The sequence below is a fragment of the Trifolium pratense genome, linkage group LG7 (assembly GCF_020283565.1).
Source record: "Trifolium pratense cultivar HEN17-A07 linkage group LG7, ARS_RC_1.1, whole genome shotgun sequence".
In the NCBI taxonomy this organism is placed as follows: domain Eukaryota; kingdom Viridiplantae; phylum Streptophyta; class Magnoliopsida; order Fabales; family Fabaceae; genus Trifolium; species Trifolium pratense.
In genome coordinates this window covers 13,170,807-13,314,985 of record NC_060065.1, presented here as the reverse complement: position 1 = coordinate 13,314,985, position 144,179 = coordinate 13,170,807, and the positions used below count along the sequence as shown (strand labels likewise).

The 144,179-nt window shown below is 34.5% G+C and overlaps 7 protein-coding genes, 2 long non-coding RNA genes and 1 pseudogene across 13 annotated transcripts; 6 read left to right on the top strand and 4 right to left on the bottom strand.

Annotated features, from left to right (window-relative positions):
* Window positions 1-16,273: 16,273 nt before the first annotated feature.
* Window positions 16,274-17,959, top strand: LOC123897096 (protein argonaute MEL1-like). 2 transcript variants are annotated; one of them, XR_006804799.1, is made up of 5 exons: window positions 16,274-16,419; window positions 16,529-16,645; window positions 16,758-16,865; window positions 16,944-17,014; window positions 17,414-17,959. XR_006804799.1 is itself a non-coding variant. In XM_045947592.1 (5 exons), the coding sequence occupies exons 1-5, from the start codon at window positions 16,402-16,404 to the stop codon at window positions 17,528-17,530; spliced, it is 408 nt and encodes a 135-aa protein (XP_045803548.1). In that variant the 5' UTR covers window positions 16,274-16,401; the 3' UTR covers window positions 17,531-17,958. The 2 variants fall into 2 exon arrangements, 1 of the variants encoding a protein (XP_045803548.1); XM_045947592.1 differs by having other exon boundaries at window positions 16,944-16,991; window positions 17,414-17,958.
* A 419-nt stretch (window positions 17,960-18,378) lies between these two features.
* On the bottom strand, window positions 18,379-23,123 carry LOC123897095. 4 transcript variants are annotated; one of them, XR_006804795.1, is made up of 10 exons: window positions 22,706-23,123; window positions 22,563-22,612; window positions 22,159-22,246; window positions 21,925-22,018; window positions 21,539-21,648; window positions 21,074-21,369; window positions 20,885-20,960; window positions 20,655-20,763; window positions 20,163-20,290; window positions 18,379-18,721 (listed from the first exon to the last, which is right to left on the bottom strand). It is a non-coding gene; the product is annotated as an uncharacterized LOC123897095 (long non-coding RNA). The 4 variants fall into 4 exon arrangements; XR_006804797.1 differs by having other exon boundaries at window positions 21,965-22,018; XR_006804796.1 differs by having other exon boundaries at window positions 22,824-23,064.
* Window positions 23,124-41,847: 18,724 nt separating this feature from the next.
* LOC123895880 lies at window positions 41,848-45,479 on the top strand (annotated as a pseudogene).
* A 3,509-nt stretch (window positions 45,480-48,988) lies between these two features.
* Window positions 48,989-110,692, top strand: LOC123897090 (probable LRR receptor-like serine/threonine-protein kinase At3g47570). The gene is made up of 4 exons (XM_045947588.1): window positions 48,989-49,650; window positions 64,851-64,994; window positions 81,794-83,816; window positions 110,624-110,692. Exons 1-3 carry the CDS (start codon window positions 49,017-49,019, stop codon window positions 83,677-83,679), a joined length of 2,664 nt encoding a protein of 887 aa, XP_045803544.1. The 5' UTR covers window positions 48,989-49,016; the 3' UTR covers window positions 83,680-83,816; window positions 110,624-110,692.
* On the top strand, window positions 83,714-84,319 carry LOC123895879 (receptor-like serine/threonine-protein kinase At1g78530). Its single transcript, XM_045946350.1, has 2 exons — window positions 83,714-83,816; window positions 83,967-84,319. Exons 1-2 carry the CDS (start codon window positions 83,714-83,716, stop codon window positions 84,317-84,319), a joined length of 456 nt encoding a protein of 151 aa, XP_045802306.1.
* LOC123897093 (receptor-like protein 37) lies at window positions 102,335-103,317 on the top strand. Its single transcript, XM_045947591.1, has 2 exons — window positions 102,335-102,632; window positions 102,984-103,317. Exons 1-2 carry the CDS (start codon window positions 102,335-102,337, stop codon window positions 103,037-103,039), a joined length of 354 nt encoding a protein of 117 aa, XP_045803547.1. The 3' UTR covers window positions 103,040-103,317.
* Window positions 103,211-104,748, top strand: LOC123895878 (receptor kinase-like protein Xa21). The gene is made up of 2 exons (XM_045946348.1): window positions 103,211-103,262; window positions 103,313-104,748. Exons 1-2 carry the CDS (start codon window positions 103,211-103,213, stop codon window positions 104,746-104,748), a joined length of 1,488 nt encoding a protein of 495 aa, XP_045802304.1.
* Window positions 110,693-111,226: 534 nt separating the features above from the next.
* LOC123897092 (disease resistance protein RPV1-like) lies at window positions 111,227-115,202 on the bottom strand. Its single transcript, XM_045947590.1, has 2 exons — window positions 114,428-115,202; window positions 111,227-111,692 (listed from the first exon to the last, which is right to left on the bottom strand). Exons 1-2 carry the CDS (start codon window positions 114,925-114,927, stop codon window positions 111,407-111,409), a joined length of 786 nt encoding a protein of 261 aa, XP_045803546.1. The 5' UTR covers window positions 114,928-115,202; the 3' UTR covers window positions 111,227-111,406.
* On the bottom strand, window positions 113,311-114,420 carry LOC123897094. The gene is made up of 2 exons (XR_006804791.1): window positions 113,786-114,420; window positions 113,311-113,683 (listed from the first exon to the last, which is right to left on the bottom strand). It is a non-coding gene; the product is annotated as an uncharacterized LOC123897094 (long non-coding RNA).
* A 317-nt stretch (window positions 115,203-115,519) lies between the features above and the next one.
* LOC123897091 (probable AMP deaminase) lies at window positions 115,520-124,326 on the bottom strand. Its single transcript, XM_045947589.1, has 19 exons — window positions 123,732-124,326; window positions 123,450-123,631; window positions 122,448-122,643; window positions 122,016-122,176; window positions 121,817-121,868; window positions 121,576-121,703; window positions 121,310-121,489; window positions 121,087-121,154; window positions 120,834-120,976; window positions 120,645-120,706; window positions 120,448-120,561; window positions 118,760-118,900; window positions 117,663-117,815; window positions 117,341-117,394; window positions 117,151-117,261; window positions 116,803-116,976; window positions 116,621-116,701; window positions 116,211-116,309; window positions 115,520-116,096 (listed from the first exon to the last, which is right to left on the bottom strand). Exons 1-19 carry the CDS (start codon window positions 124,189-124,191, stop codon window positions 116,028-116,030), a joined length of 2,628 nt encoding a protein of 875 aa, XP_045803545.1. The 5' UTR covers window positions 124,192-124,326; the 3' UTR covers window positions 115,520-116,027.
* Window positions 124,327-144,179: the final 19,853 nt, after the last annotated feature.

Sequence of the window (144,179 nt, the reverse complement as noted above, 5' to 3'; positions counted from 1 at the left end):
AACCCCAATCACAAAAAGAAACACCTACCATTCCATCATCTGAACCAGAATCACATATTCCAATCACTAAACAAGCTTCTCCCACAAAACAACCCTCTCCACATAAATCTCCTGAACCAACAGCTGAACACAAATCTCCTGAACCATCCCCTGAACACATTTATCCTGAATCAACATCTGACATCTCATCATCTGAATCAACTCCTGAACCCAATCCTAATCCAAGTACTAAGCATACTTCTCCTGCACGCACTCATACTTGTGCCCCCAAGCCTTCAGAGGCAGAAGTTGTTATTATTAACAACCCTGCTAATGAATCACCAAACCTCTCTACCATTCCTAATCTCTCACCCTCTTCATCTAACCCTTTTGATAATCTATCCACTCAGCTTCATGATGACTTACTTAGATTATCTAAGATAAAGGACAGGTTCTTAGTTTGTCCCTCTGATGTGGATTTAGAGGTGTCAAGTCTTAAGGCCAAGATTTGCAAGGCTTTGGATGCTGTAGGTGAAGACATTAAGGCTGTTATTGGTAAGAGAGATCTGGATGTGATAAGCTTTATGAAGGACAGTTTGGCAAGGGCTGATTTGAAGAGATTGACTTCCTATAGTCATGAGGAATTTGAGCGTGCCAAACTTGAAGCCATTGCTGCTGCTGAACAGCGTTTATCTGCTTTCAAGGTTTGCTGGATTGATTCCAAGCTTTTTCAGAGTCTTGAAGCTCACAGGGTTGAGAAGGAACGTCTAGAAGAAGCTGCTGCTAGAGTTGCCCAGTTGGCAAATGAGCTACATCAAGAGGATGCCCCAGAAGAGGATGTACTGGATGTACTGAATCAGGATGATGTTCTGATGATTGAGTATCAAGAGGATGGTGAACCCTCCTCTGATAAAGGCAAGGCACCTTTGGTTGAAGATCAAGCTCCTGTAGTTGTTAATCAGTTGCAGATCTTTCAAGAAGCTCTGAGGGAACAACAAGAAGGTTTGGAAAGGCAAAGGACAGCTCACCTCAATTTGGAATCCAAAGTGGATGGTCTTGTTTCCAACGTGGGATCGCTGAATGACAAATTTGACCAACTCTTAGCTTTCCTTAAGAAACCCTAGGATTCTATGCACTTGTTTTAAGCTGTTTTGTTTTCCTGTTATCTTCTGAACACTGTTATTTTAAGCTGTTTTGTTTTCTTGTTATGTGGTTTGTTATATTTTTTTTGTTTGTGCTAATTTTCCTTGATAAATAAGAACATAAGAACACAAGATGCTTTTAAACGAAAATTATTTTATTACTGATCTAACAATGTTGAGTACATTGGTAAAAAGAAAAAGAAAAAGACAACCTAATCCTAATCAGATGGATAATACTCAGAAGAAATCTCAGATTTCTCCTCAGCATCATCTGATGAAATTTCTATGGGATCTGGGTTTTGCTCTTCTTCTTCTTCTTCTTGTTCTTCTTCTGGAACATAGCCAGCCAAGAACTCAACATAGTCAGCATCATCTTCATTCTCTTCAGCTTCAGAATCTGATGAGATGATTATAATCTCAGCTTCTTGTGGTTTCTTGTCGTCTTCTTTATTTTTCTCATCGTTTTCGCGTTTTTCTTCTTCTTTCTTTCTCCGAAACTCTGCGATGCGTGAACTAAACCTTCTCATTCTTCTTGATCTTTCTTGATATACTCGTTTATTCTTGTTTTTATGTGAAGAATGCATGTTAACTCGTTCACCTTTTATAAACCTTTGAGCGCGTTGCTTTTTGTTTTTGAAATTAATTCACCTTTGTAACAACCACTCTTCTTCTTTGACTGTCTTGGTTATATAAATTTTTTTTACTTTTTGATAATGACAAAAGGGGGAGTAGTTACGCATTAATTGATAAGTGATAAGTTTCAAAGCTGAAACCACACTTTTATCTCGCTTTTATCCGTTAAGTTAAAAGTTGTTACTTTTAAGTTGTTTTACGTATTTCAATGAGGAGACTAAGTTAGTTGAAACTGAAATAAATTTCATAAGTAAGGATAAGTTAAGAGTGCAATTTTAACTTAACCTTATGAGACTTAGGGGGAGAGCTTGCAAACCTCTCACTCTGAAGAAAGATATGAAATTTGTTTTATTTCAAATTATCTTAATCTTATACTAAATTAAAATATCATGGATATAACTTAAAGCTTTGGCTTTAAGAAGCATCAATCTTAGGGGGAGCTTGCAAACCTCATAAACCTAAGAGAAACATGATAAGCTAATTTAACAACAATTGTCAATTAATACTTTTGTTTGTCATCATCAAAAAGGGGGAGATTGTTGGAACAAAATTGATTTAAAAATGTTAGCCCCTAAATCTATAAAGGTTTTGATGATAACAAAGTATTAATAAACAATTGGAAGGAATAAAAATTTATTTTAAGTGCGCAGATATAAGCATCAGATAAGCTCTGAGTGAAGCTCAAAGGATGTGAATTCAGAAGTTCACAAGCGCTCAGAAGATGTTGGACTTCAGAAGTTACAACCTTCAGATGATGAAGTCTTCAGAACTTCTTGAGTGACTAAAGCTTCATCAACCTCTGAAGATCTTTTTGAAAGCTGTGAAGATTCCCTTTGCAAGTCAACTCTTCTACCAATGAAGAAAAGGACCTTTCAAGCCTGATCAGTTCAGCTACTCTCGTTTTGTCTGTCCTCACTTGAGAACGTGGGTCTTCAGACTTGTTAGCTGAATAAGGAAAGTCTACTCTGCAGTAGTCAAAGTATCTGAAACTCTTACTCAGTTTAGATACAAACAAACTGCATCAAGACAGACTGCTTGAAGACAAAAGATTATCAACTCCAACGGTTCTTTTTGCAACGACTCTTTTCTGGTGGTATATATACTAGAAGGATCAGTTGCATTTAATATACAATTATTAAGGATTGAACGTGCGCTGAACAAACTCTGAATTCTGTGTATACAAGCTCTGAACCTCTTATCAAGTGTTTTTGCACTTTAGTCAAATACTCTGTACTCTTTGTATTTGCTCTCTTTAGGTTCTTCTAAGAGCATTTGTATATTTTCATATACTTTACTATTACTTGAGGAAACTTAAGCTTGTGTGCTTAAGTGTGAAGTCTTAAGCTTGTGTGCTTGAGCATTGTTGAGAAGTCTCTTGCTTGTGTGCTTGAGCAGGTGTAATCTTGTGTGATTATAGTGAAATCCCTTGGAAGTGCAAGGGGACTGGACTACTCTCATTTTGTGAGAGGAACCAGTATAAATTGCTTGTGTGATCTCTCTCTCTCTCTTAACTTGTTTTATTGTGTTATTTATCCGCTGCTGTTGTAGTTAAGTTAAGAACTTGAAAAAGTTTTAAACTTGACTAAAACACAATTCAACCCCCCCTTCTTGTGTTTTCACACCTTCAATTACAAATAAAGAAAGGCTTATTGGTCCATTATGAGTACTCACAGTTTGCTCTCTTCTATTGTACTACTTGAAGGTGTGAAAACACAAGAAGGGGGGGTTGAATTGTGTTTTAGTCAAGTTTAAAACTTTTTCAAGTTCTTAACTTAACTACAACAGCAGCGGATAAATAACACAATAAAACAAGTTAAGAGAGAGAGAGATCACACAAGCAATTTATACTGGTTCCTCTCACAAAACGAGAGTAGTCCAGTCCCCTTGCACTTCCAAGGGATTTCACTATAATCACACAAGATTACACCTGCTCAAGCACACAAGCAAGAGACTTCTCAACAATGCTCAAGCACACAAGCTTAAGACTTCACACTTAAGCACACAAGCTTAAGTTTCCTCAAGAAATAGTAAAGTATATGAAGATATACAAATGCTCTTAGAAGAACCTAAAGAGAGCAAATACAAAGAGTACAGAGTATTTGACTAAAGTGCAAAAACACTTGATAAGAGGTTCAGAGCTTGTATACACAGAATTCAGAGTTTGTTCAGCGCACGTTTAATCCTTAATAATTGTATATATGATGCAGCTGATCCTTCTAGTATATATACCACCAGAAAAGAGTCGTTGCAAAAAGAACCGTTGGAGTTGATAATCTTTTGTCTTCAAGCAGTCTGTCTTGATGCAGTTTGTTTGTATCTAAACTGAGTAAGAGTTTCAGATACTTTGACTACTGCAGAGTAGACTTTCCTTATTCAGCTAACAAGTCTGAAGACCCACGTTCTCAAGTGAGGACAGACAAAACAAGAGTAGCTGAACTGATCAGGCTTGAAAGGTCCTTTTCTTCATTGGTAGAAGAGTTGACTTGCAAAGGGAATCTTCACAGCTTTCAAAAGATCTTCAGAGGTTGATGAAGCTTTAGTCACTTAAGAAGTTCTGAAGACTTCATCATCTGAAGGTTGTAACTTCTGAAGTCCAACATCTTCTGAGCGCTTGTGAACTTCTGAATTCACATCCTCTGAGCTTCACTCAGAGCTTATCTGATGCTTATATCTGCGCACTTAAAATAAATTTTTAGTCCTTCCAATTGTTTATTAATACTTTGTTATCATCAAAACCTTTATAGATTTAGGGGCTAACATTTTTAAATCAATTTTGTTCCAACAATCTCCCCCTTTTTGATGATGACAAACATAAGTATTAATTGACAATTGTTGTTAAATTAACTTATCATGTTTCTCTTAGGTTTATGAGGTTTGCAAGCTCCCCCTAAGATTGATACTCCTTAAAGCCAAGGCTTTAAGTTTTATCCATGATATTTTAATTTAGTATAAGATTAAGATAATTTGAAATAGAACAAATTTCATATCTTTCTTCAGAGTGAGAGGTTTGCAAGCTCCCCCCTAAGTCTCATAAGGCTAAGTTAAAATTGCACTCTTAACTTATCCTTACTTATGAAATTTATTTCAGTTTCAACTAACTTAGTCTCCGCATTGAAATACGTAAAACAACTTAAAAGTAACAACTTATAACTTAACGGATAAAAGCGAGATAAAAGTGTGGTTTCAGTTTTTGAAACTTATCACTTATCAATTAATGCGTAACTACTCCCCCTTTTGTCATTATCAAAAAGTAAAAAAATTTATATAACCAAGACAGTCAAAGAAGAAGAGTGGTTGTTACAAAGGTGAATTAATTTCAAAAACAAAAAGCAACGCGCTCAAAGGTTTATAAAAGGTGAACGAGTTAACATGCCTTCTTCATGTAAAAACAAGAATAAACGAGTAAATCAAGAGAGATTAGGAAGAATGAGAAGGTTTAGTTCACGCATTGCAGAGTTTCGGAGAAAGAAAGAAGACGAACAACGCGAAAAAGATGAGAAAGATAAAGAAAACAACAAGAAACCACAAGATGCTGAGATAATAATCATCTCATCAGATTCTGAAGCTGAAGAGAATGAAGATGACGCTGACAATGTTGAGTTCTTGGCTGGCTATGTTCCAGAAGAAGAACAAGAAGAAGAAGAAGAAGAAGAAGAGCAAAACCCAGATCCCATAGAAATTTCATCAGAGGATGCTGAGGAGAAATCTGAGATTTCTTCTGAGTATTATCCATCTGATTAGGATTAGGTTGTCTTTTTCTTTTTCTTTTTACCAATGTACTCAACATTGTTAGATCATTAATAAAAAATTTCGTTTTAAAAACATCTTGTGTTCTTATGTTCTTATTTATCAAAGAAAATTAGCACAAACAAAACCGAAATAAGAAATTGTTCAGACAAAGTAAAGAAAATATGAATAACAAGTTCAAAAACAAAAACCAAAAAAAATAATCAAGCAAAACATAACCAAAACAACTTGAAGTATATAAACCAGACAAATAAAATTGTTCAGAAGATAACACGAAAAGAAAACAGCTTAAAAAAATGCATAGAATCCTAGGGTTTCTTAAGGAAAGCTAAGAGTTGGTCAAATTTGTCATTCAGCGATCCCACATTGGAAACTAGACCATCCACTTTGGATTCCAGGTTGAGGTGAGCTGTCCTTTGCCTTTCCAACCCTTCTTGTTGCTCCCTCAGAGCTTCTTGAAAGATCTGCAACTGATTAACCACCACAGGAGCTTGATCTTCAATCAAAGGTGCTTGTTCTTCAACCAAAGGTGTCTTGCCTTTATCAGAGGGTTCACCTTCCTCTGGATAATCGATCATCAGAACATCATCTTGATTCAGTACATCCAGTACATCCTCTTGATGTAGCTCATTTGCCAACTGGGCAACTCTAGCAGCAGCTTCTTCCAGACGTTCCTTCTCAGCCCTGTGAGCTTCAAGTAGGCATGGCAATAAAACCCATACCCGCGGGTACCCACCCAAACTATACCCGCTTTGACGGGGAATACCCGAGTTGACTGGGTTTGGGTTCGGGTTTGGGTTTTCCCCGATTTCAAAAGATGGGTTTGGGGCGGGTAATGGGTACATTGATACCCACCCCGAACCCGCCCCGCTTATACTAAAAATTAGATTTCACCTCTTTTAAATTAGAAACGCTTAAATAATCTCTTAAATTAGGTTCATATATTTATTTTTTATTTTAATTTGAGTATTAAACAAACCATTTTCTCTATTTTTTTTTTCTTTATTTAAAAAAATATTGTTGAGAAAAAATAATTTTGGACATTTAACTTTTTTTTAATAAAAAAATACTAAAATATAATCTAAATTCATGTGAAAAGAGGCGTAATGGGGATACCCGAAACCCGATGGGGATACCCGATCCCCGTTGGGTATGGGTTTGGGGTTATCATTTTTATCCCCGCTCGAATTTGGGATGGGTTTGGGGAAACCCGAACTTTATGGGTTTGGGTTTGGGGAGGGCAAAACCCGTCCCCACCCCGCCCCATTGCCATGCCTAGCTTCAAGACTCTGAAAAAGCTTGGAATCAATCCAGCAAACCTTGAAAGCAGATAAACGTTGTTCAGCAGCAGCAAGGGCTTCAAGCTTAGCACGCTCAGATTCTTCATGATTGAAAGACGTTAACCTCTTCAACTCAGCCCTAGCCAAACTGGCCTTCATGAAGCTTATAACATCCAGATCTCTACTTCCAACGACAGCCTTAATCTCTTCAGCAGCATCATCCAAAGCATTGCAAATCCTTGCCTTAATGCTTGACACTTCTAGGTCCACATCAGAAGGACATACTAAAAACCTGTCCTTTAACAGAGATAATCTAACCAAGTCATCATGAAACTGAGTGGATAGATTACTAAAAGGGTTAGATGATGAGGGTGAAGGATTGGGAATGGTATAGAGGTTTGGTGTTTCAGTAGCAGGGTTGTCAATGATAACAACTTCTGCCTCTGAAGGCTTGGGGGCACAAGTATGAGTGTGTGCAGGAGAAGTATGCGTAGTACTTGGATTAGGATTGGGTTCAGGAGTTGATTCAGATGAAGAGATGTCAGAGGTTGATTCAGGATAAATGTGTTCAGGGGATGGTTCAGGAGATTTATGTTCAGGGGTTGGTTCAGGAGATTTATGTGGAGAGAGTTGATGGGAGAGGTTTGTTCAGCAGTTGGAATATCTGGTTGAGGTTCAGATGGTGGAATGTCAGATGATTGTTTTTGTGGTTGAGGTTGAGGTAGAGGTGATTTTGGTTTAGGAGGTGAGCTAGATTTGTGGGTTTCATGAGTAAGAGGTTGATTATTGAGAGGGTCAGGGCTCAGATGTTTTTCTAGTTCAGAAAGAGGGTTATCAGAGGTTGGAAAAATTGTGGGTTCAGGAAGTATAGTCCTAAGTGGTTTTGTATAACCTATTCCAATTTCAGCTTCATTAAAGATGAACTGAGTAGATTTACCTTTAGGATCAGGGACACGTTTCTGATGCATCCTGGTACTCAGAGTTTCTTCATCAGACTCAGTTTCTGAATCAGACTGAGATTCAGAGGAGTCACTTTCTTCACTTTCTTCTTCATCATCAACAATAATAGGCTTCTTTGATGAAGTTGCAGCAGCTTTTCCAGTCAAAGCTTCATGTTTCCTCTTTGTTCTTTGCTCAGCAGCAGCTTCTTCTACCTTAACCTTCTTCTGAGCCAGAAGATCTGGTTTATCTTGTTCAGCTTTCCTCTTAGGTTTCCTCTTAGGATTATACATGTTTACAGGAGCTGGAGGGACCATACTCCTATCAACAGTATACCCTTCTTTCCTAAGAACTTCCAGATAATCTTGGATGATGTGCTCAGCATCCATTTCAGAGATTACTGGGTAACCATCTACATACAGATGATCTTCAAGACTGGCTGTAAACTCTTGTGGAGGTGGAACCACTTTTGATGAGATGAGACGCATCTTGGTGAGAAAACTAGCATTCAGAATCTCAGGAGTGAATTTCTTTTCAACAAGTTCTGGATGGAACTTCTTCAGATTCTCAACAACATGACCTTGATATAGAAGGTCTGAGAGTAATCTTGGATAAGCTATAGCTGTCTTTCTCTGAGATTTGCTTAAGAAGATTGCCTCACAGATCCTCTCAAAGAAGTATTCTCCCAGATTCACTTTCATTTCTTTCAGAAGAAAGTAGATCAGATGACGATGAGTCCAGGAAATTGTATCAGTACCACCAACTCTTGGACTGATAGCAGCTAGTATAATCTTGAATAGCACTCTGCAGACGTCACTCAAACCCTTGACTTTACCCTTCAGTTTCAAATCTGTACACATCAGAGCCAGAAGATCATCTCTGTACCTTGTGTCCTTCTCAAAAACATCCAACTCTATCCCAGAGTTATCCAAACCAAGCAACGCATTGAAATGAATAGGTGAGAAGGCTAGGTTCATACCACAGATGTTTGACCTAATCTGTTTTCCAGTGAATTCCAATAAACCCATTTCTTTCCTAGATTTACCTTTTAAACTAGGATTCCTCTCAATAGCCGCACGTTCTTCCTGTTTAGCTTCAGCCTTATCAAAAACCTTAGCTTTCATCCAGAATTTCTTCAAGAGATCTGGGTAAATAGGACCATTTAACATGCTGAAGTACTTATCCCATCCTTGAGCGGAGAAGTAATGTTTCACATCGAACCCATTTGCCTTTAAACTGTCAAAGTCGATCATCTTTTCAGAAAGAAATATGAGCTCAGATTCTGGAAACTCCATCTCGTTCCCAACGATCTGAAGATTTTTGAACATAAACGGTGGAATCTTTGTTGACGAAGAAGACGAAGCACCAGCCATTGTTGGAGATTAGGGTAGGGTTTGGAACTAATGAGAGAGAAAGAAGGTTTGTTGAAGGTTTAGAGAGAAAGTGAAAGTGTAGGTTGTGAGAGTGAGAAGTGTGCAAGTGTATTGTGTAAGTTTTATTTAAATGCACACAGTTAACACGAAAATAGCAAATTTGGGAAGTTACGCTAATTGACAGAAAGTTGAATACCAAAAATCATCATTAACCACCCACTACCTGACACACGTAGACCACGTGCAGAAATTTACTCGGTAACTGCTATTTTAATGGACAACTATTCAGCAGTGAATACTAAACGTTTTCCACTTAAAATAGTTCAGAGCCTCTGAGTTATTTAAAATTCTCTATCAGAGTTAAGTACTTCAGAGCTTGTGTTTCAGATGTTCTGAATCATAAGTTCTGATATACATAACCTCTTACACTTTAATTGCCAAAAAAAAAATTTTATTCAGAGATTGAAAACATGTTCAGATGTTTCTTTATAAAATCAAATCTTTCAACAGGTAAGGCTTTAGTAAATATGTCAGCCCATTGATTTTCAGTATCAACAAACTTAATATCTATAATGCCTCTCTGAACATAATCTCTGATAAAATGATGTTTAATTTCAATGTGTTTGGCTCTAGAGTGAAGGATAGGATTTTTAGATAAATGAATGGCTGCAGTATTATCACAATATAAAGGAATATTGTTACTGCTTACCTGATAATCTTCTAACTGATATTTTAACCAGACTAGTTGTGTACAACACTTAGCTGCTGAAATGTATTCTGCTTCTGCTGTAGACAAAGCTATAGTAGTTTGTCTCTTACTAGCCCAGGAGATAAGGTTTTCACCAACAAATTGACAATTGCCACTTGTGGATTTTCTTTCAATTTTATCTCCAGCATAGTCAGCATCACAGAATCCATTTAGCGCATAATCATTGGATTTCTTATAGAGAAGTCCAAGATTAGTTGTTCCTTTCAGATACCTAAAGATTCTCTTTACAGCAGTATGATGAGATTCTCTAGGATCTGACTGGAATCTTGCACATAAGCATACACTGAATAAAATATCTGGTCTAGAGGCTGTCAGATAGAGTAAGGAACCGATCATACCTCTGTAGACCTTTTGATCTACTTTTCCTTCATCATCTGACTTGCTCATGCATGTTGGTAGTTGAATGCATAGGAGTGTTCATTATCTTGCAGTCATCTAGGTTGAATTTCTTCAGAAGTTCCTTGGTATATTTTGATTGATGAACATAAGTTCCTTCCTTCTTCTGATTGATTTGAATTCCAAGAAAGAATTTCAATTCTCCCATCATGCTCATTTCAAATTCATCCTGCATTATCTTAGAAAAATTCTTGCACAAGGAAGCATTAGTTGAACCAAAGATAATATCATCAACATAAATTTGAATGATTAAAATGTCTTCTTTGGTTGTTTTTCTAAAGAGTGTGTAGTCAACCTTCCCTTTCTCAAAACCTTTTTCAAGAAGGAAATTACTGAATCTATCATACCAAGCTCTTAGAGCTTGTTTCAGACCATACAGTGATTTCTTCAATTTAAAAACATGTTCTGGGTTTGAGACATCTTCAAAACCAGGAGGTTGCTTAACATACACTTCTTCAGAAATAAAACCATTTAAGAAGGCACTCTTAACATCCATTTGATACAAAGTTATTCCATGATTAACAGCATAAGATAGAAGTAACCTGATTGCTTCAAGTCTAGCAACTGGTGCAAAGGTTTCAGTATAGTCAATCCCCTCTTGTTGACTATAACCTTGTGCAACCAATCTAGCCTTGTTTCTTACCACTTCACCTTGTTCATTCAACTTGTTTTTGAATACCCATTTTGTTCCAATAATGTTCTTGTGTGAAGGTTTGGGCACTAGAGTCCATACATCATTCCTTTGAAATTGATTCAGCTCTTCTTGCATTGCTACAATCCAAGCATCATCTTTCAGAGCTTCATCAATCTTTGAAGGTTCCATCATTGAGATAAGACCAACTAAAGATTCCTCATTTCTCAGTTGAGATCTTGTCTTCCTTGGACTATCCTTGTTGCCTAAGATCAGTTCCTCTGGATGTGATGATTTGTATTTGAAGGTATTTCTTGGGGGCTCATCATCTTCAGACTCATCAACATCAGGTTCAGCAGTTGCTTCAGTTCTTTGTTGTTCAGAGTCTGTAGGAACTGTTATGTTCAGAGGTTCTTCAGAGAATGGATGTTCTGAGTAGTTTGGAATATCTGAATATTGATCCTCTGATACCTGAAATCTAGACAAACCTTCCACAAGCTCTGACACTTGGTCAGGCTCTTTGTCATCAAATTTGACATGCATAGTTTCTTCCACAGTGTGTGTTTCAGAAATATACAGTCTGTATGCTTTTGAGCGTTCAGAATATCCTATAAAGATACCCTTATAACCTCTAGCATCAAATTTCTTTAGATGGACTTTGTTGTTTAAGATATAACATGTACATCCAAACTGATGAAAATAAGAAATGTCAGGTTTTCTTCCTTTGAACAATTCATAAGCAGTTTTGTTCAATTTAGATCTGATATAGATTCTATTTTGAACATAACATGCTGTGTTTACAGCTTCTGCCCATAAAAATTTTGCTACATTAGTTTCATGCATCATGGTTCTGGCCATTTCTTGCAGAGTTCTATTCTTCCTTTCTACAACCCCATTTTGTTGAGGAGTTCTAGGAGAAGAGAATTCATGCAGGATGCCATATTTTTCACAAAAGTTTTCAAAAGGTTCATTTTCAAATTCTCCACCATGATCACTTCTAACTTTTAAAATAGTGTAGCCTTTTTCATTTTGAATTTGTTTGCAGAAGATGCTAAACTCATCATAAGCTTCATCTTTTGTTCTTAAGAATTTTACCCAAGTCCATCTACTGTAATCATCAACAATTACTAATCCATACTTCTTTCCATTGATAGAGGCAGTGTGAACTGGCCCAAAAAGATCAATGTGAAGAAGTTCCAATGGTCTTGAGGTAGAAACAATGTTTTTAGGTTTAAAAGAAGATTTTGTAATTTTTCCTTTTTGACAAGAACCACAAAGTGTGTTTGAGTGATATTTGATTTTTGGTAAACCTCTGACAAGGTCAAGCTTACTAAGCTTAGAGATTAACCTCCAGTTAGCATGGCCTAACCTCTTATGCCAGATCCATTTTTCTTCACTCAAGGTCAAAAGACACATCACTTTTTGTTCATTCAAATCAGAAAGATTAATTTTATAAACATTGTTCTTTCTCAGACCTTTGAATATAATGGAGTTATCAGATTGTTTAGATACAGTACATGATTCCTTATTAAAGACAACTACATAACCATTGTCGCAAAATTGACTTATGCTCAATAAGTTATGTTTGAGTCCATCTACTAACCAAACATCATTAATAGATAGGGAAGAATTACCTACTGTACCTGTACCTATTATCTTTCCTTTTTGATTACCTCCAAAGCCAACAGAACCTCCTTCTTTCATAGTCAGCTTAGAAAATAGTTGTTTGTCACCAGTCATATGCCTTGAACATCCACTATCCAGATACCATGAATGATTCATGATACTTCTTTGAGTGGCAGGCTGTATGATAAACAACTTTAATCATTGCGATAGAACTCTTCATCATAGTTAATGATAAAGTCATCCCAGTATTCTTCCTCTTCATTTTTCAAGTTCTGATTGTTAACTTGAGAACTTGTCAGCCATTTGTCTAGGACATAAGCCCTTCTTCCTTTGCATAGGACTCGTTTCCATACTCTAGGTAGGACATATCCTTTCCTAGTTGGTAAATCTGAATGATACATTATTTCAGCTTTTGGTACCCATCTTCTGGGTCCACGCTTGTTAGTCCATACATGCTTACTATGTTGTCTAGTGTTAGAGAAAGATCTTGGTTTGGAATAATGACCTTTTTGAAACCTTTTCTTTTGAAATCTGTTATTATTCCAGGATTTGGATTGTTTATGATTCCAGGGTTTGTATTTATCATCAATCCCATGTTCTGATTGATTATATCTACTGACTCTAGAATCATAAATAATCTGAGTCCTGTACTTCATCTGAGATTTAGAATTTTTTCTTTTAAAAACTTCTGATCTTTTAGATTGACTAACTTCAGGTACTGAAGTTCCTTTGGATCCAGAATTTGAAGTCTCAGATGTTGAAGCTTTCAGAACTTCTGAACTGATGTTCTCAGATTCTGAACAACTTCTATCTTCTGAACTTTTCTTTCCAGATCCTGAGGAACTGGGTTCCTCTGAGCTGTCAGCTTCTAAATCACTCAGATCATCATTGTCATTTTCAACAATACCAGGATTCTTTCCCTCTTCACTTGATGGGACAACATAATAAACCCAAGATTTTCCAACCTTTTTGGCAAAGGTCTTCAGCTTTGAATATGTTCTACCATATTCATAGCCAAGTCCTTCTCCTCTATGTCTCAAAACATTATAAATTCTATTAGCAGCTTTGCTCTTCCCAAGGTTGAGATGCACAAACTGTTGAAGAGCTATTTCCTGCTCATCAATAGGTTTGTGACAAACAGCACAACCCTTTTCAAAGTCATTTACTCTATTCAGAGTTTCTTGATATAGACCTTGAAAATGTTCTGCTTGTTCAGTCAGAGTGTTAAGCTTTTCCTGTAAAACTTTTTGTTTACTTAACACTCTGAGATGTTTCTCAATGACCTTGTTAAGTGCAGTTATAAGTTGAGATTTAGAGCAGTCAGAAAATACCTCATCAGTTACTTCTGAATCTGATTCTGATTCATCGTCTGAGTCTGCATCTGAGTCAGTTGAAGCCATCAGGGCTAGATTTGCCTCTTCTTCTTCCTCAACTTCTTCCTCAGATGATAGCTCTTCAAAAGTAGCCATCAGACTCTTTTTCAATTTGCTCTTGAATTGTTGTTTCTTTGAGCTGTATCTTTTGCTTTTGTCTTTAGCAGACATTTCTGGACAATCAGCAATAAAGTGTCCTGGCTTCTTACAGTTGAAGCAGTTCTTCTGATCATCCTTTTTGCTGACAAAATTTCTGGAGCTGTTACCTCTGAAATTTCTTTTGTTAAATCTGTTCCATTGCTGAAACTTGGTGAATAAAGCAAACTCATCTTCACCCATTTCCTCCTCTTGACCATCTACAGAAGATTCCTCTTCAATGTCAAGAAGCTGAGTCTTAAGAGCTTTAGAAGGAGTCCTAGTTGACTGTAAAGCCACAGACTTGGACTTCTTCTTAGCTTCTGAATCAGCATTCAGAACCATCTCATGGCTTCTGAGATTGCTTATCAGAGCCTCAAGACTCAGAGTCTTGAGATTTTGAGCTTCCTCTATTGCAGTGACCTTAGGTCTCCAAGCAATAGGAAGACTTCTCAGAATCTTCTGAACATGGTCATAGGTGGAATAACTTCTCTTAAGAGCTTTAAGACCAGATACAAGGATTTGAAACCTTGTAAACATAGTCTCAATGTTTTCATCTTGTTGCATAGTGAATAGTTCATATTGCCTTATCAAGAGACTAGCTTTAGCCTCTTAAACCTTTTCATTACCATCATAGGTAGCACACATAGAATCAAAGATAGATTTAGCAGTAGACTTGTTCTCTATTCTGACATAATCTTCATGTCTAATAGCACCAACAACAATGTCCTTTACTCTATGATGCTTAGTGTAGGTTTTTAAGTTAGCTGGTGTGAGTAACTTTCTATGCTCAATGGACAATCTTCCATGTTCATTTAAGTTTTCAAAAGTTACTCCCAGCTCAACCAAATCCCACAACTCATGATCAATAGCAGTAATATTGCTATACAGTCTTTCCTTCCACCACTCAAATAAAGATGCATCACCATTGAATATAGGGGCTTTTCTATTGCCACTATGTTCATGTGATTCATTACTTAAGTAGTCAAAACCAAAAGCATTTCTAGGACCACCACCAGCACCACTGGCCTCACCGGCTTCACCGGTTGTTCTAGTACTACTGTCGTCTCCTCCAGACATAGTGTTCTCACAATATCTTTACTGTCTCACTGTTAAGTGAAAGTAACAGACCAGAGCTCTAGATACCAATTGAAGGTGTGAAAACACAAGAAGGGGGGGGGGTTGAATTGTGTTTTAGTCAAGTTTAAAACTTTTTCAAGTTCCTAACTTAACTACAACAGCAGCGGATAAATAACACAATAAAACAAGTTAAGAGAGAGAGAGAGAGATCACACAAGCAATTTATACTGGTTCCTCTCACAAAACGAGAGTAGTCCAGTCCCCTTGCACTTCCAAGGGATTTCACTATAATCACACAAGATTACACCTGCTCAAGCACACAAGCAAGAGACTTCTCAACAATGCTCAAGCACACAAGCTTAAGACTTCACACTTAAGCACACAAGCTTAAGTTTCCTCAAGAAATAGTAAAGTATATGAAGATATACAAATGCTCTTAGAAGAACCTAAAGAGAGCAAATACAAAGAGTACAGAGTATTTGACTAAAGTGCAAAAACACTTGATAAGAGGTTCAGAGCTTGTATACACAGAATTCAGAGTTTGTTCAGCGCACGTTCAATCCTTAATAATTGTATATATGATGCAGCTGATCCTTCTAGTATATATACCACCAGAAAAGAGTCGTTGCAAAAAGAACCGTTGGAGTTGATAATCTTTTGTCTTCAAGCAGTCTGTCTTGATGCAGTTTGTTTGTATCTAAACTGAGTAAGAGTTTCAGATACTTTGACTATTGCAGAGTAGACTTTCCTTATTCAGCTAACAAGTCTGAAGACCCACGTTCTCAAGTGAGGACAGACAAAACAAGAGTAGCTGAACTGATCAGGCTTGAAAGGTCCTTTTCTTCATTGGTAGAAGAGTTGACTTGCAAAGGGAATCTTCACAGCTTTCAAAAGATCTTCAGAGGTTGATGAAGCTTTCGTCACTTAAGAAGTTCTGAAGACTTCATCATCTGAAGGTTGTAACTTCTGAAGTCCAACATCTTCTGAGCGCTTGTGAACTTCTGAATTCACATCCTCTGAGCTTCACTCAGAGCTTATCTGATGCTTATATCTGCGCACTTAAAATAAATTTTTAGTCCTTCCAATTGTTTATTAATACTTTGTTATCATCAAAACCTTTATAGATTTAGGGGCTAACATTTTTAAATCAATTTTGTTCCAACACTACTTCAATAGAGTGCCTTATAGGAGTCACTTGAAAAAATCAAATCAGGTATGAAATTTGAATCATCTATAAAAAATTTCAGCAGAAGTATCCACTTCTTCCTGCTATCCAATCTGGAAGTGACACAAGACCTATGTATTTTTCAATGGATGTGTTTTTTTCACTTCTTTTTTTGTCTATATATTAATGTTCTGCCTGATGTTTTTTGCAATGTTCGGTTATACTAGACCTCAAATCTGTTGTGTTTCTATTCATTGTAGCTTTGCCAAATTGAGTCTGGACAGAGGTACTCTAAAAGATTGAATGAAGAGCAAGTAACCAATCTTCTAAGGGCTACCTGCCAGTGTCCTCATCAGAGAGAACAAGATATTAAAAATGTATGATGTATAATATATTGATGGTTTTTTTATCAAAGTTATGTTTTTATTGAGGTTGTGGTTGTGTGCATGCTTTTTTCCCCTTCATAATTGTCATATCATTTCTTGGTAGATCGTAAAGCAGCACCGCTTCAACTCATACAAGGTTGTGAAGGAGTTTAGAATCAATGTAAGAGAGGATCTTGCTCTGGTTGATGCCCGTGTTTTGACACCCCCAACGGTATATGCGTAGTTCATGCTTAATAAAGTTTTGAAATTATCATGATGTGCGATATTTAATTTTATCTTTTGACTGCAGCTCAAATATCATGGAACTGGTGGAGAATCAAAACTTGCCCTCGGATGGGTCAGTGGAATATGATTTCTAATGTAAAATGATGAATCTATTTTTTTCTTTTATTTATACTCGTGTTCTTGGAAATGTGTATTAGATCTTATGTAAACATGTTACAATCTCAACTAATATTTTTCAATATCATGTATTAGATTCTGTTCCTATGACAATGGTTAGATTGTTGACCGAACTATTAGTCCATTTTATGCTTTCAATGATAGATAGTTTTCTTTCCCCTTCTAATGGATAGATTTTTATGATTAGTGTAAACCTCTTATTTATGTTTTCAATATCATGTATAAGATTCTGTTCTTATGACAATGGTTAGATTGTTGACCACACTATTAGTCCAATTTATGCTTTCAATGATAGATAGTTTTCTTTCCCCTGCTAATGGTTAGATTTCTGAGTAGTGTAAACCTCTTATTTTGTAGAAAATGATTGATGGTGGCAAGGTTCAATTTTGGGGTTGCCTTTGCTTTGCAAGAATGGACCCAACTCTGTTTTGCCAAGTGTTGGTTACTATGTGTCAAGCCAAGGGACTGGTATGATGTATGTTTGAACCATAATATTTCCTCACAGACATTAACCAACACCTTATTCGCTGATTATTTATCTTGGAGCTATTCCCGGTCATTATGTCTATGTCAAGTTGAAGGATGGTTGTCCGATACCTCCAACGTGTATTCAATGGAAGCAACATTGTTCACAAGAAGCTATTGTTTGGGAGTCATATTTTGCTGTTCAACAAGCCACATTTAGTAAACTAATGAAGGAACAAATGGTCCACAACAAAAAGGATGTCCGTGTTGGTTCCAATTCTTGTGATCCAATTGACCTTTAATATTTTTTTGTTGTTTTCTGATATGAATATGTACTTACTTTACTTTGTTTTAATTGCGACATGAGACTATTTCAATTGCGATGTAAATGATGTCCCCTTGATTAATTTCCGCATGTTCATGACTAACTTCCTCGGCTAATAGCATCCATGATTGGTATATAAATGATACTCCCCCTAAGGAATTTGCATATGCTTATGACTAACTACCTCGGCTCATAGCAACCATGATTGGTATACAAATCATGTTCCGCCGAACCCGTGCAACGCACGGGCGGCCGTCTAGTTTTTTAAAAAACTAGTAACCGACCCGTGCGATGCACGGGTTTGGAAGAACGTCATATATATAACAATCATGGTTGTTGTCAATCATGGATGCTATGAGCCAAATGAAGTTAGTCATAAGCATACAAAAATTAATCAAATTGGTTCATTTGGCTGAACGTCAAATTTATTTCAATCATGAATGCTGTCAATCAAGTGAGTGAAGCATATATCATTACAAATATAGGATGTTTTAAATTAAGAAGAATTTTGTGAAGGACATGATAGCAAGTCCCAAAATAGAATTCATCCTTCCTGTATTCTTCAATATAGGAGACTTTTCTAGGTCAATCTCATTATATCCAAATTCAATTTACAAAAACAACCACATAAATTATCATTATCATTACAATATGAAGGGAAAAAAAAAGTTTCAATGCACAATAAGGATGCAAGAGTACATTATTTCTCTCTTCCTCTAAACAATAATTCAAAAATAATCACAGCTCCTTTTTTCCATTAATTTGGTTGATAACTTCAAGCTCCAAGTCCCTCTTTAGGCAATCATGTCGCATATAGATCTAAGGCCCCAAACCAAATTGATAGTCTTCTATCATATCCTACAATCTAAAATTCCCTGCACAAAATTTGGAAATTCATCATATCTGAGATAAAAAGATAACTATATTGAATGTTACCAGCATGATTTATCATTGGTTTCAACTCCACAACCAAGTGCAACAATGTAAACATAGCTATATTGAATCTTTTTATTCGATTAGAGTCTAGAGACCTAATGTGTGAATGGTATACTGGACACAACCTTCCCGGCTGCCACAGTCAACTAATATTATGACAGAAAACAAAGTATAAGTGCGACGGTACTGTTGTATGGCTTACCCTACTGTGTAAGTGCAAGAATATGATTCTAAACTATGGTTGCACTCCCAGTTGTGGCGGCAAAATACCGACAAATGCATGTGATGCTGCTGCAATTGTAATTGCGGACTGTAATTTAGAACTATTAATAATCATCACTGCTTTTATTAGAGGAGTAAATTAGCATTGATACTCAATAGTTCGGACAACTTAGTCCCTTAAATTTATCTTCAGCATCGAACTATGAATAATCATCACCGCTGTAATTTAGAACTATGAATAATCATCATCACTGCTTTTTTACAATGGACTAATGTTCTTGTCTGCTGATCATAAAAAGTTGGAGTCCAATGCATAATATATACACCATGGAGAAACACCTCTAAATAAGCAAACTTAATAAGCTAACATTTTTGCTTTCTAAAATGAAGTAATTTTGTCATACCTGAATAAATAAGCTAAGAAATTATCAGTTATCACTAATTCTTTCACTAATTGCATACAAATGATGGTTTAGAAAAGCACAAATAGTAAGACCATAAAGCCATCAATTTTTCATATCGAGACATTTACTCAAACACCTTGAGTGCTCACTTTCACAATCAAAGAGAGTTTTCAAACACAATCAAAGCTATGTACCTCACCAATTGTCACTAAAGTAAGGAATTCAAAGGCTCACAATAATTCTTTATATCTAAATCAAACTAAAAGTAATTAAAAGTATCTATTTATATGGTGATAGAGGCATCACAAAAACACTATCCACAAACCCAAACAAACTTGACAGCATACACAATACAATTCATTCTAATCATATTTTTATGTGTATATGTTTTGAATAAAAAATTGAAACTACACAAATATTTAAACAATGAGTTCAGAAAAATAGTAATAAAAAAAATATTTTTCATATTACATAGAGAGGTCAAGGAAAATAAATGCAATTGTTTTTGGATAGGGTTTAGAGCACAAAATCTGCATAAGATTGTTGTAAAAATTTCACTAATAATTGTACTGTATGAGTGAGGGAGTCAAAAAATACCTATACCTATAATTATACATTTGTACTATGAAATGAAGCCATGATATATTCTTAAAGCTTAGTTTCAACTTTCAACTTAGTACAAGCAGAATACTAAAATAAGTCTGCATTCTCTTGAATACATCACAAGAAACACAGTTAAAGCATATAATAGTACCTCTTCCTCATAACTACTTTCATCATTCTTAAATTTCTTCAACTCAGCTTCCTTCTTTTGATGAACCTCTTCTAGCTTTTGCTTTTTTGCACTCACTGCCTGTACTTCTTCCTCAGCCTGCCTCTTGCCTATATCAAAGTCACAAAATCCAGTTGAAATATACAACATAAAAAATTCTAATTTTCATAAAATCAGCTGCACCAATCAACAACACCCTACCTAAAATTAACATCAACATATAATACACGTGCCACTTAAAGATGATGTTGGAAATTATAATTTTACACTTAGGAAAAAGGATTATCAAGAAAATCAACAGAAATAGTCTTTTATTTTCATCACAAAAAACATAATATGCTGCATGAAACAGCACTCTGGCCCTCTAAACCACCACACACGTGCGCACAGAAAGGAAAAAGTTTTAATACAAAGACGGATCATAAAAAGCAGAAATTTGAAGTAAAAATGTGAAGGAGGGCACAGTAACAACACCTGCACTTCCTAACCCAGATTTTGATTGTAAAATTGCTTGTCGATAAACTGATGTATCCAAAGGCAAATTCTTTGGACCAGCGCCAATGTTAACATCTCCTTTGATGTCCTGGAAAATTAATTTATCAACTTTCTTATCATAGTAGTGGTGAAAATAGAGAAAGAATTCAAAATTATAGTTAAGAAAAACATGTGCAATATCTAAGTTAGGATATGGTTGAAGTAGTTACATTGGTTAAAGTAGACCGTGCTTGCAGTTACTGCAATGCATTGGACATATTCCCTGAATTACCATGAACCAGCTGACTGAAACGGAAAATAACCCTAATTATTAGCAATTCGATCCATAGATCAACTTAATAGTGATACTTTCTCGCACACGGTAACTACAATCTATAAAACTAAGCAAAGTTAGTTACCCTTAATGACTTGTTGCTGATTTGAGAAGAGCCATCCTATTCGCATCGATAAGATTTGGAGATGCTTCTGAATCCATTGAATGAGGGTGTTTCATTCGCTCTTCATACATTTTCATAGCCAACACACTTGCTGGTGGCTGCCCCAACATACCTTCAGAGTTAATGGCATTTAAGGAACCACCCAGTCCACTCAGTGCAGGATGATTAGGATCTCTTCTCTGTAACTGGACATTGCGTTGTTGCATTAGTTGCATTTGCTGCATTTGAAGTTGTTCTTTTGCCTTCGTTTGCTGGGTCTATCAACATGCAAATACATGCATAAGATCAAGTTTGCTACCAACCAATATATAGAACTAAAAGCAGCTCAGTGCACCAGGTTCCCACCAAGGGGGGTCCTCGAGAGGATAGATACACGTAGCCATACCCTAACAAAAATAAAATATATGTGTTACATAATAAGCTCACCTCAATGTAAGCGGCAGCAGCCTCAGAATGTTTCTCATTTGTTCTCGAGATGAATATATCCCAAAAGACAGACCACCACTCGAAAAGAAATCCTCCAGGTGCATCAATTGCTATCAAAAACAAAACTTACAAACTCAGTATATACTCAGTTGCGCCACTGCTTTCATCATATCATATAATTTAAACTTTTGAGCTATGATTTCAAATAAAAAAACGTTAAATAGAAATACGTGCAAGCTTAGAAGATAAATTAAATCAATTCTCTGCATCTTTACCTAAAAAAAACTCTCCTAATTCTTGACAAACACATGTTAACCTAATTCTTGATAACACATTAACACAACATAGTAAAGAATGATCAACAATCTTAATTCTTAGTTTCTTACCTACTGGATCCGTCGAAACTTTTGTTTCTTAGTTTCTTACCTACTGGCGTTCAACTTTCTTTTCAGAAAATAATCATGAATATAAACATCAAGCCTGAAGCATAACAGACAAACAGATGAACATCAACATAACATGATCCTCAAGACCAAAATCAAATAAACCAGAAACAAACACAAAAAAGAAAACAAATTCTAGAGTGTAAAAAATGCCAAGCATTTAGCATGTCCACATACATTTTATCAGCTTCCCAATTACTTTGAGCTTGACCCAAAGTTGGCTTCATATTGACAAACCCAAATTCCTAACAGCTTGTGGTATTCTCTGCAAAGAAAAAAAAAACTTAGTTTTAGAACCCTTTATCAAACATGAAAATCAACCATACTTTTAAATTTGTCATTGTTCTGTCAATCAAACTTATTAAATTTGTCATCATTCATAATCAAGAAGATAATGAAATGATAAAACTTCTATTGTTTATAACTTAAGTAGAATGTATATTTAATCTAAACAACTATAACTCAAATTGATGGGATGAGGCTTCTATTTCTTTGCAAGAAGATGATGAACAAATCAGCAAGAAGGATACATGAAAAATAGAAGAAAACCCAGCAAAGAAACAGAAAAACATAAACCAAACCTAAAATTGAGAACCCAAAAATTGAAACTGAGCTGCCTCTTTCATAGAGCCTGCAAAAAACAACACAGAAAACCAGTTAGAGAGATTAATATTCACAAATTGAGAAAGATGAAATCTAGAAGATGAATTTCGAGATACATCACCATCCACCATAACCACCACATTTCACCACCACCTCAAATCTTCAATCATCCTAACCAACAAAAAAAAAAACAACAGAAAAAAAAAAAGCAAATAAATGTATAGAAAGAAATATCGAACCAGAGGAAAGAAGGAGAAAGAAGCTCTGTCACCGCCGTCGTCAAACACCGCCGTGTTACCGCGAAACACCACCGGAACTCTCTATATCGGTCGGAACTCTCTGTCACCCGCCGGCAAATCTCTCACTCGGCCACTCCCTCATAGGTGGTGGTGGTGGTGGTGGTGGTTGCGATTGTGAAGGACAAGGACGAGATGGAGGGTGAGAGAAAGAGTTTGACAACCTTGAGGGTATAGCATTGGGGAATTGGTGGGATTCTTTCTTAACAGAGAGATGAAATCTGTGGGCTGAACCAAATCTGTGTTCTGATTCACTTGGTTTACTTGCTGTCATTTTGTGTTTAGTGGAGCTTTTCAATTGGTGCAAGGAAAGGCCCAATAGGATTGATGCAGGCTGAATCATTGCAATCATATAGAAGTTTCTAGTTGCCACCATGTGGTTTTCTAAGCATATAATAAGTGTCAATTAACTATTGGATAGAATATTAGGGTTACCAAAGGACAAGCAAATTAGGTTAGATGAAATGGAAACCTAGAGGTGGCAATATGTGATTGGTCAACATGGAAAAATGTAGGAGATTGATTGGGCAAGAAATTAGGGTTTGCATTTGGTGCTTGAAAAACCACTCATCCTTTAGTATATAAAGATATTTAAACATAGGGTTAGGCTAAATAGTGCCCTCAGAACAATAGTTAGGAAAAAAAATAAAAGTAAAAATTTTAAGTTCCAAGTTGCTGAGAGAAATTTTTTATGATATCGATTCTTCAAGAGAATCATTGTCCGCTACATAAAAAATATTCGATGGGTAATAAAAAAAAGTTTACGTACTAAAATTATGAGTATCAACAAAAATTGTTGAAATAATAAATTTAACTAAATGTGTATAATTATTACTAAGAAATTACTCTTTGTGTTAAATATATGTATTAATTAATGATTTTTCATATTTCAATGTCAATTGTTAATAAATAATATATTTGAAAAAAAAGTAATAAATACATATAAAAATGTATAGTACAAATCAACTCCATTACTTTATCCTCCATTTTCCTCCAGTTTTCCTCCGGATGAATGACATGTGGCAATTGAATTTTTTAATGGATGAGATTAAACTTCAGTATAGGTTCAATTTTTATGGTTACTCTCTGTACCCTTCCTCTTCTCAACAACTACAATGAAAGATACAGAGAAAATAACAACAACGTGAACCAACAACATCCACCCCATTTTTGTTGCTTCACCATCGATCTCTTTATCTTCTAGTCGCCGCCGCCGTAGCGCCGCCGTTCATCTCCCGCCATCCATCTCTATCCCAGTGTCACAAACCACCGCTATTGTTGTTGGTTATGCTATTATTGATTCCAAAACTCTGCAATTTATGTTGATGTTGAGCTTGCAAAAAAATTCTACTTTGTTAATGCAAAATCAGATTTCATTTAATCAAAGTGTAGATTCGTAGAATATCATTTTCTCCCATTTTTCAATTTTGCGATTCAACAAATCTACAATAGAGGTCACGCCGGAGACTTAGCGAGAGCGCGGTGGGCTTTCACTTCGAGATGCGGCTGAGAAAAAGGTTCACGTTTTCAACAGAGTGCTGCAATGGGAAAAAAGATTTGGGAAAAATTGCAAATCCAAAAAAATTGGGAAAAAATTGCAGAGCTTTGACATGGTGGATTTGAGAGAAAGAAGAACTAATAATATAAACATAGTGGTGGCGGAGCTTTGGCATGGTGGTGGCCGTCGACGGTGGCACTGCAAAACTGTTGAATGCAAACAGAGAAGAGGAAGCGTACAGAGAAGTAACCATAAAAATTGAACCTATACTGAAGTTTAATCTCATCCATTAAAAATTTTAATTGCCACATGTCATTCATAAGAGGAAAACTGGAGGGAAATGGAGGATAAAGTAATGGAGTGGATCTGAACTCAAAAATGTAGGGTGCTGCTAAACAGTGTCCTGGAAGAATAAATTTTAGCGGGTCCCATTATTATACCTTGGTAGCAGTAAATTTCAGTATCTCAATTATGGAAAATGCTTGTTAAAGCGAAAAATAGCATCACGAAGGCTCACGAATGTGCCGGCAGCAGTGGCACCCACTTTATTATTTACCTTAATTAACTTAAATTCCTTTTTAATTCAAAAAAAAAACTTGCATCTTTTGAACCAAAAAAAAACTCGCATCTTCTCTCTTTCCTCGCATCCTTCTTTCATCTTCAACCATCCAAAACTTAGTTTCTCTCTTCTCTCTCGGTTTCTTTTTGTGAAAACTTCTCTCTCGGTTTCTTGTTTGAAAGAAATATAAGTTTCTAAGTTGCCAAGAAATTGGTGGTTATTACTTTTGTATTTGTTCGTCGTTTCTCCGTTTGCCGTCGCCGCCGTTACTTTGTCTAGGTTCGTCGCAGTTACTTTGTCTTCTTCAATCGATTTTGGTATTGTTTGTTCTATAATCCATGCTGTAATCCATGGTTCATGGGAGTAATGAGACAATTTAGTGAACTTGATAAATTTTGCTGAAGAACTTGTTGGCTTTCTTATAGTCATGTTTCTATTCTATATATCTGCTACTTAGCTTCAAACAATAAAAATTAGACGAATAACAGCTTGTAAACAGGGGTGGGTGATACTTTTTATTAATTTTTTGAGATGTTAAAGCATGGCCACAAGATGAAGCATGTCAAAAACATAGAACAGAGGATATACGGTTGATTCGTGAAAAAATTCGTGAAAACTTTTTCGCTGTATATAGCAGCTCTCGTCAATTATTATAGCATAGATAGTAGTACTTTCACACTGTAGATCACACTTTCAATTATAGGTAAGTAGCAGACACGCGCGGAGTAGTACCAGTACAGGAGTAGTACCAGTACTCTGTAAACACAATTTCTCTCCATTCTTAAAACACGCGGTCCAACTATATATTAAAAAATCCAAAATAAAATAACTCAAAAAATAATACATATCCAAAATAAAATAGTAATTCCAAAAATAAAACATACCCAAAATAAATTAGATCTTTTACAAAACAAAATAGGATTTTTTTTTGAAGCAAACACAAAACAAAATAGAAGCAAAAAAACAAAACAAAATAGGATTGAAAAACATCCTCTGCAAAATTCTTTGAAATATCACTCCTCCTTATATTACCAACATATTCCTATAAAGAACATAAAAATAGAATAATTTTTTTTGTTAGTAAGAAATATATAAATTTTTACCTATTGCAATAAATAAAATGAATAATAAATTTGTCAAAAAACAATAATTTTTGTACCTAAACTTTTGGAAGAAGAATTGGATTTAAATTTACATCTTCACAAACTTTCTTTTTCTTCTTTTGCTTCTTCGGTTCCTTCTTCTTTTACTCCTTATCTTTCTTTAGACTACTAGGTTCACTCTCACTCTTCATAACCAACACCCCACATTTTTTTTCCTACTCATTTCTATATCTTAATATTTGACATTTTCACTCAATCTTTGAGCGTATTTCTACCATGGTGCTATGTATTGATATCCAACAATATTCATTTGTACTAATATTTAGTTTTTGTTCTTCATTTGTAGGTTGCAAATATTGATATCCAACAATATATGTAGTGGAGGGAGTAGAGTAGCTAGTAGGAGCGTGAAAAAAGGTGAGATATGGGAACAAGATTTTCTGCTATGCTGTTATGGCTTTGAGCCGTCTAATTAAAATAAACGGTTGAGATTGTTTTATTGCGTGAAAGTGAAAATGAAATTGAAATTAAAATAGGTCAATTTAAAATTAATTAATGGTTGAGGATTACTAAAATAATTATTATATGAATTATATAGAGTCAAACTTTGTGAAAATATTACGGAAGGAAATTTTCAAATTTGAGAATTATTGGAAATTTAGAAATATAAATATGGATAAAGGTTAAAATTGTTAAGATTTTTTTGGTAAAGATTGTTAAGATATTTTTACTCTTGAGTAAACTAATTAACTCATTTGTAATGACTAATGAGTAGCTATCTCATTCGATGGATGTAAGATTTTTGGGATAATAAAATAAGATGACTATATTGTCAATAAAAATAAAAATAAGATGACTATAAAAAGATTATTGCTAAAAAAATCTTATATATATATATATATATATATATATATATATATATATATATTATACTGAATTTTATATTTATTTTGTCAAATAACTCTATTTCACATTTTCCATAAAATTTTAATGGAAAGTTGAAAAGTGTATGTGCTAAATGAGGTTGGAATTTAAAAAAGAATAATACAATTCACTACATCGATGAAAGAACTTTATGCTAAAATAACACTTAAAAAGGAATAAAACAATCTACTACACGTCCCCGTGAGCTTAGCTCAATTGGTAGGAAAATCGCACTACATGTGCAGGAGTCCGGTTTCGAACCCGGGACACTTCACTTATTCACATTTAAGGTAGATTTTCTAGCCACTAGGCTACTTGACAAAAAAAAATCTACTACCTTGGTGGAGAGCATTTTTCACACCCACCTTCTCATTACTTTTTTTCCTGCTCCATAAAGGTATCACTTTTACCCTCTCCTTTCCACTCATTTCCACAGTTACAGGGTTTTGTTTTTGTTCATTGAATTATCATTACTTCTCGTTTTACTCTTAAACAAACCACCCTCTTTAATTTTGAGTCGTGTTTCTTTTTTTTGTGCTAAAACCTTTCGGTGTTTGTTATGTGTACATGTCATTTTCAATGTGCTAGTAGTTTCCTTATGATTATGTTATCTTTATGAACTCATTCTTGTTGCTAGAGCGTGCCATTTTTTGTCTAAAGATTTGGCTTTTCTTTGATTAGTAAAGTGATATGGTGGTTATGTAAGTTTTAAATAGCGGTTGCGATTATAATTGCAATTAAGTATGTTTTAAATAGGGTTTTAAGAGACGAGGGTGCATAGCGGTCTTTGATATTGTTGAAAATTGTGGCTGAATGCAATATATGATATTACATAGAATTGCATAGATTTGCGATCAAATGCAACCGATGTAGCCTAATCGCAGTTACATTGTGGTTTCATCTACCCAAAAAACCGATATGTCGCTGGCAAGATCGCAATTTAGGGTTTTAAATAAGATTTAAGTGATGATGATGTTTCGGCTCCAAAAAGTCCCTCATAATCAAAACTAAGATTTTTTCAAGTTATCCAAAATCTAAATTATTGAATTCTTTTGGAATTCATAATGAAAAATATAATTGAGTTTTCTAAGTTCTTCGGGTATTAAAGTTTATTGAATTAAGTTTTTGGTTTTTTTTTGGTCCTTTCTTTTTTATTTTAATTTTGTTTTTTTAATTAAAAAAAATATTAATATTTGCACAAATAACACATGTTAAGAAAGTAAAAATAGAAATAATATACTGAAATGTGTGCATTTAACTTTTTAAATATTAATTTTTTTTAACACAATTTTCCATATTTAGAAAAATAAATCAAAATTCTATAACTCACAATGCAGAAAGAAAAAAAAAAAAAACGAAAGTTTTGATTAATTTTTTTGACAAAACGGTAGTTTTGATTTGAAATCTTAATTATTCAATGTTCAAATCACAAACTCATAATTCATAAATCATTCTCCACACTCAAAATCTCTTAATCCCCAAATTCTCTCTTTCTATCTCTCTCACACTCCTTTGAAACACAACATTCCTTTTTAACTCTAAATTCAGAGATAGTTTCTTGATTAGGGTTCTTTGTTATCACTATCGCTACTTTAATCTTTCATTATCACTAACTCTTGAATTCAATTTCATCCTAATTCATAATCGATTCATTCTACCCAATTTGTTTTCTCTTTGCGACACTCTTTCCTTCTCCGTCATTCATCATAACGCAACACGACGCAACACGTTCGTGTAACTCGCTCACTCCACTCGTTCTCGATTTTTTCATCATGCCGAAGGCTAAACTTGATAACAGGTAAATCTTTTCTATCCATTTTTTTTTCTTGCGATTTTCTGATTTTGATTTTTAGGGTTTAGATGAACAATTTTCATCTCCAATTTGTAATGAATCGTTCCATCTGGTTTTTATTTCGATTTGAATCTTGAATTAATTTGATATATGATTTCTTTTTTTACTTTTTGTCGTATGATATATGATTTGAATCTTGAATTAATTTGATGTCCATATATGATATATCTGCTTATCATTGTGTTGTCTCACTTGTTTTTTTTTTTTTTACTTAAAAATCACATTTTTATTGCCATATTTTCTTACTATTGATGATAAGATTCGATTGCACGTTTCTGAAAAAAAAAAGTCTTCTGATTCACAATTTGAATCTTGATCTGATTGATAACCATTGCGCTGAGCACTTAAATCCAGCTATTTAAAAGTGTTTCACTCAATTCTAAGTTTTTTCTTTTCATTCAATTTGCTTATGTTCCTATCATATGATTTTGGGGATGCTTTAACATTGAATTTACTTAGGATTATGAGATATAATTATAGTTGAAAGTTTTTGTCGTGTGAAAGAAAGCAAAACAGCCACATTCATTGTTCATTGTAGCAGTGTAAAGTTTAGCATCTGATCTTGCAAATTCTATTGTTGAAATTAATGAGTTTTTTTTGGAATTTTATTATTTCAGTGCACCACAATGGGCTAGTGTGAACTTAGGAATTTTCATTTGCATGCAATATTCAGGGATTCAACGGAGTCTTGGAGTGCATATATCAAAGCTAAATACATTTTTGTTCCTTCTCAGTTTAGAAATTTTATAATGGCCGAACCTTCTGATTTTGTTACAAGGTGAGGTCCACAACTTTGGATACATGGTTGCCAGAACAAGTTTCTTTCATGCAATGTAAGAAACTATGGAATCTATTTCTTAATTACTTTCTTTGTGAAATGTACTATTGAGCAAATTATGAGATACAATGAGCAACTCTTGCTTTCTCTCTTATAGGACATTACGTAATATTGATTTGATTAGCTCTTTCTTTACTCATGGAAGATATCCCTGTTGCCAAATAGCGGCTATATCACTACAGTGTAGCAGAATGTTAACAAACTACTATTGCTCCATGATACATGATTCAGCACAAAGTGTTTTCAAGTAATGGCTATAGCTGCATTATAAGCCTATAACACTAGCATAGCGAAATTTTAACAAACCGCTATTTTTTGCAATTAACTGTGCTAGAAGATATGATAATTGTTACAAATGTTGTTTGGCTCTTGCAAGTGCAACTTATATGGTGTGGTTTATGCAGATACGGATAATGTGAAGACAAATAAGCCCTGGGAAGCTAAACTGCCACCAAATTTTGACAGAAATGGATGTGGAATCGATAAGTTTATCTGTGCCAAGTAAACTGTCAATATATTCTTATACATCACTATATGGTTCTAAATTGTAGTCGCGGTTGTGACTTGTGGATTATGAGATATAGTATACTTGAAAGTTTTTGTCGTGTAAAAGAGCAAAACAGCCACCTTCATTGTTCATTGTAGCAGTGTAAAGTTTAGCATTTGATCTTGCAAATTCTATTGTTGAAATTAATGAGTTTTTTGGAATTATATTATTTCAGGCCACCACGAGGGGCTAGTGTGTGAACATAGGAATTTTCATTTGCATACAATGTTCAGGGATTCACCGGAGTCTAGGAGTGCATATATCAAAGGTTTATATACATTTTTGTTCCTTCTCAGTTTAGAAATTTTATAATGGCTGAACCTTCTGATTTTGTTAGAAGGCGAGGTCCACAACTTTGGATACATGGTTGCCAGAACAAGTTTCTTTCATGCAATATAAGAAAATATGGAATCTATTTCTTAATTACTTTCTTTGTGAAATGTACAATTGAGCAAATTATTAGATACATGAGCAACTCTTGCTTTCTCTCTTATAGGACATTACGTAACATCTATTTGATTAGCTCTTTCTTTACTCATGGAAGATATCGGTGTTGCCAAATAACTGCTATAGCTGCACTATAAGCCTATAACACTAGCATAGCGAAATTTTAATGAACCGCTATTTTTTGCAATTGATAGAGCTAGAAGATATGATAATTGTTACAAATGTTGTTGGGCTAAATTGCAGTTCCGGTTGTGACTTGTGGTTACACCGTGACCCTTAATACTATGGCATAATATAGTCGCAATTGAAATACTGTTGCGAAGACTTTATATTGTGTCTACAGACTACAATTTAGAACTATGCTAGTAACATCGATGTTCTTATATTGAGGTAATGTGCTGGATGTGTCCCTCGGTGTCCCTAAATTGAACTTATGTCCCTCGGTGTCCCTAAATTGAACTTATGTCCCTCGGTGTCCCTAAATTGATCTTATGTCCCTCGGTGTCCCTAAATTGAGCTTAAGTCCCTCGGTGTCCCTAAATTGAGCTTACGTCCCTCGGTGTCCCTAAATTGAGCTTACGTCCCTCGGTGTCCCTAAATTGAGCTTACGTCCCTCGGTGTCCCTAAATTGAGCTTACGTCCCTCGGTGTCCCTAAATTGAGCTTATGTCCCTCGATGTCCCTAAATTGAGCTTATGTCCCTCGGTGTCCCTAAATTGAGCTTATGTCCCTCGATGTCCCTAAATTGAGCTTATGTCCCTCGATGTCCCTAAATTGAGCTTATGTCCTTCAGTGTCCCTAAATTGAGCTTATGTCCCTCGATGTCCAAATTGAGCATATGACCCTCGATGTTCCTAAATAGATCTTATGTCCCTCGATGTCCCAAAATTGAACTTTTGTCCCTCGATGTCCCTAAATTGAGCATATACGGTGTCCCTAAATTGAGCATATGCCCCTTGGTGTCCCTAAATTGAGCATATGCCCCTCGGTGTCCCAAAATTGAGCTTATGTCCCTCGGTGTCCCTAAATTGAGCTTATGTCTCTCGATGTCCCTAAATTGAACTTATCTCCCTCGGTGTCCCTAAATTGAACTTATTTCCCTCGGTGTCCCTAAATTGAGCATATGTCCCTCGGTGTCCCTAAATTGAGCTTATGTTTCTCGGTGTCCCTAAATTGAGCTTATGTCCCTCGGTGTCCCTAAATTGAGTTTATGTCCCTAGATTTCCCTAAATTGAGCTTATGACCCTCAATGTCTGTAAAATGAGCTTATGTCCCTCGGTGTCCCTAAATGGAGCTTATGTCCCTCGATGTCCCTAAATGGAGCTTATGCCCCCCGATGTCCCTAAATTTATCTTATATCCCTCGGTGTCCCTAAATAGAGCTTATGTCCCTCGATGTCCCTAAATTGAGCGTATGTCCTTCGATGTCCCTAAATTGAGCCTTTGTCCCTCGATGTCCCTAAATTGATTCCAAACCCGCTGATAACAGGTAAATCGCTTCTATCCATTCTTTATTCTTTTTTTGCGTTTTTTTATTTTGATTTTTAGGTTTTAGATGAATAATTTTTATCAACAATTTGTAATGAATCGTTCGATCTGGTTTTTAATTCAATTTTTTTGTTGAAGTGTAACAGGAAGGAAACAGATGAACCATGCCGCTACGGATCCTAACAAGCCGAAGAAGCTACCAAGGACATAATCCCATGTTGAATTCTGGTGCGTTATAATAAATCACTGCTTAAACTTAGTGTAGACAATTACTTTTTTTTTTCTGTCAACTTTGTATAATCAAACTGTTATTTTCTTTTTTTCCCTTTGTGTCGTATGATATATGATTTGAATCTTGACATAATTTGATGTTCATATATGATATATCTGCTTATCATTTTGTTGTTTCACTTGGTTTTTTTACTTAAAAATGACATTTTTATTGCCAATATAACTTACTATTAATGATAAGATTCAATTCACGTTTCTGAAAAAAAAGTCTTCTGATTCACAATTTGAATCTTGATCTGATTGATAACCATTGCGCTGAGCACTTAAATCCAGCTATTTAAAAGTGTTTCACTCAATTCTAAGTTTTTTCTTTTCATTCACTTTGCTTATATTTCTATCATCCGATTTTGGGGATGCTTTAACATTGAATTTACTTAGGATTATCAGATATAATTATATTTGAAAGTTTTTGTCGTGTGAAAGAAAGCAAAACAGCCACATTCATTGTTCATTGTAGCAGTGTAAAGTTTAGCAACTAATCTGGCAAATTCTATTGTTGAAATTAATGAGTTTTTTTGGAATTTTATTATTTCAGGGCACCACGATGGGCTAGTGTGAACTTAAGAATTTTTATTTGCATGCAATTTTCAGGGATTCACCGGAGTCTAGGAGTGCATATATCAAAGGTTTATATACATTTTTGTTCCTTCTCAGTTTAGAAATTTTATAATGGCTGAACCTTCTGATTTTGTTACAAGGTGAGGTCCACAACTTTGGATACATGGTTGCCAGAACAAGTTTCTTTCATGCAATGTAAGAAACTATGGAATCTATTTCTTAATTACTTTCTTTGTGAAATTTACTATTGAGCAAATTATGAGATACAATGAGCAACTCTTGCTTTCTCTCTTATATGACATTACGTAATATCAATTTGATTTGCTCTTTCTTTACTCATGGATGATATCCGTGTTGCCAAATAACTACTATAGCTGCATTATAAGCCTATAACACTAGCATAGCGAAATTTTAAATGAACCACTATTTTTTGCAATTGACAGTGCTAGAAGATATGATAATTGTTACAAATGTTGGGCTAAATTGCAGTTCCGGTTGTTACACTGTGACCCTTAATACTATGGCATAATATAGTTGCAATTGAAATGCTGTTGCGAAAACTTTATATTGTGTCTACAGACTACAATTTAGAGCTAGCCTAGCAACATCGATGTTCTTATATTGAGGTAATGTGCTGGATGTGTCCCTCGGTCTCCCAAAATTGAGCTTATGTCCCTCGGTGTCCCTAAATTGAGTTTATGTCCCTCGGTGTCCCTAAAATGAGCTTATTTATGTCCCTCGATGTCCTTAAATTGAACTTATGTCCCTCGGTGTCCCTAAATTGAGCATATGTCCCTCGGTATCCCAAAATTAAGCTTATGTCCCTCGGTGTCCCTAAATTGAGCTTATGTCCCTTGATGTCCCTAAATTGAACTTATGTCCCTCGGTGTCCCTAAATTGAGCTTATGTCCCTCGGTGTCCCTAAAATGAGCTTGTGTCCCTCGATGTCTCTAAATTGAAGTTATGTCCCTCGATGTCCCTAGATTGAGCTAACGTCCCTCGGTGACCCTAAATTGAGCTTGTGTCCCTCGATGTCCCTAAATTGAGCTTATGTCCCTCAGTGTCCCTAAATTGAGCTTATGTCCCTCGGTGTTCCTAAATTGAACTTTTGTCCCTCGATGTCCCTAAATTGAGCTTATGTCCCTCGATGTCCCTAAATTGAGCTTATGTCCCTCGATGTCCCTAAATTGAGCTTATGTCCCTCGATGTCCCTAAATGTAGCTTATGTCCCTCGGTGTCCCTAAATTGAGCTTATGTCCCTTGATGTCCCTAAATTGAGCTTATGTCCCTAAATTGAACTTATGTCCCTAAATTGAACTTATGTCCCTCGATGTCCCTAAATTGAGCTTATGTCCCTCGTTGTCCCTAAATTGAGCTTATGTCCCTCGTTGTCCCTAAATTGAGCTTATGTCCTTCGATGTCCCTAAATTGAGCTTGTCCCTCGGTGTCCCTAAATTGATTCCAAACACGCTGATAACAGGTAAATCGCTTCTATCAGTTCTTTCTTCATGTGAAAGGAAGCAAAACAGCCACATTCATTGTTCATTTTAGCAGTGTAAAGTTTAGTATCTGATCTTGCAAATTCTACTCTTGAAATTAATTTGTTTTTTTGGAATTATATTATTTCAGGGCACCACAATGGGCTAGTGTGAACCTAGGAATTTTCATTTGCATGCAATTTTCAGGGATTCATCGGAGTCTAGGAGTGCATATCTCAAAGGTTTATATACATTTTTGTTCATTCTCAATTTAGCAATTTTATAATGGCTGAACCTTTTGATTTTGTTACAAGGTGAGGTCCACAACTTTGGATACATGGTTGCCAGAACAAGTTTCTTTCATGCAATGGAAGAAACTATGGAATCTATTTCTTAATTACTTTCTTTGTGAAATGTACTATTGAGCAAATTATTAGATACACTGAGCAACTCTTTCTTTTTCTCCTAAAGGACATTACGTAATTTTGATTTGATCGATTAGGTCTTTCTTTACTCATGGAAGATATCGGTGTTGCCAAATAGCGGCTATAGCACTATAGCGTAGCAGAATGTTAACAACTATTGCTCCACGATAAGCGATTCAGTACAAACTGTTTTCAAGTAACTGCTATAGCTGCACTTAAAGCCTATAACACTAGCATAGTGAAATTTTAACGAACCGCTATATTTTGAAATTGACAGTGCTAGAAGATATTATAATTGTTGCAAATGTTGTTTGGCTAAATTGTTACAAATGTTGTTTGGCTAAATCTACATACAACAATTTAGAACTATGCTAGCAACATCGATGTTCTTATAATGAGGTAATGTGCTGGATGTGTCCCTAGGTGTCCCTAAATTGAGCTTATGTCCCTCGGTGTCCCTAAATTGAACATGTCCCTCTGTGTCCCTAAATTGAGCCTAGGACCTTCGGTGTGCCTAAATTGAGCTTATGTCCCTCGGTGTGTCTAACTTGAGCTTATGTCCCTCGGTGTGCCTAACTTGAGCTTATGTCCCTCGGTGTCCCTAAATTGAGCTTATGTCCCTCGATTTCCAAATTGAGCATATGACCCTTGATGTCCCTAAATTGAGCTTATGTCCCTCGATGTCCCTAAATTGAGCTTATGACCCTCAATGTCCCTAAAATGAGCTTATGTCCCTCGATGTCCCAAAATAGAGCTTATGTCCCTCGATGTCCCAAAATAGAGTTTATGTCCCTCGATGTCCAAATTAAGCATATGACCCTCGATGTCCCTAAATTGAGCTTATGTTCCTCGGTGTCCCTAAATTTAGCTTATGTTCCTCGATGTCTCTAAATTGAGCTTATGACCCTCGCTGTCCCTAAATTGAGCTTATGTCCCTCGATGTCCCAAAATTGAGCTTATGTCCCTCGGTCTCCAAATTCAGCATATGACCCTCGATGTCCCTAAATTGAGCTTATCTCTTTCGGTGTCCAAATTCAGCATATGACCCTCGATGTCCCTAAATTGAGCTTATGTCCCTCGATGTCCCTAAATTGAGCTTATGTCCCTCGGTGTCCCTAAATTGACCTTATGTCCCTCGGTGTCCCTAAATGTAGCTTATGTCCCTCGGTGTCCCTAAATTGAGCGTATGTCCCTCGGTGTCTCAAAATTGAGCTTATGTCCCTCGGTGTCCCTAAATTGAGCTTACGATGTCCCTAAATTGAGCTTATGTCCCTCGGTGTCCCTAAATTGAGCTTATATCCCTCGGTGTCCCTAAATTGAGCTGATGTCCATCGGTGTCCCTAAATTGAGCTTTTGTCCCTCGGTGTCCCTAAATTGAGCTTATGTCCCTCGATGTTCCTAAATTGAGCTTATGACTCTCGCTGTCCCGAAATTGAGCTTATGTCCCTCGGTGTCCCTAAATTGAGCTTATGTCCCTCGGTGTCCCTAAAATGAGCTTGTGTCCCTCGATGTCTCTAAATTGAAGTTATGTCCCTCGATGTCCCTAGATTGAGCTAACGTCCCTCGGTGACCCTAAATTGAGCTTGTGTCCCTCGATGTCCCTAAATTGAGCTTATGTCCCTCAGTGTCCCTAAATTGAGCTTATGTCCCTCGGTGTTCCTAAATTGAACTTTTGTCCCTCGATGTCCCTAAATTGAGCTTATGTCCCTCGTTGTCCATAAATTGAGCTTATGTCCCTCGACGTCCCTAAATTGAGCTTATGTCCCTCGATGTCCCTAAATGTAGCTTATGTCCCTCGGTGTCCCTAAATTGAGCTTATGTCCCTTGATGTCCCTAAATTGAGCTTTTGTCCCTAAATTGAACTTATGTCCCTAAATTGAACTTATGTCCCTCGATGTCCCTAAATTGAGCTTATGTCCCTCGTTGTCCCTAAATTGAGCTTATGTCCCTCGTTGTCCCTAAATTGAGCTTATGTCCTTCGATGTCCCTAAATTGAGCTTGTCCCTCGGTGTCCCTAAATTGATTCCAAACACGCTGATAACAGGTAAATCGCCTCTATCAGTTCTTTCTTCATGTGAAAGGAAGCAAAACAGCCACATTCATTGTTCATTTTAGCAGTGTAAAGTTTAGTATCTGATCTTGCAAATTCTACTCTTGAAATTAATGAGTTTTTTTGGAATTATATTATTTCAGGGCACCACAATGGGCTAGTGTGAACCTAGGAATTTTCATTTGCATGCAATTTTCAGGGATTCATCGGAGTCTAGGAGTGCATATCTCAAAGGTTTATATACATTTTTGTTCATTCTCAATTTAGCAATTTTATAATGGCTGAACCTTTTGATTTTGTTACAAGGTGAGGTCCACAACTTTGGATACATGGTTGCCAGAACAAGTTTCTTTCATGCAATGGAAGAAACTATGGAATCTATTTCTTAATTACTTTCTTTGTGAAATGTACTATTGAGCAAATTATTAGATACACTGAGCAACTCTTTCTTTTTCTCCTAAAGGACATTACGTAATTTTGATTTGATCGATTAGGTCTTTCTTTACTCATGGAAGATATCGGTGTTGCCAAATAGCGGCTATAGCACTATAGCGTAGCAGAATGTTAACAACTATTGCTCCACGATAAGCGATTCAGTACAAACTGTTTTCAAGTAACTGCTATAGCTGCACTTAAAGCCTATAACACTAGCATAGTGAAATTTTAACGAACCGCTATTTTTTTAAATTGACAGTGCTAGAAGATATTATAATTGTTGCAAATGTTGTTTGGCTAAATTGTTACAAATGTTGTTTGGCTAAATCTACATACAACAATTTAGAACTATGCTAGCAACATCGATGTTCTTATAATGAGGTAATGTGCTGGATGTGTCCCTAGGTGTCCCTAAATTGAGCTTATGTCCCTCGGTGTCCCTAAATTGAACATGTCCCTCTGTGTCCCTAAATTGAGCCTAGGACCTTCGGTGTGCCTAAATTGAGCTTATGTCCCTCGGTGTGTCTAACTTGAGCTTATGTCCCTCGGTGTGCCTAACTTGAGCTTATGTCCCTCGGTGTGCCTAAATTGAGCTTATGTCCCTCGATTTCCAAATTGAGCATATGACCCTTGATGTCCCTAAATTGAGCTTATGTCCCTCGATGTCCCTAAATTGAGCTTATGACCCTCAATGTCCCTAAAATGAGCTTATGTCCCTCGATGTCCCAAAATAGAGCTTATGTCCCTCGATGTCCCAAAATAGAGTTTATGTCCCTCGATGTCCAAATTAAGCATATGACCCTCGATGTCCCTAAATTGAGCTTATGTTCCTCGGTGTCCCTAAATTTAGCTTATGTTCCTCGATGTCTCTAAATTGAGCTTATGACCCTCGCTGTCCCTAAATTGAGCTTATGTCCCTCGATGTCCCAAAATTGAGCTTATGTCCCTCGGTTTCCAAATTCAGCATATGACCCTCGATGTCCCTGAATTGAGCTTATCTCTTTCGGTGTCCAAATTCAGCATATGACCCTCGATGTCCCTAAATTGAGCTTATGTCCCTCGATGTCCCTAAATTGAGCTTATGTCCCTCGGTGTCCCTAAATTGACCTTATGTCCCTCGGTGTCCCTAAATGTAGCTTATGTCCCTCGGTGTCCCTAAATTGAGCGTATGTCCCTCAGTGTCTCAAAATTGAGCTTATGTCCCTCGGTGTCCCTAAATTGAGCTTACGATGTCCCTAAATTGAGCTTATGTCCCTCGGTGTCCCTAAATTGAGCTTATATCCCTCGGTGTCCCTAAATTGAGCTGATGTCCATCGGTGTCCCTAAATTGAGCTTTTGTCCCTCGGTGTCCCTAAATTGAGCTTATGTCCCTCGATGTTCCTAAATTGAGCTTATGACTCTCGCTGTCCCGAAATTGAGCTTATGTCCCTCGGTGTCCCTAAATTGAGCTTATGTCCATCGATATCCCTAAATTGAGCTTTTATGTCCCTCGATGTCCCTAAATTGAGATTTTATGTCCCTCGGTGTCCCTAAATTGAGCTTATGTCCCTCGATGTCCCTAAATTGAGCTAATGACCCTCGCTGTCCCTAAATTGAGCTTATCTCTCTCGGTGTCCCAAAATTGAACTTATGTCCCTCGATTTCCAAATTAAGCATATGACCCTCGATGTCCCTAAATTGAGTTTATGACCCTCGATGTCCCTAAATTGAGTTTATGTCCCTCGATGTCCCTCCATTGAGGTTATGTCCCTCGGTGTCTCTAAATTGAGCTTATGTCCCTCGGTGTCTCTAAATTGAGCTTATGTCCCTCGGTGTCCATAAATTGAGTTTATGTCCCTCGATGTCCCTCCATTGAGCTTATGTCCCTCGGTGTCCCTAAATTGAGCTTATGTCCCTCGGTGTCCCTAAATGTAGCTTATGTCCCTCGGTGTCCCTAAATTGAGCGTATGTCCCTCGGTGTCCCTAAATTGAGCTTATGTCACTCGGTGTCCCAAAATTGAGCTTATGCCCGTCGGTGTCCCTAAATTGAGCTTACGATGTCCCTAAATTGAGCTTATGTCCCTCGGTGTCCCTAAATTGAGCTTTTGTCTCTCGGTGTCCCTAATTTGAACTTATGTCCTTCGATGTCCAAATTCAACATATGACCCTCGATGTCCCTAAATTGAGCTTATGTCCCTCGATGTCCCAAAATAGAGCTTATGACCATCAATGTCCCTAAAATGAGCTTATGTCCCTCGATGTCCCTAAATTGAGCTTATGTTCCTCAATGTCCCAAAATAGAGCTTATGTCCCTCGGTGTCCCTAAATTGAGCTTATGTCCCTCGGTGTCCCTAAATTGAGCTTATGTCCCTCGATGTCCCTAAATTAAGCTTATGTCCCTCGGTGTCCCTAAATTGAGCTTATGTCCTTCGATGTCTCTAAATTGAGCTTATGACCCTCGTTGTCCCTAAATTGAGCTTATGACCCTCGCTGTCCCTAAATTGAGCTTATGTCCCTCGATGTCCCAAAATTGAGCTTATGTCCCTCGGTTTCCAAATTCAGCATATGACCCTCGATGTCCCTAAATTGAGCTTATCTCTCTCGGTGTCCAAATTCAGCATATGACCCTCCATGTCCCTAAATTGAGCTTATGTCCCTCGATGTCCCTAAATTGAGCTTATGTCCCTCGGTGTCCCTAAATTGACCTTATGTCCCTCGGTGTCCCTAAATGTAGCTTATGTCCCTCGGTGTCCCTAAATTGAGCGTATGTCCCTCGGTGTCCCAAAATTGAGCTTCTGTCCCTCGGTGTCCCTAAATTGAGCTTACGATGTCCCTAAATTGAGCTTATGTCCCTCGGTGTCCCTAAATTGAGCTTTTGTCCCTCGATGTTCCTAAATTGAGCTTATGACTCTCGCTGTCCCGAAATTGAGCTTATGTCCCTCGGTGTCCCTAAATTGAGCTTCTGTCCCTCGGTGTCCCTAAATGTAGCTTATGTCCCTCGGTGTCCCTAAATTGAGCGTATGTCCCTCGGTGTCCCTAAATTGAGCTTATGTCCCTCGGTGTCCCTAAATTGAGCTTATGTCCCTTGGTGTCCCTAAATTCAGCTTTTGTCCCTCGGTGTCCCTAAATTGAGCTTATGTCCCTCGGTGTCCCTAAATTTAGCATATGTCCCTCGGTGTCCCTAAATTGAGCTTATGTTTCTCGGTGTCCCTAAATTGAGCTTATGTCCCTCGGTGTCCCTAAATTGAGCGTATGTCCCTCGGTGTCCCAAAATTGAGCTTCTGTCCCTCGGTGTCCCTAAATTGAGCTTACGATGTCCCTAAATTGAGCTTATGTCCCTCGATGTTCCTAAATTGAGCTTATGACTCTCGCTGTCCCGAAATTGAGCTTATGTCCCTCGGTGTCCCTAAATTGAGCTTTTGTCCCTTGGTGTCCCTAAATTTAACTTATGTCCCTCGATGTCCCTAAATTGAGCGTATGTCCCTCGGTGTCCCTAAATTGAGCTTATGTCCCTCGGTGTCCCAAAATTGAGCTTATGCCCGTCGGTGTCCCTAAATTGAGCTTACGATGTCCCTAAATTGAGCTTATGTCCCTCGGTGTCCCTAAATTGAGCTTATGTCTCTCGGTGTCCCTAATTTGAACTTATGTCCCTCGATGTCCAAATTCAACATATGACCCTCGATGTCCCTAAATTGAGCTTATGTCCCTCGGAGTCGTTAAATTGAGCTTATGTCCCTCAGTTTTCCTAAATTGAGCTTATGTCCCTCGGTGTCCCTAAATTGAGCTTATGTCCCTCGACTTCCCTAAATTGAGCTTATGTCCCTCGATGTCCCTAAATTGATTCCAAACCCGCTGATAACAGGTAAATCATCACTTTTATAACTGGAAATTGGGAAAATGGTTGATTATATATAACGGGAAATTGGGAAAATGGTTGAGTATATATCCCTTGATTTTTTCATACTTGAAACACAAGTTGAGGTGACCCTTGATAATGATTTTTTCATAACGGTAAATTGGGAAGATGGTTGTGTGCCATGGTGCCTTTGATGCAAAATTGACGTCCCTAAATTGAGTTTATGTCCGTCGATGTCCCTAAAACTGAAGGTTTGAATGCAATTTCAATGTAAATGCTTCATAACTTCAAATGTAAGTGGAGAAGACACTTGGCGCCTTAGATGGAAAATTAAATATATGTCCATCAATGGCCATAAACTGAATATATGTCGCTCGATGTCCCTAAATTGAATATATGCACCTCAATGTCCCTAAATTAAATTTTCATAATTCTGCTTTGTATTGTTGTCTATTATTAAGTTTATGGGAACAATATATGAGAACAAGTGCTAGACTCAAGCTTTACAGTTGAAAATTGTGTTCATTAGTTACTTTAATGTTGGAATTTAGCGCAGAGCTTGTGTTCTCTTTCATTCTGATGCAGGCAGAACCTGAACTGCTTCAGGTCTGATGCGGGCTGGTGATTTGCAGAATGCAACAATGGCTGAGCATGGTGCTGCACAGTCATATTCAGCTTCTGTTAATTTTAAAATTCGACTCCTGGGTGAGTCAAATGTAATATTGATGCATTGTTTGTGTCACATTTAAATAAAGTTGGGTTTTGAATATGTATCCGTGACAAACGTGGTCAATTTGTGATTTCAAAGAGTGAATGGATTTCCCTTCTTTGTGGAGTGGATGTGGGCATACCTCTTGGTGAGTATATGTTCCCTAATTAATGGTATGTCCCTCGATGTCCCTAAATTGGGTGTATACCCTCGATGTTCCTATATTGAATTAATGTACTGGATGTCCCTAAATTGAACTTATGTCCCTCGATGTCCCTAAATTGAACTTATGTCCCTTGATGTCCCTAAATTGAGCTTATGTCCCTCGGTGTCCTTATAATTGATTGTCTAAATGCAATTTCAATGTGAATGCTTCATTACTTTACATGTAAGTTGAGAAGACCCTTGGAGCCTTAGATGCAAAATTGAATATATGTCCCTGATGTCTCTAAATTGAATAATGTACCTCAATGTCCCCAAATTAGATGTTCATAATTCTGCAAAGTTTTGTTGTTTATTATGAAGTTTATGGGAACAAGTGCTGACCTGATCTTTATAGTTGAAAATTGTGTCCATTAGTTACTTTAATTTTGGAATATAGCACAGGGATTGTGTTCTGTTTCAAATCTGATGCAGGCAGAACCTGTGATTGCTTCAGGTCTGATATGATCTGAATGAAACACAAGTTGAGATGACCCTTGATAATGATTTTTTCATAACGGTTAATCGGGAAGATAGTTGTGTGCCTTGGTGCCTTCGATGCAAAATTGAGTACATGTCACTTGATGTCCCTAAATTGGGTTTGTCCCTCGATGTTCTTAAATGGAGTTTATGTCCCTCGATGTCCCTAAATTGAGTTTATGTCCCTCGATGTCCCTAAATTGATTTTATGTCCATTGATGTCCCGAAAACTGATGGTCTGAATGCAATTTCAATGTGAATGCTTCATAACTTAAAATGTAAGTGGAGAATTCTTAAGACAAGCATTGCGACGCTGTATTTGGATGACTCTAACGAGATGAATTTTTTATGAAAAATGTGGTTTACAATATGAATTCATTTTATGGTCTAAATGCAATTTGAATATGAACGTTTTATTCATAACTTGAAATGCAAGTCGAGATAACCCTTGATAATGATTTTTTCATAACGGTAAATTAGGAAGATGGTTGAGTATATGTCCCTCGATGTCCCTAAATTGAGTTTATGTCCCTCGATGTCCCTCAATTGAGTTTATATCCCTTGACGGTCTGAATGCAATTGTAGTGTAAATGCATCATAGCTTTAAATGTAACTGGAGAAGATCCTTGGTGCCTTAGATGCAAAGTTGAATATAGGTGCCTCGATGTCCCTATATTTAATATATGTTATTCGATGTCCCTAAATTAAGTGTTCATAATTCTGCTCTGTTTTGTTGTCTATTATGAAGTTTATTAACAAGTGCTAGACTCAAGCTTTATATAGAGATGCATGTGTCCTTGAAATCAACCTTGTTGATGACAAGGATGTTGTTCCGAATTCTTGATGTAATGCTAAAGGTTCGACTGTGGATTCTTCTCGAGTAGAGGTTTCAGTAGAAAAGGCTGAAACACAGCTTCATCCTTTAGAAAAAAATGCCATTAATGTGAGTTCGTTTCAACTTGAGCGTTCTATAGATAAAACTGAAACTAGACCACAGATATCACAAGACGATATTGAAACAAAGTTGGGTGATACGTTCTGTTCTGTTATTACAGGAATGAAACTAAGTTCTCTGGACGATAAAAATTTTGTATCCACTGAGTCTAGGAATCTTTTAGCTGGAAGTGATCTGGTAAATTTTGATACAACAGATTTGATAGCTTTTGTATCAGGAATTAGTAATGGTGGAACAGAGAAACTTTTGGCTACTCCGGAAAGTGATCTGAGACAGCGGTTTAAGGGAAACTTTGACTTTGTGATTGGTCAAGTGAGTTATTGATATTTTTTGCCTCCTGCTTTCTGTTTTTGACCTTTATCATGTTTCTATTTGATGATGAAACATTCCAATTAACAGTCGATAGCTTAAACATCAAAACATTCAAAATATGAAGACCCAAATGATCCAGTTTTGACTTTTGAAATGATTCTTAGTTTAGCATTTTGACTTTTGAAATGACCCAAATGATCATGAATTTACTCACATCTTACTCACATCTTCATTCATAGTGATTACTTGTCCTTCGTATTACTAACCTAAAGTTATGTGGTGTTTTAGTTAACTATGCGAATTAAATATTTGCACTGTATGTAGTTTTTATAAACTTTTCTGGTTTTCATTGGTGTCAATTGAATAATTCAATATTTGTGCAATATTTGAATTGACAAAAGCTTTCTCCAATATTTGTGCTAGATAATGTCTGAACTTCAAAATCCAATCCATGTGGAATTTGGTAAAGTCTTGTGTGGAAAGCATGGCATATTTTGTGAGTGTTCTTTCAGAATTTAAGGAGTTGGTACTAATGTGTGGAGGGCCCAATGAGAAACTTAGAGCTAACAAGTTAATAAATTGTCTCAGGTGAGTTTAATGAGTTATTTTTTCTCTATTAACCACCTGGATTTATTCTGCAAATGAAAAATCAATTTTTTTTTTTACAGTGTTAGTATGTTAAACTTAGCACAAAATGATATTTCCTCAAAGATTGTAACTTCCGTAAACATATAAAAACAATGTATAATAGGAGAAAATAACATCCAATATGTACACATTTTACAGTCCAAGTAGGAAATTTATCATGATCAGGAGAGCAGTGCTGTCAAATAGCGGCTATAGCGTGCGTAGTGGAATTTGAACAAATCACTATTATTATGAGATATGCTATTTAGTACACAGTAAAAGTATTGTTAAATAGGGCTATACTATTGTAGCATAGTGGAATTTGAGCAAACCATTATTTTCCGTGATCCACCACCTTTGACATCATTGTAGAAGAGAGGTCATCATTCATGAATAAACACTACTTACATTTTCAATGAACAGATGTTTTCTAAACTCTATAGTACAATAGCATTTAGGGATTTTCTTAATTTAATCATGTCAAGGACAGAGACACCGGGCATGACATGGACACCGACATGTTGACACCGATAATAATTTGAGAAAATGACATAATTCAATGTAATTATAAGTGTCGGTGTCATGCCGGTGCCGGACACCGACACATGTCCGACACCGGGACACGCCTAATCCAAGGAGTGTCTGTGATTCATAGGTCTTGTGTGTTCACACATGACAACAAGTTCCGTAATTATATTTTTTTCAAAGTTGTCAACATTTTGAACTGACAATCTGGAGGATCACCACAGGGTTGTTCCTGATACTCCTTCAGAACGCATGATGGGCCTCCCAACAACTAGGAAGCTGGCATTAAAAAACAAGATTGTCTTTGGCACTGGTGACCATTATCATGCCCCAACTTTGGCAGCAAATATGGCATTCGTCAGAGCAGTTTCACAGACGGGGATGTCCCTCTCCAGAATTGAACATAGACCAAGGGCATTAACGGGTGATTAGTTACACGCATTCATGACAACAGATGTTAAAGCATTCACTCACAACAAATGTTAACACTATTTTAATTTATTTTTTTTTATCAAATAAGTGAAGTTTTCTTAGAGGTGCCACATTATCATAATGCTTGCTTATAAACAACTCAACCTTTTTTTTTTTTTTTTTTATCTTTTTTTTTTCATTTGTGCAATTTTTCAACTACTTTTTTCCTATACTATTAATAAAAAAATATAAATAATTGATATTTTAATAAAATAAAAATAGTTTGTAACTTAAGAATTTTCATTGACCTTTCATCAATTTGAACCTTTTATTATTTTTATAAATAAATAAATAAATAAAAATATTTCATATAAAACTAAATTAAAAATTATACTTGACTTTTGCACCAATACATACACCATTTTCCAATCAGCAACATATCATTCTTCATAACACTGGTAACGATTGAAAAACATGAAATTGCAATGAATATTAGTGTTAATGGTGAGGTTGTCCATAAAACTATATGTCTTCATTATGTGTTCATATATAAAAACAACAAATATGTAAATTTAAAAACACAATAGATAAAAAGTTGGTAAAAAGTGATCTACTTACTTGTTGACATTGTTTTGAGTGTAGCTGATAAGTTAGGAAATTATTCAAGGGATTGACAAAACTCACCTAAGTTCTCATTCAAATCTTCCTCGCATTCCGAACATGAGCAATCAATCCTTCATGACATTAAAGAATAAATGAATATAAAAGTAACAAAAGAACAAAAGAATGTACAATAATTAAGTTTACTATAAAAGACAAATGAACACAGGTATATTGAAAAAATGTCTACATATCTTGCTGAGATTGCTATCAATAGTAGACATAGTGTACAACTTGAAGATGTATAAGATCGCATGAGTACCATTGCAAGTGTCAAATGTATAGAACAAATATGACAAAAAATGTGATAAGTGGTGGTTATAAAGGTTAGAGTGAAAGTGAAAATTAAGCAATATTTCTTTTATTACTCTATGTTGGTTACATTTGCAAGAAGCTCTAAGGTTAAGGAAGCGTAATAGTGGAAAATACTTAATGGTATAGTTATGATAGTGGAAAGTTATAAATAATATAAAAACATGTTTTGTGCAATTCATTCTTATGAAAAATTTAATTAAATTAAATATTTATAAGTGGAGTTTTTTTTTTTATCAAATAAGTGGAGTTTTCTTAAAGATGTCACATCATCACAATGCTTGCTTATAAGCAACTCAACCTTCCTTTTACTAGTAAAAAATAGTAAGAAATACTCAAACAAGCGTGTCTAAATTTATATATTTTACCCACTTAGATATCTCAAGGAAGCGTGTTGATTCTGAGATCATGAAAATTTTACCTATTGCTTCTTGTGATCAGCTGGCTCACCTATCCAATAAAGGAATTAGTTAACATTTTCCAACCCTCACAGCTTACAGGTAATACAGGGGTATCAACCATAACAGGGAAAAATGGTCATTTTTGCCTATGTATAAATACTTCCCGCATATGTTTCAAAATTACACCGCAGGTCTTTTATCTTATTTTTTTGTAATACTTTAGTCATTTATCATTTCTTTGTAACATTTTGGTATTTTTTTTTTTTTTTAACACTTTGGTCCTTTTTTTTTTAACACTTTGATCTTTTATCTTATTTATTTGTAACATTTTAGTTTTTTTTAACACTTTAATAACAATAATAAGATAAAGAACCAAAGTGTTACAAATTAAAAAGATAAAGGACCAAAGTGTTAAAAAATTCAACTTTACCACGACTCATCCCAACATTTTAGTCTAACTCCACCACTAATAAAATGTATTAGAGTCAATAGTAATAATACACATCACACTACTTTATCGTACTTTGTTGAATTAGGCCCCGGTAAAAAAAATTGTAAATTTTCTTAACTACTACGTAATTTTTACTACTTCCTAGCAGGAATTTTTTTTTCTACCCCTATATTTATCACTTTACTCCTACAAACAAACCAATGTTCCCATTTAACCCCTTCAAGAAATCTTAAAAAATGAGTTTTGAATATTTGCCACGGTTTGACCGTGGCTAAATGAACATTTTCCGGCAAATTTAACCAAATGTAAACCGAAACAGTTAAAAAAGTGTTCCGAAAAGAATTAGCCATGGTATAACCGTGGCAAATATTAGAATCTGGCCGATGCAAAAAATAGCTCATATATATCTTTTCAAGAATTGAGTTATGACAACATTTGAGAGCGAGTGGAATTGGAACCACTTGTACTTGGTATGAAACAAAGTGAATTGTTATTATTTTTGTTGGAATTTGGAGATAGAGCAATGTTATTGATTCCATAGTTAAGTTTTTTTTTTTTTTTGACAAAGATTCCATAGTTAAGTTAAGTTGAGTTGTTGAAAAGGGACGTATGAACCTAGTCCAACCATATCAGAAGAAGGTATGAGGCAATTGTTGATTTTTTAAGTGGATGATAATTGCAGTTATCTATAGGAATAGAATTTGGATTTTGTGTGTCATCAAAAATTTCATGTTCTGGTTTTATATGTCATGAATGAAAGACGGGATAAGAAGGACAAATTTTCTAGATTTTAATATTTGTCACGATTTAATCGTGGCTAACTCTTTTCGAAATACTTTTTCCAATTGTTCCGGTTTATACTTGTTACCAGAAAACTTAGGAAAAAGTGTTCCGAAAATTTTCAATTTAGCCACGGTTAAACAACCGTGGCAAATGTTCAAAACTCGTTTTTTAAGTTTTTTAACAGGGGTAAAATGAGAATATTGGTTTGTTTGTAGGGGTAAAGGGATAATTGTAGGGATAGAAAAAAAAAAATTTCTAGCTAGCAAGATAAAGGAAATTGCATCGAAATTCTCTTAGTATTATTAGAGACTTAAAAATACTCCAAAGTACCTAGTGGAAAACTAACTAACCCGATGAGAATGGAAAAACAGAATATATTGGTACCGTTTCGCCTAATTTTTTTTTTCAAAAATAAGAAGTTAAGGCAAACAACAATTTTTAAAAACTATATTTAAAAAAAAAATAACTTCTATATTTTAGGAAAAATTAAAATATATTATCAAACATATCATTTAACACTATTATTTAAAAAGAAAGATATACCAACCATTTTTTATTTTAGTTACAAGGGTATTATTTTTAGCTTTATGATTAAAAGAACTTATACACCTAAAAAAAGCCGGGTCAAACTGTACCATACTAGTCTCCGTCCCAAAATATAAGAAAAAATTGATAAAAATTTAGACTAAATACATCAACTTTGGTGGATTAGTTTTCATTTATATTTTGGGACGGATGTACCATTTTTCTCAATGGGTTGCTACGCACTTATGTTCATAATTAATGGAAGACTTGAACTTTGGAAGTTATGAGTTATATTTAATATCGCTAATGGAAGACTTTCAGACTTTCAGTAATCCCAATATCACGCTTAAAAAAAATAGTAAAGAAATTAATAAAAGCATTTTTATACCACTATATATATATAACCTCTTCTCATTAGTCCCTTGCTTGCCTCTTCTCTCATCCACTTACTACCAAAAATGGTGAATCTATTATTATCTTGTTGTATCTTTCTTTTTTGGCTCTCACTGCATTGTATCGTGCCTTGCTTAGCTGCTGCAAATAAAAAAAACATTACCACAGATGAATCTTCTCTTCTAGCATTCAAATCCCTCATTACCTCCTCAGACCCCAATAATTATGTATTGGCTAATTGGTCAACCTCATCTTCTGTATGCAATTGGGTTGGTGTCACTTGTGATGAGAGACACAATAGAGTCAACACCTTGAATCTTACAAACATGGGTCTTAGAGGTACTGTATCTCCAAACTTGGGAAATTTATCCTTCCTTGTCAAACTTGACCTCTCCCATAATAGTTTTGGTGGTCAGTTACCTAAAGAGATATGTTCGTTGCACCGATTGAAGATTCTTCATATAAGCTATAACCAGTTTGTTGGAGAAATTCCGACAGCGTTAGGTAACTTATCAAAACTTGAAATTTTGTATATTGGCGCTAACAATCTAAGAGGTTTTATTCCCCAATCGATCGCCAACCTTCGTCAGTTGAAAATTTTGGATGCTATGGCCAACCGGCTGTCTGGACCCATTCCTCAATCAATTTTTAATCTCTCTTCACTTGAAGAAATGGGTCTATCTTCCAACAACTTATCAGGTACTACTCCTACTCCTAACTCTATACTTTATGTGCCATAAGATGACTTATCAATCTGAAATTAAACGAACACCGCACCAAAGTGAGAAAGCTATAAGCTACTTAAAAAAATATCTGAAATAAAAAAAACTATAAACTAGTGAAAGCTTGTTACCAAACACCTTTAATTTTATGAAACAAGCTTATAAACTAATATAATAAGCTATATGCTAATTTATTTGACAGACACATATTTGTTATATTTCTTTGTTTTCCACTATCTGTTATTTTAGAATTTCAATATACTATTTTTTTAGAATTAATAGGTAAAAAATAATGCTTAATAGACATTTGTGTTACTCCATCCGTCCCAAATCTTTAGTCTTTTTAGTTTTTTAATTTTGTCCCAAAACTTTAGTCCTTTTAATAAATCAATGCACATTTAGTGATACTTTACCATTTGTACCTTTACAAAAGTTAAAGCATTGATTAAATATATTTTCTCTTTATTAATAAAGTAAGGGTAAAAATAACTTTACTTTTCATTTCTTAATCTCCGTACAAAACTCCAAAAAGACTAAAGTTTTGGGACAGAGGGATGGGAGTAATGTTGAGGATCCATAGAAAGAGAAAACATAAAATGACTAGGTTTTCATTAGGAACGTTCAAAGAGTCTTAGAATACAAAACAATAGAAAGGTATAAATATTAAAGTATAAAAGACTAAACTACCTTTAATATAATATATTATTTATATATTATCTAACAATTTGATTATAAAAAAAAATGCTTAATAAACATTCTCGTCACAATGCATCACTACAAGAAAAATACGGGATTAGCTACGACGGCGTTTGTTGCTAATTCGTAGCTAATCTCTAGTAAAACAGAGTTAGCTACAGATTTGTTGTGAATTAGCTGTCATATAGGGCGTAGCATGGATTGGGCGGCAAATCATCTATCAAAAAATTTCCTAGCTAATTTGCATCTAATGTAATGAATATCCTAGCTAGTTCCCAATTAATACCTAGTTAAATAATGTTCAAAAGTTTGTGTTTCCTAACTAAATCGCTAGATATTGTCACAACAATTTCACACTAGATCTCTAGCTAAATTTCCTAGCGATTTCGCAGCCATTTCCAAGCTTTTTGGAATTTTTACAATTATAAAAAGCTTTTGTAATAAGAAAGTATTAGGCTAGCAAATAAAAGTAAAAAAAGCCTTTCAAATAAAAAATTATTAGGCTACCTAATTATAGATTTTGCTATAATAATGATAATTGACCCGATAATAATAATAACAACAATATATAAATGCTAGACTATACTCAAACTTGATTTTTGATAACAATACAATATAACAAACTACGTGGAAGTGTAAGCTTTAAATCACTTCTCCGGAAAATCAACTTTGTTTATAACACATGACAGCATAATCAAAACTACTAGAAATGAAAGTTCTGTTTTTGTTACACATTAACTAAAGAAACGCAAGATATTTTAATTGAATGAAAAAGTCTTTCCACAAACAAAACAGGGTGAAATTGCTATCTACAGATCAGTTAAACATTTGGTCGTATAACATATGCTACAAGTTCCAACATCTAGAGGCCATATGCTACAATTCTATTTACTGTAAGAAACAAAGAACTGATTTCAATGAATTGAATCAATCCACTGATTGACCTATACATATAGTTTCTTTCATTTTTGTTGAAACTCAAATAGTATATTAATTCATAACACTAACTTGATGAGTGTGCCCGAGCCCGACCACCATTTCTTTAGCACCAATTGCTTGCAGTGTTTCCTCAATAATGAATGGGACACACCTGAATATTGTGTTATTGAGTTATAATATAATTTAATAAATATCTCACAAATAAGTTAAATAATGTTGTAATTAAGACAAAAACACATGTAAACTAATATATTTTGGGAACATTAATAAAAAGTAAATGGAGTCACAAAGCTAGTCTTCAGGGAACTAACCATATCTCTATCACGTTTCTATATTAACTCCACATCATACTAATTACAGAATATACTAATTTATTGCTATTCCACTCTCTTGACTCCTTTGACCCCCCAATATATTTTAGATTACAATTCTAGCTTACATTGCAGCATGTAATAATTTATTTGCTAAGGTTGTTTTCCATTCCCCTGGCAACTAGAGACCAAAAATCCAAACTGAGCCTGATCTAACAATGATGTGCCAAACTTTCAACTTTCACGTGAACTCAATTTAAAAGCAGGGTATATAATGAAACTACATGGTATTCAAATTACTTAAACTTTTTAGAAAATTTTATTTTTTTCAAATTACTTGATAATTTATGTTATATTTTGTTTATTATGCCCTTCTTATTTTAAATTTTTTTTTACTAAACTTTTTTGTATCTACAATATATAAAAAGAAGATATGTATGAAATTCCCAATTTGCCTCCTTTTCATTTTTTGACACATAATCAATTCAGGGTTATTTTGTGTCTTTATAAAAAAAGGTTAGTAGAAAAATGTTAAAAGATTTCTCAGTCAACATGATTTGAACCCTTACATTTACCACTAAGTCATGTAAATTAATTTGTTATATTTTTGGAATCAACATATAATCAATATGAGTTAAATGCTCAATTGTAACCACAAAACTCTACTTTATTTGTTACTTCTCCCACGCTTTTTTTCTTTTTTATTTGAAAATCCAATTTTTTTGTATGTAACCCAAATTGAAATTACCTCACTTTATAAAAAATCAATTTTTTTATTAAATAAAAATCAATTATTAACTGGGCAACGATATATCCTATACACCATCATTTTCAAGGGTATTTTGTATCATATTTGAAAGTTAATAACTAATTTCAATATTTTAATATTTTTCTTTAGGTGGTTACTTCCATTTTAATATTTTAATATTTTTTGTCATATATTTATACTCATATATTACGATAGCCTAATTTTTGTATGATTTATGCATACCTATGTGTTTTACTCAAATTAATAAGTTTGTCTGTTCTTTTTATAATAACATCTATGGGACCTATATTTATACTCATATATTAAGAATCTACAATATATAAAAAGAAGATACGTATGAAATTCCCAATTTGCCTCCTTTTCATTTTTTGACACATAATCAATTCAGAGTTATTTTGTGTCTTTATCAAAAAAAGTTAGTAGAAAAATGTTAAAAGATTTCTCAGTCAGCATGATTTGAACCCTTACATTTACCACTAAGCCATGTAAATTAATTTGTTATATTTTTGGAATCAACATATAATCAATATGAGTTAAATGTTCAATTGTAACCACAAAACTCTACTTTATTTGTTACTTCTCCCACGCTTTTTTTCTTTTTATTTGAAAATCCAATTTTTTTGTATGTAACCCAAATTGAAATTATCTCACTTTATGAAAAATCAATTTTTTTATTAAATAAAAATCAATTATTAACTGGCAACGATATATCCTATATACACCATCATTTTCAAGGGTATTTTATATCATATTTGAAAGTTAATAACTAATTTCAATATTTTAATATTTTTCTTTAGGTGGTTACTTTCAATTTAATATTTTAATATTTTTTGTCATATATTTATACTCATATATTACGATAGCCTAATTTTTGTATGATTTATGCATGACCTATGTGTTTGTCTGTTCTTTTATAATAACATCTGTGGGACCTATATTTATACTCATATATTAAGAATTTTGAATGAAACAAAACAATGAAAACCTGAATTTGGACTTCAATTCATGAAGAGTTTCTTCGCGATGAAGTCGGAGGTTAACCTACGAGTGTTGAAATATAATAAGCACATATACTCAAATATTCAAACACTAACTAACACGAAATCCATCCAAAATCCAATAAAATCACAACCCCAACCAATTCAGGTCCAATTAACATCACAATACAATTCAATTGAAAACATAATCAATCAACCGACGACAAATCAAAATCAATTGCCATAACAAATCGGAATAATGGAAACAAATCGGATCGGATCTAAAACAAAAGAGGTAACAAAATTGATACGAGAGAGACCTGAAGAACAAGCAGCATAACTGGCCTCGAAGAGGTGGAATCCAGAGCTTCTTCTTCCAATACGAAAACCTAATTCTCTCTCGAGTCAGCGATGAAGAAATGATTCAGATGCGAGAGGAAGCTATTCTGAGATATGTGAGGAAGCGATTGTCACGACCCAAACTTCTATCGTGACCGGCGCACGAACTAAGACTAGTCCGGCAAGCCTAATGACAAATTTATCAAATAAGAATCAAGAAAGTTCCAAAGTGACATTTTTCTTCAAAGTAATATTGACTAAAATTTCGATAGGCTGTAATTGCAACGTTTCCAAAAAAAATCAAAATAAAACCTGATTTATAGCATACATCATCGGCCAGAGTTTCAAGAAACACATGTTTTTAAATTCATACATCCCAACTGAAATTTAAAACCTTGGCTGGAACCCATATATACTTCAAATAATTTGTTGTGAATTCGTCTTAAAATCACACCAATGAATAACTTGATGTGTGGAGCAATAGAACGACAACCAATAATTAAGCGGAATAAGCAATAATAATAATAACCGATAAAAGATAAAGGAGAAGAAAGAACACGATATTTGTTTACCCAGTTCGGTCCAATAATGACCTAGTCTGGGGGAGAGAGCAGCCCCTCCGTTCCACTATATCAAACGAGTAACTTTACAAAGAGTTCCAATTGAGTTACAAGAATTAATCCTAATTCTACCCAAATCCCGAATCTCTTCCCGTGGCCAAGAGACTTAATTTGATAAGTGTTTCCCAAGGTGTAATCAATCCCCTTTGCCCAACCCTAGAGTTATACCAAGAGACAACCCCTCTTGTTTCTCTCTAAAACCCTAGCCTTGTGTCGGCGGCAAATCCTAATTGATTCCCTACATCTCTACTCTCTTGATTTTTCTATGAATAAAGTGATCCCTATTTATAGAAAAATATATGCCAAAAAATTAGTAACAAATCTATTTTAAAATAAAACAAATCCAAGTCAAAGTGGCCTCCAAGGAAATATATATTTTTTTTTCACAAAAATATATTTTTCCACAAAAAATATATTCTTTCACAAAATATATTTTTTCCAACTTTTTGTTACCGAGATTTCAAGGCATATCCAACAATTCTCCACCTTGCCTTTAAATCGATGGTGATCCCATCAACCACCATGCTGCTCTCTCCATCTTGAATCTTCTATTCAAGATCACCGGATTGTACCTCCCTCTTCATCCTCGGAATGCCTTCCGCTCTCATGAAGATCTTGCATCCCACTACCATAGGATTTTAGGTAGCCCCACAAGATTCACCGCACCCTCTTCAGACTTCGAAGTGGTCAACTCCGTACCTCCCTGAAGAAACGCTTGCTCCCAACTATCATCGGAATTTTAGATAGCTCAACAAGCTCCACCATCCCTCTTCAGCCCCCGGATTGTGCCTTTTCCGTCCTCCTGAAGAATCGCTTGCCTCCGACTATCCATGGATTTTTTGCGATAGCCCTACAAGCCTTCACCACTCTTCGACCCCGGAATGCCTTCCGTACTCTCGAAGTTTTGCTTGGCTCCAAACCAACCTTGGAATTTTAGGCGGTTCCATAAGCTGCAACATCAAACTCTCCTTGTATCCAACTACCTCCAGCAGTCTCACAAGTTACCAAGTCTGATCACTTGTTGCTTTCAATTGCCTCCCTGAAGATCCTCTCAAGGTCTTGCACTTCTTCAGCCACAATTGAAACATAACCCACAAGGTCTCCATGGTCATCCTCTTTGGTTCAACAATACCACTCTCCTCCCTATCTTCGATTAGATAGCCAAGAGCTAATGTTAACTGTCTACCACTATTGGAAGACTCCACCTCAAACTGAGTTTCCACCAAAGTATACCCACCATGATCTCCACCTTGTAACACGCAAGACCTCTTCAACTCCTCTGAAACATACTTCAAGCTATTGTTAGTCTCCAACAATTCCAGTTCAGTTCAACACCTAGTAAACCTTGTTCACTAGTCCAACTAAACTCATGTCACTAACAGGTCCACCCGAAGTCCCACAACTCAACCACATTATGAGAATCACCGCTAGTTATAGATGCATGACCAACTATCTTTACATCTAAGTTCAGAAACATACCTCACATCGTGTAAAGAAACTCACGATTGTCAAACTTCGTAAGACAAACTGAACTCATACCTTGAACCTTAAAGCTTTCCGTTTTCAAGATGAACGACTCCACCTTGAACTATCTCTAGAGTCTCAAAGTATTCCTTCTTTGACCACATGTGATAGGAGTATCCAACGTCCATGACTCAACACTCCACCGGTTCCCAACTTCCACTAGCACCTCCGCATAATAAAGTTGTTGTTTCAGAAGTAACCCGAGTATTATTACCACCGCCTCTCCAGGCCGACCGTCTTCGCCATCTCCATTAACTCGTTATCTTCGAGGCACCGGATAACAACACTCCATGTTTTACCCATCATCCCGAACATTAAAATTACTTCCATCTTCACTTTCCACAATTCCAAATTGCTTTTGGAAAGTCCCTCGATATCCGACTTAGAACCCATGGTGCTCACTTCAAATTGTTCCGATTGCCCCATGGTGACTCAATTTTAATTGTTGGATATGCCTTGAAATCTCAGTTACAAGAAGTCAGAAAAATCTTTGTTGAATCTTTTTGCATCTTTGATGTTTTGAAGATTTTTTGGGAAAAAAATATATTTTCTTGGAAGATACTTTGACTTGGATTTGTTTTATTTTAAAATAGATTTGTTACTAATTTTTTGGCATATATTTTTCTATAAATAGGGATCACTTTATTCATAGAAAAATTGAGAGAGAGAAAGAGAGCAACTCAAGAGAGTAGAGATGTAGAGGCAAGGATTAGGGTTTGCCACCACACAAGGGCTAGGGTTTTAGAGAGAAAAAAAGGTTTTCTCTTGGTATAACTCTAGGGTGGGAGAACTATCTTTGTGGTACACCTTGGGAAACACTTATCAAATTGAGTCTCTTGGCCACGGGAAGAGATTCGGGATTTGGGTAGAATTAGGATTAATTCTTGTAACTCAATTGGAACTCTTTGTAAAGTTACTCGTTTGATATAGTGGAACGGAGGGGCTGCTCTCTCCCCCAGACTAGGTCATTATTGGACCGAACTGGGTAAACAAATATTGTGTTCTTTCTTCTCCTTTATCTTGTTTATCGTTTATTATTATTATTGCTTATTCCGCTTAATTATTTGGTTGCCGTTCTATTGCTCCACACATCAAGTTATTCATTGGTGTGATTTTAAGACGAATTCACAACAATTGGCGCCCACCGTGGGGCAATCGGAACAATTTGAAGTGAGCACCATGGGTTCTAAGTAGGATATCGAGGGACTTTCCAAAAGCAATTTGGAATTGTGGAAAGTGATGATGGAAGCAATTTTAATGTTCGGGATGATGGGTAAAACATGGAGTGTTGTTATCCGGTGCCTCGAAGATAAAAGGTTAATGGAGATCGCGAAGAAGGTCGGCCTGGAGAGGCGGTGGTAATAATACTCGACATCAGCCTGGAGAGGCGGTGCTAAGAATACTCGGGTTACTTCTGAAACAACAACTTTATTATTATGTAGAGGTGCTAGTGGAAGTTGAGAACCGGTGGAGTATTTGGGTCATGGACTTTTGATGCTCCTATCACATGTGGTCAAAGAATGAATACTTTGAGACTCTAGAGCTAGTTGAAGGTGGAGTCGTTCATCTTGAAGACGGAAAGCTTGAAGGTTCAAGGTATGAGTTCAGTTTGTCTTACGAAGTTTGACAATCATTAGTTTCTTTACACGATGTGAGGTATGTTCCTATACTTAGATGCAAAGATAGTTGGTCATGCATCTATAACTAGCGGTGATTCTCATAATGTGGTTGAGTTGTGGGACTTCGGGTGGACCTGTTAGTGACATGTGTTTAGTTGGACTAGTGAACAAGGTTTACTAGGTGTTGAACTGAACTAGAATTGTTGGAGACTAACAATAGCTTGAAGTATGTTTCAGATGAGTTGAATAGGTCTTGCGTGTTACAAGGTGGAGATCATGGTGGGTATACTTTGGTGGAAACTCAGTTTGAGGTGGAGTCTTCCAATAGTGGTAGACAGTCAACATTAGCTCTTACCTATCTAATCGTAGATATGGAGGAGAGTGGTATTGTTGAACCAAAGGGGATGACCATGGAGACCTTGTGGATTATGTTTCAATTGTGGCTGAAGAAGTGCAAGACCTTGAGAGGATCTTCAGGGAGGCAATTGAAAGCAACAGGTGATCAGACTTGGTAACTTGTGAGACTACTGGAGGTAGTTGGATACAAGGAGAGTTTGATGTTGCAGCTTGTGGAACCACCTAAAATTCCAAGGTTGGTTTGGAGCCAAGCAAAACTTCGAGAGTACGGAAGGCATTCCGGGGTCGAAGAGTGGTGAAGGCTTGTAGGGCTATCGCAAAAATCCATGGATAGTCAGAGGCAAGCGATTCTTCAGGAGGACGGAAAAGGCACAATCCGGGGGCTGAAGAGGGATGGTGGAGCTTGTTGAGCTATCTAAAATTCCGATGATAGTTGGGAGCAAGCGTTTCTTCAGGGAGGTACGAAGTTGACCACTTCGGAGTCTGAAGAGAGTGCGGTGAATCATGTGGGGCTACCTAAAATCCTATGGTAGTGGGATGCAAGATCTTCATGAGAGCGGAAGGCATTCCGAGGATGAAGAAGGAGGTACGATCTGGTGATCTTGAATAGAAGATTCAAGATGGAGAGAGCAGCACGGTGGTTGATATGGGATCACCATCGATTTAAAGGCAAGGTGGAGAATTGTTGGATATGCCTTGAAATCTCAGTTACAAGAAGTCAGAAAAATCTTTGTTGAATCTTTTTGCATCTTTGATGTTTTGAAGATTTTTTGGGAAAAAAATATATTTTCTTGGAAGATACTTTGACTTGGATTTGTTTTATTTTAAAACAGATTTGTTACTAATTTTTTGGCATATTATTTTTCTATAAATAGGGAGTGCTTTATTCATAGAAAAATTGAGAGAGAGAGAGAGAGAGAGAAAGGGAGCAACAATGTAGAGGCAATGATTAGGGTTTGCCACCACACAAGGGCTAGGGTTTTAGAGAGGAAATAAAGTTTTCTCTTGGTATAACTCTAGGGTGGGAGAACTATCTTTGTGGTACACCTTGGGAAACACTTATCAAATTGAGTCTCTTGGCCACGGGAAGAGATTCGGGATTTGGGTAGAATTAGGATTAATTCTTGTAACCCAATTGGGAATTTCTTTGTAAAGTTACTCGTTTGATATAGTGGAACGGAGGGGCTGCTCTCTCCCCCAGACTAGGTCATTATTGGACCGAACTGGGTAAACAAATTATCGTGTTCTTTCTTCTCCTTTATCTTTTATCGGTTATTATTATTATTGCTTATTCCGCTTAATTATTGGTTGTCGTTCTATTGCTTCACACATCAAGTTCTTTATTGGTGTGATTTTATGATGAATTCACAACAATTGGCGCCCACCGTGGGGCAAAACAAGAGAATAGGCATATATTTTTCTATAAATAGGGATCACTTTATTCATAGAAAAATTGAGAGAGAGAAAGAGAGCAACTCAAGAGAATAGAGATGTAGAGGCAAGGATTAGGGTTTGCCACCACACAAGGGCTAGGGTTTTAGAGAGAAAAAAAGGTTTTCTCTTGGTATAACTCTAGGGTGGGAGAACTATCTTTGTGGTACACCTTGGGAAACACTTATCAAATTGAGTCTCTTGGCCACGGGAAGAGATTCGGGATTTGGGTAGAATTAGGATTAATTCTTGTAACTCAATTGGAACTCTTTGTAAAGTTACTCGTTTGATAAGTGTTTCCCAAGGTGTACCACAAAGATAGTTCGCCCACCCTAGAGTTGTACCAAGAGAAAACTCTTTTTCCTCTCTAAAACCCTAGCCCTTGTGTGGTGGCAAACCCTAATCTTTGCCTCTACATCTCTACTCTTTTTCCTCACTCTCTCTCAATTTTTCTATGAATAAAGTGATCCCTATTTATAGAAAAATATATGCCAAAAAACTAGTAACAAATCTATTTTAAAATAAAACAAATCCAAGTCAGAATACCCTCCAAGAAAAGATTTTTCCCAAAAAAAACAACAAAACAACACATGCTGTCAAAACGCGCTGCGCCTGGGCGCCAGCTCCCACACCTGGGCGTGAGAAGGCAGATTTGATCCCAGTTCTGCACGCCTGGGCGCCAGCTCCCACGCCTGGGCGTGAGCAGGCAGAATCTCCCAAAAACATGATTTTCTGACTTCTTGTTACCGAGATTTCAAGGCATATCCAACAATTCTCCACCTTGCCTTTAAATCGATGGTGATCCCATCAACCAGCGTGCTGCTCTCTCCATCTTGAATCTTCTATTCAAGATCACCGGATTGTACCTCCCTCTTCATCCTCGGAATGCCTTCCGCTCTCATGAAGATCTTGCATCCCACTACCATAGGATTTTAGGTAGCCCCACAAGATTCACCGCACCCTCTTCAGACTCCGAAGTGGTCAACTTCGTACCTCCCTGAAGAAACGCTTGCTCCCAACTATCATCGGAATTTTAGATAGCTCAACAAGCTCCACCATCCCTCTTCAGCCCCCGGATTGTGCCTTTTCCGTCCTCCTGAAGAATCGCTTGCCTCCGACTATCCATGGATTTTGCGATAGCCCTACAAGCCTTCACCACTCTTCGACCCCGGAATGCCTTCCGTACTCTCGAAGTTTTGCTTGGCTCCAAACCAACCTTGGAATTTTAGGTGGTTCCACAAGCTGCAACATCAAACTCTCCTTGTATCCAACTACCTCCAGCAGTCTCACAAGTTACCAAGTCTGATCACCTGTTGCTTTCAATTGCCTCCCTGAAGATCCTCGCAAGGTGGAGAATGGTTGGATATGCCTTGAAATCTCGGTAACAAGAAGTCAGAAAATCATGTTTTTGCTAGACTATACTCAAACTTGATTTTTGATAACAATACAATATAACAAACTACGTGGAAGTGTAAGCTTTAAATCACTTCTCCGGAAAATCAACTTTGTTTATAACACATGACAGCATAATCAAAACTACTAGAAATGAAAGTTCTGTTTTTGTTACACATTAACTAAAGAAACGCAAGATATTTTAATTGAATGAAAAAGTCTTTCCACAAACAAAACAGGGTGAAATTGCTATCTACAGATCAGTTAAACATTTGGTCGTATAACATATGCTACAAGTTCCAACATCTAGAGGCCATATGCTACAATTCTATTTACTGTAAGAAACAAAGAACTGATTTCAATGAATTGAATCAATCCACTGATTGACCTATACATATAGTTTCTTTCATTTTTGTTGAAACTCAAATAGTATATTAATTCATAACACTAACTTGATGAGTGTGCCCGAGCCCGACCACCATTTCTTTAGCACCAATTGCTTGCAGTGTTTCCTCAATAATGAATGGGACACACCTGAATATTGTGTTATTGAGTTATAATATAATTTAATAAATATCTCACAAATAAGTTAAATAATGTTGTAATTAAGACAAAAACACATGTAAACTAATATATTTTGGGAACATTAATAAAAAGTAAATGGAGTCACAAAGCTAGTCTTCAGGGAACTAACCATATCTCTATCACGTTTCTATATTAACTCCACATCATACTAATTACAGAATATACTAATTTATTGCTATTCCACTCTCTTGACTCCTTTGACCCCCCAATATATTTTAGATTACAATTCTAGCTTACATTGCAGCATGTAATAATTTATTTGCTAAGGTTGTTTTCCATTCCCCTGGCAACTAGAGACCAAAAATCCAAACTGAGCCTGATCTAACAATGATGTGCCAAACTTTCAACTTTCACGTGAACTCAATTTAAAAGCAGGGTATATAATGAAACTACATGGTATTCAAATTACTTAAACTTTTTAGAAAATTTTATTTTTTTCAAATTACTTGATAATTTATGTTATATTTTGTTTATTATGCCCTTCTTATTTTAAATTTTTTTTTTACTAAACTTTTTTGTATCTACAATATATAAAAAGAAGATATGTATGAAATTCCCAATTTGCCTCCTTTTCATTTTTTGACACATAATCAATTCAGGGTTATTTTGTGTCTTTATAAAAAAATGTTAGTAGAAAAATGTTAAAAGATTTCTCAGTCAACATGATTTGAACCCTTACATTTACCACTAAGCCATGTAAATTAATTTGTTATATTTTTGGAATCAACATATAATCAATATGAGTTAAATGCTCAATTGTAACCACAAAACTCTACTTTATTTGTTACTTCTCCCACGCTTTTTTTCTTTTTTATTTGAAAATCCAATTTTTTTGTATGTAACCCAAATTGAAATTACCTCACTTTATAAAAAATCAATTTTTTTATTAAATAAAAATCAATTATTAACTGGGCAACGATATATCCTATACACCATCATTTTCAAGGGTATTTTGTATCATATTTGAAAGTTAATAACTAATTTCAATATTTTAATATTTTTCTTTAGGTGGTTACTTCCATTTTAATATTTTAATATTTTTTGTCATATATTTATACTCATATATTACGATAGCCTAATTTTTGTATGATTTATGCATACCTATGTGTTTTACTCAAATTAATAAGTTTGTCTGTTCTTTTTATAATAACATCTATGGGACCTATATTTATACTCATATATTAAGAATCTACAATATATAAAAAGAAGATACGTATGAAATTCCCAATTTGCCTCCTTTTCATTTTTTGACACATAATCAATTCAGAGTTATTTTGTGTCTTTATCAAAAAAAGTTAGTAGAAAAATGTTAAAAGATTTCTCAGTCAGCATGATTTGAACCCTTACATTTACCACTAAGCCATGTAAATTAATTTGTTATATTTTTGGAATCAACATATAATCAATATGAGTTAAATGTTCAATTGTAACCACAAAACTCTACTTTATTTGTTACTTCTCCCACGCTTTTTTTCTTTTTATTTGAAAATCCAATTTTTTTGTATGTAACCCAAATTGAAATTATCTCACTTTATGAAAAATCAATTTTTTTATTAAATAAAAATCAATTATTAACTGGCAACGATATATCCTATATACACCATCATTTTCAAGGGTATTTTATATCATATTTGAAAGTTAATAACTAATTTCAATATTTTAATATTTTTCTTTAGGTGGTTACTTTCAATTTAATATTTTAATATTTTTTGTCATATATTTATACCCATATATTACGATAGCCTAATTTTTGTATGATTTATGCATGACCTATGTGTTTGTCTGTTCTTTTATAATAACATCTGTGGGACCTATATTTATACTCATATATTAAGAATTTTGAATGAAACAAAACAATGAAAACCTGAATTTGGACTTCAATTCATGAAGAGTTTCTTCGCGATGAAGTCGGAGGTTAACCTACGAGTGTTGAAATATAATAAGCACATATACTCAAATATTCAAACACTAACTAACACGAAATCCATCCAAAATCCAATAAAATCACAACCCCAACCAATTCAGGTCCAATTAACATCACAATACAATTCAATTGAAAACATAATCAATCAACCGACGACAAATCAAAATCAATTGCCATAACAAATCGGAATAATGGAAACAAATCGGATCGGATCTAAAACAAAAGAGGTAACAAAATTGATACGAGAGAGACCTGAAGAACAAGCAGCATAACTGGCCTCGAAGAGGTGGAATCCAGAGCTTCTTCTTCCAATACGAAAACCTAATTCTCTCTCGAGTCAGCGATGAAGAAATGATTCAGATGCGAGAGGAAGCTATTCTGAGATATGTGAGGAAGCGATTGTCACGACCCAAACTTCTATCGTGACCGGCGCACGAACTAAGACTAGTCCGGCAAGCCTAATGACAAATTTATCAAATAAGAATCAAGAAAGTTCCAAAGTGACATTTTTCTTCAAAGTAATATTGACTAAAATTTCGATAGGCTGTAATTGCAACGTTTCCAAAAAAACTCAAAATAAAACCTGATTTATAGCATACATCATCGGCCAGAGTTTCAAGAAACACATGTTTTTAAATTCATACATCCCAACTGAAATTTAAAACCTTGGCTGGAACCCATATATACTTCAAATAATTTGTTGTGAATTCGTCTTAAAATCACACCAATGAATAACTTGATGTGTGGAGCAATAGAACGACAACCAATAATTAAGCGGAATAAGCAATAATAATAATAACCGATAAAAGATAAAGGAGAAGAAAGAACACGATATTTGTTTACCCAGTTCGGTCCAATAATGACCTAGTCTGGGGGAGAGAGCAGCCCCTCCGTTCCACTATATCAAACGAGTAACTTTACAAAGAGTTCCAATTGAGTTACAAGAATTAATCCTAATTCTACCCAAATCCCGAATCTCTTCCCGTGGCCAAGAGACTTAATTTGATAAGTGTTTCCCAAGGTGTAATCAATCCCCTTTGCCCAACCCTAGAGTTATACCAAGAGACAACCCCTCTTGTTTCTCTCTAAAACCCTAGCCTTGTGTCGGCGGCAAATCCTAATTGATTCCCTACATCTCTACTCTCTTGATTTTTCTATGAATAAAGTGATCCCTATTTATAGAAAAATATATGCCAAAAAATTAGTAACAAATCTATTTTAAAATAAAACAAATCCAAGTCAAAGTGGCCTCCAAGGAAATATATATTTTTTTTTCACAAAAATATATTTTTCCACAAAAAATATATTCTTTCACAAAATATATTTTTTCCAACTTTTTGTTACCGAGATTTCAAGGCATATCCAACATAATTAAGTCACTAGGTTTGGTCCAGTGATGAGGGGTCTGAGTAATACGCTATAGGTACTGGATTCGATCCATAGCTCAATGTAAAACAAAAAAAAAACTTCCAATAAACTATCGGTGACTTTCATCGGTTGAAATTTTTGACTCTGCAATTTAACATGCTTTTGGGACGCATACCTCAAATAATTCCAAACATGTCTTCACTTTAAATAATAGCTTTATTTCGTAACAACTTTGCAGGTTCATCTAGTTCTAGATTTGAATAATATGTATCATATCAGTTATATTTATTTTCTACTGATTGGGATTTTAAAATTTCAATATACAGGATTTATCCCTCAATCCATCGGTATTTTTCCTCGGTTGAAACTTTTGTATCTGCATGCTAACCGGTTGTCTGGACTTATTCCTCAAACAATTTCAAACTTGTCTTCACTTGAAGAGATATACTTAAAGAATAATTACTTTTCAGGTATTTTAACTCTATTATGCTTCATTTTTGTGATATTTCTTTGTTTACTGTATTACTAATTGTGATTCTTGAATTTCAAGAATATAATTCTTTTCGTCCCACAATAAGTGTAGCCTATTTGATGGTTTTATATAGATTTAAAAAATATAAATAAAAGATAGAGAACTATGATTTTATAAATTATTTTAGAGTATCCTTAATATATTAAAACAAAAAACATGTTTACCACCTAAAGTAATACATGTGCCGCCCAACTCAACCAACTCTTCAGCTCCCCTACAATTTCACCTTCTATCTTTTTCTTTTTCTTTTTTATTTTATTTTCTTTTCCAATCTTTAAGTGATTAATGATTTAACTTAAAGTAAAATAAGTTTGGGTTAAATGTATTTTTATTCTCTATAAAATTACAAAATTTTAAGTTTAGTCCTAAAAAAAAAATTATTAACTCTTAGTCCCTATTTTTATTTTAGTCTTAATTGCATATTTAGTCCCTTATGTTTATTTTATGTTTCAATTTGGTTCCTTATGTTTACAAATTTTCAAGTTAGTTCCTTATGCTATTGATGTCAACATAAGTTCTTCCTTTTCATTAAATTTTGAGATAATTTTTTCTAACTTTTCGCTAAATTTTGAGTTAATTTTTTTTAAAACTTCCAAATAGTACCCTTCTAAGTTGTCTGCGTACGCAAATCTATTAGGAATGTAAACGATTTAAACAAAAATTTGACTAAAAGGACCAACTTGAAACTTTTTAAATATAAGAGACCAAATTGAAACATAAAATAAACACAAGCGACCAAATATGCATTTAAACCTTTATTTTATTTTGATTAATTTTTGGGACTAAAAGTATAATTTTTTGTAAAAAATTTTCAAAATTTGTATTGTTCTTATAAACTATAATACTATGAAGGATTAGAATTACTATTAAAATTTAATATGGACTAAATTACGTAATTTTGTATAGGGATTGAAAACATATTTAACCCAATAAATTTTTTGTCTTAAATATCTCAAAATTTGTTTTCAGTATCTATAAATTTTTTTAACAAGTTTAATTTGGTGTTTCAAATATTTTTCGTCAAGACTTTTGGTCTTAAAATATTTTTCGTCACGACTTTTGGTCCTTACTTTTTAGTCAACTTATGCATGACATTCGAAATTTAGAATTTTTTGCGGTCATATTTAGTACATTATAAAAATATAAAACTTAATTTTTTTTAACAAGTGATGAATTAAATATGAATTTTAAAATTTTTGTCACTTAACAAATCATATTTAATTCTTCTTTTTAACAAATAATCTAAATTTTTAAGGGAGAAAGTTTTACAATATCAAAGAAATTATATCAAAATAGCAAAGGATCAGTTTGTAGAAAAAGATAACATATGACGATCAAAAGAAAATTATACAGGAGAGAATGTTTCTTTTCAAGGGTCATACCACACATTGTTGATCTCCATAATTGCTTCTAATTTAATAATTTGATAGTTTGCTTGAAATAATGTTGATCTCCATTATTTTACAACTTAGTTAGATTTGTTATTAGGTTTTATACTTCCCTTCTCTATATGTATCTCTTTTGCAAAATTTTAAATTTTTTTAACAAGAGATAAATTAAATATGAAGTTTTTTTAATCTTTTTCCACATATAAATTCATAAATAATTCATTTAATGTTAAAAAAAATTAAATTTTTTTCAGAGATGTTCTTATAATAATATTATAAACATGGATACAAAAAATCATTCAAAAATATGAAAGTATACAAGAGTTTGATTAAAAGTAAGGACCAAAACGAATCATTGAATTAGGAGAACATGAATTTCGATTTCTGAGAGTAACATTTTTTAATAAAATGTTATTTATATTACGGTCGAACTCTAAATTACCAAATTTCTTCTCCTAAAAAACGGAGATTAAGAACAAAAAAATTGCCACCAATCTATTAACTTATTGAACATTATTTTTTTAATCCATAAACCATATGATTAGGATCTTCATAACTAGACTATTTTGAAATAAAAATATTATTTACAAATTCATAAATTTATAATTTCTATAAAAATAATAAACATATATTTGTAAAAAAAAATTTATAATATCTATGCATTGCCCCATGCATCGCACGGGTAGAAGTACTAGTATATTATAATTGTGTAAACTAAAATTACCGCGCTTCCTGTTAAAAGAAATGAAGTTATGGTTCGTAGTATATAGCATAAGCGTTTATGATGATAAGTGTTTATAAAAAATGTTTATTCCATTTGTATATTCTATATTTTCAAAATATAAAAAATGTTTTTTAATAAAGATTTACAATCTCTGGTGCTAGAAAGTCAAAAGTGTCGAATATAAACGGCATAAATGAAGGTGTGAAAACACAAGAAGGGGGGGTTGAATTGTGTTTTAGTCAAGTTTAAAACTTTTTAAAGTTCTTAACTTAACTACAACAGCAGCGGATAAATAACACAATAAAACAAGTTAAGAGAGAGAGAGAGATCACACAAGCAATTTATACTGGTTCCTCTCACAAAACGAGAGTAGTCCAGTCCCCTTGCACTTCCAAGGGATTTCACTATAATCACACAAGATTACAACTGCTCAAGCACACAAGCAAGAGACTTCTCAACAATGCTCAAGCACACAAGCTTAAGACTTCACACTTAAGCACACAAGCTTAAGTTACCTCAAGTACTAGATATAATAAAGTAATGGAAAGTATACAACAGCTCTTAGTCAGAACCTAGAAGAACAAATACTAAATATTTGAACTAAAAGTGCAACAACACAGTTCAGAGGTTCAGAGCTTTGTATGAGGAATTCAGAGTTTGTTTGTACGTGATAATAATCCTTGATCAATAATTGTGTATACAACTGATTCCTTTAGTATATATACGACTAGAAAAAAGTCGTTGCAAAGAAGACCGTTGAAGTAGATAATCTTTTGTCTTCAAGCAGCCTGTCTTGATGCAGTTTGGTTGTATCCAAAACTAAGTAAGAGTTTCAGGTACTTTGACTACTGCAGAGAAGACTTTCCTTATTCAGCTAACACAACTGATGACCCACGTTCTCAAAAGAGGACAGACAGAAGGAGATTAGCTGTTCTGATCAGGCTTGAAAGGTCCTTTTCTTCATTGGTAGAAGAGTTGACTTGCAAAAGAGAATCTTTACAAACTTCAAGAAGATCATCAGAGTTTGATGAAGCTAAGACCTTAAGAAGTTCTGAAGACTTTATCGTCTGAAGTCTACAACTTCTGAGTCTCACGATCTTCTGAGCGCTTACAAACTTCTGAAATCCTTATCTTCTGATCATTAATCAGAGCTTAATTGAATCTAAGTCCTGCACACTTAAATTAAATTTTTAGTCCTTCCAATTGTTTATTAATACTTTGTTATCATCAAAACCTTAATAGATTTAGGGGCAAACATTTTTAAATCAATTTTGTTCCAACAATCTCCCCCTTTTTGATGATGACAAACATAAGTATTAATTGACAATTGTTGTTAAATCAACTTATCATGTTTCTCTTAGGTTTGTGAGGTTTGCAAGCTCCCCCTAAGATTGATACTCCTTAAAGCCAAAGCTTTAAGTTTTATCCATGATATTTTAATTTAGTATAAGATTAAGATAATTTGGAATGAAATAAATTTTCATATCTTTCTTCAGAGTGAGAGGTTTGCAAGCTCTCCCCCTAAGTCTCATAAGGCTAAGTTAAAATTGCACTCTTAACTTATCCTTACTTATAAAATTTATTTCAGTTTCAACTAACTTAGTCTCCACATTGAAATACGTAAAACAACTTAAAAGTAACAACTTTTAACTTAACGGATAAAAGCGAGAGCGTGGTTTCAGCTTTGAAACTTATCACTTATCAATTAATGCGTAACTACTCCCCCTTTTGTCATTATCAAAAAGTAAAAAAAATTTATATAACCAAGACCGTGAAAGAAGAAGAGTGGTTGTTACAAAGGTGAATTTATTTCAAAAACAAAAAACAACGCGCTCAAAGGTTTATAAAAGGTGAACGAGTTAACATGCATTCTTCACATAAAAACAAGAATAAACGAGTATATCAAGAAGGATCAAGAAGAATGAGAAGGTTTAGTTCACGTATCGCAGAGTTTCGGAGAAAGAAAGAAGAAGAGAAACGCGAAAAAGATGAGAAAAATAAAGAAGACGACAAGAAACCACAAGATGCTGAGATTATAATCATCTCATCAGATTCTGAAGCTGAAGAGAATGAAGATGATGCTGACTATGTTGAGTTCTTGGCTGGCTATGTTCCAGAAGAAGAACAAGAAGAAGAAGAAGAGCAAAACCCAGATCCCATAGAAATTTCATCAGAGGATGCTGAGGAGAAATCTGAGATTTCTTCTGAGTATTATCCATCTGACTAGGATTAGGTTGTCTTTTTCTTTTTACCAATGTACTCAACATTGTTAGATCATTAATAAAAAATTTCTTTTAAATTCATCTTGTGTTCTTATGTTCTTGTTTATCAAAGAAAAGATTAGCACACAAAAAAATATAACAAACCACATAACTAAGTTAAAAACCAAAATAAAAATTGTTCAGAAGATAAATATCATGAAAGACATAAAGTGCAAAGAATCCTAAGGTTTCTTGAGAAAGGCTAAGAACTGGTCAAATTTGTCATTCAGAGACCCCACGTTGGAAACTAGACCATCCACTTTAGATTCCAAATTGAGGTGAGCTGTCCTTTGCCTTTCCAAACTTTCTTGTTGTTCCCTCAGAGCTTCTTGAAAAATCTGCAGCTGATCTACAACCACAGGTGCTTGATCTTCAACCAAAGGTGTCTTGCCTTTATCAGAGGAGGGTTCACCTTCCTCTGGATAATCAATCATCAGGATATCAGCATCTGGAGCATCCTCTTGGTTCAGCTCAGGGATTTCTTCAGCAAGTCTTGCAGCAGCTTCAGCTAGACGTTCATTCTCAAACCGTTGATCCTCAAGACTCTTGAAAAGCTTAGAATCCACCCAGCATTCCTTAAAAACGGACATGTGCCTCGTAGTAGCAGCAATAGCAGCAAGCTTAGCACGCTCATGCTCTTCATGGTTAAACCCAGTCAGTCGTTTCACACTAGCTCTTGCTAAGCTGTCCTTCAGCAATTGTACCAAATCCAAATCCCGTTGCCCAATCGCAGTCTTGATCTCATCACCCATTGCATCCAGAGCTTTGCAGATTTTAGCCTTAATAAGTGACACCTCCAAATCCACATCAGAGGGACACACGAAAAACCTGTCCTGAATATGGGATAACCTAAGTAAATCATCATACAGCTGATTGGAGAGGTTACCAAAAGGGTCAGAGGATGAGGGTGAGATATTGGGAATGGTAGAGAGTTTTGATGGTTCATTAGCAGGGTTGTTAATGATAACAACTTCTGCTTCTGAAGGGTTAGGGGCACAAGTATGAATGCTTGGTTTAGGATTGGGTTCAGGAGTTGATTCAGAGGAAGAGATGTCAGATGTTGATTCAGGATAAATGTGTTCAGGTGATGGTTCAGGAGATTTGTGTTCAGTGGTTGGTTCAGGAGATTTGTGTGGAGAGGGTTGTTTGGTGGGAGAGGTTTGTTCAGCAGTTGGAACATCTGGTTGAGGTTCAGATGGTGGAATGTCAGGTGATTGCTTTTGTGGTTGAGGTTGAGGTAGATGTGATTTTGGTTTAGGAGGTGAGGAAGATTTGTGGGTTTCATGAGTAAGAGGTTGATTATTGAGAGGGTCAGGGCTGAGGTGTTTTTCGAGTTCAGAAAGTGGGTTATCAGAAGGTGAAATATTGGGAAGAATAGTTCTAAGTGGTTTAGTAAACCCTAATCCAATTTCAGCTTCGTTAAAGATGTACTTAGGAGACTTACCTTTGGGATCAGGAACTTGTTTCTGATGCATCCTAGTACTCAGAGTTTCTTCATCAGACTCAGTTTCTGAATCAGATTGAGATTCAGAAGAGTCACTATCTTCTTCATCATCAACAATAATAGGCTTCTTTGATGAAGTTGCAGCAGCTTTTCCAGACACGTCTTCATGTTTCCTTTTTGTTCTTTGCTCAGCAATAGCTTCTTCTACCTTAACCTTCTTCTGAGCCAGAAGATCTGGTTTTTCTTGTTCAGCTTTCCTCTTAGGTTTCCTCTTAGGATTATACATGTTTACAGGAGCTGGATGGACCATACTCCTATCAACAGTATACCCTTCTTTCCTAAGAACTTCCAGATAATCTTGGATGATGTGCTCAGCATCCATTTCAGAGATTACTGGGTAACCATCCACATACAAGCGATCTTCAAGACTGGCTGTAAATTCTTGTGTAGGTTGAACCAACTTTGATGAGATGATACGCATCTTGGTTAGAAAACTTGCATTCAGAATCTCAGGAGTGAACTTCTTTTCCACAAGTTCTGGATGGAATTTCTTCAGATTCTGAACAACATGACCTTGATAAAGAAGGTCTGAGAGTAATCTTGGATAAACTATGGTTGTTTCCTCTGAGATTTGCTTGAAAAGATTGCTTCACAGATCCTCTCAAAGAAATATTCTCCTAGATTCACTTTCATTCCTTTCAGAAGGAAGAAGATCAAGTGACGATGAGTCCAGGAGATTGTATCAGTACCACCAACTCTTGGACTGATAGCAGCTAGTATGATCTTGAACAGCACTCTGCAGACATCAGTCAAACCCTTGACTTTACCCTTCAGTTTCAGATCTGTACATATCAGAGCCAGAAGATCATCTCTGTACCTTGTGTCCTTCTCAAAAATATCTAACTCTATCCCAGAGTTATCCAAGGCAAGCAAAGCGTTGAAATGAATAGGAGAGAAAGCCAGATTCATACCACAGATATTTGACCTAATCTGTTTTCCAGTGAACTCCAGTAAACCCATTTCTTTCCTAGATTTACCTTTTAAACTAGGATTTCTTTCAATAGCAGCAAGTTCTTCCTGCTTAGCTTCAACCTTATCAAAAACCTTAGCTTTCATCCAGAATTTCTTCAAGAGATCTGGGTAAATAGGACCATTAAGCATGTTGAAGTACTTATCCCAACCTTGAGTGGAGAAGTATCGTTTCACATCGAACCCATTTGCCTTCAAACTATCAAAGTCTATCATCTTCTCAGAGAGAAAGATGAGCTCAGATTCTGGAAACTCCATTTCGTTCCCAACGATTTGAAGATTTCTAAACATGAACGGAGGAATTTTTGTTGTTGAAGAAGATGAAGAACCGGCCATGATGGAGTTTAGGTAAGGGTAGGAACTAATGAGAGAGAAAGAAAATTTTGTTGAAGGTTTAGAGAGAAAAGAAAGTGTAGGTTGTGAAAGTGAGAAGTGTGCAAGTGTATTGTGTAAGTTTTATTTAAATGCACACAGTTAACACGAAAATAGCAAATTTGGGAAGTTACGCTAATTGACAGAAAGTTGAATACCAAAAATCATCATTAACCACCCACTACCTGACACACGTAGACCACGTGCAGAAATTTACTCGGTAACTGCTATTTTAATGGACAACTGTTCAGTAGCGAATACTAAACGTTTCCCACTTAAATAGTTCAGAGCCTCTGAGATATTTAAAATTCTCTATCAGAGTTAAGTACTTCAGAGCTTGTGTTTCAGATGTTCTGAATCATAAGTTCTGATATACATAACCTCTTACACTTTAATTGCCAAAAAAAATTTTCATTCAGAGATTGAAAACATGTTCAGATGTTTCTTTATAAAATCAAATCTTTCAACAGGTAAGGCTTTAGTAAATATGTCAGCCCATTGATTTTCAGTATCAACAAACTTAATATCTATAATGCCTCTCTGAACATAATCTCTGATAAAATGGTGTTTGATTTCAATATGTTTGGCTCTAGAGTGTAAAATAGGATTTTTAGATAAATGAATGGCTGCAGTATTATCACAATATAAAGGAATATTGTGACTCCTTACCTGATAATCTTCTAACTGATATTTTAGCCAGAGTAGTTGTGTGCAACACTTAGCTGCTGAAATGTATTCTGCTTCTGCTGTAGACAAAGCTATAGTAGTTTGTCTCTTACTAGCCCAGGAGATAAGGTTTTCACCAACAAATTGACAATTGCCACTTGTGGATTTTCTTTCAATTTTATCTCCAGCATAGTCAGCATCACAGAATCCATTTAGCACATAATCATTGGATTTCTTATAGAGAAGTCCAAGATTAGTTGTTCCTTTCAGATACCTAAAGATTCTCTTTACAGCAGTAAGATGAGACTCTCTAGGATCTGACTGGAATCTTGCACATAAGCAGACACTGAATAAAATATCTGGTCTAGAGGCTGTCAGATAGAGTAAGGAACCAATCATACCTCTGTAGACCTTTTGATCTACTTTTCCTTCATCTTCTGACTTGCTCATGTTGGTAGTTGAATGCATAGGAGTGTTCATTATCTTGCAGTCATCTAGGTTGAATTTCTTCAGAAGTTCCTTGGTATATTTTGATTGATGAACATAAGTTCCTTCCTTCTTCTGATTGATTTGAATTCCCAGAAAGAATTTCAATTCTCCCATCATGCTCATTTCAAATTCATCCTGCATTATCTTAGAAAAATTCTTGCACAAGGAAGCATTAGTTGAACCAAAGATAATATCATCAACATAAATTTGAATGATTAAAATGTCTTCTTTGGTTGTTTTTCTAAAGAGTGTGCAGTCAACCTTCCCTTTCTCAAAACCCTTTTCAAGAAGGAAATTACTGAGTCTATCATACCAAGCTCTTGGAGCTTGTTTCAGACCATACAGTGATTTTTTCAATTTGAAAACATGTTCTGGGTTTGAGATATCTTCAAAACCAGGAGGTTGCTTAACATACACTTCTTCAGAAATAAAACCATTTAAGAAGGCACTCTTAACATCCATCTGATACAGAGTTATTCCATGATTAACAGCATAAGATAGAAGTAACCTGATTGCTTCAAGTCTAGCAACTGGTGCAAAGGTTTCAGTATAGTCAATCCCCTCTTGCTGACTATAACCTTGCGCAACCAATCTAGCCTTGTTTCTTACCACTTCACCTTGTTCATTCAGCTTGTTTCTGAATACCCATTTTGTTCCAATAATGTTCTTGTGTGAAGGTTTGGGCACTAAAGTCCATACATCATTCCTTTGAAATTGATTCAGCTCTTCTTGCATGGCTACAATCCAAGCATCATCTTTCAGAGCTTCATCAATCTTTGAAGGTTCCATCATTGAGATAAGACCAACTAGAGATTCCTCATTTCTCAGTTGAGATCTTGTCTTCCTTGGACTATCCTTGTTGCCTAAGATCAGTTCCTCTGGATGTGATGATTTGTATTTGAAGGTATTTCTTGGGGGCTCATCATCTTCAGACTCATCAACAGCAAGTTCAGGAGTTGCTTCAGTTCTTTGTTGTTCAGAGTCTGTGGGAACTGTTATGTTCAGAGGTTCTTCAGAGAATGGATGTTCTGAGTAGTTTGGAATATCTGAATACTGATCCTCTGATACCTGAAATCTAGACAAACCTTCCACAAGCTCTGACACTTGGTCAGGCTCTTTGTCATCAAATTTGACATGCATAGTTTCTTCCACAGTATGTGTTTCAGAAATATACAGTCTGTATGCTTTTGAGCGTTCAGAATATCCTATAAAGATACCCTTATAACCTCTAGCATCAAATTTCTTTAGATGGACTTTGTTGTTTAAGATGTAACAAGTACATCCAAACTGATGAAAATAAGAAATGTCAGGCTTTCTTCCTTTGAACAGTTCATAAGCAGTTTTGTTCAATTTAGATCTGATATAGATTCTATTTTGAACATAACATGCTGTGTTTACAGCTTCTGCCCATAAAAATTTTGCTACATTAGTTTCATGCATAATGGTTCTGGCCATTTCTTGTAGAGTTCTATTCTTCCTTTCTACAACCCCATTTTGTTGAGGAGTTCTAGGAGAAGAGAATTCATGCAAGATGCCATATTTTTCACAAAAGTTTTCAAAAGGTTCATTTTCAAATTCTCCACCATGATCACTTCTAACTTTTAAAATAGTGTAGCCTTTTTCATTTTGAATTTGTTTGCAGAAGATGCTAAACTCATCATAAGCTTCATCTTTTGTTCTTAGGAATTTTACCCAAGTCCATCTACTGTAATCATCAACAATTACTAATCCATACTTCTTTCCATTGATAGAGGCAGTGTGAACTAGCCCAAAAAGATCAATGTGAAGAAGTTCCAATGGTCTTGAGGTAGAAACAATGTTCTTAGGTTTAAAAGAAGATTTTGTAATTTTTCCTTTTTGACAAGAACCATAAAGTGTGTTTGAGTGATATTTGATTTTTGGTAAACCTCTGACAAGGTCAAGCTTGCTAAGCTTAGAGATTAACCTCCAGTTAGCATGGCCTAACCTCTTATGCCAGATCCATTTTTCTTCACTCAAGGTCAAAAGACACATCACTTTTTGTTCATTCAAGTCAGAAAGTTTAATTTTATAAACATTGTTCTTTCTCAGACCTTTGAATATAATGGAGTTATCAGATTGTTTAGACACAATACATGATTCCTTATTAAAGACAACTACATAACCATTGTCGCAAAATTGACTTATGCTCAATAAGTTATGTTTGAGTCCATCTACTAACCAAACATCATTAATAGATAGAGAAGAATTACCTACTGTACCTGTACCTATTATCTTTCCTTTTTGATTACCTCCAAAGCCAACAGATCCTCCTTCTTTCATAGTCAGCTTAGAAAATAGTTGTTTGTCACCAGTCATATGCCTTGAACATCCACTATCCAGATACCATGAGTGATTCATGATACTTCTTTGAGTGGCAGGCTGTATGAGAAACAACTTTAATCATTGCGGTAGAACTCTTCATCACAGTTAATGATAAAGTCATCCCAGTATTCTTCCTCTTCATTTTTCAAGTTCTGATTTTTAACTTGAGAACTTGTCAGCCATTTGTCTAGGACATAAGCCCTTCTTCCTTTGCATAGGACTTGTTTCCATACTCTAGGTAGGACATATCCTTTCCTAGTTGGTAAATCTGAATGATACATTATTTCAGCTTTTGGTACCCATCTTCTGGGTCCACGCTTGTTAGTCCACAAATGCTTACTATGTTGTCTAGTGTTAGAGAAAGATATTGGTTTGGAATAATAACCTTTTTGAAACCTTTTCTTTGTTTGAAATCTGTTATTATTCCAGGATTTGAATTGTTTATGATTCCAGGGTTTGTATTTATCACCAATCCCATGTTCTGATTGATTATATCTACTAACTCTAGAATCATAAATAATCTGAGTCCTGTACTTCATCTGAGATTTGGAGTTTGAATTTTTTCTTTTAAAAACTTCTGATTTTTTAGATTGACTAGCTTCAGGTACTGAAGTTCCTTTGGATCCAGAATTTGAAGTCTCAGATGTTGAAGCTTTCAGAACATCTGAACTAATGTTCTCAGGTTCTGAACAACTTCTATCTTCTGAACTTTTCTTTCCAGATCCTGAGGCACTTGGTTCCTCTGAGCTGTCAGCTTCTAAATCGCTCAGATCATCATTGTCATTTTGACCAATACCAGGATTCTTTCCCTCTTCACTTGATGGAACAACATAATAAACCCAAGATTTTCCAACCTTTTTGGCAAAGGTCTTTAGCTTTGAATATGTTCTACCATATTCATAGCCAAGTCTTTCTCCTCTATGTCTCAAAACATTATAAATTCTATTAGCAGCTTTGCTCTTCCCAAGGTTGAGATGCACAAACTGTTGAAGAGCTATTTCCTGCTCATCAATAGGTTTGTGACAAACAGCACAACCCTTTTCAAAGTCATTTACTCTATTCAGAGTTTCTTGATACAGACCTTGAAAATGTTCTGCTTGTTCAGTCAGAGTGTTAAGCTTTTCTTGTAAAACTTTTTGTTTACTTAACACTCTGAGATGTTTCTCAATGACCTTGTTAAGTGCAGTTATAAGTTGAGATTTAGAACAGTTAGAAAATACCTCATCTGTTACTTCTGAATCTGATTCTGATTCATCCTCTGAGTCTGCATCTGAGTCAGTTGAAGCCATCAGGGCTAGATTTGCCTCTTCTTCTTCCTCAACTTCTTCCTCAGTTGATAGCTCTTCAAAAGTAGCCATCAGACTCTTTTTCAATTTGCTCTTGAATTGTTGCTTCTTTGAGCTGTATCTTTTGCTTTTGTCTTTAGCAGACATTTCTGGACAGTCAGCAATAAAGTGTCCTGGCTTCTTACAGTTGAAGCAGTTCTTCTGATCATCCTTTTTGCTGACAAAATTTCTGGAGCTGTTACCTCTGAAATTTCTTTTGTTAAATAAAGCAAACTCATCTTCACCCATTTCCTCCTCTTGACCATCTGCAGAAGATTCCTCTTCAATGTCAAGAAGCTGAGTCTTAAGAGCTTTAGAAGGAGTCCTAGTTGACTGTAAAGCCACAGACTTGGACTTCTTCTTAGCTTCTGAATCAGCATTCAGAACCATCTCATGGCTTCTGAGATTGCTTATCAGAGCCTCAAGACTCAGAGTCTTGAGATTTTGAGCTTCCTCTATTGCAGTGACCTTAGGTCTCCAAGCAATAGGAAGACTTCTCAGAATCTTCTGAACATGGTCATAGGTGGAATAACTTCTCTTAAGAGCTTTAAGACCAGATACAAGGATTTGAAACCTTGTAAACATAGTCTCAATGTTTTCATCTTGTTGCATCGTGAATAGTTCATATTGCCTTATCAAGAGACTAGCCTTAGCCTCTTGAACCTTTTCATTACCATCATAGGTAGCACACATAGAATCAAAGATAGATTTAGCAGTAGACTTGTTCTCTATTCTGACATAATCTTCATGTCTAATAGCACCAACAACAATGTCCTTTACTCTATGATGCTTAGTGTAGGTTTTTAAGTTAGCTGGTGTGAGTAACTTTCTATGCTCAATGGACAATCTTCCATGTTCATTTAAGTTTTCAAAAGTTACTCCCAGCTCAACCAAATCCCACAACTCATGATCAATAGCAGTAATATTGCTATACAGTCTTTCCTTCCACCACTCAAATAATGATGCATCACCATTGAATATAGGGGCTTTCCTATTGCCACTGTGTTCATGTGATTCATTACTTAAGTAGTCAAAACCAAAAGCATTTCTAGGACCACCACCAGCACCACTGGCATCACTGGCTTCACCAGTTGTTCTAGTGCTACTATCGTCTCCTCCAGACATAGTGTTCTCACAAGATCTTTACTGTCTCACTGTTAAGTGAAAGTAACAGACCAGAGCTCTGATACCAATTGAAGGTGTGAAAACACAAGAAGGGGGGGTTGAATTGTGTTTTAGTCAAGTTTAAAACTTTTTAAAGTTCTTAACTTAACTACAACAGCAGCGGATAAATAACACAATAAAACAAGTTAAGAGAGAGAGAGAGAGATCACACAAGCAATTTATACTGGTTCCTCTCACAAAACGAGAGTAGTCCAGTCCCCTTGCACTTCCAAGGGATTTCACTATAATCACACAAGATTACAACTGCTCAAGCACACAAGCAAGAGACTTCTCAACAATGCTCAAGCACACAAGCTTAAGACTTCACACTTAAGCACACAAGCTTAAGTTACCTCAAGTACTAGATATAATAAAGTAATGGAAAGTATACAACAGCTCTTAGTCAGAACCTAGAAGAACAAATACTAAATATTTGAACTAAAAGTGCAACAACACAGTTCAGAGGTTCAGAGCTTTGTATGAGGAATTCAGAGTTTGTTTGTACGTGATAATAATCCTTGATCAATAATTGTGTATACAACTGATTCCTTTAGTATATATACGACTAGAAAAGAGTCGTTGCAAAGAAGACCGTTGAAGTAGATAATCTTTTGTCTTCAAGCAGCCTGTCTTGATGCAGTTTGGTTGTATCCAAAACTAAGTAAGAGTTTCAGGTACTTTGACTACTGCAGAGAAGACTTTCCTTATTCAGCTAACACAACTGATGACCCACGTTCTCAAAAGAGGACAGACAGAAGGAGATTAGCTGTTCTGATCAGGCTTGAAAGGTCCTTTTCTTCATTGGTAGAAGAGTTGACTTGCAAAAGAGAATCTTTACAAACTTCAAGAAGATCATCAGAGTTTGATGAAGCTAAGACCTTAAGAAGTTCTGAAGACTTCATCGTCTGAAGTCTACAACTTCTGAGTCTCACGATCTTCTGAGCGCTTACAAACTTCTGAAATCCTTATCTTCTGATCATTAATCAGAGCTTAATTGAATCTAAGTCCTGCACACTTAAATTAAATTTTTAGTCCTTCCAATTGTTTATTAATACTTTGTTATCATCAAAACCTTAATAGATTTAGGGGCAAACATTTTTAAATCAATTTTGTTCCAACAATAAAAAGTGTTATTTGTCGGAGCATGCTTTTTCATGTTAGGCCATTGATGACGGATCGTCACAATCTCTAATCCATGCCTATTTTAGCAACATTAAATGCATTTTAGTTGGTTTTAAGCAATAAATGTAAGAGAAATCTATTCATAAGCATGATTACTTGTTTTGCAAGAAAACAGGAAAAATTGCAGGAAATTGCTGATTTTCACTACGCTGGGGGCGTAACCCATCACGCGCCGCGTGATGGAGATCACAGGGAGCCAAGTTTTCACCATGATCACGCGCGGCGTGATGCCTGACCACGCGCGGCGTGAAGCTTTGATCAGAATTGGATTGCTCTCTGACTTGATCACGCGCGGCGTAGCACTGACCACGCGCGGTGTGAAGAAAGGAAAGACAACTGCGCCGGGGGCGTGGAGCTATCACGCGCGGCGTGAAGATTGCAGAGTTGAAGATCAGAGACCTCAGATTTGATCACGCGCCGCGTGATACCGTTACACGCGCGGCGTAGTTGAAGGATTTGCAACCACGCGTGGCGTGATAGATCTGGCGCGCGGCGTGGTTGCGATCATTATATAAGGATTCTGCATTTTCTGTTAAAGGGGTTGGAAAATTCTGCAACATTCATCTATTTTCTGATTTTGGAAGCATCAAGATCCAGATCAAGGACTCCACAGGATAGCTCCGAGCACCTCAATAGCATGGATTCTCAAGCCATGAAGTTGAAGCTAGGACGCGAACGAAGCAACATGAGGAGCTAAGCTTCTTTTGGAGGTAGGATCTAGGATAGTCTAGGATGTAGATGAATCATTTGTAATCTGCTATACTGTAAGAATTTACTCTGTTCATGGTGTTGACTTAATGCAAATCGATTCTTAATGCTTTGTAATCCTTCATTAGTGTTATAATGATTTCGAGTTAAGTCACGTGCGAGAGTATTGATTTAATGTCTGAACTGAATTGCATTGAGCACTCGAGTGTTTCCGGTCGAGAGATTGAGACATAGAATGTAGCGAACGATCGACGCGCTTTCTTATCATTCGTTGTAGGTAGCTTACACCCGAGAGATCGGGGGAGTATCGACAACGAATAGAGTGGATTTTGACAAGAGATTGCGATTCACTAATTTGTTGATCTAGTTGTGAACACCTGAGTAGATTCCTATGATATGGTAGATTGCATGTGATTTAGCTATAGACTAGGTGATTCCGATGATTCTACCTCGCTTTTCCACTTATCACAAAGCACATTTTCTAACAATTCATCACTCAACGTACCCCCAATTTATGTGTATTTCTTGCATAATGTTTATGAACACTATTAGACTAGTTTGATCACACAATCCCTGTGGATCGATATTTTATTACTACGTGGCAATTCGTACACTTGCGAAAATTATCCATCAGCCATTTAGATTAAAATTATTGAATAGTACTTCCTCCGTCCCAAAATATAAGAGTCAGTTTGACTAATTCACGTATGTCAACTCACAATTTTGATCACTAATATCTTTAATTCTCTATTAGTAAAAATTATAAAAACTTGATATTTTAAAAATACTCATCAAAACAAATCAAACAAGATCTTATATGATAATATTTATATCTATATATTATTGAAAAAATATGATCAAAGCAAAATAAATGAATAGTATCATTTAGTCAAATGAGCTCTTATATTTTGGGATGGAGGAAGTATATATTTACTCGCCGGCATAAAACACAATTACCACTCTTTTTTTTTTTTGGTACATAAAACACAATTACCACTTTATTAATGACAAATGTGGCTCATAATACTAATGTGTCTCATAATATTAGGTAGTAGAGTTTAATTGATATGCACCAACGGTGTAAAATAGTTTTGCACAATCGTCCAATAAATAAACATTATTTTGTCATGTCATATCAAGAAAGTGGGGTGATGTGACGGAAAACATAGTTGATATTGATTGACAGTGTAAAATTATGTATGTTTAAATTAATATTTTAAAATTTGATTCAGCCATTCAAATTGGAATTTTTTCACCTAACACACAAAAAACAAAAAAAAAAGGGATTTTCTCGAGGTTGATTAGAATTGAATCCTCTCCTTCACCAAAGTCTCCTTCTCTCTCCTTCTCCAAATTTTCATCCTTGGAAAAAATCACTAATATTTTAAAAAAATCACTGATATTAAAGCAATTGCTAGTTTCTGCCATTCTTCCTCCAATCCATTGCATCTTCCTTCTTTGAACATGGTTATTTTTTCTAAGACTCAAAATTGATGTCGCTTTTCTTATACGAGTAATGTCTCTTTGCTTATTACCAACAAGATAATATTTTTTTTTTTTTTTTGAAAACTTGGTATCCGACTCTAAGACACACTAAACCAAGAAGATAATTATAATCATACTGCATTTTATTCATTTTCAGGTCCAATACCCGAGGACATTCACTATCTTGATCAACTTGAGATTCTCAATTTGAAAAAAAACGACCTTAGTGGATCTATTCCATCCAAACTCCTCAACATGTCATCACTGACATTCTTGCAGCTTGAAGAAAATCACCTCTCAGGCATAATTCCATCAAATATGGGATATAGCCTTCCTAACTTGCAAGTGCTACACTTGAATGACAACAGTTTTGTTGGAAATATTCCAAAAACAATATTCAATTCTTCTAAGCTCATTGAATTTCAATTAAATAACAATGCATTCAATGGAACTCTGCCCAATAATGCTTTTGGAAATTTAAGGTTCCTCGAAGCAATTCTCATACTTAACAACAATTTGACAATAGATGATTCTCTTCAATTTTTTACTTCCTTGTCAAATTGTAGATATTTAAAATATCTAGAACTATCATTGAATCCTATACTTTCCAGTCTTCCTAAATCTATTGGAAACTTAACTTGCAACCAATTTGGGGCAGATTCATGTGGAATTGTTGGTAATATTCCCTTAGAAGTTGGTAACATGAGCAACTTGCTATATTTATCACTAAACGGGAATAATAATATAAATGGACCAATACCTGCTACATTCAAAGGGTTACAAAAACTTCAGGTATTAAATCTTGCAAACAATGGACTAGAAGGATCATTTATTGAGGAGATTTGTAAAATTGAAAGTTTGGGTGAGTTGTATCTACAAAATAATAAGCTTTCTGGAATTTTACCAATGTGTTTGGGGAATATGACCTCTCTTATAAAGATACACATAGGGTCTAACAGTTTGAACTCTCGATTACCTTCCTCTCTTTGGAGTCTTAAAGATATATTAGAAGTAAATTTGTCATCTAATGCATTCATTGGTAATCTTCCACCTGAGATTGGGAATTTGAGAGCAATTATACTATTAGATCTATCCAGAAATCATATTTCAGGCAACATTCCTGCAACCATCGGTTCTGTAATAACTTTGCAGAATCTCTCCTTAGCGCATAACAAACTGATGGGATCAATTGCCACATCATTTGGTGAAATGGTAAGCTTGATATCCTTGGACTTGTCCCAAAATATGCTAACAGGTGTTATTCCAAAATCCTTACAATCACTTTTGTATCTTCAAAACATCAACTTGTCATATAATAGATTACAAGGAGAGATTCCTGATGGTGGACCATTCAAAAAGTTCACAGCTCAGTCATTTAAGCATAATGAAGCACTGTGTGGAAATCCTCGCCTCCAAGTACCTCGGTGTGGTAAACAAGTTAAGAAAAGGTCAATTTCAAAGAAGTTATTACTCAAATTCCTAATTCCTATACTTGTGTCGACCTTTTTGCTTGTTGCATGCATTATACTTGTAAAACATAATAAAAGGAAAAAAGTTGAAAATACTCCTGAAAGGGGTTTATCAACTTTAGGAGCTCCAAGAAGAATATCCTATTATGAACTTGTGCAAGCAACTAATGGATTCAATGAGAGTAACTTACTTGGAAATGGGGGATTTGGCTCTGTGTATCAGGGAAAGCTTCCTGATGGTGAGATGATCGCAGTTAAAGTAATTGATTTGCAGTCAGAGGCAAAATCAAGGAGCTTTGATGCAGAATGCAATGCAATGAAAGAACTACGACATCGAAATCTGGTTAAGATTATCAGTAGTTGTTCAAATCTTGATTTCAAAGCACTGGTGATGGAGTTCATGTTGAATGGAAGTGTGGACAAATGGTTATATTCATATAACTATTGTTTAAATTTCTTACAAAGGTTAAACATAATGATAGATGTTGCATCTGCATTAGAATATCTCCATCATGTTTGTCAAAAAAAAAAAATATCTCCATCATGGTTCTTCAGTTCCAGTGGTTCATTGTGATCTAAAGCCCTCTAATGTGTTGCTGGATGAAAATATGGTTGCACATGTTAGTGATTTTGGTATTGCAAAACTCATGGATGAAGGACAATCTAAAACACATACTCAGACTTTGGCTACTATTGGATACCTTGCACCAGGTTATTTCTTCTCTATGTTTTGAGTCATAAACAATCTATTTTCTATCTAGTAACAAGTTGACAATTATTAAATTGGTTGTTTAAATTTAGACATTTTTATTATATTTAAGAATATTTGATAACTAGTAGTGTATATATATTAAAATGCAGAGTATGGATCTAGAGGAATTGTTTCTGTCAAAGGAGATGTATACAGCTATGGAATTATGCTAATGGAAATCTTCACAGGAAAAAAACCAACAGATGATATGTTTGTTGCAGAGCTAAGTTTGAAAACATGGATCTGTGAATCATTGCCTAATTCAATTATGGATGTCTTGGATTCTAATTTAGTCCAACAAAATGGGGAACAAATCATTGACATATTGACTTACATGTCATCTATTTTTGGTTTAGCCCTGAACTGCTGTGAAGATTCACCCGAAGCAAGAATTATTATGGCAGATGTTACTGCGTTGCTAATCAAAATCAAGACTTCGGTTCTTGGTGCAAATAGGGCCTAGCTATTTTCATCTGTTCAAGTCGGGTTTTAACTCGTTGGAATGTTTTTAATATTGCTTTTGGATTGATGTCTTGCTAGTTTTTCCTTTCAATTTTCTTAATTGTTGTATGAAATTGAAGTACATTATTTTTTCTCAATAAATTTCCTTTTGCTTTTAGAAGAATCAACTAGTGAATGAGGATCACCATTTATGCAGTATCCCATGTCAATATATTTCCTAAAAACATTGAAGTTTGGATTTTGAAATTTTATGGTAAATTTGTGCTTCTTCTTTTGACTCTTTTTTATTGAATTGTGTTGAAGAAACACAATCATTGTTTCTTCTGAATTTTATACTCCCTCTGAAGGTAGAGGACAAGGCTAACGTAATGGCAGTAAAGTTTGTATGTATTGCGGGAAATTTGTTCACACTGTTGAAACTTGTTACAAGAAGCATTGAAGATTGTAAAAGTGATTGGTTCTCTATGTTTTGCCTCTAGAAATCATGGTCTTACTTCAGCTTAACGTGACTTTCTTTCACACATATGACTTGAATAATTGTTGAAGTTTGAATGGTTTTTCCGCAGAGGCAAATAATGTCTTTTATCTCAGTTTCTATTAATGTTAGCTTAGCTAGACTTGTATGTTGAGTGTTAGTGAACATGATGATTTGGCTAATTCCATGGTACATTATGTCAAAGATAGTTAGAGTTTGTTGGTGTTAGTTAATTAGTTAGAAATTAGTTATAGTTGGTTACTCAATTAGTTAGTTAATTGAGTCCTATAAATAGAACACTAATGTACATATTTTTACTATCTTTTTTAATCAATCAAATATGATCTATGAACTTTTACCTCATGAGCATGACTATGCTCTCTTCCTATCTATGGCACCATGATCCTATGATTCTTGACACGTTACATAAGCTTTGATTGTAACTTGATCTAGTGAGAGAAATACTGAAGGAATGCAATACTGCAATAATGTAATAACCAAGTAGAAAAAACTTTACCTAGCAATAAAAAAAGATTATTACAGTTTTGCTAGAATAATGCATATATTATTTAATTAAGTAGATTTGCCTAGTAAGAAGGAATTTGGTCTAGTTAAACTCCTTATGACTATGAGGATCAAATAAATCATCATACTTAATTTAAAGCGTGAGAGAATAAATAGATCACCAGAACATTAATTAGGAACTCCTTATGACTATGCATCAACCATGGTCGACGTTTTATTATTTTAATATCAAATCCATTAGTTACTTGAAAAAACTACAACATCGACCCGTGCGGTGCACGGGTCTGATTAGCTATATAAGATATATAATGATTAAATAAGATATGATAATTCCAATAATATAAGGTACATGAAAAAAGTTGAGTAACATTAAACGATAGTTCAACAATAATTTTGGATAAATATTCATACAAAGAAAATTATGTTATATTACGGAAGACTTTCTTATAGACCACATTCGAAGTCTTAGTCGTATCTTCACCATCTTCATCGATGATCAATATTTTTAATCCTTTTCTAGAAGTAACTCTTGAAATTGCAACATACAACTGACCATGTGAAAACACTGGCGACGGAAGATATATCCCAACATGCTTTAAAGATTGTCTTTGACTCTTGTTAATAGTCATCGCAAAAGAAATCATTATAGGAAATTGTCTCCGTTGAAATTTAAAAGGAATTCTCACGTGAGATGGTGTAAGAGAAAATCCAGGTATGAAAACCTGATCACCAATATTACTTCCTGAAATTATTTTTCCTTCAAGAGCACGTTTTCCCAATCTCGTAATAATAAGTCTTGTTCCGTTGCATAATCCTAATTTTTTATTCAAATTCCTCAATAGCATAACTGGAACTCCAACTTTAAGTCTCAACTTGTGATTTGGAAGTTCCGACGTAGAAATCGTGTTCAAAAATTCGGGAGTATGAACATCATTCACTGTTTGACCGTCTACATTTTGTGTGAGTGGGGTATCATAACTCAAATATGTTTTTTCTTCACCAGGAATTAAATCCAACATATAATCATTTATTGTGTCGACTATTGAATTTTTAGGAGCTAGTATAGCTCTATTTTGGAAATACGTTATATCGTTCATGTTTTGTAAAAGTTGGGCATAGGTGCTTTCAACGATAGAAGCAAGAGGATCACCTGAATTTGGAATCAATAAATCTGATGGAATGTCAAGTTCTAAATCATCGTCGTTGTCATCTCCAATTTCTCCATTGCCAACACTCAAAACCCATTCAGAAAACAATATTCTTTGTTCAACGTCTGCACTCGAAGCACCACCGAGAAGCCTCATGTTTTTACTCAATGTTAAAACTTCACAAAAAATCCAAAGAACCGAAGAATTAATAGTAGCATGAACAACTTCTGGCCTTGTACCTTTGGATATTACTGGTAGAATTTGTCTAAAATCTCCGCCAAAAACAACAACTTTTCCACCGAAGGGAATGTGTTTATTTTTTCATCAACAGACTTGAGAATATCTTCTAAAGTTCGATCAACAGCTTCGAAACAATGTTTGTGCATCATTGGTGCTTCATCCCATATAATGAGCTTTGCTTTTTGTATTAATAGCACCAAAGGGCTTTTAGGAACTATGGTACATGTTGAAAACTCCTCTACATTTAGAGGAATACAAAACCTTGAATGTGTTGTTCTACCGCCAGGTATAAGCAATGCAGCGATCCCACTTGAGGCAACTGTTAAAACTATCTCACCTTTTTGAGTGTAATGCGGCTGACATGACCCTCCAGATAAATGTCTTCCCTGTACTGCCATAACCATAAAGAAAAAACACTTCAGGTTTGTTTTCGTTAACTCTTGTCATGATTGTGTCATATACTTTATGTTGCTCTGAAGTCATAGTTGACATCAATCTAACATGTTCCTCAGCTAATGATTGTCTATTATAATTCAATTCGTCGTGTATTAAACTATTTTGTATATCAGGAACTAATGATGTGTCTGCTCTAGACATTGAAGGATAATCTTTTAAACTCTTCCAACAACTACGTAACATAATCTTAATATCTGCTAGTGCATATTGTATCAATTGATCATCGGTTAATAATAAATCTGCAATGTTAAAATCAAAATAATGAATGTGATTAGTGACATGACTATGGTTGTGTTTGGTTGTATTGCAAAAAAAATTGATTTAGTAGAATTAGGTTTGATAAATTTGATTTTGGTTAAAAGTGAGTTAAACAGAATTGATTTATGTTTGGATACATTAACGTAAAAATAAAGGGTATTTATAAAAAAATATCAATGTTATGAATATTATTAGTGGATGTCCTGGCCCATGTAATTGGCCCAATATGTTTACCTATATATAGATACTATGTATCACTATATTGTAACCCTAATCCTAATGATGAATAACATACACTATTCTTTCTCTCTTCTTCTCTCCTCTATACTTATATATTATTACTATTACTTATATTTTATAACACGTTATCAGCACGAATGGTCTCACCAACTAAGATATGTAATCCTTCTTAATCAATTTTTAATTTTTGTATCGATGATTATAGGCTATACTGTTATAGTAATTCCATCCATTGGAATCAGTGCCTTATAGATACATTTACTCACTATTGTGTGAATTCATTCGTAATAAAGAATCGCTCCTATTTGAGATGGCAAAAGTTTCCATTATTTTATCCAAAACTCTATCGTATTATAATGAGCTACTAAAGCATGGAGAGAGAGAGATAACAGTTTGTTTGTATCGAGAGTTTACTCTTACTCAGGTATTCCTAGTATCAATAATATCTCTAATAATTTTTAATCTTTGAATTGAATAGAGCATGTCTCGTATATGATTAATCATTAGATTAATTCAAACTTGTTTGTTTGTTTATTATGTTTGGCTTATGAATGATACCGTACAGTATATATGAATGATGTTTATTTTATTTTGTTTATTATATGATTATGAATCGTTTGAACCTTGTATACTTATAAAGATCAAATAATAATAATTAAAATCAAATAAATAAATAAGCATCATTCCTTTATGTATTCAATTGATTCAATGTTGTTTACGCTTCGTGATATCCGACATTTGTATGGTGAAGCATAACACTTTGATCATTAATATTACATAAAATGTTGATCAATTATTTATTTATTTATAATATGTATCTTGGATGTTTGATATTGTTTGAGTTTCGTGACCGACAATAGTCTGGTGAAGCATCATTATGCTTCGTGACCGACACCTGTATGGTGAAACATCGACACTTTGATCATCCAAAAGAAAAACTAATTGATTTTGTTACAATTTTATTATTATTGTGTATTCTAATTCAATGTTATTAAGATTCTTCATAAATATTTTAAAGGTACGTAATTCTTAATCGATATAATTTAGAACCCTAATTTTATCGTCAATCTAAATCTGTTTTCTTTGAACAAATAAACGGAGCCGAAAAAGTTTTCGAATTTGGTAATAACATCATGTAGAAATTTGATGGGATTATTATATCTGATTTATTTACTTTTGTATTATCGATTTAAGTCGTTTACTTGTTATTATCATGTTCTCTCGGCTAATTTCATGTGGGTTCTGCTTCAATTCAATTAACAAACTTAATACCTAATTTGTATAGTAAAATCATTGCTGAGAAAGTTTCAATCGGTTTGTTTTGACTTCCAGCAACCTTTTATTTGGTTTATTTCAACTGTGTTGTTTATTTGAAGAAAAGAAAAAAAAAGGCAATATATATGTCTGGACATGCTCACAGAGAAGGAATATACAATTTCCTTTAATTGTTTCATTTTTGTAATTTATTTAGTCTATATATGTCAAAAGAAATATTTTTATGCATCCACGAAGGATTGCAAAAGAGATTGTTATTCTATCATAAATACATAGTTCCTGAAGAACTTATCAGTTTAATTTTACTCTCTATGAATTCCAGAAGAATTCAATTATATAGTTCATGAAAAACTAATAAATTAAATCTATGAATTCCTGAAGAATTCAACAAAATTAGTTCATGAAGAACTTCAAATTTAATCCATGAATTTATGAAGAATTCAATAATCTTAGTTCTTGAAAAGTTAAAAATATAATCTATGAATTCTCGAAGAATTCAATACTCTTAGTTCCTGAAGAACTTAGAAAACTAAATTTTTTATCCATTCTGAATTCCAGAAGAATTCAATGGTCTATAGTTCCTGAAGAACTTACAAAATCTCAATTTTATTATGAATTCTAGAAGAATTCAAGAACTTATAAATTTAATTATGAATTCCTGCAGAATTCACTAATCTAGTTCCTGAAGAACTTATGAAGTGTCACCATATTATGAATTCATGAAGAATTTCAATAATCATGCATCCCCGATGGATTGCACATAAATATGATTTTATTTATTATATAGTTCTTGAAGAACTAATAAAATAAATTCTTTTTCTCTTCAATGAATTCAATATTTCTATATCCTTGAAGGATTGTAAATTGATAATGATTTATTATCTAGTTCTTGAAGAACTCAATGGTTGATGATAATCTTTTGTATTATTTATTCTATATGAATTCTAGAATAATTCAATAGTCTACGCATTCCTGAAGGATTGCACACAAATTATTGTAAACCAGAAGTTTACAAGTCATATTAAATTTATCTTTGGCAAGACCGGTTGGATCATCCCGGATTTTTATGATGCGAAAAAAAAATATAGATATATATTGAAGGGCCTGAAGTTCCTTCATTCTAATAATTTTTTATGTGTTACTAGCTCCCAAAAGAAATTGATAATTTGAGAATATGGATCATTTAGACACTTTGTGACTTGAATTGATGCATCAACTAAATTAGTCACATGCATATTTACTCACAACTAGAAGTTTGTGAGATTATTTTCTCAAATAGTTTTGCTAAGATCTCATTTTCTAAATTCTTAGAAAATATTTGATAAGTATCGTATGTCAGTTGAAATTGATATCAAATAAAATATGGTCATACAAGAAAAAAAAATGGACTTGAAGATCCATTCTTTAGACGTCTAAAGTTAATTACATAACTGATACTTATGAGATCATAACTTCTAATTTATATTTTGGGAACATTCAAACATGTATATTGAGATACTAATTCGCATCAAGCCAACTAGTTATTATAAAGTTCTCCCCTAATTTACAATTTGAACTTTGTTTATAAACATGATTCCCATATAAGCATTTTTGGATGTGTTGTGTATGTGCAATTGCTCCAATAGAATGCATTTAAACGGTTCTTAAAGAATATTGGGAAAATGTATTTGATATGAATCTCCATCTATTATAAATCACCTTGAGCCAAAAAATTGGAGAATTATTTACAGCCATGTAGGCTGATTTTCAAGTGATGAATTAATTTTCCTAATATTAGGGGGAGAATAAGCAGCTGAAAAATATGAACCAGAAGTTCAAATGAATCACTTGAAATAAATTAATATTATTATCTCACATTGATCCTCGTATAAAATAGTTTGAACAAGAAGTTCAAAAGATAAATCATTTGCAAAGTTTATGAAATCAACTATCAGCTGCTAATGCTCTGATCAAAATGGATGTCCCTGATGGACAGTCTTATATTGCAAATGAATTTTAACCACCCTGAAGCGTGGTAGATCAATCGGTTCCAATGAAAAAAAAATCCTCAAATAAGAAAATGAGCTAAAAAGAAAGATGACCCAAGTGAGGATATGAAACTGTCAAAAGAGTATTTGACATAATTGAGTTATAAGTTCCAGAAGAACTTCTCAGGTACCTGAAATTTATGATAATAAAGAGATCTCGACGAATTATGTCATGAATGAAAATTATGTCACGAATGGAATATGATGGAACCGAAAGGAAGTCAACGTTGACGATATTTTATATATAATATGGCGCTATTTGTGAAAGGAGTTAATGAGGATCATGAAATAAATTCTATTGAGAATTATAGACAATGATTGTCTAAATGAAAACGCAATTGCTATGTAATTAAAGTCACTTTGCAAAGTGAAGATTTTTGGACCAGCAGTCCATACACCTGAAGATGTAAAACATGATGAGATACAAATTAATTTTCTTGTGAATAGAAAATGTTGCAATACAAACATTAAAAGCTTGATTTTTTTATTCAAGCATATTGGTAAAAGTTTGCTATTGATTGTGAAGAGAAATATTCACCTGAACTGAAATCAAAATTCTTCTCTTACTTTGATTAAGGTTGTTAACACATGGAAGATTCAATTTATTTGAAAAATGTGTTACGCTATGTTTATATGTCACTTGTTAGCGTGGATTATATAAAACTCCATGAAGAATTTAATTTCCACGAGACATACATTTCAAACTATCGAAGAGATGACTTAATGAAATGAATAAGTCACTTTGAAAATGAATTTGTTATTTGATGACATAAACTCCTGAAGAGTTCTTGAAATCTATTGATTAAAGAAAAGTTTGAAATGAAATATATTTGATATTAACAAATATAATTTATTGTCACTTGAAGTGAACAAAGATCATTTCATGTCTCAAGAAAATGACCACTTACTTGAATTGGTCTTGAAGTACCATATTTTAGTTTAATTGAGAATACTATTGCATTTTGCTAATTATGTAAGTGATGGTATCAATAAACTCAAAGATATTGGAACAAAGTCAAGTATATAATTTGCATGATAGAGATATAACAATATCATCGAATTATGTGGAAGTTTTAGCACTACATCAAGGAAGTTCAGAATTTTGTCTTGTTGAGGTTTGTGATTCTACACATACAAGAAACTTGAAGAAGATAATATTGCATCAATGACTAATTCATAGAAGAATATACAAGAGGAGAAGAATCAGATCTTTCTACAAAGTCATTGTCAAAGCTTTTGATCAACTATATAGAAGATTAATCGGCCTCCTTCGTCTCCAATATAATTGTCTTCATGAGGGGGAGATATAATTGTGTTCTGCACTCTTTTTTCCTTAACCATGGTTTTATCCCATTGGGTTTTTCTGGTAAGGTTTTTAATGAGGCAGTTCAAACACAAAGGATGTTGTACTCTTTTTCCTTCACTAGAATTTTTTTCCCACCGGGTTTTTTCTAGTAAAGGTTTTAATGAGGCATATCCTCGATGGACATCCAAGGGGGAGTGTTATGAATATTATTAGTGGATGTCCTGGCCCATGTAATTGGCCCAATATGTTTACCTATATATAGATACTATGTATCACTATATTGTAACCCTAATCCTAATGATGAATAACATACACTATTCTTTCTCTCTTCTTCTCTCCTCTATACTTATATATTATTACTATTACTTATATTTTATAACAATCAATTCTTTTTCTTTTTTTTTTTTGACAAAATTCTTTCTCCAATTTTAAAAAACTACAATTTAATAAACTGCATAATAAATAATTTAAAAAGTGATATAAGCAAGGTTACATGAGACATTGAAATGTGAAAGATGCTTTTTTTTTAATAGATTTCAATATTGTTGAAGGTGTTATAGTATGAGAATATATATATAACTTTCCAAATCACACGTGATAATAACTTTCCAAATCTCACATGATAATTATTCTCTAAATTTATGATCCGGTAGAAAAAAAAAATCATTGATCAGGAAAGACATAAAAATATTTCGTGATGAATAATATAGTCAACAATAATTTTGATATGATATACTTTTAAAATTGATGGTGTTTATCAATTATTGCACATAATTTTAATCACAATTGGTATACTTTCCATAGTGGTTAGAAATATTGCTTTGCACTGAAGGGTTGCAGGTTCGAATCCTAGTCAAGACAAAATTATATTATTTTTTAATAAAAATTGCAAGATAAAATGGAGGGAAATTAAATTAGGGTTTAGAATTTGCTTGTATATACAAGCTTATAATATAAAAGATTGTGTCTCCGTCATGCCCAGTTTTTGCTGCACTCAGATTTCTTGATGGGTGAATGAGTATAGTTAAAACATATCTTTTGGAGATAATTAAAACATGACTTTGAATCAATGTCTGACTATATATAAAGCTCAACCCATGGTTCAGGTTTATCCCTCAAAATCTCATTTGCCATGAAACTTCCAGTTAGAAAGGTATACGGGACGGACTCTTTGGATCTGTCCTTTTTCTTTGACTGACTTCTAAATTTGTTTTGTTCAGTTTGACCGATCGACTTCATTAACAATGACGGTCTAGCATTTTTTAACACAAAAAAAAATCATTCAAGATTTTTAAACCACTTTATAAAGAAGGGATTTAATATAATATTGAGTAATCATGTATTTGTGTGTAGAACAATACAAAGGCTTATGCTAATATACTTACAAGCAAATATGAAACGTAACTATACAAATGAAAAATAGTTAAAGACAATTAATTACAATGATTTTTATTGAATGAAAATATATCCTATTAATAACAAATTATTACATCTTTATTTGCTTGTTGACTCATGTACAGCTGTTTGTGATAACACTCCCCCTCAAGATGGGAGGTGTAAGTTGGATAAACTCATCTTGCTCTTTAAATGAATGAATTGATCTTTGCCTAATGACTTGGTAAGTAAATCAACAATTTGGTTTGCAGAACGAACTTTCACGGTAGTAATGAGACCCGAAGAAATTTTTTCACGAACAACATGGCAATCGATTTCTATGTGTTTTGTTCGTTCATGATATACCGGATTTGAGGCAATATGAGAGCAGACTGGTTGTCACAAAACAACGGTATTGATGTAGAAGGGGATATACCAATATCTTTCAAAAGATAGGAGAGCCAAGTAATTTCACAAGTTGCATTGGTCATTGCTCTATATTCTGCTTCAGCAGAGGAACGAGAAACCACGCTTTGTTTCTTTGTCTTCCAAGATATAATGCTAGAACCCAAAAAAAATGCAATATCCGGTAGTAGAGCGAGTGGTAGGGCAACTAGCCCAATCAGAATCACAATAAGCTTGAAGAGAGAGGTTTGATTCAGAAGAAAAGAATAGACCTTGCCCAGGAGTGGACTTGAGATAGCGAATAAGGCGAGTAGCAGCATTCATGTGTGGTTGACGAGGAGCATGCGTGAATTGACTCAAAACATTGACGGGGTAGGTGATATCAGGTCGCGTTACTGTGAGATAAATAAGACGACCCACAAGGCGACGATAAGGTGCAGGATCATTTAAAATTGTACCTTCAGATGGAGATAATTTTAGATTTTGTTCCATGGGAAAGTCTGCAGGTTTGGTAGCGGTAAGACCACAATCAGATATGATATCAAGAGCATATTGTCGTTGTGATAAAAAAAGGCCCTTTTTTGATCTGGCAACTTCAATACCCAAAAAATATTTCAAACGACCCAAGTCTTTAATTTTGAAGTGGCTGTGTAAAAGATTCTTTACCGAGCTCATAAGATGGAGGTCTGAACCTGTTAGAACAATATCATCGACATAAAGGAGCAAAAATGCAGAACCAGAATCGTGATGTAGACAAAAAAGTGAGGGGTCAGCTGTACTATGTGTGAAACCAAATTCAATAAGAACTTCGGAAAATTTGGAATACCAGTTTCGTGATGCCTGCTTAAGACCATATAAAGACTTATGCAACTTACATACGAGAGGCTCCCCCTGACGTCTAAAACCTGGTGGTAGTTGCATGTACACATCTTCATGTAAATCACCATGCAAGAATGCATTGTTAACATCAAGTTGATGAAGAGGCCAATTTTTTCCAGCAGCAACAGAGAGAAGAACTCGAACTGTTACAAGTTTGGCAACAGGAGCAAAAGTATCAAAATAGTCAATCCCTTCAACTTGAGTATATCCTTTAGCAACTAATCGTGCTTTATATCGTTCAATGCTTCCATCGGATTTGCGTTTAATTTTGAAAACCCAACGACAACCAATCGGTTTCTTCCCAGGTGGTGGAGAAAATAAAGACCATGTTCTGTTTTCACACAAGGCATCAATCTCAGATTGCATTGCGTTGCGCCACTCCGGAAAATTCTTAGCCTCAGTGTATGATTTAGGTTCAGACTCATTAGTAATTGAAGAAAGAAAAGAACGATAAGAAGGAGAAAAGTTATGAGAAGATAAAAAATTACAAAGAGGATAAGGATTACCAGAATTCGAATTTGAAGAAGATGCCTGTGATGAGGGGAGGGAGCAAACATAGTCATTGAGATAGCTGGCTGGTCTCCATGGTCGGGTGGAGCGGTTGGTAGTAGTTGAGGGAGGTTCATTTAGAGTAAGTGGATTAGTTTGTGGTACGATTTGTGTAGTGGGAGCGGGGGGCTCATCATTTGGTGAGGGGGACTGTGGCGGTTCATCCGGGGGAAAAGGATATAAAAAGGAAGATGATTGTTCAGTGGGTGGCAGTGGCAAGACTAAGGCAGGTTGTTTAGCATTAAGCATCTTATAAGGGAAAATATGTTCATGGAAAATAACATCTCTCGTTACATATGTTTTTTTTGAAACTAAATCAAGTATTTTGTAACCTTTTTGACCATGGGGATAACCTAAGAAAATTCCTGGAGAAGCACGATTATCAAATTTGTTGGAGATTTGTGTGTTGCGACCATATACTAAACAACCAAAAATCCGAATATGAGAAAAATTCGGTTTTTTTTTTAAATAATATTTCATGAGGTGTTTGACCTTTGAAAACTTTTGTAGGTAAACGATTAATTAAGTAAGTAGCCGTTAATACAAAATCACCCCAAAAGTTTAAAGGTAAATTGGATTGAAAATGCAAGGCACGTGCAACATTTAGTAAATGTCTATGTTTACGCTCGACAACACCATTTTGTTGTGGAGTATAAGCACAACTTGATTGTTGTAATACTCCCAAATCTTTGAAAAAATTATTAGTGTGAGAGTTGAAAAATTCACGCGCATTGTCAGATTGAACTTTTTGAATATGTGTTTGAAATTGTTTCTCAACCATTTTGAAAAAACGAGGAATAAGTGTGTTGACTTCACTTTTGTGATTCATGAGAAAAACCTAAGTGCTTCTAGAAAAATCATCAACAACCGTGAGAAAAAATTTTGCGCCAGAAGAATGAGCATTATTATAGGGTCCCCAAACATCAAAATGTACTAATTCAAAACATTTAACCGTAGTAATACTACTTTTTGAAAATTGTAAACGAGTCTGTTTTGCTAAAGGACAAACAGTACATGAACATTTATTTGAAAACTTAATGCTAGAATTAATATTACTTAAATGGGAGGATAGGGTGGGGGATGGATGTCCTAAGCGCCAATGCCACAAATCAAAATGAGAGCCAAATGAAACAGCGGATGAAAATGTTGTAGGAGAATGATCCATGAGATAAAGGCCTCCATGTTGCTCACCCATCACAGAAATCTTCTTCGTCATCTGGTCTTGTAATAAACATGAAGTGGGAGTAAAAATGACACGAGAGTTAGTATCACGAGACAATTTACTAATGGATAAAAGATTAAATTTAAATGATGGAACATGGAGAACATGGGGAATTAAAAGGCCAGATTTCAAATAAATAGAACCAATATGATGTACGGGAACAAGCTTGTCATCAGGTAATTTAACAAAGGACGAGACTTTGATATATGAATGGAAAAAAAAAATATCAGATACCATATGATGAGTTGCGCCAGAATCTAAAATCCAAAGAGAATAAGATGGTTTAAAAGACGCAAAACAATGAAAAGAGGTACCTGCAAAATTTGCTAGAGGCTGATCATTACCAGTGATCTTAAGAAGAGAAAGTAATTGGTTGATCTGAGTCTGAGATAAATGAACCGGAGGCTGAGATTCCGAAGGTGAAGCAACAGCAGCAACTGTGGGATGATTGCGTGAAACAGCAGATCTTGAGCCTCGACCACCACGGGAGGAAGTCCCACGACGATTTTTGTTTGGTCCAAGATTATGTTTCCACCAAGATGGGTACCCAATTTTTTCATAGCAGCGACTGTCGGAATGTCCTTCTATATCACAATGGGAACAATAATAAGACTAATTCTAAAATGGACCAGCCTAGCAAATGGTCCATGATGGTCCATGATGAAAAAAGCCTAATTTACCTTTAGATTAATCTACAACACATAATAATGTCATGCACCATCAGCACATTATCTTTCTTTCATTTCATCTCTCTCTCCATCACTCTCACATTATCCCTCTGATAAACTAATTTTTTTTTAACATATTTTATTTAAAAAAACTGTTAACTTATGTAACGTGTATTCAGGGGCGGATCTATTCAACACTGAGGGTGTGCATATGACCACCCTGCACTTTTCAAATTTACACCTACTATTCTATATTATTGTTACTTTGCACACCCTGAATACTTCCATTTGCACCACTTGTCCAAAACATTTTCTCTCGTGTCATTAAATAAATAGTAATGCGCCTTGCCTTTTTGCTGGGCTTTAAATTAAAATCCACTAATCCACTTAAGATAAAAACGCAGTCTAAAAAAAATAGAACTCTTAACTTGAGTTATGATCCCGTTTGGATTAGCTTATTTTTGAGTTTATGCAATATAAATTACTTTCATGCTATTTTATAAATTCACACTAGTGAAAATTGTATTTTTATAAGTTATTCTATCATAAACTACCTTGACAAACTTATAATAATACATTAAAATTACATAAGCTATTTGCATAAGCTCAAAAATAAATTAATCCAAACGGACCCTTAATGGTAAGATAAAACTCTAGAGCCGCTTAGTCAAGCTTGAAAATGCATACATCGTACTTTTTTATAGTAGTTATTATTATATTTTTTCTTTTGTCTATGGATATTATCACTATGATTAATAATATTGATAATATCCCTCCTTCAATTTTCAAATGATTATAATTAAAAAATATTTTTTTTATAACAAATATACTTTTAAAATTTTATCAAATTGCTCAAGCAAAGTTTAAAAAAATAACATGCGCAGGCATATTTATGCCTGTAAGTCTTAGTTAAATTAGTAAAAAAATGCCTAAATTGTTATGACAGACGCCATGATCGGGGTTCAAACTCCGTCTACCTCATTTGTGTGTGTGAGTTTACGATTACTTTGTCATTTCTTCTATGTTTCAAAAAAAATTGCACCCCCTAATGCAGGGTCCTGGATCCGCCACTGCGTGTATTTTTTAGTTAAACTAGTTTAAAACACGGGTCCATTGACTTTTATTTGATATCTAAGTTTGTTATTATATTAAGGTAAAAAATTTATTTAGAATTAAATATTTAAAAAATTATTATATAACATTGTTAAAATATAAGTGGAGTTATTTTATTTTTTATTGTAAATTTATTTATTCAATTTTTTATGTTTCAGTGATAAATAATGGTCTCATGTATATTTTTAATAAAAAATTATAGGAGTATATTTTATTAGGAATATTTTGTTTGGCCCAGCTTTTTTTAAGCTTGTGCAATATAAATTAAGTTTTATGATATTTTATAAGTTCACACTAGTGAAAATTGTAATTTTATAAACTATTTTATCATAAACTACATTGACAAACTTATAATAGTAATATATAAAAATTGCATAAGTTGTTTGATACTACTTAACTTTATTATTATCAGTGGTTAGTAATAAACTTGATAATAATATTGTTTATGTTTCTTTTCTTTTTATGATGAAAACTATTGTTTATGTTAATTTTTTTTATAAAGTTCTTTTTATTAATTATTTATATATTCTTATTTTTATGCGGTTTCTTCTTATTTTTCTATAATTTTTTATTGACTAAACTTTCTATAATATTTTTATTGTTTTTTTTTTCATATTTTTTTGCGTATAGATTGTTCTGTTTTGTTTCTATCTATAATTTGTTTTGTTTCTATTTTTAAGCATATCATATTTATTTTGTATTTATCTTAATTTTTTCTATATATTTGTTTTTTTTATTTATCTTATATTCTTTCTATATATTTTTTTAGTGAAATTACAACGAAGTATATAAAACTTGCAACGTGGTTAAAAACAATAAGGATAATTTAGGAACTTTGGTGGTAATCGATTTTAATATATTAGTAATAGATAAAAAGTAAAAAATAATAGAAAGAAGTATAGAAAAAATTAGGCTTCTTGCTTCTTCAAACTCATACAAACCCAGAAAAATTCATAATCTATTACTAATATATTAAAATCGGTTACCACCAAAGTTATTAATTTATCCTTATTACTTTTATAAAAAAGATTATACATGAATCTAAGCATAAATATAAGAACAAAATAAAAACAATAGTCAATACAAAATTTTAGAATGAATATAGAAAAAATAAGATAAAAAAATTATAGAAAGAATATAGAAAAATAAGATGAATAAGCGTAAAAAATAGTAAGAAAACAAAATACATGAATACAAGCCTAAAACATTATAGAAAAAAAAAAAGGGTTTATGCATTACAAATATTGTTTTTTATATCCTTCATTGGTAGCAATGTTTCTTTTTTTATATTAAAAATATTGTTTATGATTCTATTTTCATATTCCTATTTTTATGCGTATTTATCTTATTTTTTCTATAACTTTTTGTACCATTAACTAAACTTTCTATAAGCTTTTTATTGTTCTTGTTTTGTTCATATATTTATACATAGATTCACATATAATTTTTTTATTGTATACATCTTATTATTTCTATAATTTTTTTATTGACTAAACTTTTTTGTTTTTGTTTTGTTTCAGTTTTTATGTATAGAAAATAATAATACAAAATATTTATATATTTGCATCCTTAATATATGTCATTAGATCACATGTTAACATGATTTATTATAGTTCTCATCGAGTATAGTGCTTTTGAATTATAAAATAAAAAATAAAAAACGGAAAATACTAATGAGTGTCCCCGAGTCACTCTTTGAACATCTTAAATAGTACTCGCTTTGTCCCACAATGAGTAACCCATTTTGACTATGTGCACTATATATTTTGCTTTGACCATTTTTTTTACTAATAAATAGCATATAAGAGTTTATTGGATTCGTCTCGATGAATATTTTTAAAATATCAAATTTTTATAATTTTTTACTATTATACGATTAAAAATATTAATCGTCAAAGTTATGCATTGACATGCGTAAAATAGTCAACTGAGTCATTCATTATGGGACGAAGGGAGTACTAGTTTTTGTAAAAAATTTATATAGTAAATGAATGAAGTCAACACAGTAAAAACTGAAATGTTTCACTTTTTAAATTAATAATTTCTTAAAATAGAATGCTTAAAAAGTGTCCCGAAAACACTCGTTAGGAAGAAAAAAAATACTCCTTCCGTACCAAATTATAAGTCGCTTTTGAAAAAAAAAATTGTACCAAATTATAAGTCGCTTTACATTATCAATAAAATATTTAATCAACTTTTTCATATTATAACCTTAACTATTTATTATTCTTTTTTCTTTTAATTCGTAACTTTATTTTTTCCTTATAATAAATGACAATTTTGTAAATCAACTCATAATTTTTTTTTTCATACAACATTAATTACATTTCTTAATACGTCTAAAAGTGTTAAAAATAACTTATATTGTGGTACGGAAGACCGGTGATTCTGGTCTGATGCAGCGTGATGTGTCTCATTGGATAGGGTGTATGTCAGATTAGTGAGGGCCGAAAGAGAGAGAGGAAAAAAGAAGAGTTGAAAGCAATTATTGTGTGAGTGGTGTATCATATGATGTGGTAAACCTTCATCATCCAATGTTAATTAAACATGGTCCATATGGACCATTTGTGCTACAAGTCCATGATAGCATCCGCGACAATAATAAATGGGTTTGTTGTTTCCATCACGAGAAGTGGTGCTATGTTGGGCAGCCATATCAGATTGTTCCAATGTAATGGAACGAGAATCAGACAATGAACGTTGACGCTCTTCTTGTAAAAAAAGGGAGTGCGCTTTGGTCACGGAAGGAAGAGGGTCCATTAGGAGAATTTGACTCCTAACAGATGCAAATGAATCATTCAAGCCCTGTAAAAAATCCATAAGATGTTCAGTAGCATAAATATCATTAAAATTGGGAATGACACCACAAACACAAGTAGGAATTATGCGATGTGAATCAAGTTCATCGCGGTAGGCCTTGAGTTGTGTGTAATAAGCAGCAATTGAACTGGTTCCTTGCGAGAGATTTGAAATGGCACGTCGTATTTCAAATATACGAGGGGCGTTTTTTTGATTAAAACGAGTAAGGAGATCAAGCCATATATCACGTGCACTTTTGATCCAAAGAATAGAGTTTGCAATGGTTGGAATGGTAGAATGAACAAGCCAAGATTGAACCATACTATTGCAACGAACCCAATTAGAAAAATTGGGATTGGTAGGTTCTGGTTTGAGTATGGTGCCATCAATAAATCCAAGTTTATTTTTTGCTTCTAGGGCCATAGTGATTGCACGGCTCCAAGTGGGGTAATTATCACCATCAAGAAGTTGTGTAACTAGTAATTGTCCTGGTTGATCAGATGAGTGAAGAAAATATGGGGAGGCTTGATTTGGAACGTTGTTGGCAGCCATGTGTGATTAAACAATGGAGGATCGGTGGTAGGCTCTGATACCATATAAAGAAGGGATTTAATATAATATTGAGTAATCATATATTTGTGTGTAGAACAATACAAAGGCTTATGCTAATATACTTACAAGCAAATATGAAACGTAACTATACAAATGAAAAATAGTTAAAGACAATTAATTACAATGATTTCTATTGAATGAAAATATATCCTATTAATAACAAATTATTCCATCTTTATTTGCTTGTTGACTCATGTACAGCTGTTTGTGATAACACACTTTATATATATCTTCATTCTTCAGTCCCTTTGCCTCTCATCTCTCATCCACACACATTACAACAAAATGGTTAGTTTAATTTATTATCTGCTCTCTTTCTTTTTTTCCTTTCAATGCATTGTTTCGTGCCTTGCTTAGCTAAAAATAAACAAAACATTACCACAGATGAATTTGCTCTTCTGGCATTCAAATCTCTCATTACTTCAGACAGACCCCTAGCTATCATATGTTGGCTAATAATTGGTCAACTTCATCTTCAGTATGCACTTGTGATGACAGACACAATAGAGTCCACAGTCTGAATCTGCTAAACATGAATCTTGTTATTCTTGAACTCCGCAACAATAGCTTCGGTGGTGAGTCACCTAAAGAGATATGTCGGTTGCACAGATTAAAGTTTCTTGACACAGCTTATAACAAGTTTGTTGAAGAAATTCCTGCAATTTTGGGCAACTTATCACAACTACAATATTTGGAGCTTGGATATAACAATTTCAACGTAGGATTTATCCCTCAATCTATCGGTAAGCTTCGCCGGTTTAAAACTTTACTCGCAAAAAACCTAGCGTCGGATAAGCCGACTCTACGAATTTCAGAAAATACCTGGCCGACTCTTTTACTACTTAGAGTCGGATTGGCCGGCGCTAGAGTTTTTTAAAATAAATGTGAAATCAAGACTGTCTAGCGTGCGACAGACCGACTCTACTACGACGTTAATAGCGTCGGTGTCGGTGACCGACGCTAATTTTGGAGGCTAAATCTGTATTTTCTAGTAGTGACTGACTCTATTCCTTTTTCTTTGACCGACTTGTAATTTTTTTTTTTTGTTCAGTTTAAACTTTAAAAGGATTCTTAATTTCTTATCCTTCTTCCAGATAACAATGACGGACGGTTTAGCATAGTTGAACCACTAGTACTTCCTCAAACATAGTTATTATATTTGTTGGAACAAATACTGGAGCACTAGGCATAAGCCAGTGGTTTGTGCTAGCAGACACACACTTTGTGAAAGAAAGTGATTTGAGAGAGATAAAAGAGAAGAGAGAAAGAGTAAATCTTTATTGATTTAGAAGAATGTTATACAAGAGGTAGTTTATAAGCAATGTCTAACACTACTTATAGGAAACTGAAAAACAAGGAAGTTAACTTGTTAGGTAACCAACTAACTACTAACTAACACAAGTTAAAATTGGAAATCCACTAGGCTATTTTGACACAAAAAAATTTTTGGAAATTACGATTAAGGATAAAAAGTGTAATTTTAACTATTTTGTTTCCATTCATGAAATTGGAAACATTAGCAACTTGCTATACTTTTCTGTATATGGGAATAATATAAATGGACCAATACCTGCTACATTCAAAGGGTTGAAAAATCTTCAGGGATTGGACCTTAGCAACAATGGACTACAAGGATCATTTATTGAGGAGCTTTGTAAAGTTGAGAGGTTGAGTGAGTTGTATCTAGACAATAATAAGCTCTCTGGTGTTTTACCGACGTGTTTGGGAAATATGACTTCTCTTCAAAAGTTATACATAGGATCTAATAGTTTGAACTCTAGCAGCATACCTTCCTCTCTTTGGAGTCTTAAAGATATATTAGAAGTAAATTTGTCCTCTAATGCTTTCATTGGTAATCTTCCACTTGAGATTGGAAACTTGAAAGCAATTGTAATATTAGATCTATCAAGAAATCATATTTCAGGCAACATTCCTGCAACCATCGGTTCTGTAATAACTTTGCAGAATCTCTCCTTAGCACATAACAAACTGATGGGATCAATTCCCGCATCATTGGATCAAATGGTAAGCTTGATATCCTTGGACTTGTCCCAAAATATGCTAACAGGTGTTATTCCAAAATCCTTAGAATCACTTTTGTATCTTCAAAACATCAACTTGTCATATAATAGATTACAAGGAGAGATTCCTGATGGTGGACCATTCAAAAAGTTCACAGCTCAGTCATTTAAGCATAATGAAGCACTGTGTGGAAATCCTCGCCTCCAAGTACCTCGGTGTGGTAAACAAGTTAAGAAAAGGTCAATTTCAAAGAAGTTATTACTCAAATGCCTAATTCCTATACTTGTGTCGACCTTTTTGCTTGTTGCATGCATTATACTTGTAAAACATAATAAAAGGAAAAAGGTTGAAAATACTCCTGAAAGGGGTTTATCAACTTTAGGAGCTCCAAGAAGAATATCCTATTATGAACTTGTGCAAGCAACTAATGGATTCAATGAGAGTAACTTACTTGGAAATGGGGGATTTGGCTCTGTGTATCAGGGGAAGCTTCCTGATGGTGAGATGATCGCAGTTAAAGTAATTGATTTGCAGTCAGAGGCAAAATCAAGGAGCTTTGATGCAGAATGCAATGCAATGAAAGAACTACGACATCGAAATCTGGTTAAGATTATCAGTAGTTGTTCAAATCTTGATTTCAAATCATTGGTGATGGAGTTCATGTCGAATGGAAGTGTGGACAAATGGTTATATTTGTTAGAAATACGGTATGATAATCCTGGATATCTTCGAAGAATCGTGTTCGTTCACTTTCTGAACAAAGTATTTCGACCCTATTCTTGTCTGGGTTCACGAAATCTTTGCGGGGATAATTCTCGAAGAGCAATCTGTTTCTGACAATAGAGAACAGATCAGAATGTAGAGAGGAAGTCTTTTTCGTTCTTTAAAACCGAGGCCAAATGACTCCTTATATAGGAGACCAATAACAGAAAACGAACAGGCACACCTTTTCCAAAAAAAAACGGTCATGTCTGTTGGGAAAGGGTACGACTATTCAAACGGTCATGTCTGTTGAGAAAGGGTACGACTAGTCAAACGAACAGGCACACCTTTTCGAAAACCCCGTTTCAATTATTCGTATTCAATTACACGTTTGGCTTGACGAGCGTGCACTCCGCACTACCCTGACTCGTTTCAAACTTAACGCATAATTGCATTGGCCTATAGTAAATCACATTACTACCAAAATACATTGTTGATACTAAAATCACCAACAAACTCCCCCCGTTTTAGTATAATCCTTGATTTACTTGCAGATATAACGATCAAACAGATGCATAAACGAAAATGTCTTGCGATTGAATTTTCATCTTAGTACAAATACACATTCCAAATACTCGAAAATCGGGGTGTCACAATGATTGAACCCGTCAACCCATTTGAATATCTGAAGATATAGTACACATATGTTTCTTACAATACTCTACTATTCATACTTGACACTTTACAAGCCATGTGTCCTTATCCATTAATAAGCATATAGGAAGCCAAGTCCAAGCTTCTTGAAGCGGCAAAACTTCATGCTCACATAGGTGATCCTTTTTAATCTTGCACCTGCATTTGCAATTTTTCAAAAGAACCATTAAGAAGATATACTTTAACCTAACCATCACTTGCAGGTCTGAGCACATACCTTGGGAAGATAAACACAATTGCTCCAATCTTTAATTATGATCTTTCCACATTGAATTCTGCTTCTAACGTTGTATTAGAAGGGAATTGGGTATACCATAGCTAATAGATTTAAATAGACTTTAATCCCATCCCAATTACCGACTTCTTCACTAAGTCTCTAGCTAACCCCTTCGTCAAGTGGTCAGCTAAGTTTTGTTGCGACCGAACAAACTCAATAGATATCACCTCATTCATGATTAATTCCCTAATCATACTATGTCTAATACCCAAATGTCTAGACTTTCCATTGTATTTTTGACTATATGCTTTAGCCAGTGTGGCACTACTATCACAACGGATAGAAATTGGTGATATCGGTTTAGGCCATATTGGAATCTCATATACCAAGTTCCTTAGCCATTCTGCCTCTTTACCAGCAGCAGCTAATGCTACAAACTCAGATTCCATTGTGGAACTAGTTATACATGTTTGCTTCTTGGAAGCCCATGAGATGGCACCTCCCCCAAGCAAGAACACCCATCCACTTGTAGAGGATGAATCTTCAACATTATTTATCCAACTAGCATCCGAATAACCCTCTAATACCGAAGGAAATCCCATATATGACAATCCATAATTCATAGTACCCTTCAAGTACTTAAATACCTTAGTTATCGCATGCCAATGATGTCTACTAGGATTACTTGTAAATCTGCTCAACTTTCCAACCGCATAAGCAATATCTGGTCTAGTGCTAATCATAGCATACATCAAGGAGCCTATAGCTCTTGAGTATTCGAGTTGATCCACAGGTTTACCTGTATTTGGCATAAGCTTTTCTCCCGGATCCATGGGAGTACTTACTGGAGAACAATTTTCATAATTGAACTTCTTGAGTATTTTCTCAATGTAATGAGATTGTGTAATTACAATCCCCTTATTCTCCCGTTTAATCTTAATACCAAGAATAACGTCCGCTTCTCCCATATCTTTCATGGAGAACTTTGATGACAAGAAATTCTTTGTTTTATCAACTTGATTTTGGTCGGTGCCAAAAATCAACATGTCATCAACATATAGACAAATGAAAACTCCTTTACCGGATGTATCAAATTTGCTATATACACATTTGTCAGCTTGGTTTAGAATGAAACCATTAGACAAAACAACCTCATCAAACTTTTGATGCCACTGCTTCGGAGCTTGTTTCAGCCCATACAACGACTTAACTAGCTTACACACTTTATGCTCATTACCAGGCATTACAAATCCTTCAGGTTGCTTCATATACACTTCTTCTTCCAAATCACCATTCAGAAATGCTGTTTTGACATCCATTTGATGAATTACTAGATTATGAATAGCCGCCAAGGCAATCAACAATCTAATAGTAGTGATACGAGCAACTGGAGCATAGGTATCGAAGTAATCAATCCCTTCTTTTTGTCTAAAGCCTTGGATAACCAATCTAGCCTTAAACTTGTCAATTGTACCATCGACTTTCATCTTCCTTTTGAAGATCCATTTGCAACCCAATGGTTTGCAACCAGGTGGTAAATCAGATAATACCCAAGTATTATTTTCCATGATAGAACCAATCTCTTCATCAATTGCTTCTTTCCAAAACACAGAATCTCGAGATTTCACAGCTTCATCATACGTTCTTGGATCCTCTTCTATACTATAACAATAATAGTATTGTGTATCAATCTGGTCCTTTGATCCCTCAACTAAATATAGTTGAAAATCAGAACCATAAGATTTAACTTTTCTAGCTCTTTTGCTTTTACGAGGTTCGAATGTCTCACTTGCTACTTCATTTGAATGATCATCCTTTAGAGATTCATCCAACTTTGGTATAAGGTCCTTTGGTCTAGGTGTAGAAGAGAAACAATTCTCATCAAATATCGCATCTCTCGATTCTATAATTGTGTTAATAGAGATCGAGTCATTAGGTTCTATAACATAAAACCTATAAGCCTTGGAATGCTCAGCATATCCAACAAAGATGCAAGCTACACCCTTTTCACCCAAAGTTTTCCTTTTAGGATCCGGGAGTCTAACCACGGCCCTGCAACCCCAAACACGTAGAAAGTTTAAGTTGGGTCGTTTCTTATACCAAAGTTCATATGGGGTAGTCTTATTTCTTTTATTAGGAACCCTATTTAACAAATAGCAAGCCGTTAACATGGCTTCTCCCCAAAACCCTTCACTTAAACCAGAGTAAGATAACATGGCATTCACCATTTCTTTAAGAGCTCTATTTTTCCTTTCAGCCACACCATTTTGTTGAGGTGTATAAGGTGTCGTAGTCTCATGAATGATTCCGACGGATTGGAAAAATACAGGATCATAATATTCACCACCTCTATCCGTACGTAATGTTTTAATCATCACATTCTGTTGCAGTTCAACTTCAGTTTTATAAATTCTGAATTTATCTAAAGCTTCGTCCTTAGCATGCAATAAATAAACATAGCAGAATCTAGATGCATCATCTATGAAAGTGATAAGATACTTTTTATGCCCTAGTGATGGAGTAGCATGCAAATCACATAAATCACTATGTATCAATTCAAGTATAACAGATTTTCTTGTTATATTTTTAAAAGGTTGCCTAGTGATCTTTGTTAACATGCAAGTTTTACACTTTTCATTATTTTCATTAAAAACAGGAATTAAATCGTCTTTAGACATTTCATGCATTCTTTTATAATTTACATGTCCTAAACGAGCATGCCATAACGAAAAATTAATAACATTCGAAGAAGACATAAATATCGAACCAGAATCTTTAGGAACTCCATTCAAATTCATCATAAACATTCCATTATTATAATATCCAAATCCTACAAACACACCAGACTTCGATAAAATATATTTATCGGATTCACACACTTGCTTGTATCCAAGCTTATTCAATACAGGACCAGAAATTAAATTCTTACGTAACTTAGGAACATACAATACATTAAACAAAGTAATAGTCTTTCCAGAACTGAATTCTAGCACCACGTTTCCTTTGCCTTCAACGGGAGCGAAGTGATCATCTCCCATGTATAGAACAGAACCATCTTCCACTGGAATAAAAGTCTTGAACCAGAAACGATCCTTGCAAACATGTGTTGTGGCGCCAGAATCAGTCCACCACGCGATAGCATCATCCTGCACATAAAATGCCTCAGAAGTTAGTGAAACCGAATGTTTAATCAAACTATTCAAATCACAAATTGATTTCTGACCTTGGTTTTCGGATTTGTCCTTAGACCCCTTTCCTGAACCACTTGCGTTCGCGTTGTCGTGCTTTTTGCCGAAGCGGCAATCCTTCTTGAAGTGACCTGTTTTGCCGCACTTCCAGCATTCTAGTTTCGGTTTCTTGTTAACACCGAAATTGTCCTTTTTGTTATTGAATGCACGCTTCTTTCCTTTGTTTTTGTTGTTATCGTTCTTACCACCCTCTTCGATCATATTAACCGAGGGTCCAGCAATTTCTTTGCCTTTTCCTTTGTTATCCTCATGCGCTCGTAGAGATTCCTCTATGCGCAAATGACTTCCAAGTTGGATTAAAGACAGTTCGTCTTTTCCATGTTTCAGATTGTGTTTGAAATCCTTCCATGAAGGAGGCAACTTATCTATGATGCTTGAGACAAATATTGTTTCATCCATCTTCAATCCATGTTGTGTGAACTGTCCAAGGATTCGGAGGAGTTCATTGAATTGTTCCATGACAGACCTCGATTCAACCATTTTGTAATTGTTGAAATCGGTCACCAGGAACTTTTTACTGGATGAGTCCTCTGCCATGTACTTGGCTTCGAGACAATCCCACAATTCCTTTGCAGATTCCACGTTTTGGTAAATATCAAATAAGGGATCAGACATACCGTTAAGAATGTGCCCTCTGCATATGTAATCGTCGTTCTCCCACTTTGATCGGCGTCTCAGATTTTCAACCGTGTCATCCTCCCCAATTTCAGGAATCGGTGTAGACAGGACGTGCACCACCTTCAACGTTGTCAACATGAAATGCATCTTCTTCTGCCAACGCCTGAAGTCTTGTCCTTGAAACTTGTCCAATTTTCCGAAACTTTTAGTCATCTCCTTGACGGTGTTTCCTCCTCCAGCCATGATTATCAGAAAAAATACTTTGTTCGTTTGTTAGAAATGTGGTATGATAATCCTGGATATCTTCGAAGAATCATGTTCGTTCACTTTCCGAACAAAGTATTTCGACCCTATTCTTGTCTGGGTTCACGAAATCTTTGCGGGGATAATTCTCGAAGAGCAATCTGTTTCTGACAATAGAGAACAAATCAGAATGTAGAGAGGAAGTCTTTTTCGTTCTTTAAAACCGAGGCCAAATGACTCCTTATATAGGAGACCAATAACAGAAAACGAACAGGCACACCTTTTCAAAAAAAAAACGGTCATGTCTGTTGGGAAAGGGTACGACTATTCAAACGGTCATGTCTGTTAGGAAAGGGTACGACTATTCAAACGAACAGGCACACCTTTTCGAAAACCCCGTTTCAATTATTCGTATTCAATTACACGTTTGGCTTGACGAGCGTGCACTCCGCACTACCCTGACTCGTTTCAAACTTAACGCATAATTGCATTGGCCTATAGTAAATCACATTACTACCAAAATACATTGTTGATACTAAAATCACCAACAATATTCACATAGCTATTGTTTAAATTTCTTACAAAGATTAAATATAATGATAGATGTTGCATCTGCATTGGAATATCTCCATCATGGTTCTGCATTGGAATATCTCCAGTGGTTCATTGTGATCTAAAGCCTACCAATGTGTTGTTGGATGAAAACATGGTTGCACATGTTAGTGATTTTGGTATTTCCAAGCTGATGGATGAAGGACAATCTAAAACACATAGAGACATTGGCTACTATCGGTTACCTTGCACCAGGTTATTTCTTCTCTTTAAATTCTTAACATTTTCTTCTCTATGTTTTGAGTCATAAACAATCTATTTTCTATCTAGTAACAAGTTAACAATTATTAAATTGGTTCTATAAATTTAGTCATTTTTATTATATTTAATAACTAGTAGTGCATATACTAAAATGCAGAGTATGGATCTAGTGGAATTGTTTCTGTCAAAGGAGATGTGTACAGCTATGGCATTATGCTAATGGAAATATTCACAAGAAGAAAGCCAACAGATGATATGTTTGTTGAAGAACTAAGTTGGAAAACATGGATCAGTCAATCATTTCCTAATTCAATTATGGAGGTCCTGGATTCTCAATAAATTTCCTTTTGCTTTTAAAAGAATCAATTAGTGAATGAGGATCACCATTATGCACTATCCCATCTCAATTTATTTCGTCTCAAATTTTCATTTAATTTTGGGTTCTCTGTTTTCCATTTGTTTTGGAGGTAATGGTGGATTCTTTGGAGTAGAATAGTGAGGGTGTTGACCCCGTGAGCTTAGCTCAGTTGGTAGGAACATCGCATATATTATGCAGTCGGGGTTCGAACTCCAGACACTACATTATTTACTTTTAAGGTGGAATTTCTTGTCACCAGGATACTAGACAAAAAAACAATATATATCTCTTTTCTTGAAACATGGACAGGAGCATTGGAAGTAAATATGAATTTCTTTAGGACTACTAATATAATTAATATCAGCTCATGTAATTATTAAATAGAATTTCAATGCACCACTATTTCATTCAATATTCTATCTTCTTATTCAGAAACCAAAAATATTTCAATTTTTATTCTTGTTGCAGCCAATATAGTTGGTTAACAATGCATAAATAATCTGATTACTGCGAACTTGTTTCGATATTTTCACCCCAATTAGTCATAACATGATTAACATCTCCATTTGAGCCAATATGCAACTAAAATAATTTTTCATAAGCTTCTGAATCTTCCATGTAGGAAAGCATCTCAGGTGTTAAACGAAGCATACGGACGCTTCTCTTCATTTTAAGCTCTGTTACGCGTTCAATTGTTGCTTCATGACTTAGTTTATTAGCATAAGTATCTATGCTTTTATAATATTGTAGTTGAAGTTGTGCAAGTTGCTCTAATTTATTAATTTGATCATCTAAGTCACCAACATAAACACGATTCAGCTTTTGCAGCACATCCATCGCGATTTCCTCCACAAGTTCAGATTCTGTTCTGTTTATACAAACATCGAAAAGAGGTCATACTAAAAAAAAAAAAGACAAGACTAAAAGAGGAAGCATTATATCAAAACTCAGATATTTTAAACTTTCGAATTATTTGTAAAATATACAAAATCCACAAAATTTTGGGAGCTAGCATACAGTACTTATATGCAATTGTCAAAGTTTACATAAATTCATAACAATGTCATTTTCACAAGAGGTCATATAAAAAAAGTACATACGATAATAAATTTAAGATTTAAGTATGTTTTACCCCTCCAAATATAAGAATGTTAATGTTAATTGAATGACCGGTATATCTGGATGGAGGAGTGCTAGGGACACACTCTCTAAAAGCACCATTATCGGTGCTTTTTACATGAAAAGCAACGGTCTTTGTTAGGAGCACATGGATAATTCAAAGAAATTCATCGTTGCTACAGTGCAATGCATTGTTTTGTTTGCCAACGGTTGTAATCTGACACATGGTATAAATGAGTATGCAACGGCTATATTCCATATATTTTAAAAAATTTGAATCATTTTTGATATAAATAGATATCTCACTTCATTATTTTTTTCATTCACATCTAGTCTTAACTATTTATTCTATCTCTTTTAAATTATTTTTTTCACATTTAATTTGACAAAATAGTGTCAATTCTTCTCATATTCCAAATCTACAAAATAGTGTCAATTCTTCTCATATTCCAAATAGTGGTCAAATTATATACAAAATAGTGTCAATTCTTCTCATATTCCAAATCTACAAAATAGTGGCAATTCTTCTCATATCTCAAATCAACAAAACTCATACTTTGGAAATGCACCTTTTAACCCAAATCCAACTTTTAACCCGAATTTTCAAAATTCTCCTTTTATTCCAAATCTACAAATTAACCGACACTTTGGAAATTATCCATATCAATTAACTAACCCCACTATGCTTCATGGGATTCAAATGAGTAGTAGTGGCATGCAATCAAATGATCAAGTGCCTGAAACACCACAATTTTGCACTCAAGGTGGGTTGGAAACTATTAACCTTGGTGAAAAAGTTGGATCAACGGTTGTTAAGACGCCAAAAACAAGATTCCAACCAAAGGAAGATGAAGTTCTCATTCAATCATGACTCAACAGTTCAAAGAATGCAATTATTGGGATTGATCAAAAAGGAGAAAGTTTTTGGAAGAGGATTGGTGAAGCAAATTCATCGACAACTTCAACAAGACTTGATAGAACATATATGGGAACGTTTTGGGCACGACAACAACAATTGAAAAACATTTTAAATCTATCTTTTTTCATGTATTTTATTTTTATGTTTATGAATTTCTTTTAATGTATTTTTTTATAATTAAGTTATTTGTATCATGTATTGTGTTATTTAATATATTTTTATATGTTTTTAATTTTACTTTGTTTCAAATTCATTCTTTTAATTCAAATACATTTTTATATATTATTGTAAAATATAAATGAGTAAAACATGTGGGACCCAATGTGACCCATTTAAAAGTTTTTGATGAGTTGTATGGATATTTGAGAAATGTGGTTGAATTGCTTAAATAATTGAAAAATGTAAAATAATATAAAGAATGAAATATGACCCACTTAAAGAACTCATATTGAGTTTTGGGATAATGGTGCTCTAAGACACTCTATTAGACACACTCGAATCGATTAATGCCACTTCACCTATTCTTTTAATTTTTACCTTCTAACTGGTTCTCCAAGTTGGAGAGAGATTTTTGTTTCTTTTTTATTATTATTTGAGTTCAACTTTTCATCTTCGACATACGGTCTCTCCGTTCCAAAAGACCAAATCCTGCATCAAGTCATCATCTTCCACATACAGTCTCTCCGTTTGTGAATCGATTAATCACTGCAAGGCTACAATTGGAGCTTATTATTTTCTCACCAAGGAATTTCAATTTGAGGACAGGTTGTTCACGTTGCAGATTTGGGGTTGTTCAGATTGAAAACTTCTCCTTTGTTGTACTAAGAAACAAACAAAATAAATTCGTTGATTGCTGGAATAGCAAAGTTATTTTTGAGAAGAAAATAAAGGTATGGTGCGCTTCAAAAAGGAAACATACATACCTCTACAAAAGAAGGATTTAATGTTAAAATTATTTTCCAATATTGTATTATTAACGATGGAATTGAGCAACAAAGGGACAAGCTTATACAATTTTATGTCGAAAACAAAAGATGATGATGACCTGATACAATTTTGGAGCAGTGGATGAACGTGGAAGATGAGAAATTCAACCCAAATAATAATATAAAATAAATAAAAATTAAAAAATCTCTCTCCAACTTGAAGAACCAGTTAAAAGGTAAACATTTAAAAAAGAAGTCATGTGGCATTGATTAATTGGAGTGTGTCCAATAGAGTGTGTTAGAAGGTGTGTCCTTAGCATTCCTCATCTGGATGAAGTAATTTACTCTTTGATTTTTTTTCTTATAATAGGGAGCGCAGATGGAGTAATTAAAAACGAAAAAAATATTGATTTCATGATTTTAGTAGAACAAAATTAAGGATTTTGCTTGAGTGGATTGAGTTTCTTCTAATATTTTGTTTTAAATTTATATTTTATTTTTCCAAAAAAACTGTATCTAAGAAATTCTTCTCTAATTATGCTACCAAACATAATATTAAAATATATTAGAAACAAACATATAATACATAAATTTCTAAAAGCTAATGAATTAACATGCATATATATAATAAATAATTACCTGTTGATGGTGCAATCCCACCCAGAATGGTTGGCTGCTTCTCCTAAAGCATCCCTCCATTTTTGCACAATATTCATTGTACTTGCAAAACGCTGCTCATGCTTAACAAATGCATCAGCATAACTTCCTAATTGATGTCGAACATGGAAAGGATCAATTTCATAGAAAACTGGCAATATTATTTGCCCTCTGTTTTTTCTACACTCGAGTATCTTCACAACTTCCTCTAAACACCATTTTGAAGTTGCATAGTTTTTCGAAAAAACAATCACTGATAGTTTCGCTTCCTCGATTGCCTTCAAAAGCGCTTGCGATATTTCATCTCCCCTTTCAAGATTATCGTCGATATAGGTCTTGATATCTAACCTTTTTAATGCACTATTAAGATGGCTTGTGAAAGTCTTGCGAGTATCCTCGCCTCTGAAGCTAAGGAATACCTCATGTGTTTGTTTAGGTTTGGTAGAGGAGGAGGAGGAGGAGGATGATGATGATTTTGCCATATGGTATTGCTACAGGCAATAGATTATGAGACTTGTTTATGGAAATTCCACCTCCCTTCTTATTATATATACTCGCGAACAGATGCAGCTTCCTCGAGTCTCAACCATTAAAGTAAAGAAAAGATAGGATTGAGAAAGATATTAATTTCAACTAGAAGTTAGAAAAAGGAGGATCTAAAAATATTCAACTGAAAGATATTAACATCAACTTGTAAAAAAATAATATTTGAAAGGTATATTATTATTGCAAAGTGACACTTATTTCAACGAAATTCTCCTTGAAGAACTGAATTAAGTGTATGCAGCTTTTATTGAAGAGTGATTACAGCTAGATCATACGAATATGATATAAATTAAGATTAAAAAGTCTAATCTGCATAGTTGACTTTGATTTTGCATAAGCGCATATGTGTTCTTGCAAATTGGCAATATAAAAATTTATTCTAGTAATTTCAATGTTACTTCCTTCTAACCTTCCAAGAACTGAATTGAGAGTAATTCCAGCTTAGTTCATACTTATAATATGACAAAATGTCTACTCCGCATTGAACGTAGGAACTAGTTGACTTAGATTTTCAATTACACATTCAAGTTGCTGTTAAAATACTCGTGTATATGTGCTCTCGATCTGGCAAGCTGACAATGTGAATGAAAGTCAATAGTAGTTCTATAATTGATATAATAATCTCTCATGTCACAATTATCAGAGGCTTAGAAGCTAAGTCACACTTATGTTTTTGTTACAAAGGATTAGAAACCCTGACTCTGCCTATTCATACTGATGAAGAACAAAATTGTAACATTATTATTAATTACTAACTACCTGATGACTTCTAATAAATAACTTACAAAAGTGTTCCTGACGCCAATGCTTACCAAACTATTCCTTTAAGCTACTGATGCGGCCCAATATGAAACAAAACTTGCAAGAGGGCATGTCATTGGCTTGTTAATTATGTTAAAAACATAAGTGTGACTTAGCTTAAAGTAATAATAGCTTGTCCCTGCCATAACTGTTGCTCATCAAAAGAAAGTTGACCAAAGCACTGACGCAAAGCATCTAATATCACAGTGTGACCGTGAGTTTCATTTGGCTAGCTTCATGGATCTACATCTTCAGGAAAGGTAGCTTGACCAGCGTAAATATATTGCATTTCATCCTTCCATGTCTGCATAAGCACCAAGAATCTTGATCACGAAAGAATACTAGAATGGCAATCATAAAAGAATAACTAAATAAAAAAAGCACGGATAAAACAAAATGTTTGTTTCAAACTTTCAACCTCATATCGGAAAGAGATCCTCAAACTGGGAACATTTGTCTTGTGAATGTCATTTCCTTCAGAACCTCTCAAGAAATATTTATCCCCTAGCCAGTGTAACTGTGAAAAGATAAAATTATGATATGATAACGTAAACAGAAAATGAAGACACTCATGAATATGGAAGGAATTAAGTAAACAAGAGTTTGGAGTAGTCGGTAAAAATACGAGAATGATCCTGATATACAATGAGAAGACCTAAAATCCTGGTGTGCATACCTTTCTATATAGCCCGAGTATATGGATCAGATATTTTGTTGTTAAAAATGTAACATAAATAAAAGATAGAACCCTCAAATCAAATATCAAATTATTTAACCCCATAAAATAATAATCTTAAAGGATGAAATTCCAACAATCTTCTCAATTACCTTGGCTTGATGTGAAAATCCAGATTGGTAAACAGAATTCCTAGCTATCTCACACAGGTCACAAGCGGAGAGTTTCCATACCTGCAATGTACGTTTTAGTATGATGTATAATCTGTAGGAAAGGCAACATAATATTTGACCACCCTTTAAACAAACAGGCTAAGAATTTGGCAGAAAACAACCTTTGCTGCAACACTATATTCTTCTAACAATGGCTCTTTAGTCAAATGAATTTGCAAAGGATCATCTGTAGAGAGAGAGACATTCAGCCCTCGCTGGAAAAACATGGGCAAGGGATTGCGGTGATAGTCCAAGAAAAGGGAATTATTGCTAAGTGGCGACATAGCTAATCCAACCTAAAGAGAAGATAATGGTATTAATATATTATCATGAATAAAAAAAAAAAGGATTAACCCAATCTAAAGTAATGGGAAATAAAATGATTTATACATTAATTTCCGACTACAAAGATTTAAAGTTTTAAATAACAGCTATGTTGTCCAAATGAATATTTCTGCCTGAGGGCTAACCTGTGCAAGGTAATATAAGTATTGCAAAACAGGAGTCTTCCGTAGATTAATGCCATGAGAAATGTTATGGCATAGGAGGAAGGCAGCGGCCAAATGATCACTATCGCCTGCCTGCATGAGTAAATCAATATTATACCGTCTTAATAAACATAGATAAATTAAGCCATACAGTTAGGATGCAGAAAATTACCTCTCCACAATGAGGTCGCAACTTAATTGTTGTCATTCCTTTAGACTCACGCAGCTGAAACCAACCGACAGTAAGATATTAATTTTGTGAGATGGTAACCAAAAATTCCTTTCTAGAATCTAGTTGACCCCTATGTTCCATTTTACTTATTTTCACTACTATGCTTGAGGAACTCAACGCCCCCAACACACACACAAATGGACAAAAGCGAGGAATAATTGCGCTTGAAATTGAAAGAGAAAAAAGGGAAGCGAAGGCAAGGGTCAATTGTTAAAGGCCTAGCTAGAATTCTATATAGAGACGAATGGTGAATAACATAAACCTTGTTGAGTGTGTATAAGTTTGCATAGCAGTAATAGAGATAATAAGAATATGCTGGATTGAATTCATTTGTCCACTCAGCTGGAGTAGGCATGTGCTTAGTTGGACGCCTTTCTGGTTTGCTTTCATCATCTACTAGATCAAATCCAACCACCTGTATAGAAGAACCTTAAATATATTACACCTAGTACATCAAGAAATGAAATAAACTCCATGCCAGATAACGTAATTGCTAACTTTTGTTCATGATTTGATATCCCATAAAAAAAACATGGAGAAATAGTTATTGACCATTCATCCATCAGTCATGATGTTTAATAACCAAGTAACAATGAAGTTCACATATTCATAGCTAAGTTTTCTATCCCGGACAGTCGCGCATAGTAGCTGATCTAAAAAATCCTATAGTGGGATAGAGCATAGCAAGATGACCACTATTCCAAAATTTAATGTATGCAGAAAAATTAAGTCATAGGTCCTAAGGAAAACATTGAAATACCAAAAAAAAAGTCAAGAACATAAACAAGTTTAACAAATATAAAGCTTGGAGTAAAACATTGAAATTAAAAAAAAAAAATGCTAATAAAACAAGTATATTTTTTCTAAAGCATTTAGTATAGGCCACGGACAGCTGCAGTTTTGGCCAATATTGCCAGTACTACAACCACTACACCAAATCGCTTTGCTGCATAAGTTGAATGTCATAGGAATTTTAAGTGTGAATGTCATAGGAACGAAGAAGGATTGGGTCGCATAAAGTCCAAATGACATTATTGGGCCTAAGGTGTGTGGAGAGTCTACTATAAGAATAATTTGTTCCTAAAAATCATCTTATAAAAGAATAGTTGGATAGATATTTGATATATTTCAGAGCAAAATTGGATGTTTATTTTTCAGTCACCACATAGGCGTCCATATTTTCTTAGATTAATATTTTTTTCTTAAAAATTCTTGTATCAATTTCTAGCTCCCCACTAAACAATATTTTGGATCAGCCACTTAGTGTTAACATGCTAGATATGGAAAGTTATGTAACCAAACATACAAGCATACAAAGTAGAGGTACACGCAAGAACATAAAAATACAGATTGACGAACCTGCATCAAAAACAAATGTAATTGAGGATGAGAATTTGGATCTACTGTGGCTTCAAAAAGAGGGATAAACACATTATCCAGAATATTCTGAAAGGAGGTAACAATTCCCATGCTCCTGTAGATATTATATAGCCGTGGTAACTGTGCCAAGAATTTTAAAAAAATAAAAATATCAGAGTCGATGAACAAAATGATAATTCTAAAAGACTCGAAAGAAGGCAGCACAACAAAAAATTCTCAGCATTATATCAAAACCATGGAGCATTATTAAAATTTCTATTAATGATTATTCTCATATACTATCTTAAAATCATGACTTCATTTTCATGTAGAATAAGTTGTTGTATTTTATGTCCCATTATCTATCTAAGAATCTGTGTCATTCATTGTAAGGATAGAAGATAAAGGAAAATTAGTTGGGGTCTATGAAGACGGACACTCCTCGGTTTAGGCGTGTCCTAAGATAAATAAAAGAAAATAGGGGATGTAAGGTTAGGAGGGTCACTCTATACATTTGATAAGTGTGTGTATGTTAGAGGAGTAACTCTTAATAAAGGGTAAACCCTTGAAGGAGAGACCTCTTCTATTCTCACACATTCATTCAATCATATTGTTCTACCTTTTCATTTGTCTCTATCAACTTTTTTCTTTAGATCCATAATCCACCGTCCACATCCCAATTTCCATTCATGTGGTTTCAAAGTCAAATATTTTTAAGTGACTACCTCTTGTTATTAGCATTTTTCTTTTGGGATCTACTTTTTCTGGGAACAGGGATACTGTGTTAGTGTTTACGAAAAACCAGCATCTAATACCACACAGTTAGTCAGTAACCTAAATGATTATTCTACTCAGCATCTAATACCACTGCTCACTGCTCAAGCTATGAAGCAAGAGATGTGGACAATCAGGTTTTTTTTTCGAAAACGACAATCAGGTAATGATGCTGCTGACAGGAAGTCACATTTTTCTAGTGCCAACAATCACTGTACTTAAAAAATAATAGTAACATAAAAAGCACTTTAGGTTGAATACACATCTGAAAAGGATAGGAAACTTTATATGTAAAAAAATAATAGATATAAGGCAAACGGTGGACAACAAAGATAGCATTATTTACAATAATTGTATGGTGAGGCCAATGCAATTAAAAAACATTTATTCTGGTAATTGTAATAGCACTCATGAGTTAATCCTATAATTTGGAGGAAAAGAATAATAGGAAAGGATTCACTTTTCATAAGATGGACTCTACAGTGCACGTTCGAGACCTTATATTAAATTAGAAGTTTTATTGATCAATTTTCTGAGGGCATTTATGTGACGACTTTGTCCTGTAGCATTATCCATTACAATTTCAGGCTGAAAACTAAGCTGGTCCTAAAGCTAAAAAAAACTACAGAAGCCAGTGTAATCCTTTGAAACTTCAATAGGAAAATGATGGTTAGTGTCATTACTGAGACAGTGTTTACAATCAACTCATGTAGCCAGTGTAAACAAATCTCAGTGAAAATAGCAAACAACTTAAGAGAGTCGGAATCGGATCAAACATAAATAAGACAAAGTGGACAGACTTTATTATTGAGGCCACAATGGGATTACTACCGAGCCCCACAATGTCTGATCATCAAAACAACCATGAGAGAGAGAGAAATGCTGCCTGAATAGCAACATGAACAACACAATACCTGGATTAGCCATACAGCATTCTTACTATAAAGAGCATTGTTAACAAACCAACTTGCCAGCTGATCCCATTCGCTCTGTTTTCTTCCATAAACAGAGATCCTGTACTCGGCCATCTGAAAATTTTATATTTTAACAGAAATACAGTGAGATACAAATATCACGGGGAAAAAGTAACTTAGATCACTGTAAACTTTACCTGATATTTACTTGCTTCAAGATCTAACAAAACTTGCTTTGTTACTTCAGCCAGAAACCTTCCTGAAATATGGGTAGTTTTAAGCTATTATGAATTCAAGAAACATCAACAAACCCATTTAATAATCATTTGGAGTTGCTAAACTTTATACAATTAAATAATAGGTATCATTCTCATTGCTAAACTAACCCTGGATAAGATTATCCTGCTTTAAAAATATCTCTCTGAGTCTACTCTGTCCACAAGGATTATACTTTAGGTTGAATTTGTCAAATCTATGAAATGTGCTCTTATCTGCATGGACGTCCAACAAATCCACATTCAGATCATATCTGCGTCATAATTTTCACTAATTAGAAATAAGCAGAAATGCAAGCCCGTAAGCATAAGATGATCTCATTCTTGAAGAAGCTAAATGAAAACATCAGAGGACAATGCATACCCAGTCAAATCCAAACTCTCAAACACCTCCTTAAGCGTCATATACTTTCCATCTCTAAATATAACAACCTGAACAACATAACAACCTGAACACATAAGTTAATACAAATAGAAAAACATACAAAAGCTACTAATCTAAAACTACAAGAGGAAAAATGAAAAGAGGGGAGGTAAGCCAGCATTATATTTCAAAATATAGTTATAATCTGAGAGCAGATTTTTACCTCATCAGGTTCTTTTCTTAACTTTGACTTGATGAAGCGGAGGAGATGCTTCTGATTCATGCATGCAGAATGATGAATGTGAGTATCAACTTTTCGGATATTGTAGAAGTCTCGGTGTGGTGCACTTTTCTGGGCAACAAACTCCCGATCTGCATTCAGTAACAGATGAAGGCGGAATTTCTGTATAATGATCAGATGGATGTTACAAACAAACACCACAGTAATGCATAAAGAAAGAATCTACAAAGAAACTTGTGAAAACATACTTCCTCAAGAAAACGCAGTCTGTGGTAGCATGCAGAACGAACATTCCCAATGGACATAACTTTGAGAATGTAATCCATATGAGTAAAAAAACTTGTTGCGCTTGCAACAGGGAATAGCTCTTCAGTATCTGCGCACAGATTCATATAAAGCTCAGTTCTTTGATCCTCGACAAACAAATATTGAAAATTAGATAGCAGAGAAATAATCATCAAAATGCCCTATTGTTAACACTCTGCATACCAGTTTTATTTGCAAAAACACGTACGACTCCATCTTCCATTCGAAAGTGGTGCTGTTTGCAATTTCAAAAAGCCAGTAAGTCGTAACATTATCAGACAAACACTTCAAAACATAAATGTCTGTTAAGAACTCCAGCAGATTCCACGTGTATGAGGAAAATCTGAGTGACAGATCAATAATGGACAAGAAACAAACTTACTCCTGTTGCTTCAACTGGTTCAAAGTGAAATGGATCAGAGTTAGTTTCGACAGGTTCAGCCTTCCATGGAACGACATTTTCCTTGTAAACATATTTCTTACGCAAATCTAAGCATTCACGAATCATCTTGCAAACTTCCTCCTCTTCAATATTCATTGGCTCTGAACAAGACAATGATGCATTTAACACTGGTTTTTTCAACATTTTCAAATATTATAAAAGCAAAACAACGATAGAAAACGTAATCATAGTTTTGTTATCATTTAGAAAAGTTTTCACAAAAACGGGGAGCAAACAAAGTTAAAATACGATAGGAAAAGAGGATAGGAAAATGAGGTTACATGCAGGATTAAATCCGAAACCGAAACTATTTAACACGAAGGAATTTAGAAACAATAAGAATAGTAAGATAACGATAGGACTTAAAAGTACCGAGCATTGTGCTTCTTGCCGACAAGACATTGTTGACAAACACAAGATCATTCCCAGCTGCATTTACTGAAGTTGAATCTGTCATTGCACCGTTAATATTTGTACCAGCTCCTGCTTCTTTCGAAACCTCTCCAAACATCTGATTATTCGCGGCATTTACATCATCAACTCTGAATGGAACAGTTGAATTTAGTCCCTGCAATTCAACAACATCATGAACCACATGAAAGGCCAATATAGAAATAAATGTAGCATGAATTATGATACACCACCAAAAAGTAAGGATAAGGTAAAAAAGATTGATGATCATGCACCGTACCATACGAATACTATCTTAAACTACCAAATCAAAAAAGCATCCTTGCAAGAATACAGCCTTCGAATTGTGAACCATCCAAGTATCATGTTGATCTATAAAATGCAATGACTCTGAACCTCGGGTTCTATAGAGCCTAATTGGTTTGAAAAATCTCTTTTAATTTTATTTCCTATGCTCACTTTTTGTTAACATACAAAAAAAATTTACACCTTATTGACATTTTTTTAATTTCTAATATTATGTTATTGCTTTCACCAATTGCTACATAAAACTTCAAAACCAGAAAATGAATGAAACAAAGTAGTATTTTACATAAAAATGAAAAATAACAAATAACATTTTAGCAAACCAATTAGGGCCAACTAAACATGCTAAACACAAGAAAGTGTGTTCCTCCACTTGCCCACTATTAACCGAAGAAAATGAAAAGAGTTTAATGAACATACATTGTTGGTCTAAATCAGTTTTACACCGACATCTGATGATGGACCATTTCCCATGTCATACCAATGGAAAAACAATAGATTTTCATTGGACCTTAGGGTAAAACTTATTTGATTTACACCGAAAAAGTGTATCATTTAAATCCAAAAGAAAATTATCAACAAAATCCATATTTTAGTTAACAAAGACTTAAATAAACAGCTTAAGTATCCCAACAAACAATAAATCATAATCCTCACATAAGAATTTGAAGAATCTCTAGTCACAGGGTAAAAAGGAATCCGATTATCCTCACTAAGCTGTGTTCCATCATCATCAGAATCATCAGCATTTTCAAATGTATTTCGTCCCGGTGATCTCGGAGTGTTAATTCTACCAACAGAAGCTATCCTCTTATAAGAACTCGAAATCTGAGAACTCTCTGCAACAAAAACCAACCACAAATCACAAATTAAAGCCAACATTTCAAGACTAAAAAAATCATACAAAACAGAAAATGTTTAGGTTTTTCAAATTCGCACCAAGCTTTGAACTCGTTCGAAGAGATGGAAGCCCTAACGGAACAGAATTAAGATTATCATGCGAAGACGAACGGTTCTTACGACCATCAGGAAACCATTCAGTTGCAGAAACAACGTCCGGCATGGAAGAAGAAACTCTATAGTTTCGAAGCAAGTTCGTATTCTCATCTAAAGACCTCGACAACGTTCCTTGATAATTTCTCGAATCGTTATCCGTTTCCGTTTCTCCGCCGTCGAACCCGCTCAGATCATCGCCGGAGTTCTCTTCCTCATCGGAGTTTGCTTCATCGGTTGTTACAGCAGGCGGTGCGCGACGGATTTCGACGATACGGTGGAGGACATGGTCGACGGTGCGGCGGTGGATGTAGAAAGCGGAAATGGCCATGAAAGAGGCTCCGAGTAACGCGGCCATAGCGAGGTGGAGAGATTGTGGGAGTGATGTGGAAGATGAAGGATCCATTGTTAGAATTTTCTGAAGATGAAGTTGAGTTCGCTATGTGTTTGTGAGTGTCTCAGTGACTCACACTTCCACTGATGAAAGGGTTTTTGTTTTCGCGCAAGTTCGACCTAATGAAAATTCGTTAAATGGACCCGTGAGGTAGTTTACGTGGCAAAGCTTTATGCGTCTGTTTGTTACGAGAGCAATGCTGTAGAGTGAGATATCAAAGAAAGAAATGGAGGAGAAACTACAATAGAAAAATTACTCCATCCATCCATTTATTTTTAAATGTCGTTTTTTTACCACCGCACACATGTCAATGTATAACTTTAATCACTAATATTTTTAATTATCTATCATAAAAAATTATGAAATATATTTTAAAAATATTCGTCGAGACAAATTGAATAATATTCTATTTGCTAACATTTGATTTTATACATTAATAAAAATTTATGATAAAAGTAGATTATGTGAATAGTGGATAGTGATTCAAAATGACAATTAAAAAGGAACGGAATGAGTAGTATCTGAATATTCTCTCTAATACTAGCAGGACACCCGTGCGTCCGCACGGGAGTCGCGGCGTTGCCGCTCCTCACTTGGTAAGATGAAAGGATATAATATTTGGTAAAAAAAATAGAAAAAGAACAATGGTAAAACCATCACAAAAAAACTTTAGGTCTCCGTATTAATTTAGGAATATAAATATAGATAATGTAGAAATTATGAAGAAAAAAAATAGGCTACCTTATTAATATATAATATATATTAGTAAAAACATAGGTGTTGAAAAATCAAAAAAAAACTTATGTACATGTATTAATATATGAGTATAAATATAGTCCCGTAAAAATTATTAAAAAATAGGCAATCATATTAAAATGTTAGTGAAAATATAGGATAGGTATCGCAACAGTCATCAAAATAATTAGGTCATCGTATTAAATATGAGTATAACCAGAAAAATTGTAAAAAAAAATAGACAACTTAATTTTTATTTTATTTTTGTTTCAAACAACTTAATTAATATATAATTAAATGTATAAGTCCGGTAGAAACCACACAAACAAAAAAGTTTCCTTATTAATATATGAGTTTAAATATAAAAGAATGAGCAAACTTATTAATATGAGTAAAACACATAGGTCCCCATGTACCAAAAAAAAAACACATAGGTCCCCAGAAATCACACAAAAGATTAGGATCTCGTATTAATATATAATTATAAATATAGGTCTAAAAAAAATAGTAAAAAATTGAAAACTTCACTTGATAACATAAAATAGTAATTTATTGGGAAGTAGATTAAAAGATTAAAAAAATAGAAAGATATAATATTTGGTAAAAAAATAGAAAAAGAACAATGGTAAAACTATCACAAAAAAACCTTATGTCTCCGTATTAATATTTGAATATAAATGATAATGTAGAAATTATGGAAAAATAGGTTACCTTATTAATATATTAGTAAAAACATAGGCCTTGTAAAAACCACCAAAAAATTAGGTCCCTGTATTAAATATATGAGTATAAATATATCCTTTTAAAATTATTAAAAAATAGGTAACCTTGTTAATATGTTAGTGAAAATATAGGTCTCACAAAAATCATCAAAATAATTAGGTCACCGTATTAAATATGAGTATAACCCGTAAAATTGTAAAACAAAATAGGCAACTTAATTAATATATAAATAAAAGTATAAGCTCCGTAGAAATCACAAAAAAAAGTTTCCATATTAATATATGAGTATTTTATAGGTTTCGTATATGTTATAAAAGAACGGACAAACGTATTAATCGTATTAATATGAGTAAAAAACATAGGTCCCGCATAAACCACACAGAAGATTAGGTTATCGTATATTAATATATGAGTATAAATATAAGTTCACAAAAAATAGTTAAAAACTGTAAATTTTATTAATAAGAGTAAAAACATAGGCTCTGCGTACGTGTATGATATAAACTGTTGTTGTTTTGTTTGGCACACCTTGTGCCAATCAGGACTCATTATTAATAATAAAATTCATTTTAGTTTGTTCAAAAAAAAAAACACAGGCACCGCAGAAATCACACAAAAGATTATATCCTTCTGTTAATGCATGAGTATAAATATATGTCAAGAATGAGCAACCTTATTAATATATTAATAAAAAAAAAATATGGCTCGTAAAAATGAACAAAATAATTAGGTCTTGTATTAATATTTGATCTAGTATAACCCGTAAAATTATAAAAAAATAAACAACTTTATTAATATATGATTAAAATTATAAGTCTCGTACAAATAAAAAAAAAGGTTATCTTATTAATTGATGAGTATAAATATATATAGTCCTACATAAATTATTAAAGAACATGAAATCTTATTCATAAGAGGAAAAACATATGCCACTTTTTGCTTTTTCATAGCCGCCCCACAACAACAACATAGTAAACCCTACTTTTTGCTTTTTATTCTTGTTCATCTTTCAAAGAGAGGTTATTTTGGATCAATTTTGATCTAAAATCACCCCTTTTTTATTGTTTTATATTTTTTTTTTATTTAAATAAATGATTTTTCACACATTCTTATGTTTCATTTGAGTTTTCTTTTGTTGTTGTTGTCTGATGTTGTTTTAATCCCGTCTTAGTGCAGAGTTTTTTTTGTCTTGAGTTCGCGTGTTGGTACGGTGTCCGGTTTAATTCCGTTGTGTACAATGTTTGTTTTGTTCAGATTTGCAGATTTGCTCCGATTCAGATTCAGTGCAGATTCACACGTACTTTACTTACTTGAATAAATGAATATTGTTTGTTGTTAAGTCTAAAAAAAAAAGAAAAACATAGGTCCCGTAGAATTCACACGAAAGATTATGTCTCCATATTAATATATGACTATAACTCGTAAAATTATATAAAAAAAAAAATAAACAACTTTACTAATATATGAGTAAAAATATAAGACCCGTAGATATATCCATAAAAATTAGGTTCCCGTATTAATTTGAATATAACCCGTAAAATTATTAAAAAAAAAATAGGCAACATAATATTTTAGTCCTTTTTTTCTCCAATAATTTTCTTCCGCATAGAAAAATCTCATAAGAACGAAAGTCATATCATTCTTATTATATCTTTCTTGTGTGATTTGTTTATGGTTTTGTTTCTCTGACTCTTTGTAAACTTTTGTAGTCTACCTCGGTACGTCTTGTGTTGGGGAGATTTTCTATGTTAATATATCTCATTTTGGTTTGTTAAAAAAAATATTAGTCCTTATATCAAAAACAAAAAATCTTTTAAAAAAAAAAACTTCTAAAAAATGTCATTTATTTTTCAACTTTGTATTTAATTTTTACTGTTTTTTTAAACTAAATGTATCATTCACGCGCAACTGTAGAGAATAATACTCTTGAGGTAACTGACAATTTTTATTGTTTTTGTCTCACCATTTTTTTACAGGAGTTTTTCAGTTTTTCTCCCACCATATTCTTGTATTAAATTAATTAAATTTATTGAGTTGAACTACAAATTGAAAATTAACTTAATTAAATATTGGATTGAAGTCCATAAACCAAGTTGAGTGAATTTAAAATAACGAAACATAAACAATAAATGATAAAATTACACTAAAGAAAGGGTTGGACTCAAATAAAATATCATAAATAAATGGAAACAACACCATGTACCTCTATATTGTAAAAAAAAAACCATACATTTGTTGTCTTATTTGGTATAATGCACTTATGACGTTGAAATAAAGAATTTCATTGAATCTCTCCTTTTATTTATACATGAATTTTACTCTCTTATTATAAAAAAGAAAAAAATAAATAAACACTTCCCCTTTCTTCTTTTAACTTAACTCGTGTTGATTATATGTTGGTTCTAAAAATATAACAAATTAATTCATATGGCTTAGTGGTAAATCAAATAAGAAGTGTAACTAAAAGGTTAAGGGTTCAATTCCTACTAAGAAATTTTTTAGCATTTTTCTACTAATTTTTTTTAATAAAGACACAAAATAACCCTGAATTGATTATGTGTCAAAAAATGAAAAAGGGGCAAATTAGGAATTTCATATGTACGTTCTTTTCTTATATAGTAGATTCATTTTCATCACTTTATGTTAGACCTATTTTCAAATGGATGATCCACACGTTAATTTTAATCAAAGAGCGCGAGTTTTAGCGTTGAGTTTTTCTTTTCAGATGAGTCTTTCTTTTCAGGTTTCCTGAGCTTCTCACGCACCCCCTACTTTCCATTTACACCCCTTTTACTGGTTAGGTTGCGAGAGTATAAAATTGCAAAAACTATGAAAAAATGGTTTGTTGGCTACACCGCGAACGAAATTCGCATTACAAATAGCAAACTCGTCGGTCGAAGAAAAAAAAGTCTCTCATGCAATCAAACTGTGTTGACGTGTGGCCAAATGTGATCAGTCACGTGTGTGGTTGTCATATAGCTTCAGCCAATCAAAATGCTTGATGAATTCTATAAATCCACACCATTTGTGCAAAAAAAATTCATACTAATTTTCTCATTCTCCCCATTCTCTCATTCTTGCATTTTTTTTTTTTACATTTTTTCTTGTGCTATTTTGTTCATTGGTCGCATAGTTCGTCGTCGGTTACTCGTATCGCTCCTACTAGTATGCTTTTGTCACCATGGTTGGAAACGATGTGGTAATTAACGGGGAAATATTTGGGCCCTATTGAAAAAGATATGACTAACTGAGAGGCATCTTCCTAGATTTCTTTTTACCACAAGAGGGACTTTTTATGTACTTTTTTTGTCTAATGTAAGTTTGCTTTTGGTTGTAATCAAAATCGATAAAATCAGGGTCGTCCTCAAGATTTTGAGTGTACTGTTGAAATTATAAATTTGATGCTTTTTTTTTTTTGTAGAGATAGTGGTAGATAAAAAAAAGGTACGATAGAGATAGTGTAGGATTCAATTGACTTTTTTTTGGGCCAGAAAGTTTTTTTTTTTTTTTTGAAGACAGGCTAGAAAGTTAATAGTCCAAATGTCCAATTAGTTTTTACTAATTTTAGGTTTTCTATTTTTATAGTGAATCACATTTATTTGGAATTTTTTTACACAATTTATGTATGGAATATTTTTTTTGGTACAAAGAGAATGATTTTATTTTAATATATTAATTTTTATAATTATTATATATACATATGTCATATGTAGTTCAATCTAATCTTACTTATTTTTTTATTAGAGTTTAAGCTTATACAAAAAAAAAATATTTGCAACCAATCTAAAAACTAGTAAAAAAAAAACTAGTGCTCCTAAAAAGTTGGTGTCTATACCACCGCTCTTCCTGAACACCCTCCGAAATCCCCTGAACAAGACTATTGTCTTGCAAGTTGTCCCAATGATCTTACAAAATATACAATTGTATATACAATTGTTCCGGTGTGTAAGACATAGGTCCTCTGAAGAACATAATTTCATTTTGTTTCTCTTTATTTCTTTCTCTATCAATTTTTTTTTCGACTAATTCTCTATCAATTTTTTATCTCTATAATTTTACAAGTTTCGTTTTTCAAATTTGATTGAGATTAATTATTTGAACCAACTTATCTCTTGATTAGGATAGTTTGAATAGAGATCGATAGAGTATATGATGCTTACTTAAATTCTAATTTAGACTAATTGTGTTTTAAGACGCTTGTTCTTTCATACTTAATCGAACTATGTGATGCTTAATCAATGGGAATGACACCGAACAGGGATGCCATGGTGATGGTGAAGGGAGTATATGGCGACGATGATGAGCGTATTGCCTACTGAATTGGTGACAGAGAGAGAACTTATGAGAGAGAAAGGAGGTTCATACTAAAACCGCCATGGGATGAAGGAAGGTGAGGTGCTGTCAAAGTGATAGATTAATGTTCAGTTGAGGATGAGGCAAGAAGCTTAGTTCATGGCGGCGAGGAGAGGCCTATGCTTTTCATTTCTTTCTTAGACCATCTCCAATGGTACAACCTATTAGGTACTTATATAGGTACTTATTAGGTACTACCATTGAAGCAAAACTCATTGAGTATCTAGTAGGTACTGCTTCTCAAATAGGTACCCTCTTTCTCCTCATTATAATATATATTTTTGTGAGACCTACTTATAAAGATGTAGTATTATTGATGAGATATAAAGTTATTAATGAGACCGATTTAGAACTTTTTAAGAGGTGATGGGTTGGAGGGATTGAGTACTTGTTAGGTACTATTATTAAAAAATAATAAATAAGTGATGTGTACACGTGGGACCAGTTAAGTACTCAAATTTGGGGAGCTCTGTTGTGGACGCTCTTAATTTCCCAATGAAAACCAATAAAATCATAATACAAAGATATTTAAAACACTCGGATAACCTTATCTATATATATAAAATTCATAAATAGTTCTCCTAACCCTAATCCACTTAGACCAATCAAATTGTTTCATTTAGCCACATCATCCATTTAAATCCAATTAAATCACTCTATAATGTCACATCATTTCTACTTAATTATATTATTATTATTATTATTATTATTATTATTATTGTCATCTCTATACTTTTCATATTCTACATTTATATACTAATGGCTTTTTAATATACACTCACTCAAATATTTACTTAGCCTTTACCTTTTTTGCGAATATAATAACTTTTGCTTACTATATTATAATAAGGAGAATACAAAAATACACACTAATTAACTTTGTAACTCCCGGTAATATATTTTTCATCTCTTAAGTCACCATTAAATTTTCATCCCTTGGACTCTTCTACCAATATTTTAATATATGGGTTACAATTGTTTTAATTTGTATCCTATTCATATTTTCCTAACTAACCATTACGAATGTTAGAACCAAATATTTTCATCCCCTGATGCTCAATCATGTGCTTAACAAGATTACCATTTATTTTTTCGGTTGAATGTGAGTAGGGATGGCAACGGGTGCCCATGAGTGCGGGTTTGACACTTACCAAACCCACACCTGAAATCATCACCCAAACCCAAACCCAAACCCAAAGGTTGTTCGGGTGGCAAAACAACACCCACGCCCACACCCATTGGGTTCGGGTTTTTCCACCCAAACCCAAACCCGCAGCATATTTGAAAATAATTTGCAAATTTAAGAAATTAAATTCCAACATAGACTTTGAATTAAATTACAACTAAAATTAAGGTCTTCCAAGGAAATTCAAACATAGACTTTCAAGAAATTACAACATAGATTTTCAAGAAATTAAATTACAACTACAATTTAAGGTCTTCCAAGGAAATTGAAGGAGATTATGGGGGTAATTAGGTAATTATAAAATATTTCGGGTGGGTGTATGGGTTTCGGGTGTGGGTTTGACTGATACCAAACCCACACCCATATTATCGGGTGTCACCCGAACCCAAACCCAAACCCTGTCAAATCGGGTTTCGCCCGTTGACTTGGGTTTGGGTTCGGGTGGGTCTCTCGGGTTTGGGTTTTTTTGCCATCCCTAAATGTGAGAATAGATTTTTTCATATCTTATATGTGCAATTTCTCTTTCCATTATCTTGCCTCTTCATCTTTTGTGCATCAGGTATAAATACTTATGTTATTTTCTAAAGCCATGATTTGTTGTAGTTATTTTATTTCTTGCAAAAATTAACTTTTGCATAACAAATAAATTAAGAGAATTTGACATTTTTTGTTTGTTGCAGATCATACATTAAACTTTTGTGTTGCACATCATTTATAGGTTTAATTAAGTGCTACTGTATATGTGTATTCATATTCTATTATGATACAAATTAAATAATATATACTTTATTTTTAATTGAACTAGCGGGCCATACAGGCGCGTTTCGCGCCTGCCTGTGTCTAATTTATGATTGTTGGAAGACCTTAATAAGAAAGAACCATTGTGCAGTTATAATATGTTACGTTATTATATGCCTTATTAGATCTATTGTGTTATTTAAAATTTGAATTTAAAATAAAGGATAATTTGGACAATATAAAAAATTCATCCCAAGCTCACCTATCATTTTTATATATTGTTATATATTTAAAATTTGAATTTAAAATAAAGGGTAATTTGGACAATATAAAAAATCCATCTCAAACTCACATATGGGTGTGGTTATGGTGCATAAGCCCAAACTTATGCACCATGCATAAACTTGCTTCCTACACCCACCATATTTGCTTCCTACACCAAAAGTCAACCAAAGGTCAGCCCAAGCCCAAAATTAGGCAATCCATTACTCGCGCGCACCCATATACTATCGCATTACTTGCGCCCCCCTTTTGCTTAGCGCACCCCCAATTTTTTTTTCTTTTTTCTCCTAGATTTCTTGTGAGCCCCCAAATTTTTTTTCCTCCCCTAGATTTCTAGCGCGCCCCCAATTTTTTTCCCTCCTCCAAACTTCTAGCGCACCCCCCCCCCCCAAATTTCTAGCGCGCCCCCCGTTTCCAATTAAATAATAACTTTTGTTCCTTTGAAGTATATATTATAAAAATCCATTTTTAATTAATTTTCGTCATACACCCCCTCGAAGCCCAACATAATAACGAATGGTTCATGTATATATAAAGCATACTTGTCAAACATACAATTTAATTTTGAGTTTTATCAATCATAATCACAATATAAAAAAAATTTCATACATTAATTACATATATATATATATATATATCGATTTTTCTTTACAATAAAGAAATGATCGAATCCAATATCTCATGCATACTATCCAAAAAATTTTCGACTAAACTAACCCTAATTGCTTTATATGATTTTTTGCTTTATGTAGCATGGTTTTGTAAAATGGTTATGCGATGTTTTACTTAATAACAATGGTTTCAATGTATAACATCTTAGCACTAATGCCCATATGAAACCATTTAACTAAAATAATGGTTTCAGTGTATAATGCTATGAAACCATTTAACTAGACTAATGGTTTCAGTGTATAACATCTTGAAACCAAATAACAAGACTAATGGTTTCAGTGTATAACGCTATGAAACCATTTAACTAGAATAATGGTTTCAGTGTATAACAGTATGAAACCATTTAACTAGACAAATGGTTTCAGTGTATAACATCTTGAAACCAATTAAAAGGACTAATGGTTTCAATGTATAACATCTTGGCACTAATGCTCATATAAAACCATTTAACTATATTAATGGTTTCAGTGTATAACAGTATCAAACCATTTAACTAGACAAATGATTTCAGTGTATAACATCTTGAAACCAATTAACAAGACTAATGGTTTCAGTGTATAACATCTTGACACTAATGCTCATATAAAACCATTTAACTATAATAATGGTTTCGGTGTATAACGCCATGAAACCATTTAACTAGACTAATGGTTTCAGTGTATAACGGTATGAAACCATTTTTGCTGTGGAATGGTTTCAAAGAGTTGTTCTCCAAAAACATATTTAACCCTTAATAAAAATTGTGAAATAAATTTAAATTTTTAAGACGATATAAAACCGAAGAGAGTGAGGTATCCCTAACCGTTCCAAATAATTCAAAATACCCTAAATAAAATTTTGGGAAAATTTTATTAATATCTTATATTTATAAAAGCATATTTACCTCATTTAATTAACTAAAAATAGTTCCAGGTCTCAGAAAAATACCAAACTGGTCCCAAAATTCTCAGAAAATTATTTACTATTTTTATGTAAAAATAATAAAAAAATTTGGAGTCTCCTTGGCACCGCACGCGCCCCCACGCGCTGCAGTGAGAGTGGGCGTGGACGCGCGTCACTGTTCATCATCTTTTTTTTGAAAAGGCCACTGTTCATCATCTTCCTCACCCATTTTCTGCAGAAACGGGTCACGACGACCCGGTTCGTTCTCCCTCAATAATCAACGAAACTCGACGTTCTTTATACCGTTTTGATCGTCGTTCGATTTTATGAATGTTTCCGGTATTAATTTTTGAAATCGGTGATCGAATCGCATGTAAAATGTGGCCGAAATTGAGCAAGCAAAAATATAAAGTTCTTTAGTTATGATTATTACATGTGTAAAATCATCTGATGACTGTGAATGACTTATGCACCATACATAAGAAAAGGCTTATGCATATTAACTATTGCCCTTTTTATATATTGTTATAGATTTTGTAATAGTTGTTTTACTTTCCTTTCCTTTACTTTTATAATTTGAATTTAAAATAAAGGATAATTTCGACAATATAAAAAATCCATCTTAAACTCACCTATCTTTTTTATATATTGAAATCTGGCACGCAGTGAACACAATGCTGCACAAGATGCTATAGCACACGTTGCAGCAAGACAGTCGCAGAACACAGTAAATAAATAAATAAATTGCAGAATAATAAATAAGACAGGTAGTTGTTAACCCAGTTCAGTGCAACGTCACCTACTCTGGGGGATACCAATCCAGGAATGAATCCACTATAATAGCTCTAGTTCAAAGCCCTCGACCAACACCCGGTACTTGACTTATCACCTAGACACTACTCGTGCAATCCTACCTAAGAACCTCTTAGATAATGAGACTCCGTCCCAAATTCCCTCTAACAACACGTACTATGTTGCTGTCAATAACAATAATTAGGATGGAGACACTCTCCTAGAAACTAGACCACACTCTTGCTTAAAAGCTTATGAGTGAATCACACACACTAACTCCGTGCTTAAAAGCTTAGGAGTAGCTTACAATTAACAATAAAACACAGTCCTAAACTTGCATCAAAGTGACACAAGAAAGGCTGACAAAAGACACAAACTCTAAACCCTAAAAACTCACACTTTGTAAAGAACACGGTTTAGAATACATGAGTTGTAAAGGCTTGAGGCTTTACATATTTATAGTCTTCAATTGTCTTGATGTGCAAGCTAGATCTTCAGACAAACACAGCTGTAAAAATTGCGGCCAACCCTATATTATTTCCAGAAATATAATTTGTTTTGTTTCATGTGTGGCCAAACAAAAAAACATAAATTATTATTTTCAAAAATATAACAAGTTATATTTTTGTTTTCAATAATAATTCTCAAACCGCCTTCAGGAAAACTTGTAGAACAAGCCACGTCTTGAATAGTCGCACATGCTTGGATATAAAAACGACTTAAATCTTCCTTTGATTTGAAAAAGAAATTCTGCGCAAAACAGAGTATCAGGATGCTGTACGATGATGCTACAGCATCGCGATCCAGCATCTGGCTGGTTGGCTTTTGCAAAATTTTAGCCAATATCAAAAACCCAACAATCTCCCCCTTTAGCAAATTTTGGCTAAAACAACCTTAGGCTAGTGCATAGAGAGATACAGTCTAAACTTTCCTTCGAGTCAACATAAGCACACAACTAGGAAAGAAAGTAGAACGATGCTAAGCTATTTAAACTTTCCTTCGAGTCAACATAAGCACACAACTAAGAAAGAAAGTAGGAAATTCATCAGATGAAAAGATAGCTAGCACGTAAGCATCAGAGGCATGCAACAGCGGAACATAACACATCTTAGCCTCAAAGTACAGATAGAGAGAAATAAACTCTCACATAGTGGATTCAAGATCGGAGAAATAAACTCCTTAAAATTTAAGCAGCGCCACAGAAAATAGGAAAAATAAATTCCTATATAAGCATGCATATTAAAAGTAGTAGAAAAATAAATTCTACCTACTCCCCCTCAATATATGCATAAACTTCACTCCCCCTCAAAACATGCATATCACATAAAACCAACAACATGCTATACTAGATGCTATAACATTTTTCATCACATCATGCACACAGATATTACTCCCCCTTTTTAGCCATAAATTCTGACAACAAAAGTCATTACCATAGAATAGGAGCAAAGTACAGACTTCCACAGAGTTATCAGAGCATAGAGAAACATAGAGTGCAGAGAGTATCAGAGCATAAGAGATCATAAAGTGCATATTACAGACCATCATGGAAAAGAGAACCTCGAGTGTCGGAGCCAAAGGACATGGATTGTGCATGTTACAATCCAGAGAGCATCAGGGCGTAGCCCACAAAATTAAAATCCAAAAGGACATGCAAATAAAGCATAAGCAGGGCACATAGAAGGACTTGCGTCAGAGTCCTCCTCCTCTACCTTAGTATCACCACCTGCATTATCATCAAGAACACCAGGATTGACTTTGGAAAACACCTTGGGGTCAACAATCATTTGCTTCCTAGGCAAAACATCAGTTGACTGATTGACAGATGATGCAGCACAGTCTGCAGCATGTGTACCCTCAAACAGTCATGCAGAACAGTTTCATCAAGAATATAAGAACCAAAGGCAAAAGGTGATATGGTCCCTACAACATATATAAACCTAGCCAAACCTGTAGCCACAGTATTGGAATGAGTAGTTGGAGCCCAGTTGCAGTTTTCATCAATCCAGCTGCATTAATCAAATCAACAAGCTTTTGGCATTGTATAAAAACTTCACTTAAATTCCTTTCCACAGCAAGCCTTCTTTTTATCACAAATTTCCACCTGTCAACATTTTCAAAACGATGAAAGGAAATGTTGTCAATGGGTACAGGGGATACATCTTGAGGGATCCTCTTTTTCTTCACAAACTTCTTTGAGGATGCTGCAGGCGATGCAGTAGCATGTTGGTCTTCCTCAAACTCTGAATCACTAGAGGAAATAGTCTTCCTCCTCAAAAGCTTCTTCTTTGGCTCAGAGGGCCTAGTAATCTTACTCCACTGTCTTTTAAGACCATAGATTTTCTTTTCCTTGGCAGTCTTGACAGGAACATTAGAAACAGCTACACCTTTACCAGCATTGCTCCTTAACCTCCTAGTACTAGAAGCAGGAGTCCTCTCAGTAAGGTTGAGATTGTCCACATAAATAACATTTGAATCTTTCTCAGCAGATTCATCAACATTCAAAGGAACAAACATAGTTTTACCACTATCATCAACATAAGGGATCACATAGATATCATGAACAAAAACATTATCAGTAGTAGTTGCTTCAGAATCCTTTTCTTTGTCAGGAACAATAACATCATCTGGAGACTCGGGTATCACGATGTTATCCAAATTTTCCCGTGTTGCAGATGTTGTAGCATCATGTGCAGCATCTTTCTCAGGAACACTCTTCTTGACATGTTCCAACACAAAGTCATTTTTGACCTCAGTTGGAGCGCTAATATCATTACCAACAAATGTTAAACACAGTAGGGGAGAACACCACATAACTTTCTCTGACAAATACTTTCTCACCACAAGAAACATCCTTATCATCAACAAACACACAATTCTTACCAAATTTTCAGATGTTTCAACATTACCCATAACAGCGTGCATTACTAAATAAGTTGAAGAGAAAACTGCACGCCACACTTGCAATAATTGCTATAACTCTTCAGATAGGCAAATCCCAAGTTTGCCTCGCAATTTTTCAAATTGGACCGCATCTAGAGCCTTAGTAAAAATATCAGCCAATTGTTCTTCAATTGAAATATGCTCAAGAGTCACAATACCTTCTTCAACTAGGTCTCTAATAAAGTGGTGCCTAATATCAATATGCTTCGTCCTGCTATGTTGGATAGGATTCTTTGAAATATTGATGGCACTAAGATTGTCACAGTACAATGCCATAGCATCTTGTACCACATTGTACTCCAGCAACATTTGTTTCATCCATAATAGCTGGGAGCAGCTACTACCTGCAGCTATGTACTCAGCTTCAGCTGTAGATAAAGATACACAATTCTGTTTCTTGCTGAACCAAGATATAAGATTGTTGCCCAAAAAGAAACAAGCTCCTGAGGTGCTTTTTCTATCATCTGCACAACCTGCCCAATCAGCATCACAATACCCTACTAGCATAGAATTCTCACCATGAGTATACAGAATTCCATAGTCACATGTACCATTCACATACTTCAAGATTCTTTTCACTTGAGCAAGATGACTCATCTTTGGCTCAGCTTGGTACCTAGCACATACTCCTACAGCAAAAGTAATATCAGGCCTGCTGGCTGTGAGATACAATAAGCTTCCTATCATGCTTCTATAAAGACTTTGATCAACATCAACTCCCTTTTCATCTTTGGTAAGCTTTAAATGGGTTGCTGCAGGTGTTCTTTTATGAGCAGCACTTTCCATACCAAACTTCTTCACTATATTTCTTGCATACTTGCTTTGGGAGATAAAAATAGTATTTTCCATCTGCTTTACCTGGAGCCCAAGAAAGTAGGTTAGTTCACCTACAAGACTCATCTCAAACTCAGACTGCATTTGCTGCACGAAATGCTGTACCATCTCACTAGACATTCCTCCAAAGACAATGTCATCAACATAGATTTGTGCTATCAGAAATTTGCCTTGATCTTCTTTCACAAATAGAGTCTTGTCGTTTCCTCCCTTCCTGTACCCTTGACTAATAAGGAAATCAGTCAATCTTTCATACCATGCTCGAGGTGCTTGTTTTAATCCATATAGAGCTTTCTTTAATTTGTAAACATGATTTGGAAAGCTTGGATCACCAAACCCCTTTGGTTGTTCCACATATACTTCTTCATTTAAGTACCCATTGAGGAAGGCATTTTTCACATCCATTTGGAATAACTTGAATTTCAGAATGCATGCCACTCCTAGAAGTAATCTAATGGATTCAAGACGAGCAACCGGAGCAAAAGTCTCATCAAAATCTATTCCTTCAATCTGTGAATATCCTTGTGCAACCAGTCTTGCCTTGTTTCTGGTCACAGTTCCACTTTCATCAGACTTGTTCTTGTAGACCCATTTGGTACCAATTACATTTGCATTTTCTGGTCTAGGAACCAAGTCCCAAACTTCATTCCTCTTGAACTGATTTAGCTCTTCTTGCATAGCATTTATCCAGAACTCATCAGTGAGAGCTTCCTTCACATTTTTTGGCTCAAACTTAGACACAAAACAAGCATTAGAAACTAAGTCAAGTGTCCTTCTAGTAGTGATTCCTTGATTGGGGTTACCAATAATCAGGTCTGTAGGGTGATTCTTTTGAGTACGAGTAGAAGGACCTTTCTTTGGAGTAGCAGAGATTTGTTCAGATGCAGTAACCTCTGTATCATTCTTGGATTCATTAATAGTTTCAGAGTTTTCACCACCTGTTGTAGATGCTATAGCATCTTCTGTATCATCTTCAGCAGTTTCACTTGAGGTGTCATCTATTACCACATTTATAGACTCCATCATGGTTTTGGTTCTATTATTATATACTCTGTAGGCTCTACTATTTGTTGAGTATCCCAAGAATATGCCCTCATCACTTTTAGGGTCCATTTTGGTTGTTGGTTCTCTATCAGACAAGATGTAGCATTTACTACCAAACACATGGAAGTGTTTAACAGTAGGTTTCCTCTCTTTCCATAATTCGTACAGAGTAGTTGTAGTTCCAGATCTCAGGGTGACACGATTATGGATATAACAGGCAGTATTCATAGCTTCTGCCCAAAAACCATGTGAAAGCTTCTTTGCATGTAACATTACCCTTGCAGACTCTTGTATAGTTCTATTTTTCCTTTCTACTACACCATTTTGTTGTGGTGTAATGGGAGATGAGAATTCATGTATGATGCCTTCAGAGGCACAGAAGTCAGAGAACCTGGAGTTTTCAAACTCCTTACCATGATCACTCCTGATCCTTAATACAACATTGTTTTTCTCCCTTTGAAGTTGAATACATAGATCTTTGAACACATCAAAGGTTTCTGATTTCTTTCTAATAAAATTTATCCAGGTGTATCTAGAAAAGTCATCAACAACAACATATGCGTACCTTTTTCCTCCTAAGCTTTCAGTTTGCATAGGACCCATCAAGTCCATGTGTAGAAGTTCAAGAACTCTGGTGGTGGTAAGATGCTGTAGCTTTGGATGAGGCATCTTGGTTTGTTTTCCAATTTGACAGTCTCCACATATGCTACCTTCTTCAATTTTGAGGTTTGGTAGTCCTCTGATGGCTTCTTTAGATATTGCTTTCTTCATGCTTCTTAGATTAAGATGGCCAAGCTTTTGGTGCCACAGTTTTACTTCATCTTCTTTAGTGATTAAGCATGTTGACATATTTGCTTCTTCTTGGGGAACCCATAGATAGCAGTTGTCTTTTGATCTGACACCTTTCATCAAAATCTCACCTTCGTTATTTGTAACCAAACATTCAGACTTGGTGAAGTTTACTTTCATTCGTTGATCGCATAGTTGACTAATACTTATCAAATTTGCAGTCAATCATCTTACTAACAGCACATTGTTTAGTTTAGGCAAGCTATTACTTTTGAGCTCCCCTATCCCAACAATTTCTCCTTTTGCACCATCACCAAAGGTAACAAAGCTGGTTGAATAAGACTTTATACCGACAAGAAATTTACTTATTTCGGTCATGTGTCTTGAATAGCCACTATCGAAGTACCAGTCTTCCCTTGATGAAGCTCTAAGTGATGTGTGAGCAATCAGAGCAGTAATCTCTTCTTCAGGTTGAGTTGTATCACTTTTCTTCTCATTTTCACCTTTAGGTTTCCATTCTTGTTGAGTAGGGGCAGTTGTGGAAACAGGTTTGTGCTGAGGACGTCTGTTAGGGTACCCATATAGTTTGTAGCAGTAAGGCCTTATGTGCCCTTTTCTACCACAGTGATGACATCTCCAAGCATGGTGTTTTCTTCTATTTCTTGACATGGAATGCTGCTGATGATGCTGCGGCTTTTGATAAGGCATCCTTTGCTTTTGAGTTTCTCTAGGATCCATGTACATGAGGTCAGGACTATATTTTTTGAATTTGTTGACATTCTCATAGCTAAGCCCAATATTCCTAGGCTTTCGAACATTTTTCTCTAAGATTTCCTACAGTTGACCATCAGCCTTATGAAGTTTGTCAAGATGCTCATCATCTTTATACAACATGTCAGAGAATTTTCTCAGCCGCCAAATGTCAGCATTTAATTTTTCAATGACTTCCTTAGCTTCTTCAAGATCAGAGGATAGATAATTTACCTTCTTTTGAAGTTCCTCCATCTTTGAGATATTCTCAAATTTTTCTGCTTTTAACTCATTGATGGTTACCTTTTGTTTCTCAATAACCCTGCAGATTTCAAGATCAGAGGATAGATAATTTACCTTCTTTTGAAGTTCCTCCATCTTTGAGATATTCTCAGATTTTTCTGCTTTTAACTCATTGATGGTTACCTTTTGTTTCTCAATAACCCTGCAGATTTCTTCACTCTTATGACAAAGTTCCTTGTAGGATTCAGCAAGCTCTTCATAGGTTACCTCTCCATCATCAGATTCTGTATCAGATGTAACAATACCTGTTAAGACTGAGATATGTTTAGCAGTTACAGATGCTGTATCATCTTCTGAGTCATCATCCTCAGACCAACTGACAGTTAGCCCTTTCTTTGTTCTCTTCTGATATGTTGGACACTCAGGTCTGATGTGACCATATCCTTCACATTCATGACATCGAATGTTTCTGTTTAAGCTTGATTTTTCATCACCTTTTGGTTTTCCTTGATTTTCATTGCTGCGCATAGTGCCTGGAGCATTGTTTTTGAAATTTGATCTGGGTCTCTTATCCATTCGTTTCAGAACTTTGTTGAATTGTTTTCCCAATAACACCATGGCCTCAGAAATACTCTCATTAGATTCTTCTTCATCCTCCAGTTCTTCTTCATTATTTTTAGATGAGAAGGCAATGCTCTTATTTTTCTTTTCACTTCTTCCATTTGCAACACTTTCATAAGTTTGGAGTGATCCAACCAGTTCATCCAGCTTCATCTGAGATATGTTTTTGGCTTCTTCCATAGCTGTGACTTTCATATCAAATTTCTTTGGAAGTGATCTAAGCATTTTTCTTACTAACTTTTCTTCGGGAATTTTCTCCCCCAAAGCATCAAATTGATTATCATAGTCTAGAATAGTCATATGAAAATCTTGAATTGTTTCCTCCTCCTTCATACGTAAATTTTCAAACTGAGTAGTAAGAATCTGTAATTTAGACATTTTTACCTGAGGAGTACCTTCATGAACAGTTTCAAGAATCTTCCAAACTTCCTTTGCCGAGACACATTTTTTGATCAGTTTGAAGATGTGTTTGTCTACCCCATTGTATAATGCATATAATGCTTTTGAGTTTCCCAAAGCAAGCTCATCCTCTTCTTTAGACCAGTCCTCCTCAGCTTTTAGTTCAAGTGTTGGCTTTCCATCCTTGTCCATGACCACAGGGGGGTCCCATCCTTTCAGAACAGCCTTCCAAGTTTTGCTATCCATAGATTTTAGGAAAGCAATCATGCGTGATTTCCAATAATCATAGTTGGAGACACCAACTAGAAGCGGTGGTCTGCTTACAAGCCCTCCTTCTTTTTCCATGTTGCCAGACATTCTCCCTGGAGCTCACCCTATAACCAGAAAGGGTGCCTGCTCTGATGCCAATTGAAATCTGGCACGCAGTGAACACAATGCTGCACAAGATGCTATAGCACACGTTGCAGCAAGACAGTCGCAGAACACAGTAAATAAATAAATAAATTGCAGAATAATAAATAAGACAGGTAGTTGTTAACCCAGTTCAGTGCAACGTCACCTACTCTGGGGGATACCAATCCAGGAATGAATCCACTATAATAGCTCTAGTTCAAAGCCCTCGACCAACACCCGGTACTTGACTTATCACCTAGACACTACCCGTGCAATCCTACCTAAGAACCTCTTAGATAATGAGACCCCGTCCCAAATTCCCTCTAACAACACGTACTATGTTGCTGTCAATAACAATAATCAGGATGGAGACACTCTCCTAGAAACTAGACCACACTCTTGCTTAAAAGCTTATGAGTGAATCACACACACTAACTCCGTGCTTAAAAGCTTAGGAGTAGCTTACAATTAACAATAAAACACAGTCCTAAACTTGCATCAAAGTGACACAAGAAAGGCTGACAAAAGACACAAACTCTAAACCCTAAAAACTCACACTTTGTAAAGAACACGGTTTAGAATACATGAGTTGTAAAGGCTTGAGGCTTCACATATTTATAGTCTTCAATTGTCTTGATGTGCAAGCTAGGTCTTCAGACAAACACAGCTGTAAAAATTGCGGCCAACCCTATATTATTTCCAGAAATATAATTTGTTTTGTTTCATGTGTGGCCAAACAAAAAAACATAAATTATTATTTTCAAAAATATAACAAGTTATATTTTTGTTTTCAATAATAATTCTCAAACCGCCTTCAGGAAAACTTGTAGAACAAGCCACGTCTTGAATAGTCGCACATGCTTGGATATAAAAACGACTTAAATCTTCCTTTGATTTGAAAAAGAAATTCTGCGCAAAACAGAGTATCAGGATGCTGTACGATGATGCTACAGCATCGCGATCCAGCATCTGGCTGGTTGGCTTTTGCAAAATTTTAGCCAATATCAAAAACCCAACATATATTGTTATAGATTATGTAATAAGTGTTTTACTTTCCTTTACTTTTTTATTTGTTCATTTTTTTTATTGATATACTTATTTTTATAGTTTTTGATTTTAGGCTTTGGGTCATCATCTCTTACTCAAAAGAGCTGAACTGTGTTGTTGATGCTCTTCACATATGTTCCTTTGAAATATTTTTAAAAGGTATGTACCCTTTAATTTTATTTGTTTTATTTGAGTTTTTCTAATTTTATCACTATTTATATATGCTAATTGTGTAACTTAGATTTTGCCACATCTCTTTTCATCCAATCATTTGTGTGTTTGGAAATAGATTTATATGTTGTGCGGAGATATATCCTATTACTCCTATATATATAAATTTTAGATAGTTATTCTGTTACTCATGTAAAGTAAACCATAATCCTTAAACCAATAATATTTCTTCATTTAACCACATCAGTCACTTACAATGCCACATCACTTATTCTTAGAAAATAAATCTTTTGAATCTCGGATTATCTATTTTATTATTATTATTTTGATAATATTTAATGTTTCAGTTTTATGCAATTTTGTAAAATAAAAACAATCGCATCACACCTGTGCATCACACGGG

Bases quoted from the DNA above. Each gene is read 5' to 3' on its own strand.
- LOC123897090 (XM_045947588.1), top strand. From the start codon at position 49,017: ATGGTGAATCTATTATTATCTTGTTGTATCTTTCTTTTTTGGCTCTCA. The intron at 49,651-64,850 runs GTACTACTCCTA...TTCAATATACAG, and splicing joins ATCTTCCAACAACTTATCAG to GATTTATCCCTCAATCCATC. The intron at 64,995-81,793 runs GTATTTTAACTC...ATTCATTTTCAG, and splicing joins AAAGAATAATTACTTTTCAG to GTCCAATACCCGAGGACATT.
- LOC123895878 (XM_045946348.1), top strand. From the start codon at position 103,211: ATGTCTAACACTACTTATAGGAAACTGAAAAACAAGGAAGTTAACTTG. The intron at 103,263-103,312 runs GTAACCAACTAA...GAAATCCACTAG, and splicing joins CAAGGAAGTTAACTTGTTAG to GCTATTTTGACACAAAAAAA.
- LOC123897092 (XM_045947590.1), bottom strand. From the start codon at position 114,927: ATGGCAAAATCATCATCATCCTCCTCCTCCTCCTCCTCTACCAAACCT. The intron at 111,693-114,427 runs GTAATTATTTAT...TTGTATAAACAG, and splicing joins TGGGATTGCACCATCAACAG to AACAGAATCTGAACTTGTGG.
- LOC123897093 (XM_045947591.1), top strand. From the start codon at position 102,335: ATGTTGGCTAATAATTGGTCAACTTCATCTTCAGTATGCACTTGTGAT. The intron at 102,633-102,983 runs GTAAGCTTCGCC...TCCTTCTTCCAG, and splicing joins ATTTATCCCTCAATCTATCG to ATAACAATGACGGACGGTTT.
- LOC123897096 (XM_045947592.1), top strand. The intron at 16,646-16,757 runs GTATGATGTATA...ATTTCTTGGTAG, and splicing joins GAGAACAAGATATTAAAAAT to ATCGTAAAGCAGCACCGCTT. The intron at 16,866-16,943 runs GTATATGCGTAG...TTTTGACTGCAG, and splicing joins GTGTTTTGACACCCCCAACG to CTCAAATATCATGGAACTGG.
- LOC123895879 (XM_045946350.1), top strand. From the start codon at position 83,714: ATGGTTGCACATGTTAGTGATTTTGGTATTGCAAAACTCATGGATGAA. The intron at 83,817-83,966 runs GTTATTTCTTCT...ATTAAAATGCAG, and splicing joins TATTGGATACCTTGCACCAG to AGTATGGATCTAGAGGAATT.
- LOC123897091 (XM_045947589.1), bottom strand. From the start codon at position 124,191: ATGGATCCTTCATCTTCCACATCACTCCCACAATCTCTCCACCTCGCT. The intron at 121,490-121,575 runs GTATGTTTTCAC...ATCATTATACAG, and splicing joins GACTGCGTTTTCTTGAGGAA to AAATTCCGCCTTCATCTGTT. The intron at 116,097-116,210 runs GTTGAAAGTTTG...GTGCTTATGCAG, and splicing joins GGATCTCTTTCCGATATGAG to ACATGGAAGGATGAAATGCA.